At 43.0% G+C, this 144179-nt stretch overlaps 1 protein-coding gene across 4 annotated transcripts; it reads left to right on the forward strand.

Moving 5' to 3' along the window:
• Positions 1 to 576: 576 nt before the first annotated feature.
• FAR1 (fatty acyl-CoA reductase 1) lies at positions 577 to 104482 on the forward strand. Of its 4 annotated transcripts, none has more exons than XM_050955085.1 (12): positions 577 to 716; positions 43193 to 43387; positions 51866 to 52041; positions 54969 to 55148; positions 67054 to 67231; positions 74815 to 74859; positions 74950 to 75077; positions 75565 to 75632; positions 77479 to 77650; positions 85666 to 85795; positions 100498 to 100625; positions 103322 to 104482. In XM_050955085.1, exons 2-12 carry the CDS (start codon positions 43199 to 43201, stop codon positions 103482 to 103484), a joined length of 1557 nt encoding a protein of 518 aa, XP_050811042.1. In that variant the 5' UTR covers positions 577 to 716; positions 43193 to 43198; the 3' UTR covers positions 103485 to 104482. The 4 variants fall into 4 exon arrangements, with proteins under 4 accessions (XP_050811042.1, XP_050811043.1, XP_050811044.1 ...); XM_050955086.1 differs by having other exon boundaries at positions 74950 to 75068; XM_050955087.1 differs by lacking the exon at positions 77479 to 77650 and adding an exon at positions 77970 to 78141 and having other exon boundaries at positions 74950 to 75068.
• The last annotated feature ends 39697 nt before the right edge of the window (positions 104483 to 144179 follow it).

Below are 144179 nucleotides of genomic sequence, written 5' to 3' on the forward strand. Positions count from 1 at the left end.
TGTGGAGGGGGCGATGTCTGAGGACACAGTGCAGGCGGGAGGACTGTGTGCAATGGCAGGGTGCCGGCTGGGTATGCGTTGTAGCCAGGGGCATTTGGGGCTGTGGTAACGATGGCAGGGCCATGGCGGCAGCGTGGCCAGTGAGGGGACTGGTCAGTAGCGTGTGGCTGGGCTATGAGGTTTTGCGGCATGTTGTGGCTCTGTGGCGGGACGGGTCGCAATGCGGGGCGGGGGGGCCCGGGGGAGCGGTACCGCCTGGCCCAGCGGCGGGCGCCCGCCCACTAGCCAAGCACCGACGAGCCGGGGGACTTCGCCCCAGCCGCTTACAGCGCCCCGCAAGGGCGCGTCACGCGTCGGCTACCGGCCAACCAACGACTTCCTCCCCCAGCCCGTGGCTCGGCCGCCCTCTATTGGCTTCTCTCCGACCTCAGCACGCGGGCAGGTGTCTCGCTACCGATGGCTCCGAGAATCTGCCAATCAGCGGCGCTTTTCGCTCGGAGAGTGGCGTGCGCGGGAGCCAATAGGAAGGTGGATGGCACGTGCCGCGCAGCGGCCAATGATAGTGGTTGTTCCAGGCCCTGTTGGGTTTCTGGGAAGCGGGGAGCCGGGGCGGCAGGGTGAGAAGCGACGGGCGGGGCTGGAAGTAGCCGGCTGCCGCTGGGAGTATCCCGACGCGGGGGACCTTCAGGCTCAGCGGGACTAGCGGCAGCATAACGGTACGGGGCGCTGCCGTGAGCGAGCCTGGGCGGGCGGGGAGCCCCCTGTGGGGGTGGGAGCGCTGGTGTCTTGGGGGGAGGGGGCGGAAGCGCTGAGCCCCTCCCCCCCCGCTGCCGTGGGAGGGGGCTGTCTCCGGGCAGGGCAGTTGGGTGCGCTGTCAGGGGGTGTTGGGGCTGGGTGCTGGGGTGGGAGGTGCTGGGACTACTCGGGTGGGTGTTCTGGGCAGGTCGGGGAGGCGCTTCTGGCGCTGGGGGAGCACGGTGGGGGGGGGGCAGCATAGCCAAGGAGTAACAGGGGCTGAGGCTGTCTCAGGTATAGGGGCAGTACTGGGGTTTTCTGTCTGACAGCAGGGGAATCAACACAGATTCTTCCTCAAATTGTATGAGCTTTGTAGATGCATTCATCATGATGCTATGGGTGTGTTCGTCCTAAACGTTAACTATCTTGTTTTAGATATAAACTTTTTTGTGCTATGTGGATTGATGGCTCTGTTCCCTGTAATGTGACACTATAATGCTGCTGTATTTGCATTTGCGTATGTAGGACTACATCCCTGCTGTTAAATGAAACTCCTGTCTGCTGTTAAATGATTTCTCTCAGCTTGTGTTTTTCTTGGACTTCAGTCTCTTTTGGAAGGGGGATTTTTTCCCCCATACCTCCTCCCGGTGGTCTTGTATATGAAGAGGGGTATTGCAGAGAGCAACACACCCACTCTACCTTTAGTTCATCATCATATGCTTCCTACTTTTTCTCTTACTAGTGTTTTCTTATTGGTTGGGCCTCCCTGTATGGAGTAAAGCACTGTCCTTCCCTACAAAGCAGCTCTCTGCTCCCTGCCTGGCAACCACTTCTGAGGCATTCTGTCTCTCTCCCTCTCCCCCCCCTCCCTTCAGTGTAGCTTACTGCTCTTAGCATAGCAGCATTAAAACAGCTATGAGGGAAGGGAAGCTGCTATAAGTAGCAGCTACTGGATGGGAAGCAGAGAGTAGTAGTCAAGGAAGGGGACGCAACCTCACTTCCTGCAATCCAAGAGTCTATGAGAGAGTGAGGATTAAAACTGACCACTTCTTCGTCTGAAGATTTTTCTGTCTAGTGCTCCCACATGAGTGGGGAAAGGCATAGGTGGGGTTATAATCACTCTGATGCCCCAGGGCTTTAGGTTGCCTTAGGCCAGGAGCTTATGGAGGTGGAACTCTGAAGTGTTATATTGACAGCTCTTGATGAGTGGAAACAAAGAGAGACTTTCTTGCCTGAGGTCTGGTCATACAGTTTAAGGCTAGATACTAAGGCTGACCACCTAGATATCAAAGCCACCAGCATCCACATGCTAATTCCAACAATTGAAACTAAATCAAGGTATTACAGCCCACAAAGGACTAAACTACTACATGCCACAGGCAGAGAATAGGAGGGACCCAGGTGCATTGGTGCTTAAGGCCCCACAACGATAGAGAAATAATTAAATGAGATATACCTAGATAATACTGGCAAGTGTGCAGAACCCACACACTGCAAAGGAAGGCAAAACCCCACAAAGTCACTGCCAGTTTGACCTGGAAAAAAATTCCTTCCTGACCTTGCATATTGTAATGAGTTAGACCATGAACATGTGAGTAAGACCCAGACAGCCAAGCACCCAAGACAGAGAATGCTTGGTGCTACTTCAGAGCCCTTGCTGTCCTTGTTCAGTTTTCCATCTTGAGGCGTGGCTATCGCTGATGCATCAGAGGAAGAGGATCATACCACCCCTGTAAAATATTTTGAGGGACATGAGCTTCTAGGATCTTACGACATAAATCAGAAGTGACCTTCAGGGCAGCTGAGCATCACCTCCCATAAAGTTTCACTCATTAATTTGTCCAGCTGTCTTTGGACAAATTAAAATTTAGGTCAACATAGCTATTGCAATCAGATGTGAAAATTACAAACCCCTGAGTGCTGTAGTTTTGCCAATTTAGCCCTCTGCATAAACATAGCTAGGTTGACAGAAGAATGTTTGACATAGCTTTTGCAACTCAAGAAGGTGGAGTTTCTACAGTGACAGAAAATCCCTTTCTGATGCTGTAATCTCTGTCTACTCTCCAGAGTACAATAGCTATGCTGCTGTAGTGCCAATAACGTAGATGTGGGCTGAGGCTTGACAAAAGTGCTGACACCTATTATGTACAACATTTTAAAGCTTAGTTGCCTTTGTGCAATAGGTAACTTTTGGAGAGGTTTTTTAATTGCACTTAGTGTGAATCCCTTAATACATTATGAGTTCACCATTAACTTCTAGTCATAGTAAGCTAGCATGAAATTGGTGAAACAAAATCTTTCTGAAACCTGAACAGCATGAAATGCTTTGGTGAAAGGTTCATATATGTATGCGTTCTTAAGCATGTTAATAGTAACTATTAAAATAAGAGATTCTGGCCTAAAATGTAATCTTAATCAGTGCTTTATTTCATTAATCTCTGCCATCCATATTGTGTCTGAACTATGAATGCAGGGGGCTAAAGTAATGTGCAGTGTTACTTTGTGTACTGCAATATCTGGTCATGAGCTTTAAGAGTGAGAAACCTTGTTACAATTCTTTCTTATGTTTGTTTGGTCTTTAATGGGGCTTTGACATATACCACTTTTTTCCCCTTGAAAAGCTTTTGTACACGTAGGAGAAACTGGTTTTCCAGTGATTGATAATTTTATGGATTTGTTTTTTAGATTATAGAGCCAGATTGAAGAATTAGGGAGAAAATGTGTATGTTTTTAGCATTACTTTGAAAAGAACAGATGTCAAACAGTTGATTTTTATTATTCTAATACTTAATTGTCATAAGTGATACTTCAAGGTAAGTATAGGCATAACTTTGTGATATTGGAACACATTGTAGCTGTTTAAATTTAAAATCATTTTCTCTAAAGATGAAAAATCTTCCTGTCCCAGTTCTAGTCATTTAGTAATGGGGAGTGGTGAGGAGACTTGAATGTTGTGGGACAGTAATGGGTTTGGTTTTCTGGACATGTTCATAAATTTTTCAAGCCCTGAGATGGTAACACCTGTTATCTTTGGTAAGCAGAGGCTGATGCATGTCTTGTAAACTTGAGGTACTACCATTTACCTCTATCTCCTGAAATGGCAAAGGAGCTCTCTGTTGCTCTCCCACTACAGAGCTTCATAGCTGTAGAGAGGGCATGTCTATCCAGTCTCTTGGCTGGTGTGAGCGGAGGGTGCTCTTTCATTTGTTGCTTTTCAGCCTCTGTTTTTTTTAGGCTTCTCTGTGAATAATTCTAGTTCTTGATTCTGCTGTAGTTAAATAGCCTTTCTGAGCATCTGAAGTGTGAAACTGACAGTATCAGTTTCACATCTTTTCCCTGGCTCTGGGTAGAAGCTGTGCCATTTACAAGTATTGTTTGAGTCTGAAGCTGCTTGGGAAAGCTGCCTGAGTAGCAGCAGCAGAACAGGACTTGTCTGTGAGCAAAGAAAAGCAGTACTATATCACTTAGCCTTCCAAATGTGAATGCAGTGTATCTTCATAATCACGAAGGCTATAAACTTTATTTTTAATACAGTCCAAATTATGCACAAAGATGCTTTAGGGGGCCCATACCTACTAATGAATGTTTCCTACTTTCTAGTGGTTAGTAGACTTTAGCGGTTAGTGTCCTGTTTATGCTACCAAGACATGCAGATACTGTTTAAGGAGAATAGGTTGTCAGTTTTTGCTCTAGTGTCATCTCTAATACTTTGGAAGCAAGTTTTGAGGAAGTATTATCTCAGGCAAACAATACCTGAAGATAAGGTTTCAAAACATCCAGTGCCAAAGTAAAAGTTGTAGCTGTTCAATTCAGGTGTGATACCACTCTTATTAATGTAATATTTATTTGCATATTAGTTCTTTTTTGAGAGGGGGCATCATTTTCTAAGTAATGGAGCTAATTGTTAGAGGTGGGTCTTTGGATTGGAGACCCCAGCAACATGCTTGCACTGGTTCTGCGTGACTCTGTCAAAGGGGAAAGCAATCTAATATTTTTGGGTGGATGGTGAGTCAGAGAAGGGGTTCATACATTTTATATAACTTGTTCACTTGCAACCTGAATATTTTTATGCTGTACCTTTTTGTGGGACAATTAAATGAACCATCACATTCTTACTGAAAAGGTGAATATATGCTTTAAAAGTGTGGTGTGGTCTTACCAGCTTCAAAACTAGGAAAATAGTAAGTAAATTCAATGGAAACTGCAGAGATGGTTTAAAAGAATCTTTGCTTAAACATAAATGTAATTGCATGAATCTGACCTTGGCATAGCTCCCCTTTAGGGGTTATATAGGGAGTGTATAACTGTCTTCCTCCCTCTTACCCCCAGAGGATCTGTGTTCTCCTTTCTTCAGGGCTAGAGGCTGTGTTGGCTGACAGATTTCTCTCTCGGAGCTGGTGAGCTCAACAGCCTGTTTCCTGCCCAGGGTTTCCCCCTTCTGTGTGGAGGTCCCTCCTTTTAACTCCTCCAGTCCTTGCATCCCAATCATCCAAAGCCCAAGATTTGGTGGTGATGGGGGACTTCAACTATCCAGATATATGTTGGGAAAATAACACCTCGGGGCACAGACTATCCAATAAATTCCTGGACTGCATTGCAGATAACTTTTTATTTTAGAAAGTTGAAAAAGCTACTAGGGGGGAAGCTGTTCTAGACTTGATTTTAACAAATAGGGAGGAACTTGTTGAGAATTTGAAAGTAGAAGGAAGCTTGGGTGAAAGTGATCATGAGATCATAGAGTTTGCAAGTCTAAGGAAGGGTAGGAGGGAGTACAGCAAAATAGAGACAATGGATTTCAGGAAGGCGGATTTTGGTAAGCTCAGAGAGCTGATAGGTAAGGTCCCATGGGAATCAAGACTGAGGGGAAAAACAACTGAGGAGGGTTGGCAGTTTTTCAAAGGGACACTATTAAGGGCCCAAAAGCAAGCTATTCCGATGGTTAGGAAAGATAGAAAATGTGGCAAAAGATTACCTTGGCTTAACCACGGGATCTTGTGTGACCTACAAAATAAAAAGGCGTCATATAAAAAATGGAAACTAGGTCAGATTACAAAGGACGAATATAGGCAAATAACACAGGAACGCAGAGGCAAAATTAGAAAAGGCAAAGGCACAAAATGAGCTCAAACTAGCTATGGGAATAAAGGGAAACAAGAAGACTTTTTTTATCAATACATTAGAAGCAAGAGGAAGACCAAGGACAGGGTAGGCCCACTGCTCAGTGAGGAGGGGGAAACAGTAACGGGAGACTTGGAAATGGCAGAGATGCTTAATGACTTCTTTGTTTCGGTCTTTACTGAGAATTCTGAAGGAATGTCTAATATAGTGAATGCTTATGGGAAGAGGGTACGTTTAGAAGATAAAATAAAAAAAGAGCAAGTAAAAAATCACTTAGAAAAGTTGGATGCCTGCAAGTCACCAGAGCCTGATGAAATGCATCCTAGAATACTCAAGGAGTTAATAGAGGAGGTGTCTGAGCCTCTAGCTATTATCTTTTGAGAAATCATGGGAGATGGGGGAGATTCCAGAAGACTGGAAGGGGGCAAATATAGTGCCCATCTATAAAAAGGGAAATAAAAGGAACCCAGGAAACTACAGACCAGTTAGTTTAACTTCTGTGCCAGGGAAGATAATGGAGCAAGTAATTAAAGAAATCATCTGCAAACACTTGGAAGGTGGTAAGGTGATAGGGAATAGCCAGCATGGATTTGTAAAGAACAAATCGTGTCAAACTAATCTGATAGCATTCTTTGATAGGGTAACGAGCCTTGTGGATAAAGGAGAAGCGGTGGATGTGATATACCTAGACTTTAGTAAGGCACTTGATACGGTCTCGCATGATATTCTTATAGATAAACTAAGAGAGTACAATTTAGATGGGGCTACTATAAGGTGGGTGCATAACTGGCTGGATAACCGTACTCAGAGTAATTGTGAATGGCTCCCAATCCTGCTGGAAAGGTATAACAAGTGGGGTTCCGCAGGGGTCTGTTTTGGGACCGGCTGTGTTCAATATCTTCATCAATGATTTAGATGTTGGCATAGAAAGTACGCTTATTAAGTTTGCGGACGATACCAAACTGGGAGGGATTGCACTGCTTTGAAGGACAGGGTCAAAATTCAAAATGATCTGGACAAATTGGAGAAATGGTCTGAGGTAAAGAGGATGAAGTTCAATAAAGACAAATGCAAAGTGCTCCACTTAGGAAGGAACAATCAGTTTCACACATACAGAATGGGAAGAGACTGTCTAGGAAGGAGTATGGCAGAAAGAGATCTAGGGGTCATAGTGGACCACAAGCTTAATATGAGTCAAGAATGTGATACTGTTGCAAAAAAAGCAAACGTGATTCTGGGATGCATTAACAGGTGTATTGTGAACAAGACACGAGAAGTCATTCTTCCGCTTTACTCTGCGCTGGTTAGGTCTCAACTGGAGTATTGTGTCCAGTTCTGGGCACCACATTTCAAGGAAGATGTGGAGAAATTGGAGAGGGTCCAGAGAAGAGCAACAAGAATGATTAAAGGTCTTGAGAACATGACCTATGAAGGAAGGTTGAAAGAATTGGGTTTATTTAGTTTGGAAAAGAGAAGACTGAGAGCGGACATGATAGCAGTTTTCAGGTATCTAAAAGGGTGTCATCAGGAGGAGGGAGAAAACTTGTTCACCTTAGCCTCCAATGATAGAACAAGAAGCAATGGGCTTAAACTGCAGCAAGGGAGATTTAGGTTGGACATTAGAAAAAAGTTCCTAACTGTCAGGGTAGTTAAACACTGGAATAGATTGCCTTGGGAAGTTGTGGCATCTCCGTCTCTGGAGATATTTAAGAGTAGGTTAGATAAATGTCTATTAGGGATGGTCTAGACAGTATTTGGTCCTGCCATGAGGGCAGGGGACTGGACTCGATGACCTCTCGAGGTCCCTTCCAGTCCTAAAGTCTATGAAACTATGATGTGCAGATGTGGTGGGTTGGGGCGGGGCATCTGTAGCCCAAAGCAGATTCTTACTCCACCCTGGTGTGGGGTTTGTATACCCCCTCACATGGATTTCAAATACAAATTAATAGACTAATAGTGGCTGTTTAGAATGAATAATGAAATTATCTGAGTGTAATGGCAGAACTTCTTGAACTGTCTGGATTTAGGGGGGAAGACATGTTCTCTAGCTTGTTTGGAAAAACGACTGTACCTAATAGCACCCTGCTAAACATGGCTTGCTGCTTAATTGGGCTGATTGCATGGTCAACATCAACATATCAGAGGGGTAGCCGTGTTAGTCTGGATCTGTAAAAGCAGCAAAGAATCCTGTGGCACCTTATGGACTAACACATTTTGGAGCATGAGCTTTCGTGGGTGAATACCCCCTTCGTCAGATGCATGTAGTGGAAATTTCCAGGGGCAGGTATATATATGCAAGCAAGCTAGAGATAACGAGGTTAGTTCAATCAAGGAGGATGAGGCCCTGTTCTAGCAGTTGAGGTGTGAAAACCAAGGGAGGAAAAACTGGTTTTGTAGCTGGCAAGCCATTCACAGTCTTTGTTTAAACCTGAGCTGATGGTGTCAAATTTGCAGATAAACTGAAGCTCAGCAGTTTCTCTTTGAAGTCTTGTCCTGAAGTTTTTTTGCTGCAGGATGGCCACCTTAAGATCTGCTATAGTGTGGCCAGGGAGGTTGAAGTAGTCTCCTACAGGTTTTTGTATATTGCCATTCCTAATATCTGATTTGTGTCCATTTATCCTTTTCAGTAGAGATTGTCCAGTTTGGCCAACGTACATAGCAGAGGGGCATTGCTGGCATATGATGGCGTATATTATATTGGTGAACCAGTGATGGTGTGGCTGATCTGGTTAGGTCCTGTGATGGTGTCGCTGGTGTAGATATATGGGCAGAGTTGGCATTGAGGTTTGTTGCATGGATTGGTTCCTGAGCTAGAGTTACTGTGGTGCGGTGTGCAGTTACTGGTGACAATGTGCTTCAGGTTGGCAGATTTGTATGTGGGCGGGGACTGGCCTGCCACCCAAGGCCTGTGAAAGTGTGGGATCATTGTCCAGGATGGGTTGTAGATCCCTGATGATGCGTTGGAGGGGTTTTAGCTGGGGACTGTATGTGATGGCCAGTGGAGTCCTGTTGGTTTCTTTCTTGGGTTTGTCTTGCAGTAGGAGGCTTCTGGGTACACATCTGGCTCTGTTGATCTGTTTCTTTATTTCCTTGTGCAGATATTGTAGTTTTGAGAATGCTTGGTGGAGATTTTGTAGGTGTTGGTCTCTGTCTGAGGGGTTAGAGCAGATGCAGCTATACCTCAGTACTTGGCTGTAGATAATGGATCGTGTGGTGTGCCCAGGATGGAAGCTGGAGGCATGAAGGTAGGCATAGTGGTCGGTAGGTTTTCGGTATAGGGTGGTGTTAATGTGACCATCACTTATTTGCACCGTGGTGTCTAGGAAGTGGACCTCCTGTGTAGATTGGTCCAGGCTGAGGTTGATGGTGGGGTGGAAACTGTTGAAATCGTGGTGGAATTTTTCCAGAGTTTCCTTCCCATGGGTCCAGATGACAAAGATGTCATCAGTGTAGCATAGGTAGAGAAAGGGCATGAGTGGACGAGAGCTGAGGAAGCGTTGTTCCAGGTCAGCCATAAAAATATTGGCATATTGTGGGGCCATGCGGGTGCCCATAGCGGTGCCACTGATCTGGAGATATATATTGTCATCAAATTTGAAATAGTTGTGTGTGAGGATAAAGGCACAGAGCTCAGCAACCAGTTGTGCTGTAGCATCATCAGGGGTACTGTTCCTGACAGCTAGTATTCCATCTGTGTGTGGAATGTTTGTGTAGAGAGCCTCTACATCCGTGGTGGCTAGGATGGTGTTTTCTGGAAGGTCACCAATGCATTGTAGTTTCCTCAGGAAATCAGTGGTGTCACGGAGATAGCTGGGAGTACTGGTGGCATGGGGTCTGATTAGAGACTCCACATATCCAGACAGTCCTTCAGTGAGAGTGCCAATGCCCGAAATGATGGGGCTTCCAGGATTTCCGGGTTTGTGGATCTTGGGTAGTAGATAGAGCCCCGACCAGGGTTATTCTAAGGGTATGTTGATTTGTTCCGGTGTTAGTGTAGGGTGTGTCCTGAGTAGATGGTGCAGTTCCTTAGTGTATTCCTCAGTGGGATCTGAGGGAAGTGGCCTGTAGAATTTGGTATTGGAGAGTTGTCTGTTGGCCTCCTTTTGGTAGTCGGACCTGTTCATGATGACAGCAGCACCTCCTTTGTCAGCCTCTTGATTATAATGTCAGGGTGGTTTCTGAGGCTGTGGATGGCATTGCGTTCTGTGCGATTTAGGTTATGAGGCAAGCGATGTGCCGACGTGCACAGGCAGAAATTGTGGAAATACAACATCAGCTCAGGATTAAACAAAGACTGAATGGCTTGCCAACTACAAAATCAGTTTCTCCTTTCTTGGTTTTCACCTTACAGGTTTTTTTTTTGGAATTCTTCACCACCAGTTCATCCCCAACACTTCCCCCACTCCATTTCCTTTTATTGGTGGATGAAGACCTGCACTTGAAAGAAGTTAGTTCTCCTCTCTAGCAACTGCTGCTCAAATAGGGTACGTCTACACTATGGGATTATTCCGATTTTACATAAACCGGCTTTATAAAACAGATTGTATAAAGTCGAGCGCACGCGGCCACACTAAGCACACTAATTCAACGGTGTGCGTCCATGGTCCGAGGCTAGCGTCGCTTTCTGGAGCGTTGCACTGTGGGGTAGCTATTCCATAGTTCCCGCAGTCTCCCCCGCCCCTTGGAATTCTGGGTTGAGAGCCCAGTGCCTGATGGGGCAAAAATCATTGTCGCCGGTGGTTCTGGGTACAGCCTCACCCCTCCCTTCCTGAAAGCAGCAGACAGCCATTTTGCGCCTTTTTTACTGGATGAACTGAGCAAACGCCATAGCACAGCAAGCATGGACCCTGCTCAGCTCAGTAGCGTGATCGTGGACGTTGTAAACTCCTCACCATTCTCGTGCTGTCTATGGTGAACCATGAACTGCAAACGCAGGAGAAGAGGAGGCAGCTACGGCAGCGCGGCGACGAGAGTGATGAGGACGTGAACATCGATTTCTCCCTAACCGCGGGCCCCCGCGCTTTGGAGATCCTGCTGGTAATGGGGCAGGTTCTACCCATTGAACGCCGATTTTGGGCCCGGGAAACAAGCACAGACTGGTGGGACCATTTAGTTTTGCAGGTGTGGGACGATTCGCAGTGGCTGCGGAACTTTCGCATGCATAAGAGCACTTTCTCTAAACTTTGTGACTTGCTTTCCCCTGCCCTGAAACGCCATAATACCAGGATGAGAGCAGCCCTCACAATGGAGAAGCGAGTGGCAATAGCCCTCTGGAAGCTTGCAACGCCAGACAGCTACCGGTCAGTCGGGAATCAATTTGGAGTGGGAAAATCTACTGTGGGGACTGCTGTGTTGCAAGTAGCCAAAGCAATCATTAAGCTGCTGCTATGAAAGGTTGTGACTCTGGGAAACGTGCAGGTCATAGTGGATGGCTTTGCTGCAATGGGATTCCCTAACTGTGGTGGGGCGATAGATGGAACCCATATCCCTATCTTGGCACTGGAGCACCAGGGCATCCAGTACATAAACTGCAAGGGGTACTTTTCAATGGTGCTGCAAGCACTGGTGGATCACAAGGGATGTTTCACCAACATCCACGTGGGATGGCCAGGAAGGGTTCATGACACTCGTGTAACCCTTCTGCCCCTCTGAGTTGGCAGCAACAAGGGACGGGTTCAGTATCCAGGGGTTCCGTTTCAGTAACACAATGCTTAACCTGCTCGAGCCCCCACCCAGTGACCTGGGGCACTTACATACCACACCCCCCTGGGTGCCCCTAGGAGGCAATACTTCCCCTCTCGCAAGCATGGAGTCTGAGTGTAGCAAAATCTTTTTAATAAAGGAAGGAATCAATGCGGCATCCCATTGGAGAAACACCACAAACAGGGTTATAACACAAACCATAAACAAAAACCCACCTCCAAGTACGTTTGGCAATGTCCTTTTTCCCCTTAGGGTTTTAAGTCCAGTCACCCGAAAGTCCAACAACCCAAAAGTCTCTGGTCAGTGCCACCCCAGAGTTCGAGAGTTTATCTGTAGAGGTCCATCCCCCCAGCCTGTGTAGAAAGGGGCACCTTACGTGGTCCGGGGCCAACTGCCCTCCCTCTCTGTGAGTTCTGCTTCCGCCTTCTCCATGAAATGCTCCGCTTTACAGCCACTCCACTCTGCTCCTCCAGCCGTCCTCACAAACTGCTCTGCTCCACCAGCTGCTCTGCTCCATGAGCTGCTCCAGTTCTCGCTGCAAACTGCTCGGCTCCACTCGCTCTATGGGCCGCTCCACCCATCCCACAGCTACTCCGCTCTGCCAGCCGCTCCGCTCCACCAGCTGTCCTGTGATCCGCTCCAGCCATCCACACAAACTGCTCCACTCCACCAGCTGCTCTGTTCCACAGTATAGCTTCAAGCTCCCCCACTAGTTAGCACAGTACTCAGTGCTCTCAGCTCAGTAATTTCAGCTCTTTAGTGATTTCAACTCTTAGTGATCTCAGCTCTTAGTAGGGGAGCCCCAGTGCTAGTGCACCATTAGCCCAAAGTGCGTTCAGCTCAGTAACCTGTATCTAGATTCTTGGGGGAATAAAAAAATCAACTCTGACATTCCACAATGGAGAGAGGAGGGGGTGGAACTGGTGCTTCTGGCTCCACAAGGAGACTGCACCACCAGGCACAGATATCTGTCCCCAACCTCTCGCAATTCACTGGGTTTTGGAACCCATGTCCCTTGTCTAGCAAATACCACCCAACTGAGGTTGAATCATTTCTGTCACAAAGCAGTCCCACAGCTCGGCAGCCTGGGATGGGGTAGGCGTGCCTATGCAAATACACTCTCTGACATTCTTTCCACCAGATGTCAGGGTAGAGCTCATCCTGAGTCTGCTTACACTCGCGTCTTCAGAACCACTTATCTGTTTCAATGGCTCCAGCAAGAGAATTACTTCCCAGACCAGAAAATAACAGTTGGGGATGTTGAAATGCCTGTAGTTATCTTGGGGGAACCAGCCTACCCCTTGATGCCATGGCTTATGAAACCATACACAGGCAGCCTGGACAGTGGTCAGGAGCTGTTCAACTACAGGCTGAGCAAGTGCAGGATGGTGGTGGAACGTGCTTTTGGCCATTTAAAGGCGCGCTGGCGCACATTCCTGACTCGCTCAGACCTCAGCCAAACCAGTGTCCCCTTTGTTATTGCTGCTTGCTGTGTGCTCCACAATCTCTGTGAGAGTAAGGGGGAGACCTTTATGGCGGGGTGGGAGGCTGAGGCAAATCACCTGGCCGCTGATTATGCGCAGCCAGACACCAGGGCGATTAGAAGAGCACACCAGGAAGCAGTGCACATCAGAGAAGCTTTGAAAACAAGTTTTATCACGGGCCAGGGTACAATGTGACTGCTGTGTTTGTTTCCCCTTCATGAACGCCACCCCTTTATTGACTCCTTCCCTGTAAGCAACCCACCCTCCCCCTTTGATTACAGCTTGCCTAAGGAAATAAAGTCTCTATCGTTTAAAAATCATGTATTCATTATTAAAAAGTAATTATAAAAAGAGGCAGAGAACTGACAAGGTATCCCGGGTGTGGTTTGGGAGGAGGATAGGAGGGAAGGAAAAGGCCACTAAATACACTTCAATGTAATGACAGCCTTTTGGTCGGACTGTCCACTGGGGTGGAGTGGGCGGGTGCACGAAGCCTTCCCCCACGCGTTCTTACACGTCTGGGTGAGGAAGATACGGAACATGGTGAGTGGTGAGGGTGGTTACACAGGGGCTGCAGCGACACTCTGTGACCCCGCTGCTCTTCCTGAAGATCCACCAGACATCGGAGGATATCAGTTTGATCACGCAGCAGCTCCAGCGTTGCATCTCACCACTGCTGATCCTCCTGCCTACAGCTCTGATCTTCCTGCCGCCACCTCTCATCTCGAGCGTCCCTCCTATCCTCACGTTTGGTCCCTCCTGTCCTCACGTTCACTGGCATCTTTCCTGTACTTTGCTACCACGTCCTTCCACTCATTCAGATGAGCTCTTTCATTGCGGGTTACTTCCATGATTTCTGAGAACATTTCATGTCGCATCTTCTTTTTCCTCCGACTTATCTGAGAGAGCCTTCGGGATGGAGTAGGGAGGCTTGGAAAAATGTGCAGCTGCATGAGGGAGGGAAAAAAGGGAGAGAAGTATTTTAAAGGTTACATTTTACAGAACAATGGTTAAACTCTTTCACAGTGATCAACACTATTCACCTTACATAGCACATGTGATTTCACTACAAGGTTGCATTTTGCATCTTAATATTGAGTGCCTGCGGCTCTGGTGTTACAGATCTCACAGATGCAGGTCCGGGCATCAGAATTCAGCTTGCATGAGACCATGGTAAGGCATTGTCTTTCGACTTCTCCAGTCTTCATATACACAGTGCCCTCTGATGCTTCTTTCCTGTTAACATGCAGCAGCAGAAGCCAACCCCCCCCATCCAGTTCTCTAGGATGATTGCTTTACCCTTCCCCCCACCTCATGGCTGGTATCATGGAAGATCACTGCTAATCACCCCTCTTTCCGCCCCCCACGGCGTTGTTGGTAGCTGGGACGATTTCTGCTAGCCAAATGCAAAAAAGCTTAGCGCTATCCTTCCTCCCCTCCCCCCGCTTGGCTATGTGCAAGGAAGGATTTCTTTTAAGCAACAGCCCAGTAGGAAAATGGCCATCTCTGTCCCCTTAATTAAATTCCTGAATTTCAACCAGGTTACCATGAACGATATCACTCTGCTGAGGATAACAGAGCTAGATAAAGAACGGATGTTTCTTGAATGCCAGCCATCACCGGGACCATACGCAGCTATGCTTTGTCATGCAATGATACCCGATTACTTGCTACACGCATGGCGTGGTAAACTGTCCTACCATGGTGGATGGAACAAGGCTGCCTTGCCCAGAAACCTTCTGCAAAGGCTTTTGGAGTACCTCCAGGAGCGCTTCTTGGAGATGTCCCTGGAGGATTTCCACTCCATCCCCAGACACGTTAACAAACTTTTCCAGTAACTTTACTGGCCGTGAATGCATCCCAAGCCCTCATGGCAAATCAATCATTAAAAAACGCTTGCTTTTAAACCATGTTTTATATTTACAAAGGTACACTCACCAGAGGTCGCTTCCATGGCTTCACTGTCTGGGCTAGTAGCTTGGGAGGGCTGGGAGGGTAATTCTGTCTGAATCACAAAAAGCTCCTGGCTGTTGGGGCTAATGGAGTGCTGTGTGCTCGCTGCAAGGTCGTCCTCTTCTTCCTCCTCCTCCTCATCTTCCCCCTCTGCAGAATCCTCATGCATGGTTGAGATTAGAATCCCCGCCTCGGAATCCACGGACAGGGGTGGGGTAGTGGTGGCACAGCCCTCTTAAAATTGCATGCAGCTCAATGTAGAAGCGGCCTGTTTTCGGCCCTGACTCGGACCTTCTGTTTGCTGCTTTGGTTTTCTGGTAGTCTTGTCTGAGCTCCTTAACTTTCACTCTGCACTGCAGTGAGTCCCTGGTGTGGCCTTTGTCCATCATAGCCTTGGAAATTTTTTCAAATATTTTTTCATTTCATCTTTTGGAACGAAGTTCTGTTAGCACTGAACCCTCTCCCCATATAGCGATCAGATCCAGTACCTCCTGTGCGGTCCATGCTGGAGCTCTTTTTCGATTCTCAGGAGAATGCTGATTAGAGCTCCACGCTGGCCAAACAGGAAATGAAATTCAAAAGTTTGTGGGGCTTTTCCTGTATACCTGGCCAGTGCATTTGAGTTCAGACCGCTGTCCAGAGCGGTCACAGTGGTGCACTGTGGGATACCGCCCGGAGGCCAATACCGTCGATTTGCGGCCACACTAACCCTAATCCGATATGGTAATATCGATTTTAGCGCTACTCCTCTCCTTGGGGAGGAGTACAGAAACCGATGTAAAGAGCCCTTTATATTGATATAAAGGGCCTCGTAATGTGAACGGATGCTGCGTTAAATCGGTTTAACACTGCTAAAATCGGTTTAAACGCCTAGTGTAGACCAGGCATAGACTTCATCTCCTTCCTGGGACTGCTGTTCTTGTCCCTGCAGCACTAAGAGGAGGTAGGAGCTCTTGTGTGTCAGCTGCTGACTTAGGAGGTGGACGTAGGTGCTAAACCTCCTATCACCAGTTCCCCTTCATGATAAAGTGGTGGCCTTTGTAGGCCAATCTGTCTCCACCGACCTTATGCCACTGGGGATACTGAGGTATCATGTTCCTACTCCAGATCTTCATTAAATTTACTTGTAATAGATCTCTGCCTTGATCATCTAGGACTTAGTTGTTTGGCCTGCAGTTTGTCTCTTCCTGCTTGAGTGATGTATGGTGGAAGTCTGAGAATTGTATGATTCCGGAGACTGCACAATGAATTCAAGTATGATTTGACTGTGAAATATAACACTCTAAAAGTGGCCTTATGAGGTTCTATTTTTGTCTACTTACTGTATCTCAAGTATCCTCAGTTTACAAGTAGAAAGATCAAAGGCTGATAGACTTTTTTCTTTTAAATCTAAGAATCAGACTGTTTTTGTTCTCATGCAGCAACAGTAATACATTCTATAGGCTTACATAGGGATTCACTTGCATCTAATCCATCTATTCACATGTAGAAATCAAATTTTACTGTTAACGAAGGTGTAATAAAATAAAATTAAAAGCTTACATTAATTGTCTAGGTAAGCATGTTTGACTCTGGACACAGGATCAGATCTGTTGAGTAAAAAGGTACCATCTTCAGTCACTTTTTAAATTAAAATTGCTCTCTTAGTCCCTGGCTATGTGGTCCTTGTTAAATCCATAACTCGCTTATTTTTTGTTAGGTTTACAATAAGCATATCCGTAGTATGTTTTAACATGTGAGGGACACCAGTCATCAATTGCTTTCTTCATGTGTCCACTGTTCTGACATATCTTGAGGAAGCCATCCCAAAAATTACCAGGGGAAAATGCCAGCACACCAGTGACAGACTAAAAGTTGAAAGCATGGTGCTTTTTGTTTTAAATGCCAATATCCAGTCTAAGTATTTAGCATAATCAAACTATTTCATGTTGATATGGAGATTGCATAGAGTCTTCTGTCTTATTATCTCATCTCTGGATTGAACAATGGTCAGATGATTATGTTGGGTTTATTAGACTTTTTCAGCAGTCTGATATTGACTGTGTAGCCCAGGGGTGGGCAAACTATGGCCCACGGGCCACATCCAGCCTGTGGGACCGGCCTGCCCCGCCCCCGAGCTCCTGGCCTGGAAGGCTTCCACCCCCCTGCTGCTCCGCAGCCTCAGCTCACTCACTCCGCTGCCGGCACACTGCTCTGGGCGGCAAGCTCCTGGAGCAGTGCAGCTGCAGAGCCTGGCCTAATCTGGTGCTCTGTGCTGCGTGGCAGCGTGGCCCGGCACCGCCAGCCACTGGTGCTCCAGGAAGTGTGGAAAGGAGGCACAGAGCAAGGGGGGTCAGGGGGTGGGGGTGTGGATGGTGGTCGGGAGGAGGTAACCAGGGGGTGGAATGAGGGCAGAGATCCCGGGGGCAGTCAGGAAGGAGAGAGAGTTGGATGGGGTGGCAGGGAGCAGTCGGGGCAAGGGTTCTGGGGGCAGTCAGGGAAGAGGGAAAAGGGGTGATTGGATGGGGCAGGGGTCCCATCAGGAATGAGAGGATGGATTGGATGGGGTAGCGGGGGTCTAGGGGCAGTAAGGGGACAGGGAGCAGAGTGTGTGGATGGGGCATGGATCCCAGAGGAGCCGTCAGGGAACAGGGGGTGTTGGATGGGGCAGGAGTTCTGGGAGCAGGGGAAGATAGGAGGTGGGGGCCACGACCCCTTACCATAACTAGCCCTCCATACAATTTACAAAACCCGATGCGGCACTCAGGCCAAAAAGTTTGCCCACCCTGTTGTAGCCTGTAGGTATGGATATTTGCTAGGTGAGGCATAGGTGTAAAGTAAGGCAATAATGCAGTGAGCTTACTAGCTTCAAGGCCTGGAAGATAGTAGCTTAGTTAAATTAATCAAGGCATAAAGTCCCAAAAGCATAAGCTAACCAAGTGCATGGCTATGCTTGCAGATGTAGAGCGCTGTGAGTTAAAGCAGCCCTCGGAGAGCGCAGAAGGGAAAGCACTGCAGTGTATTCACATTGTCAGATTCAAGTGCACTGGTGTGGCCACATTAGCAGCTCTTGCAATGCCACAGAGAGCAGTGCATTGTGGTAGCTATCCCAGCGTTCAAGTGGCTGCAATGTGCTTTTCAAATGGGTGAGGTGAGGGGGAGTGTGACAGGGAGTGTTGTGTGTATTTGGGGGGGCGGAGTTTTTGGAGTGCTGAGAGTGTCAGCATGCTGTCTTATAAGTTCAAACAGCAGCAGACCCCCACTCCCCGTCGCCTCTCGTGACATGCTCACAGCAAGCAGCATTTCACAGAAATGGTTGTTTTGTCCCAGAGCAGATAAGCATGCTGGAGTCAGAAATGGAGCTATGAAAGGGGATATCAGCATTCCTACAGCCAAGTTCAAAACAATGAGAAGAGTGACCACGTGACTTAGGGGGATTATGGGACATTTCAGAGGCCGGTCACAGTGCAGTAATGCAACACCTCGTTCACACTGATGCCCGGGCGCTTCAGCCAAGGCATAGCAAGCGTTATGCTTCTTGTGGAGGTGGATTACCAGGAGCGCTCCAGCTGCAGAGTCCAAGCACTCTAGGTGTCTTGCCAGTGTGGCTGGGTTTGGAGTTAGGGCACCTGGGGCTGTAACTTGCTCTAACTTGCAAGTATAGCCAAGCCCCAAGAGTAACTCTAGATTTTAAGATATTACAAGATAGAATTCTGTAATGACTTAACTGCTGACAGGTAACTACAGGATGTTACTTTATACCATCTTGGAATATTTTAAGTTTGGGACATTAGCAGATGTCTGAATACAAGAATGCCGTAGTAACTAATGGGTATCCATGTTAATAAGCTTGAGGTAAAAGGATTAATAACTGATGGGAGACAGGTGAGGAACTATAAATAAGGTAAAGGGGCTGAAATCCCTACTGAATATGCATTAGGCATAGTGGCAACAGTATAACACACCATAAAAGCTGTATCCTGGCCAGTGTATCCTGGGAGATGTCAGAATGATGACTGATGATGATGGTGAGGGGGAAGATGAAGATATCTAAAACTTCTGGTTGCTCTGTAAGTATATGGATGCTCAGATCATTCTGTACTATCTTTACCTACCTTACTGGGTTGGACTGTTTGTAACTTTGCTAACTGTGTTAATAAAACTATTAGTTACAGAAGGTTTTACCTAGATGTGAGTGTTGTCATTGGTGTGCACACTGGGGCTCCCAACAGTAATTCTGATAATGCTAGGCCTGATCTTGGGACAAGAACCTACCAGATTTCAGAGTGCTAATTAGGGAAACGAAATTAGTCATATAATCAATATACAATATATATCTTTATCGGACAATAGTGGGTGGGTGTTGCTATGTATGACATGGGTCGAAGAGATTACTGTATTTTGGTTCTGTTATTTCCTCGGACAGCTTCTGAAAGAGCAGTGATTGGCTATTGCTCATACTTCCCATGACTCTCTTGGGGAGAAACTGCCAGGTTTCATCTTTTTAAGCCTGTTTGTATTAGTATAACTGAGACTGCTGGGGTAGACCACAATATTTTGGGTTGGAATATAATTAGTATGATATTCTGAGCTACACTTTATCCTCAGCAAAGCCAGAATTTTTATCCTTCTTGCTCACCCAATGGCTGGTTTCATGTTCTTGAGTGCATTCCAGACTAGTGATAGGTTGTCACCACCTGCCCTGTAAGCCTGGGTACCTTAGATGCTCTGCTGCTGTGGCTCACAGCCTAGACAGTCAGCAGACGAGCTTGCTGCAGTTTCCTGAATGTCTGTGTGCTTTGCAGCCCTGATTCAGCACTGTGACCCCAGCAGCTTGCCTGTGACACATTAGCCTTGCCCTGATCTCCACCAGCCTTGGTTACTATTTGTAGGGTGACCCCAAGACACCCCCAGTCCTGAATTTCCCCCAAATCATTTGCCCTGCAGTGTCCATCCTTCTCCTGGGATGCTTAGGGAAGACTAAAGTTCTTTGCTTCTTTTAAAGAGACAAAAGAACAGCAGCTTGTTGCTTTAACTGGAGTTAACAATCATTTCAGTTCCAGCACATCACTGGGTTGGTTGGCTTAGATTGAAAGTAAAACAAGTGTATTAATAAAGAGGTTTTAAATGACATTAAGTACAAGGGATAAGGAAAATAGTTACAAGCAAATAAAAGTAAAATATGCTTTCTAGTGGCTAAGGCCTGGTCTAAGCTAGAAATTGAGATTAGTTTACTATGTTGGTCAGGGGATGAAAAATTCGCATCCTTGAGTGGCGTAGTTAAGGTAACCTAAATCCCAGTGTAGCTAGCTCTAAGTTGATGGAAGAATTTTTCTGTCAACTTAGTTGCTGCCTCTTGGAGAGGTGGATTACCTATGATGATGGGTGAATCACTCAGGTTGGCCTAGGTAGTGTCTATACTGAAGCTCTACAGTGGTGCAAATGTGCTGCTGTAGCGTTTTATGTATTGACAAGCCCTTAGGCTTAACTCAACATGCGACACTTGATTCAAGGTAGATGTCTTACCAATCTCTTTCTTTCCTGCCGTGGCTGAGTTTCTCTGTCATGTACTGGTTTCCATTGACTTTGTTGATGAAAGAGCTTTGTGGGTTTCTCACCTATATACATTCCCCAGACACTTCAGCACTGTTGGTTGAAGGGCCTATCTTTCTCAGCTTGCAAGAGCTCTGGCTCCATGTGTCCATGCAGTGATAGATGCCATGATGTTTTTGACTCTCTCCTTATATCTTTGGATGACCTCATGCTTCTGTTCTCTTTCTGAGGACTTCCCTTTCCACGCTACTTCATATGTAGATGAGGCTTTCATTGTTTGGATTCCATCATGCTTAATTTACAGAGGAGACAGGTAGATAGCAGTCTCCCTCCTGTCTAGGGGAGAACGTGTATCTCTCCCTTTGTTTGGTCATAGACTTTAAAGTATAAAATTGGTGAGTATCCATAATTCCTTATATAATGTTAATACATTATGAGGGAAAATATGGATTGGCAAGAAAAGAAGGTATGAAAACTGACCTCGGCTGCTTCTCACACTGACCCTGTTGCCAAGTTACAAACCTGTGGCTGGTACTGCACTTATACAGACATCCACAGGCAGAGACACACCCAACTGAATAATATGAATGCTTCTCCCAGCCACTCATGAACCAACAGTAGTGAGGCTCCAGTCGGTTCTCTCCATCTCCCCAGTCTTGCATCCCAGAACTGTACCATCTTGTACTGGTCAGAAACCTGACCAGTGTAAGTTCATTACCTAGTCTGTTCCCCCTGGATGTGGAGGGGACACGCTAGCCTTTGTAAACTGAGCTGAGATTTCCTTAGCTCTTCAACCAGAATGCACTGTTTAGGTAAATTTTAAAACAGATTTATTAACTACAGAAAGATATATAGATTTTAAGTGATTGTAAGTAGCAAGTGCAGAGGTGAAAGTAAGCCAGTCCAGTCCGTTACGGTGTACTGGCAAGAGCCAGTACGCCGTGCTGGACCACACTGGCTTCCGTGGCGGGAATTTAAAGGGCTCTGGGCTCCCTGCCACAGCGGGCAGCCCAGAGCCCCTTAAATCCCACCCGTGGCTCCGGCGGCCGGCCTGGGGCTGGATTTAAAGGGCTCTGGGTTGCAGTGGCTGCGGTCAGCCCAGAGCCCTTTAAACCCCCTGCCCGCGGCTCCGGTGGCCAGGCTGGGGTCGGATTTAAAGGGCTGTGGGCTGCCGTGGCTGGACTCTGGGCTGCCTTGGCTGCTGTCAACCCAGAGCCTTTCAAATCCCGTCCACAGCTCCGGTGGCTGGGCTGGGGCCGGATTTAAAGGGCTCAGAGCTCCCCCCTGCTGTGGGAAGCCCAGAGCCCTTTGAATCCCGCCTGCGGCTCTGGCAACCAGAGCTGTGGTGGGGATTTAAAGGGTCCAGAGCTGGGAGCCCCGGGTTGATTTAAAGGCCCTGGGGCTCCCAACCACAGCCGATGCCCCAGGGCCTTTAAATCTTGAGAGGCCACGCTTCTTCCGGGAGAGGCCACGCCCCCCTCAGGACTCCGGCAGTACCAGTAAATCCTGTAAGTTCCTTTCACCCCTGGGCAAGTATGGAGATCATAATTCGTTACCTAAGAGACTGAATTTATTTTATTTAAGCTCTATAAACTAAACAAGATTTGAATCAAGCAGTGTCTCACCCTGACAGATGGGCCACAGGTTGCCCACCAATGAACTATACCATCAGGGTAATCTGATTGTGGGCCGCAAGACATTTTGCTGATGTTGACTGTCCGCAGGCACGGTCCCCCGCAACTCCCAGTGGCCACTGTTGGCTGCTCCTGGTGAGTTTGATTCACCAGCCCTCATTTGCTTTTCAGTTGCCTATGATGTAAAACTGAGCATATGGCTGCATACATTTGTTGACTAATAACTAGAAATAAAGCGTCAAACCTAGCTACATTATTATTAGACAGACGAGGTTTGGGGATTTCCTTTAATGTTCTTCACTCCCATTTTCCATCCATTATATTATATTTTAAATAAATTGCCAAAATAATTGAAACCAGTGTGATTATATTGTGGTGTTTTGACAAATACAATATGCAGAATTTTAAAATATTGTGCGCAGAATTTTTAATTTTTTGGAGCAGACTTCTTAAATTTTTGGTGTGGAATTCCCCCAGGAGTAGATATATAGCAGGGTTAATAGCAGTGCTGCTTCAGAATTGTAAACCTAGTGCTCACAGCATCATTCAGATAGGTGTTTTACTCAAACTAAAAAGGATAATGCTGTATCTAGAAAATTCATGACTGTCATGTCATGTACAAACCATGACAAAAATTGTCACTATGTAATAAGCTCTTAAAGGCAAGTCAAGGTGGGGAGAAAGAGCAAAGATTTAGGAGGAATTGAAAATGGTTTGAGGAAGTAACTTTGCTTATTGCCTGTTATGCCTCTTGATCATCAGAGTACAGTTCATCTAGCCATGTCAGCCTCTAGCTGAGCAAATGTTTTTTTTAATTTGACTTAAACTGATTTACAGTTCTGGACTAATATAAAAAATAAACAGGGTTTCTTTCCTTTAGTAGTTGTATATTAGGTTAGTTGATCATATCAGATTGTGGGAATACACAATTAGCCTGTTGTAACTGAAAGAAACCTGGGAATGTACTTGCCCCGCCTTGCCTACATCTTCACGTAGTCTGTTGGAAGGTATTCACCTTGCTGGTGTAGCCATGTAGATGTATCCCATTCAAACTGACTTAATGGGATTGTTTCTGATTCTTCAGGATTAGATTAATTTAGGAATTCTGGTGATGTACAGAACAACCCTTTATTGCTTTTGACAGTGCTGACTGAATTGTTTTGGGATGTCATGGTCTCTTTGACAACTGTGGGAATTCTCTGGTGGCTTCTGACTTCTTTTTAGGTGGGCAAACACTGAAGTTTGGGGTATGACTGGGTGGGAGTGTAGTGATAACATTGTCATGGTCTTGGCAAATGCTTACGTCAGCCTTACTTCAAGACCTTCCTAGATCCTGTTTTGATAGTTATCCAGAACCAAACAGATCCATTTGAATTTCAAGGCTGGAGATATAAATACTGTCCAGCTACTGGATCAGTGCATTGTTGGTTTGGGCTAGGGGTTCTCAAACTGGGAGTTGTGACCCATCAGGGGGTCACAAGGTTATTATGTGGGGAGTTGCGAACTGTCAGCTTCCACCTCTAAATCACGCTTTGCCTCCAGCATTTATAATAGCGTTTAAACCTAAAAAAAGTTTTTAATTTATAAGGGGGGGAGGGGATTGCACTCAGAGGTTTGCTGTGTGAAAGGTATTGCGAGAACCACTGGTTTAGGCCATCCCTCCTGCAGATTACTGTGGTTTACACTTTGCCTATGAGTTGACCTTGTGGGGAAGAAGGCTAGAATGCAATGGAAGAAGATGCATTCTAAATCTAAAAAACTACAGATACTTTTTACATGCTATTCTGTAGTTGTAGGAAGCCTAAGATTATGTTCCTTTGGCTAAATGCAGTTAGTAGAATCAGTGATGTGCTACTCAAGTGATCCAGATGGCCTTAGCTTGGTGGCAGAGTATTGTTGTGAAGAGTTTCTGTTCTCCTCTCCTACCATGAAGATTTATTTCATAGTTGAGGTTATATCCATTGACTAACATTGGAACAGAAAGACAACATGCCACCCCTCTTTGGAGGAGTTTTGCTGAAGGAAGTTTAGGATATACTGGTGGGTTTTGTCCAAATAAAATAGATCCTGGACCCTCAGGATTAGTGAAAGCATGTGGACCAATTATTGAGATTCATTAACTTCCCTTATAGACTAACAGATTTATCTGGGCATAAGCTTTCATGGGCTAAAACCCACTTCATCAGATGCCTGGAGTGGAAAATACAGTAGGAAGCTATATATAGCAGTACATGAAATGATGGGAGTTGCCTTACAAATGGGGGGTCGAGACAAATCAATTAAAGTAGGCTATTATCAACAGAATGAAATAATCAGGGTGACTCATTTAAAACAGTTAACAAGAAGGTGTGAGTAACAGTAGGGGCAAATTAGCATGGGGAAATTAGGTGAGTTTTTTTTTTTTTCTATTCTTGTAGGGACCCATCCACTCCCAGTTTTTATTCAGGCCTAATTTGATGGTGTCCAGTTTGCAAATTAATTCCAGTTCTGCAGTTTCTCATTGGAGTCATTTTTTTTAAGGTGTGTGTTTTTTGTTTGTTTTGCTTGTTTTTAAGAATTGCCACATTTAAGTCTGAGTCTTTTCATGTACTGCTGTATATATCTTCCTACTGTATTTTCCACTCCATGCGTCTAATGAAGTGGGTTTAAGCCCACAAAAGCTTATGCCCAAATACATTTGTTAGTCTGTAAGGTGCCACAAGTTCTCCTCGTTGTTTTTGCTGATACAACGCTATTGCTCTGAAACCTAACTTCTCTTTGTGAGAACAAAATATCAACCACAGCAAAACATGTTGTGACCCAACCCATGCTCAAACTCATCTGACAATAACCTTGTCTGGCCACATTGGAAAGTTAATGAAAAAGCATTGGCTGGCCAACTTATCTGAATCCCTTTAGTTTCTTCATTACTCGTTAGTCTAGCACCACACCTCAATCTGCCATAGATTGCGTGTTTTAGTATTCTTGCAAGGTAACATGGTTTAAGGCTGGTGGGTGGTAATTTTTTGGTTTTTTTGTTCTGTTGTTTTTCTTCTCTATAACCATTTGTCCTTACCCAATCGGGGGATATGTACACCCTCCACCCCCATGTGCATCCTTATAATATGATTGTGTGGTATCCAATGCAAAGTTTGTCATGTCGGGTGTCTTCGGAAGGCTTATGATGCACTGAGCATTGTTATAGTAATGTTATAGGTTGTAATTTCATATATATAGTTATGAGGCTGAAAATGTGTCCTCATGGCTTAAAACAAGCCCAGGCAAAACTCTTCAAGAGCAGAGGGGCAGTTCGCACCTCTTCAGGGCATGTATGGGACAAACCCAGTCCGGCCTCACTAGAACAAAGGACACTGACCTAGGCAGCAACAAAGGATCTGTTGGACTCTTGAGTGAGTCACCCCCCCTTCCCTTGGTCAGTTTGGGACTGCAATGAGGTAATGCTCACCTGACTCTGAAAGAAGGGTGTAGGGGGCAAAGCCAAGAGGGAAGAAAGACATGATAAAAGGGAGAGATGTTTGCCATGCTCTCTCTTCAACCTCCATCTACAGACACCACCACACCAAGCGACTGAAATGCTTATCAAAGGGGAAAGCCTGGCTGAAGGGCAACCAGCCAGCCTGTGGTGAGAAGCATCTAAGTTTGTAAGGGCACGGAAAGTGTTAAGATCAGCTTATAATGTGTTTTGCTTTTATTTCATTTGACCATATCTGACTTCTTGTGCTTTGACTTAGATTTTAAGTGATTTTATTTTTTGTAGTTAATAAATTCGTTTGTTTTATTCTACCTGAAGCAGTGCATTTGATTTGAAGCATGTCAGACTCCTCTTGATCTGGTACATATCAATTTCTTTGTTAAATTGACAAACTTGTAAGCTTGCAGCATCCAGTGGGCATAACTGGACACTGCAAGACGAAGGTTCCTAGGATTGTGTCTGGGACTGGAGATATTGGCTCGTGTCATTCGGTTGCACAGTCCAAGCAGTGGCTGGCCAAAAGTGCTCACTCACGTAGCTGGGAGCAGCTTACATGCCAGAGACTGTGCGTGAACAACCCAGGAGTGGGGGTTCTCACAGCAGAGCAAGCTAAGGCTGGCTCCCAGAGTTGAGGATTGGGGTGACCTGGCAGATCACCAGCCCAGATAATGGGAACGTCACACCTGCTACTTGTGCTTGCCAAAGCTCAGATTTTAGGTATGCTTCTAGTCTTAAATGGTCCACTTGTTAGCATTATGTACCTTTATTTCCCATCTCATCTTTCTTATACCCACTCTTGTCTCTTTTTATTGGACTTAAACTAAAACTTGAACATCTGTTGGAGCTAAACTCTTAATACAGAATTTCAAGAAAGTGTCAGACAATAGAGGGATGATCCTCCCTTTGGAACTTTGTTACTAAGGCAGCCAAATCCTTTGTGTCCAGACAAATCTAGAAAATATCCTTCTGATTCAGCAAAACACTATAAAATAGCAATGTAGATTTCAGAAGTATCTCTTATCTAGAGATTCATAGATCTTAATGTATTACAAAGCAATAAATTAAATATTTGCTGCACTGACTGAAGAAAAACAGAGCAGCCATTATATGCCCTACAATACTACTTGCTCAGTCTTAGACACTAGAATGTTTTACTGAAAGAGGAAATATTGGCCAGGAAGCTAGCCTTATTGTTCCCCATTGACCTGTTTGTTAAGTGCCTGGTGAGTTTTAATGTCCATCGGAGGTGGGCTGAAGGAACCTTTTATTGAACATTTTATTCAAAGCATCTCTGAATTTTCAGCATGGAATTCAGGCCCTGAATTCTGGGCTAAACTACACTGGCATAAATTCTCTCCAAAAGTGTTCAGCAGAAGCTTCCCATGGAGGATACAGAACTACATGGTTAAGAAAAAATTGCCTTGGTCTTTTATGTGAACAAACAGTACAGAAATAAGCTAGTCACCCAACTGTTTAAATTATTTCTGCTTTAAATCAAGAACCTTTAAAAAACCCTTTGTATTAAATCCTCTAAACTGTCATAATCTCTCTTCCCACTCTTGCTTGTTACTAGTTCTGTGAATAATGGCAACTGTCGGTCTGCCAGATTCCAAGTGACCCACTTCCCAGAAACCCAAGAGATACTACTTTGTAAGAATTTTGGTGTTGCATGTGCTAGATTTGACATCACTGAAGTGATCAGGAACATCTGGATGTTTGTAAAAGAAATAGCTGTTTTATATAAATCATATGGTTAACCCAGGGAACAAAAGCACTTCTCTTTCTAGCTTAATGGTGATTTTTAGCACTTTGTATCTCATCCAAATCTGAAAGGAATTTTTCAAACAAAGATGACCTGCTGCAAACAATGATGGTGGGAGCTTCTAAAAAGAAAAGGTAACAAGAATCCCTTAAGTGTTAGGCCAAAGGTTCTCAAACTGTGGTCCATGGACCACCTGTGATCCACAAGCTCTATTCAGGTGGTCCGCAGATAGTTCCCTCTAAGGTGCGTGCCTGGGCTGCTGCACACAAGAGAATGAAGGGCCACCTGCCTAATTAGTGGAACCACGCAGGTGTGACTCCACTAATTAGGTGCCTAAACCCTGGAGAAGATGCACATGTAAAGTGAGGTGGTGGCCTTGTGAGGGGAATAGAGGGCAGTGGAGTGAGAAGAGGAAGTGAGGGGAATTTGGGACATGAAGGGCTGCAGCATCCAGATAGAGGCGACTTTCCCCAGCTCCAGGGCTGAGGCTGGTGGGGAGAGATGGCCCTCCTTTCCAGCCTCAGCTCTGTGGCTGCCGCGGTGGGGGAGATACCCCCTGCTTCTCAGCCCCAGTTCTGGGGCTGCCATGATGGGGGAAAGGGGAAGAGACTCCCCCCATCCTTCTTGGCCCCAGCTCGGGGGGCTGCCACAGCAGAGGTGAGAGGACACATCCATCACATTAGAAAGGTCAGACTACTGATATTAAAATACAAGTTGTGTGTTTTTATTTGTAGAACAGAACCCCCTCCCTTTTTTTTTCTAATATAGTGCTTTTATCCCAAGTGCTTTACAATATCTATCTAATGGTGCAAACAACATTTGGAAAGATCATTAAAGGTCCGCCGAGACCCTCAGCAATTTACAAGTGGTCCACAAAGAAAAAAGTTTGAGAACCACGGTGTTAGGTAATCTTAGTTTCTTCCTTAAAATTTTTATTAATGTCAATAATGTCATATGGCTAGCCAGTGGAATTCACATCTTTAATACAAGTACCGTCCAACTTCAGATAACCTCAGATTATTCATGAGCTGGCTTTCAGTCCCTGCATGTGCTTACGGGTATGATTTTTGCAAGCACTGTTGCAACCATAAGTATTTCTGTAACACAGTCAGTGCAAAAGTTGCTATGTACAGTGCATTTGTATTGACTCACCCTTAGCCTTGCTCGGAGCAAGTGCAATCCCTAAGCACCATGTCATCTATTAGCGTTGCTTGCTCTGCTTTGATTCAGTGTCTGCGTAGACAGCAAGCACTGGTTTAATGTTTTCAAGGAGTACTCTCTGTGAATATGGTATACCGTGTGCAGCAAAAACAGAGACTATTTGAATTTGCTCCCTATTACGGCTTTTACTGGCTTAGTGGCACTGTACAAGTTTTAGCATTGCAGTTGAGTTGTTTTAGACTTGATAAATCACTATAGGTAACACCTCATAAAACAAAATAGAGGCTTGGATGACCACAGTCTAAAATAGTCATGCCTGGGAACTTCTTGACCTTTGCTGTCCTTTTTCTTTTCACTTTCTTTTCTAGTATCAGACTCTGTCATAAGCTATATCTCTTGTTTACTAAAATACGTATCATTACAAAATGCTTCTTTGGAGAGATTAAAATATGTTAATCCTGTTTGTACTGGGTTCTGTACAAACAGGTGAAATCCTGTTTGAGACCTCGGGACACTACATTAGAAATAAATAGCAACAAAGGTAATTCTTACTCCCTATATAATTTAGAATCTAAAACACAAGTGTACAAAGGTTTGGGGATGAGGATAAAGCATTAAAGCATCTGAAGATGTTGGTGAATTAGTACAGTTTTCAGTTTTATGTTGTGATGGAGGTAGGGTAAGGAAATGGCAGAGAGAGAACTTAGAGTAAGAGAATAGGGAAGGAAGAAAAAGATAAATGGTTACAATTCTTCACCTTCCTAGCAATCATTAGTAGGCAGGATTTTATAGGCTCAGCTGCAAAAGGGAGTGTTAAGGAGAGATTCTTGAAAAAATAATTGCTGTATTTTTTTTAAGTGTTTTGCCCGCTGTCATGCATAAGGGGAATATCAGAGAAATCATGCTTGAGGATATGTCCACACTGCAATAAAAGAACTGAGGCTGGTCTGGGTGAGCTAACTTGGGCTCACGGTGCAGGGCTATAAAATAGTTATGTAATTGGGGCCCTCCCTCCTTGCAGCCCCAGAGCTCAGGCTATAGCTGAATCCAAACATCTACACTTTCGTAGCCCTGCAGACTGAGCCCCATGAGCCCAGGTCAGCTGACCTGGACCTGCCATCGGTCTTTTATTTGCAGTGTAGACTTACCCCATAGGAGAAGATGGGGAAGGTAGGAGTGAAAGCAGGAATGTTGGACATAATGAGTCACTTGATAAGAAACTTTTGCTTTCATGCAAAGCTGAAAGGGGAAATGACTAAAGGTCAATGGGCTAGTCATTTTTCTTTAAGTTCATAGTAATTAAGGATGAGGGTGTAGCCTCAAGTTACTATTAGACAATATTGCCCTCTGCCTTTTCAAGTGAACTTATTCAAAAGCTTACTTGCTCCAAGTTCTTCCCAGTATGAACTCTATCAGATGATAACTTGGTCAAAATAATTGTCCAATTGGAGATTTAAGTGTTGTTCTGTTCAGGGACTGTCACAGGTGTATGGGTGTGGCTTTAGGTGCTTCATATAGTCCTTTAATGTGTACAGTGCAAGAATTCATATTCTCATTCTCTGCTCTTGGATAAGAATCTTTAGCAAATAATTACCAAGCCGTATGCCTTGCTGCCTGAAACTTCTAGAATTGAAACCTAGCCTACTCAGGTAGCTGGACTGCTTGCTAGAAATGACTTGGCTCATAATTCAATACAAGAGGAGGCTCTGAGGAAAAGCACTGTAGAATATTGTTGGACAGTGACTTCAGTATCAAGGATGCTGGTGGTGTGGCTACACGGCCTGATGTTGATATAAGAATATTATTTAGTCACCTACCTCATGGGTATTGTGAGGATTGTAAAGAATCTTGAAGATGGAAAGCAGGCATAATTATCACTATAGTGCTAGATCAGGGGTTGGCAATCTATGGCACGCATGCCAAAGATGGCACCTGAGCTGATTTTTAATGGCACGCTATGGCTTGCCGGGACTCCAGTGTGCCATTAAAAATCCTGCCAACTCGGCAAGCCGCAGGGTGCACGCTCCAGGGCCGAAGTGTCTGGCCGAGTGCACAAGCCGCTGGCCCCTCCCCCACCTTCCCTCCTTCCCTTGGAGCTCTGCCGCCGCGCACACAGCGCTCAGGGGGCCAGGGCAGCGCACTCCCGCAGGGCAGTGTTTGGCTCTGCAGGGAGGGAAAAACACTCCCCGCTTATCCGGAGCCCTGCTGCCGTGTGCACAGCATTCTGAGGAGCGGGGCTGCGCACTCCCGCGGGGCAGCGTATCTGGCTCTGCTTGGAGCCTCGTGGTAAGGGGGTCGGGTGGGGGGGTTGGATAAGCGGTGGGGGCAGTCAGGGGACAGGGAGCAGGGTGTGTTGGATGGGGGTGGGATCCCAAGGGGAGGTGGCTGGGGTGGGGGTCTCTGGAGGGGGCAGTCAGGAAGCAGGAGGGTGGATGGGGCATGGGAGTCCCGGGGTCTGTTAGGGGGTGGGGGGTGGATAGGGGTCAGGGCAGTCAGGGGACAAGGAGAAAGGAGGCTCCTGGGGAGGGCAGTTTGGGTTGGGGGGGTCTCTGGAGGGGGTGGTCAGGGGACAAGGAGCCGTGGGGGTTGGATGAGTCGGGAGTTCTGGGGGGGAGCTGTCAGGAGGCTGGGGTGTGGAGAGGGGTTGGGGCAGGCAGGGAGCAGGGGGGGTTGTATGGGTCCGGAGTTCTGGGGGTCCTCTCAGGGGGCAGGGAGTGGTTGGATGGGCATGGGAGTCCAGGGGGTCTGTCTGGGGACGGGGGTGTGGATAAGGTTAGGGGCAGTCAGGGGACAAGGAACAGGGAGGCTTAGATAGGGGATAGGGTCCTGGGGGGCAGTCAGGGAACAAGGAGCGTGGGGGTTGGAGGTTCTGGGGGGGGGCAGTCACCCAGCCCCCTGCCCTGAGCCCTGCCCCCAACACACACACCCCAGGCCCCTGCCCTGAGCCCTGTACCTTCTTCATATGTACCCAGCCCTCTGTTGACTCCTTCACCCCCCGCACGACCCCAGTCTGACTCTGGCACAGCCTGCTGCCGGTCTGGGGTTCTGGCTGCCGGACCCTTCCCAGCTGGGGTCCCAGATGCTGGCCCCACTCAGCCCACTGCCAGCCTAGGTGAACAGAACCCCAGACCAGCAGCAGGCTGAGCGGGCTGACAGTATAAGATCAACATTTTAAATTAATTTTAAATGAAGCTTCTTAAACATTTTGAAAACCTTGTTATATAGACTTGTAGAGAGAGACCTTCTAAAAAACATTAAAATGTATCACCAGCACGCAAAACCTTAAATTAGAGTGAATAAATGAAGACTCGGCACACCACTTCTGAAAGGTTGCCGACCCCTGCGCTAGATCTTCTCCCGTGTGGAAAATTATGCTGCAGTTCCTCACTATTGGAGTAGGCAGTGTCATGATTAGTTAGGAAAGTCTACCTTGTGGCATTCTCAGTTCCTCTTCTTCCACCTACTCGAAAACCTTCCTCTTTTCATTAGCTGTTCTAGTAAGGTAATCATTAGGTGGGTAAGAAGTGTGAGTCAGCTACAAGAATAACATTCTTTGAATATACTGTTTGTGTAGATCTGCGCTAACACTCCTCTTCCCCCCACCAATGACTTTCTGGTTGTAATGGCTTGATACACAGTTTTGTAGTGTAGATCTTCATAGATAATTGTGTATACAAAATGCAGTTACTAATAAGTAACCTTCCTGTTAAGGTAGATATTTCTGTATTCATGGATTGTTTCATTGTAACAAAATATAAAGCCACATTGTTGCAGGCACAGAGGGTGCCGGAGGCAAGCAACAGTGGTTCGTTGCCCCGAGCGCGTAGCGCCAATAAACACACCAGGATGGAGAAGCAAGCAAAGTTTATTTGAGATCTCAAAGCGGTGCTGGGAGACTTAGCACGCCTCAGATCCAGCACCCCTACACAAGCGGCTTCCTCCTTTTATATCCCAGTTGCTTTCTGAGAACTTTTTCTTGCTGACTAGCTGATCTCTCACTCCCCCCTCCTTTCCCATCCAGCTGCAGTATCTTTTCTCACTCAATCTTTTGTCTTCCCCTTTCCTCCCCCCTCTCCGCTGCTGAGACATGTATACTGTATCTAAAAGCGACCTTGAAACTTGCTTCAATTTAGCTCCAGCGTGTTACAGCAGGGAACTGGCTGCTACAATTAGAAAACTAACTGCTGACACTACATTTTACAGCTCTTAACATATTAGGTTACACTAGGTTACACAAAGTGTTTAACATGGAGGAACATTGGTTCATTGAGGCCTACAGCAGGAGGGCTTCATTGACACTTGTGGTCTACCACCCTCCTGAGTTACCTAGGGTTATGCCTAGTGACACCAACAACATGTTATAGTATTTATTTTAAAGATATACTCCTTAAATAGTAGGAGTAATTATGTTCCAGGAGCAGTGGACTGTCTGGTATATTAAACTTCACCAAATATTTTTGAAAGAGCAGAAACACGAAGGTTGACTTTCCCAAGATCACAGTCAGAGTTAGTGAGAAATCTGAAATTAAACTCAAGATATATTTCTTGCTCCTAGCCCAGTTCTTCAGTCACTAGAACTTACTCTCTGCATCTATAACTAATTGTAAGGCGATGCTTTAAAATTTGACCTAATGTGTCAGGGTCAGTGGAATGAATGTTGCGGATTGCCTCTTAAGATTCTGACATGACTTTTCAGTTGCCATCTTTCTCCTTATGACTTCCTCCTTTGTGATCTTGGATAAATGCGAGTTAAGAAAGTCAAATAGTCCTTTGAAGTCTTTACTTCAGCCACACCTTGAGCATGCTGAAACTCAAAACAAGGGTGTGTGAGTATTATGTGACGCTTATGCTAAAGTGCTTTCTTGTAAAATCTGTAGTCTGTGTGACTTCTAAAACGTATGCTGCTAAACAGTTTATAGCAGGAAACCAAAGATTCTTCCCCAATGCTACCATAGTAGTCAGGACAGAACCAGATTTAGGATTTATGAGTTCACTCCTTCCAGATGAAAGTTAGAGGCATCCTTGTTGCAAATGAAGTTTAACTGAGACAGAAATGGACACAGGGATAATAGGATGAGGCAAAAGAATAAGCCATCCACATTATGTGCATTCTAACCTCTGATCATAATACATTCCAAAGCACAAATCTCACCATGATGTGACAAGTATGCTGCACCTAGTAGATGTATGTACTATTCTTTATCCAAGGACTGTGTGTTATGGGGCACTTGCTGGATACTATATGAGGTGCAATACCAAAAGGCTAGCAAACCCAAGAGACCTAGAGTATCTTTGGTTTTATCTGTAAAAGGGGGATACTACTTAATTTCGTCCAAGTATAGTGGTGAGGATAGATGTCCGTACTGGATGTTGAAAAAATAATGTACTACTTAAATACTAAGTACCATAATCTAAATATGGGCCCAACCTTGTGAGTTTGGATTTTTATGTGAATTTTCCAAGTTCAGATGTGTATGCATCCAGATATCTCTTTTAATTGTAATTTTAATTCCTCCTCTCACTAACTTTGTTCCTTTTGTTCACTTTCACTTCCTTGTCTTGGTTTAGTTTCTGTAAACCCAAAGCAGAAAAAAGTCTTGGTTCTTGTTAGTTTTAATATACTTTTAAAAGTTACGTGCATTTTCCTGCAAAAATTGCAATATTTTCCGACTTTGCTTGTAAAGAAATGGCTGAAAAACTAACAGGTAATTAATTAGACATTTTCTAAATTTTGGTTTGGTAACTAGTTTAATAACAGGAGCACAGAGAATTAGACTAGACTGAATAAATTCTGTTGTGCTCTGTTTGAATCCAAGCAACTATATTTGATTGTAAGAATCTTCACTTTATTTAAAAAACAAAAACAAAAACAAAAAACTTATGAGGAAAGTACTACATTATTAAGTATCTCTAGATAATCGGAACCTGGCTGTAACAAAAGGTGAATGTTGGCCATAAAACAGCTGATGCTGTCAACATATTGATACAGCTTGCTTGTTTCTGTTTGCTATTAAGAACTTGAAGAATAATTTTTCCTCTGGGAACTAGGATTGGCTTTGTTTGGCTTTAAATTATTGCAAGTAATAAAAAGCCATACCAAAACTAATACTGTTAACTAGCACTTGCAAATAGAACTGTATGAATAACTGACTTTTTTTAAATTTAATTTAATTTTTTTTATTTTATTTTGCTGGCCCTTCTGAAAAATCAAAATTTAGTTTTGAGTCAAATGAACTTGTTTAAATTTGAGCTTTTTAAAACAATTTTCTGTTTTTAATAAACCTGAAGTAAATATTGAATAAAAAAATTAGAAAATTTTCAGTAGAGTTTGTCAAAACCAAACTTATTTATTTTTATGCTTAGCTTTTGCAGATGAAACAACTTGGCAAAATTAGATACACGTTCACAATGTTTCTGTCAGTCAATCTGCTTTTTGGCCAAAACAGTTTTTTGGCCAAAATTCACCCAACACTATTTTCAAGTCCTCAATTTTTGTGTGTGAGGGGTTGGGGTGGGGAGGTGTTTCAGTTATGTGAAGCTGTAATTCTGTTGTCTTCCTGAAATATATTAAAGGATTCAACCAAATGTTTGCCAAATGAGTGGGACACCTATTGACTCCCAACAAGTTCAAGATTGGACTACAACTGTTGTAAACAAAGTCTGAGAAATATTGTGATAGTGGGTATGTAGGTAGGAACAAGAATTTTAGTTGATCGTTGAAAAGGTTCATGTATCTCTGAAAACCGAAGCAAAGCACTTCCGTGCTATCCTGTGAGTACTATGCAGTTTGGAGTAACACTTTACCTTTCACAGCAGGTCCCAGGTTTTGTTTTTTTCTTGGGGAATTCTTTAGTGCAATTTTTCTGAATTTTCCAAATCTTTGGCTTGTATGCATGTTCCAATACACAAGTGATATTATTGTAAGAAATTACTACATTATCTTTGAGGTGTAAGTACTAATTCTTGTTTTTTCAGGTACTTATTTAAGGCCATATCTACACTGCACTTTCGTTGTTAAAACTTTTGTCACTCAGAGTTTTGAAAAAAACACACCCCGAACGACAAAAGTTTTGACTACAGAAAGCACTGATTTGGCTGCTGCAGGTGCGGCCTGAGCCCGCCGCCCCAGGGACATCGGCTGGCCCCACTGCAGGCAGCGCCAGCGCCTTACGGGGGAGCTGGGGTGACCGCGGCCCTGCCAGTACAGCCTCCGCCTAAGAACCCCCCCCCAGGAAATTGGCGGGGGCCTGGCCCCTTTGTGTATCTCGGGCTGTTTGTGGCACCCATCACCCTGAGCGCCTCTGACAGACAGTGGCAAGGAGTAGGCAATCCATGGCACCTGTGCTGAAGGCGGCAGTGGCCCTTGCACTGCCCGGCTCCTGGCCACCAGCCTGGGGGGCTCTGCATTTTAATTCTGAGTGAAGCTTCTTAAACGTTTTACAAACCTTATTTACTTTACATACAACAATAGTTTAGTGACCGGTATATATTATAGACCAGGGGTTGGCAACCTCTGGCACGCAGCTCGCCAGGGTAGGCACTCTGGTGGGCCGGGTGATTTGTTTGCCTGCCGCATCGGCAGGTTCGGTGGATTGCGGCTCCCACTGGCCGTGGTTTGCTGCTCCAGGCCACTGGGGGCAGCGGGAAGTGGTGCAGGCCAAGGGATGTGTTGGCTGTGGCTTCCTGCTGCCCCCTTTGGCCTGGAGCGGTGAACCACGGCCAGTGGGAGCCGCAATCCCCTGAACCTGCTGATGCGGCAGATAAACAAACCAGCCCGGCCCGGCAGGGTGTTTACCCTGGCGGGCCACGTGCCAGAGGTTGCCAACCCATTATAGACTTATAGAAAGAGACCTTCTAAAAAGATTAAAATGTATTACTGGCACGCGAAACCTTAAATTAGAGTGAATAAATGACGACTCGGCACAGGGAGGGTTTGAGCATTGGCCTACTAAACCCATGGTTGTGAGTTCAATCCTTGAGGGGGCCATTTGGGGATTGGTCCTGCTTTGAGCAGGGGGTTGGCCTAGATGATCTCCTGAGGTCTCTTCCAACTCTAATAATCTATGACTGTGCTTTGTTGGTGGAACCACTCTCCCACTGACGAAGCTACTGCCCCTTGTTCAGGGTGGCTACATTTTGTCTCCAGGAGAGTTCTCTCCGGGGACAGACGCTACACTGTGCACCATATAAGGGCACAGCTGTAGCAGCACAGCTGCACCATTGTAAGGTGCTCAGTGTAGACATAGCCTAACATTCCCTGCCCTCTTTGTGCTTTTTGGTATAAGGGACTTTGCTGCAACAGGGAGGTATACTGTCATAGTCATTGAAGGTCAGAAGGGACCACGAAATCATCTAGTGTGACCACCTTTATCACAGGCCACCAGCATGCACACACTAATGCCAACAGCTGAAATTAGACCACAGTCTTACTGCCCACTGAACACTATACTATTATATACCAAGACAGAGAATAAAAGAGACCAAAGTGCACCAGTGTCTGAGGCTACCCTATCCACTGTCTGATTTCCTGGCCTCTGATGCTTCAGAGGGAAGAAGACCAGGGTGACCTCCCCCTAAAACTTATTCTTGCGTGCATTGAGGGGATCCTTTCCTGACTACTGCAGGTAACTGTCTGAAGCCCTGAAGCATGAGCTTTAGGAAAATAAGTTATAAACCAGGAGGGACCTCTAGGGCTGTTGAGCCTGTCCTTACCATCACAAGCAACCCCATCATACAGTTAAATTCATCAGTTTGTCCAGCTCTTAAAAAGTGAGGAGTTGTGTAGGCAAACAACTAGGGGAGGGGGCTTGTTCCAGAACCTCACTCTTGTTTGATGGTTAGAACCTTCTTCTAATTTCCAGCCTGAATTTCTTCATGGCCAATTTATATCCATTTCTTCTTGTGCCTGCATGGTCCTTTAGCTTTAATAGCTATTCACCCTTCTTGTTGTTCACACTTCGCCCACATGTATTGATGGAAAGTAATCATATCCCCTTTCAGCTGCTTTTTTTGCTAAGCTAAACAAGCTGAGCTCTTCCTCTCTCCTCATAAGATAAGCTATCCATCCCCATAATCATCCTAGTAGCGCTTCTCTTCAGCTATTCTAATTTGAGTTAACCTTTCCTGAACATGGGTGGCCCAGAATTGTACACAATATTCAAGGTCTTACCCAGTTCCTTGTACAATGGCATTAATATTTGTCTATCTCTACTGGAAATACCTCACCTGATGCATCCCAGGATCACTTTTGCCTTTTTTTGCAGCCGCATCACGTCAGTGGTCTGAATTCAGCCAGTGACTGAGCAGTGTACCCAGGTCTCTTTCTTCCTCTGTTTTTCTTCCAACTGATGAGCCTTTAATTTGTAGCAGAAATTCTTAGTATGAATCTTTTAGAGCCAGCAGTTGGCATACCTGGGTCCTGTTTTCACTGAACATTTTTCAAGTATCTACATGTGATCGTGTATTAATGATCTGAACACAAGAACAGCCGTACTGGGTCAGACCAAAGACCCATCTAGCCCAATATCCTGTCTTCCGACAGTGGTCAATTCCAGGTGCCTCAGAGGGAATTAACAAACAGGTAATCATCAAGTGATACATCCCCTGTCGCCTATTCGCAGCTTCTGGCAAACAGAATCTAGGGACACCATCCCTCCCATCCTGGCTAATAACCATTAATGGACCTATCCTCCCTGAATTTATCTAGTTCTTTTTGGAAGTGTGTTATAGTCTTGGCCTTCACAACATCCTCTGGCAAAGAGTTCCAAAGGTTGACACTGTGTTGTGTGAAGAAATATTACTTTTTGTTTGTTTTAAACCTGCTGCCTATTAATTTCATTGAGTGACCCCTAGTTCTTGTGTTATGAGAAGGAGTAAATAACACCAATCATGATTTTATAGACCTCTATCAGATACCCCCTTAGTCTCAGTTCCAAGCTGAAAAGTCCCAGTCTTATTAACCTCTCCTGATATGGAAGCCATTCTATACCCCCAGTCATTTTTATTGCCCTTTTCTGAACCTTTTCCAATTCCAATATATCTTTTCTGGGGATGGGACAACCACAGCTGCATGCAGTATTCAAGATGTGGGCATACCATGGATTTATATAGAAGCAATATATTTTCTGTCTTATTATCTAGCCCTTTTTTAATGATTCCCAACATTGTTTGTTTTTTTGACCGCTGCTGCACATTGAGTGAATGTTTTCAGAGAACTGTCCACAATGATTCCCAAGATCTTTCTTGAGTGGTAACAGCTAATTTAGACTTCATCATTTGATGTTTATAGTTGGGATTGTGTTTTCCAATGTGCATTACTTTGCATTTATCAGCATTGACTTTAATCTGCTATTTCATTGCCCAGTCATCCAGTTTTGCAAGATCCTGTTGTAGTCAGCTTTTGACTTAATTATCTTGTAGTTTTGTTTCACCTGCAAATTTTGCCACCTCACTATTTACCCCTTTTTCCAGATCGTTTCTGAATATGTTGAATAGGCCAGGTCCCAGTAAAAACCTTTGGGAGACATCACTATTTATCTCCGTGCATTCTGAAAACTGATCATTTATTTCTACCCTTTGTTCCCTATCTTTTAACCAGTGACAAAGAGTCCTGTGGCACCTTATAGACTAACAAAAGTATTGGAGCATAAGCTTTTGTGGGTGAATACCCACTTCGTCAGATGCATGGGTTGATGGATTTCCACTCCACATGGCTAAATGCAGTGCCTTGCATGGTGCGTCTGACAACGTGGGTTTTCATCCATGAAAGCTTGTGCTCCAATACTTCTGTTAGTCTATAAGGTACCACAGGACTCTCAGTCTGGATCTGTAAAAAGTGACAAACATGGCTGCCCCTCTGATCTTTGAACCAGTTACCAATCCATGAGAGGACCTTCCCTCTTATCCCATGACCACTTACTTTGCTTGAGAGCCTTTGATGAGGAACCTTGTCAAAGGCTTTCTGAAAGTCCAAGTACAGTATACTTACTGGATCCCCCTTGTCCACATGCTTGTTGACTCCCTCAAAGAATTCTAGTAGATTGGTGAGGCATGATTTCCCAACAAATTATGTTCATCTGTGTTTGACGATTTTGTTCTTTACTAATAGTTTCAACTAGTTTGCCTGGTACTAAAGTCAGGCTTACCAACCTGTAATTGCTGGGATGAGCTCTGGATCCCTTTTTAAAAAATGGCATCACCTTAGCTATCTTCCAGTCATTTGGTACAGAAACTGATGTAAATGATAGGTTACAAACAACAGTTAGTAGTTCTGCAATTTCACATTTGAGTTCCTTCAGAACTCTTGGGTGAATACCATCTGGTCCTGGTGTCTTCTGATTGTTTAGATTTGTTCCATAACCACCTCTAATCTCACCTCAGTCTTGGACAGTTCCTCAGATTTGTCGTGTGAAAAGAATGGCTCAGGTTTGGGAATCCCCCTGAGATGTGAAGACAGATACAAAGAATTAATTTAGTTTCTCTGCAATGGCCTTATCGTACTTGAGTGCTCCTTAGCGTCTTGATCGTCCAGTGGCCCCACTGGTTGTTTAGCAGGCTTCTTGCTTTGGATGTGCTTAGCAATTTTTTTTTATTACTACTTTCTTCGTCTTTGGCTAGTTATTCCTTAAATTCTTTTTAGCCTTCCTAATTCTATTTTTACACTTCATTTGCCAGAGTTTATGCTCCTTTCTATTTTTCTCGTTAGGATTTTAACTTCCACTTTTTAAAGGACGCCTTTTTGTGTCTCACTGCTGCTTTTACTTTGTTGTTTAGCCATGGTGTCACTTTTTTGGTTCTGACTATGTTTTTTAATTTGAGGTATACATTTAAGTTGAGCCCCAATTATGGTGTCTTTAAAAAGTTGCCATGCAGCTTGCAGAGATTTCACTTTTGACACTGTACCTTTTAATTTTGGTTTAACTAACTTCCTCATTTTTGTGTAGTCCCTCTTTCTGAAATTAAATACTCCAGAAGCCTAGCACTGTAGCATTTTCTCTGCCACAGGGATGTTAAAGTAAATTATGTTATGGTCACTCTTACCCAATGTTCTAGCTATAGTCACTTCTTGGACCAGATCTTGCTCTCCACTTAGGACTAAATCAAGAATTGCCTTTCCTCTTGTGGGTTCTAGGGCTAGCTGCTCCAAGAAGCAGTCATTTAAGGTGTCAAACTTCATCTTTGCATCCTGTCCTGAGGTACCCAGTCAATATGGGGATAGTTGAAACAGTCACTGTCCTCATCCTGGTGAGGTGATCTGTAATATATCTTATCTGCTGTAATCTTATTATTAGAGCATGGAATTATTATACATAGAGAGTCTATGGTACCGTTTTGGTTCATTTAAGATTTTTACTTAATTTGTTTTTATACTTTTTTTTTCCACACATAGTGCCACTCTCCCACCAGCACAACTGGTTCTGTCCTTCCGATATATTTTGTACTCTGGTATTACTGTGTCCCATTGATTATTCTCTTTCCACCAAATTTCTGTGATGCCAATTATATCAATATCCTCATTTAATACAAGGCACTCTAGTTCACCCATCTTATTATTATCTTCTAGCATTTGTATATAAGCACTTTAAAAACTTGTCGCTTTTTAGCTGTCTGCTGTTACATGATGTAATTGAATGGGCCTTCCCCCCCACCCCCCATTCAACTGTTTCTCATCAGATCCTACCTGTATTTTATAATCTTCCATCCTCTCCTCCTTATTGGGACACAGAGAATCTCCATTAATAGATCTTCCCCTAAGGAATGTCTCTGTCTGAACAACATGCTCCTCTGCACCTGTTGGCTTTCCCCCAGCCCTTAGTTTAAAAACTGTTCTATGACCTTTTTAATTTTAAGTGCCAGCAGTCTGGTTCCATTTAGGCTTAGGTAGCGCCCATCCCTCCTGTATAGGTTCCCCCTTTCCCAGAAGTTTCCCCAGTTCCTAATACATCTAAGCTCCTCCCTACACTATTGTCTCATCTACACCTTTAGACCCTGCAGTTGTCTGTCTAACTGGCCCTGCGTTTGGAACTGGAAACATTTCAGAGAATGCTACCTTGGAGGTCCTGGACTTCAATCTCTTACCTAGCAGCCTAAATTTGGCCTCCAGGTCCTCTCTCCTATCCTTCTGTATGTCATTGGTACCTACGTGTACCACAACCACCAGTTTCTTACCAGCACTACACACAAATCTATCTAGATGTCTCAAGATCTGCAGTCCTTGCACCAGACAGGCAAGGAACCGTATAGTTCTCCTGATCATCACAAACCCCGCTATCTATGTTTCTAATGATCAAATCCCCCATAACTATTACCTGTATCTTCATAATAACTGGAGTTCCCTTCCCTGGAAAGTTATCCTCAATGCGAGAGGATACCACGACATCATCTGGAAGGAGGGTCCGAACTATGGAATTATTTTTCTGCTCCAGTTGGATGTTCTCCTTCCCCTCCTCAACAGCACAATGGCTGTCAGACTGGAGGTAGGACCATTCTACGGTGTCCTGGAAAGTCTCATATATATACTTCTCTGTCTATTTTAGCTCCTCCAGTTCAGCCACTCTGATCTCCAGAGCCCGTACACAGTCTCTTAGGGCCAGGAGCTCCATGCACCAAATGCACACATACACTACCTGCCCATATCATACATGCTTTATTCAGTGCAATAAACTGAATAGCCCCCACTCTGTTGCTGGACTTCTACCTGCATTCTCTTTTTACTCCTGTAGCTCATTGCTTTGATGTTTAGTTTTTGTCAGGGGGTGGTTTTGGCTTTAAGTTTAAAGAATGTTAAGTATATCTAGCTGCCCCCCCCCCCCCCCAGACAAACTTACTTGAAGGGTCATGTAAGTGCTCCTCCTTCAGCTTGAGAACTCCCTTGCAGAACTCCCCTGTTAGCCGCTCCTGTTCACTAGCTCCTCTGGCCGCTTAGGAGCGGGCTTCTTGAGTAGCCCCGCCCCCTGGTTAAGGATTGATGGATGGTAAAGGACTTGGGTATCAAAACCTCATTAAGAAGCTCTCAGCCTTGCCTGGCAGGCTGCTAGGTTCAGCACACAGTTCCCCAAACAGAGCACGTGACCAGTCCAGCAGCAAGGATACCACAAACACGCACACTACAGACAACAAACTTACCTTAAACTTTCTGTAGCAGCCACCCAGTTTTTATTGGTCCTATAAGTGGTTACTTAAAGTGGGTATATACACTTTTTGTTTATATTGTACAGTCTCTTTAAAACTCCATCTATCTAGCTCTGCAAAGCAGGTGGCTTATTTCACTCAATGAAAAAAGAAAATATTGTTGGCTAAATACTTAGAGCCAGTTCTGAATAACCAAAAACTAAGGGAGAAATTGGGATGGGGCAGAGGGAGAAATCTTGAATTGTGCAAGTAGCATGGATCCAGATCGTGTAAAAGATGTAAAAGGTATTCTGTGAATTGCTTCGAAAACCTATGGCATTTGCCTAAACTTAATACCTACTTGTGTAAGAAGGAAGGGGATACCGATAGATAAAGAATGTGGTCCGTGAGCTTCTACTTTCAACCACAGGACTGAACGTTCATATCTTTGCATTATAATGAAGGAGGTGCAGATCTATAGGCCTGCATAAAGTGAGATTTTTCTAATATATTCTTATTAAACTTTAAGGTCATAATGGTATCCATCCCTGAATACTATGAAGGAAAGAATGTCCTCCTCACAGGAGCTACTGGCTTCATGGGAAAGGTGCTTCTGGAAAAGCTACTAAGGTCCTGCCCTAAAGTGAAAGCAGTTTATATATTGGTGAGACATAAAGCAGGACAGATGCCTCAAGAACGAATGGAAGAAATGATCAGCTGTAAGGTATGTCTCTGGAAGCTTTGTGTTAACTGACTAAAGAAGTGATACAAACCGTTTTTCCCCATTATAAAGAAACTTCTGAAATAGTGAGCAACCGTCAACATGTTGGAACAGGTTTTTTGCTGTACAAACTTCCAGATAACTGACTGCTGTGGTATTGATAACTAAATATCAGGATTGCATTGACTTGTAACAAATTTAAAGGAAAATAGACATCTCCCTCCTGGAGACAGAGGGACACATACAGCAGATGAGCATAATGAAGCTTGTTTTCTGCCATTTAAACTTGCGGACAGATACACATTCTTTGAATGTCATATACCATATTATATGCTTTGGTTTTTTAAAGTTCTGCTGATGACTTTTTTTGTGCTTTGCATTCAAATGAAAAGCCCAGTGATAAGTTTTACAGTGAGGATAAGAGGATGTACATTTCAAGTGGAGTGTCTTGCCCACTTTCAGCTTTGTTAAAAGGTCTTGTTTTTAATGCAGCTATCTTGTATGTTAGAGTACAAAGCAGTGTTGAAATGTCAAATGGTTATCATGTAAATGACTTGTGTTTTACAGTCTGCTAATAAAATGTGTAGTCACCTGTAGGGAGATAGTGTTTTCCCTTATGGATAGAGCATTGACCACTGACTCAGGAGACGTGTGTTCTAGTCCCAATTCAGCATCTGGCCTGCTGTATGCCCTGGAACAAGTTACTTCAGCTCTGTGTGCCTTAGTTTCCCTATCTTTAAAATAGGGAGAAAAATCCCTTCTTTTTAGAGTGCTTTGAGTCTACTGATAGAAAGCACTCTAAGAGCTAGGTAGTATTTATTATTATTATTATTATTAGAGCTTCCCCAAGGTGAATTAGCTGGAAGACGGTGTGAAAATATTGGAGAAGATGTAAAATTAAATGTGTGGTTTACAGTGAAATTAAATTACCCTTGTCTACAGTTTCTGTACCACTTAACTATTGTAGTTTAGAAATATGGTCAAATTGGTGCAACCCCTTAGTGTGCATGAAGTTATACTGTATAGAGGAGGTGCTTATCAACATAGCTTATTTCTTTAAACTTACCAAAATAAGCTATGCCCATATTTCAAAATATTCTCAGTAGATTTTTTTATAATAGAGTTGTGGAGGTCTAGCACCCCCCATTTCCCATGAATTTTGGTTGGTTAGTAATCTACATTACAGTGTGAGCCTACTATGAAACCTCTTTTTTCAATTTTGGAATTTCAGTGATTTCTCTTTGACAAAGTAACTGTTAATATTTTGCTACCCTAGGTACCTGGTGCTTTGGGCTAATGAAAGTAAATAATGCTGGAGATGCTGTTTAAAAGTGCAAAGTTTCAAAAAGTTCAGTGAATAGATTGTTGGATCTGGAATAGATCTGGGCAAGGAGAAGTCTGGAGATATATGTGAGAAGGGAGGGACAGGCGGTAGAAACAAAAATGAAACCATTTGAGCAACATATTTCAGAAGTCTTGATCTTTCTGGGTGTAGCCTTCATTGATTTGAGTTCTACCATACTATTCTCTCACTAGAAAGGAAAACCTATAATGGCAGCAGGCTGTAAGCAGACCCAGTTTGAGTCTTTTATCTCATCGATCTCCAAGTTGTGAAGAACATGTATTAAGGTTATAACAACCAACAGGAATGCACTTTTATGTAGAAATCCATGATTAAATAGTCTCCCTGACTAGTGATTTAAATCAAATCAACCCTGGTTGGCTGGCAGAGTTCTCACTTGCACCTCAGGAGGCTTGGACGTAGCAATAACTGGCAATATAGTAGTATCTGACCTCATCGTAATATCACCTGGCATCTCCTCTGTGTCCAGCACAACTCCACATTTGTACTTCTGTTCAAACACTCCCATGAAGCCTTCCTGTCTTCTGTTACACCACTGTTCTAGGGACTGCTAACAGTAAATGGTATACATCATCCGGGACAATGAGTCACATTTTGAGAGCTAAGGTAAATTGCTCTGAGGAACTCCTCAGAGCAAGGATCAGTGGATTTTAAGAACTTAAATTTCCCCAGCGTTGCTCCTCCTCCTCCCTGCTGATGTCCATATCTTGGGAATACATGTAGTACTCTAATTAGTTGGGCAAATTTATTTTGTCTGAATCTCTTCTCTCCCTCCCCCCTTCAAAATAAATAAATAAATAAAAGATTTCGGGTTAAATAAAACATTTCATTAACTTATGTCTAGTTTACATTGTTGTGGTCAAAACAAAACTTGAGAGATGCTGAAACACAGCACAACTAAATATTAATAGAAGCAGAAATAAGAATTTGGGCGTGTCCTCTCCTACCTCCCAGGTGACTGCATAAAGTCTCAATGAATGTATATCTATGTATTTATACAAAGTAAAATAGCTTCAACAGGAGAGACTGGGACACCCACCCCAGAATACCATATAACCTGGTGGTTAGGATGTTCAGGTAGGATCAGGGAGTCCTGTGTTCAAATCCTTGCTCCAGAGTGGAGATTTGAACCTGGGTTCCCCACATCCCAGGTGAGTGCCCTAACTGCTGTGATAAAGGTTATATCAAGACACAACCAATAACAACAAGCTTGAAATGAAATGTTTTTTAACTTTTTTCAATTCACTGAACCTTAAGTTCAGTTCAGATTGAATTGAACAACTTTCAATCTTCCAGAACTGCCAGCAAACTGACAAATCAGTTATTCACACAGTTCTAACTGTAATCTTCCTGAGGGACTCCCTAGGGAAGCAATTGGAAGGACCTGAGTTAAGACTCTGTGGGGCTGTCGTGTATCAGGCATTATCTTAACAGGTGTTTTGAGTTTGCTGGATCCCAGAGGTTTGTGTTTTGGCTGTCAACTTCTGCATTCTGGAAGGCTGCAAGGTACTTGCAGCTAAACAGCATTGGCTCCCTTGTTTATGAACTATTTTTTGTTAAAGAATTTCCTGTCTAGAGAGAGTAGTGGCAGCTGGGAGGAATGACTGAAGGACCCTTCTTAAGAGGGCTTCCGGGACACACTTTGCTGTTTTAGTTGGGATTGGTCCTGCTTTGAGCAGGTGATTGGACTAGATGACCTCCTGAGGTCCCTTCCAACCCTGATAGTCTGTATTTCTATGATTCTATGACTAGTGGCTTCCAGCCTCTCCCTGCCCCAATACAGTTGGAGGGGTTATGGGAAGAATCATGGGACTGGAAGGCACCTCAAGAGGTCATCTTAATCCAGTCCCCTACACTCATAGCAGGACTAACTACACCTCTACCCCATTATAACGCCACCCAATATAACACTAATTTGGATATAACGCAGTAAAGCAGCGCTTGGGTGGGAGAGCGAGGGGGGGCTGTGCACTCCGGTGGATCAAATCAAGTTCAATATAATGCGGTTTCACCTATAATGCGGTAAGATTTTTTTTGGCTCCCCAGGACAGAGTTATGTTGAAGTTGAGGTGTATTATCTAGATTGTAGACCATTCTTGATGGGTGTTTTGTCTAATCTGCTCTTAAAAATCTCCAATGATGCATATTCCACAAGCTCCCTAGGCAATTTGTTCCAGTGCTTAACCACCCTGACAGGAAGTTTTTCGTAATGTCCAACCTAAACTGCCCTTGCTTCTTGTCCTATCCTCAGGTTATGGAGAAAATTTTTTCCCTTCTTCCTTGTAACAGCCTTTTACGTACTTGAAAACTCTTATCATATCTGCGGTCAATCTTCTCTTCTCCAGACTAAACAGACCCAGTTTTTTCAATCTTCCCTCATAAGTTGTGTTTTCTAGACCTTTAATCATTTTTGTTGCTCTTCTCTGGACTTTCTCCAATTTGTCCACATCTTTCCTGGGATATGGTGCCTAGAACTGGATAAAATACTTCAGTTGAGGCCTAATCAGCACCGAGTATAGAGGAAGAATTACTTATCGTGTCTTGCTTACAACACGCCTTCTAATACATCCCAGAATGTTTGCTTTATTTGCAAGTGTTACACTGTTGTCTCATATTTAGATTGCGATCCACTATGACCCCAGATCCCTTTTCTGCAGTACTCCTTTGCAGGCAGTCATTTCCCATTTTGTATGTGTGCAATTGATTTTTCTTTTAAGTGGAATATTTTGAATTTGTCCTTATTGAATTTCATCCTGTATACTTAGACTACTTCTCCAATTTGTCCAGATCATTTTGAATTTTAATTCTGTCCTCCAAAGCACTTGCAACCCCTTCCAGCTTGGTATCATCTGCAAACTTTATAAATGTACTCTCTATGCCATTATCTAAATCATTGATGAAGATTTTGAACAGAACCGGACCCAGAACTGATCCCTGCAGGACCCCACTGGATATACCACTGATAACTACTCTCTGGGAACAGTTTTCCAAACAGTTATGCAGCCAACTTACAGTAGTTCCATCTAGGTTGTGTTTCCTAGTTTGTTTATGAGAAGGTCATGCAAGACAGCATCAAAAGCCTTACTAAAGTCAAGATATGCCACATCTACTCCTTCCCCTCTATCCACAAGGCTTGTTACCCTGTCAAAGAAAGTTGTTAGGTTGGTTTGAGACAATTTGTTCTTGACCATGCATGCTGACTATTGCTTATCACCTCATTATCTTCTAAATATTTGCAAATTGATTGCTTAATTATTTGCTCCTGGTACTGAAGTTAAGCTGACTGGACAACCTGGGGAATTACAGACCTTATGTCTTTAGACTGGCGCTATATTTGCCTTTTTTGAAGTCCTCTGGATTCTCTCCATCTTCCAGAGATAATCACTAATGGCTCAGGTATCTCCTCAGTCAGCTCCTTGAATATTCTAGGATGTATTTTATCAGGCCCTTGTGACATGAAGACATCTAACTTGTCCAAGTAATTTTTAACCTGTTTCCCTATTTTAGTCTTTGATCCTACCTCATTTTCACTGACATTCACTATGTTAGATGTCCAATCACTGCTAACCTTTTTGGTGAAAACTGAAACAGAAATCATTTAGTACTTCTGCCATTTCCACATTTTCTGTTGTTGTTTGTCCCTCACCCCTTTCCCCCGCCCCAATTGAGTAATGGGCCTACCTTGTCCTTTGTCATCTTCTTGCTTCTAATGTATTTGTAGAATGTTTTCTCGTTAGCCTTTATGTCTCTAGCTAGTTTAATCTCATTTTGTGCCTTGGTCTTTCTAATCTTGTCCTACATACTTGTGGTGTTTTAACATTCATCCTTTGTAATTTGATCTATTTTCCACTTTTTGTGGGACTCTTTTGAGTTTCAGAAAATTGAAGATCTGGGTAAGCCGAACTTTCTATCTTTCCTACTCAGTGGGGTAGTTTGCTCTTGTGCCCTTAAAGTCTCTTTGAAAAACTGCCCACTCTCTTAAACTGTTTTCCCCCTTAGACTTGCTTCCCATGGGATCTTACCTACCAACTTCCTGAGTTTGCTAACTTCTGCCTTTTTGAAATCCATTGGTTTTTATTGTGCTGTTTTCTCTCCTACCATTCCTTAGAATCATGAGCTCTACCATTTCATGAAAACTTTCACCTAAGCTGCCTTCCACTTTCAAATTCTCAGCCAGTTCCTCCCCATTTTAACTGATTAAAGAAAACTGATTTACTATCAGTTCATGCCTTCTGTGTAACTATATTGGCATTCAGCCAACTTCTCTCCTACTCCAATTGAAGTAACTTTGAGGAACAAAGAACCTCTGTTAAATCCAGAAGCATGGCTGTTGTTCTCAATTCCTTCTGGGGATACAGGAATCAAGAGTTCAGGAACATTTAAATCCTAGTCAGATGCTTAGCCACTTCATTGGATTTCATTTACTGCTTCAGTTGCCATTTGGTTATAGAAACTAAGGAGTCTTTCCTTTTTTATTCTTTTCAGCTTTACTCTACCACCATGCACTGACCTGTATAGTGGTATAGACCAGAATAGCAGTTGTGTTTTAAGCTCGAAGAAGTCTCAGGTTGACCAAATAACTTCTGATGTGTCTGTATAAATGTGAAGAGAACTCAGCACAAAGCTATGTCTAGAGCAGTCGTGAGCAACCTGCAGACAATCAGGGTAATCTGGTTGCAGGCTGCGAGACATTTTGCTGGCGTTGACCATCTGCATTGGTCCCTGTGGCTTGCTGCTTCCCACAGCTTCCATTGGCCGGGAACGGCGAACTGCAACCACTGGGATCAGGGGCGGGCCATGCCTGTGGACAGTCAACATTTGCAAAATACCTCACGGCCTGCAATCAGATTACCCCCAATGGGCCGCATGGTTCTCGCCACTAGTCTAGAGAGATTCTTCACATGATCTGACATCTTTAACTCTGATTTCCAGTAGCACTTTATATGTTCAAAAAGTAGTATTTGAAAAGCATAGACTTCACCATTACTTGTTTGGCAAAATTAGGTGTCTTAGCAAAGTTATACCCCCTTTTCATGGAAAGCACAACCTTGAAAGCTCAGTCTTTAAACAACACTTTCAGTAGTAGTAGCTGCTACCTAACTGGAGGCTTCTTTCATTTTTGTTAATGTGATGTTGGATTAAAACATTTTGATATGGTGTTCTGTTCAAACTGATGTTAATCTAAACTGAACTTCCTGTCTGACTGGGATATTGACATAAACGCTAAGGTTCTGTTATACCGATACATTAAAACCATAGCATGTGGAACTTCCATTGCTGTTAGTTTGTTACCCCTGTAAATTTTCTGGGCATCTAATGGAGGGGAAAAAGACAAGGATTTTGTATTTGTATGTAATACACCAAATATATGGTGATAATCCATGCAATTAAAATACAGATGTGATTAACACATTTATTGTACCTCTCTAACAGCCTCATGTCATGGTATATTTCCCCAATCTGAACCTTAGAGTCCAAAAGTTGGGGTACCAGCATGAATTCCTCTAAGCTTAATTACCAGCTTAGATCTGATAAGCTGCCACCAATCAGGAATTCCAGTGCCTGATACACTCTGGTCCCCCCAAAACCTTCCCTGGGGACCCCCAAGACCCAGACCGCCTGGATCTTAACACAAGGAAAGTAAACCCCTTTCCTCACCGTTGCCTTTCCTAGGATTTCCCTCCCTGGGTTACCCTGGAAGATTACCATGATTCAAACTCCTTGAATCTTAAAACAGGGAGGAATGTCCCTCCCCCCCCCTTTCTCCCTCACCCAGAGGCAAAACAGATTCAAGCTCCGTGAATCTAAAACAAAGGGATTCCCCCTTCCCTCCCTCCCTCCCTGTTAAGTACAGACTCAATTCCCTTGAGCCTCAACAAGGGGGAAAAATCAGACAGGTCTTAAAAGTAAAACTTTTTATTAAAAGAAAGAAAAAAGTAAAAGGTGTCTCTGTACTTTAGATGGTAAAAGTTACAGGGTCTGTCAGCTTAGAGAAACTGCAGAAAAAGCCGCCTCCAACAGAAATACAATTTAAAATACTTCCAGCAAACTACACATTTGCAAATACAGAAACAATCAAAAGACTATAACCACCTTTCTTACTAAAATACTCACTATAAAAGACTGTAGCAGGGAGATTGGCAAGAAAACTGGTTGCCCATCTAGTCCCTTCCAGGACCCAGAGAGAACGAAGCCAAACCCAAAAACACAAACAAAGGCTTCCCTCCACCGAGATTTGAAAGTATCTTGTCTCCTGATTGGTCCCCTGGTCAGGTGTTTGGTTCCCTGTTTGTTAACCCTTTACAGGTAAAAGAGACATTAACCCTTAACTATCAGTTTATGACACCTCATTTTTCATCTGCCTACTAAATTGTTGTTCCTGGGATTTACTCTGACATTCCAACCCATTGAGCAATCTTAAATCCTCCCGTCTCTTTTGCAACTACCTGCAAGAGAAGTGGGGTTTTTATTCATTCTTTGTCAATTGTGAAATTTTCCCCAGAATGACACCTGGCTTAAGCCCATGGGGTGTGTTCATTCTTGGATCATCAACACATCTTCTAGACCTAAATGTCATGGGATTAAAGACTGATATCTGGAGTCCTCTTGCTTCTAGACTGCAGTATTATATAGGGGAAGATGTTTTGCTTTTTAGCTCTGAATGGGCCAGAGATGATAGACTGTAAGTTGACTATAGCTACTTTAGTTAATTTTTGAATGCTTTCTATGGCTCTGTTGGAGCCCTGAGCATTTGGACTTGTGGGAGCTTAAGGAGTTTAGCTTTAAGGACAGGAGAAGTAGTTCCAATAAATAAAGTTTAAAAAAAATAAAAGCGTCATGCATGTTCAGCTTTATCATTAACTTGGAATGACCTGCAAAATTCACTGGCTGCTTTGCCAGTTGAATAACTTGCCCATCCCAACTTGTACTGATATGTGATATGAAATTTTACAATCATATTTTTAGTATCCATTATGTTTGAGGGAAGTAAAACTCCATGTTATAGGCAGAAAATATTTTTAGTTAATTGCCCCTTTTCCTGCTACATAAAAAAAAAAGCTCATTTCTGAAATCTTTGTGTGAATTTTTATTTTTAGTCCTGATTTTTTTTTTGACAGCTCTTTGACAGGTTAAGAGATGAACAGCCTGAATTTAAAGAGAAAATAATAGCAGTTCCTAGTGAACTTACGCAGTCTGAACTGGACCTTAGTGAGCAGGACAAAGAAAAGCTCACAGACTGCATTAATATTGTATTCCATTGTGCTGCTACAGTCAGATTCAATGAAACACTGAGGTGAGTATAAAGCTTGATATATATATAAAAAAAAACTAATGTAATTTAATTATATTAGTGTATTCCTCAAGGGGACACCAGCTTGAAAATAACATTTATCTGCAAAATCTTATAAACAAACAAACAACCCTTGGTTCTTCCTGAATTTCACTGCATATAGAGTCAATTTAATTTTTTTCCTCTGTATAAAGAAAGTCCCCAAGAAGATTTTAACCCTTAGGATTTAAAGGATAAGTATAAAGGTCCATCATTGAGGAAAGACCAATATGAAGATTGTGCCAGGCCCCAGGCTTGGTACAGGCACAAGGTGTACAGAAAGTTAAGTTATGTTGCTGCTTGTACTGGTCTTGGCACCTTCATGTGTCTTGTGAGCTCCTGCTGTGATGGCTCCTGATATATGTCTAGCTGGTGGATAATAAATGGATGTGGATGGGCTAGAGCAAGATTCATCTGGCTCAGCAGTTGAGCTGAACAACTACCCATTTCATGAACCAGCTCATGGAAAGAGTGCACAGGTATATGTAATTTCATGGTCAGCCTTTTTGGAAGGTAAGGGTGTACTGAGAACAAAAATGTTCTCGTTCTGAGGGTATGGGGATAAAATTCTAGCTCTTGCTGCTTCATCTGACAGTGGGGTCAGAGAATCAAATATATGCTAAGGGTGGGGGCAGGGGAAGAGACGATATGTGGTGAGGTGGAAGGAGAAAGTAATGGCAGAGGGATAGCAATACACATTAGAGGAAGTGTGGGGAGAAATAAGAAAAATAAAAAGGAGAAGAGTGAGGTGAAAACTACTAGGAAGATTTCTAAAGAGATTGAGGGGAAAACTACTGAAAACTTAAAGAAAAGACTCTTGTAGAAGAAAAGGACTAACAAAAGCAAAAGAGATAAAGTAAGCTTTGGTATATCCATTTTTAGTAGAAATTTTTTTAGTATTGAAATGTTACGATACATTTTTGACATTTATTGCTATATGAGAAATCTCTCTTCAGGAAGGAGGAGGGAAAGAAACTTGGCCATATTAGAGTGAAAGGCAGGGTTAGGAACCCCTCGTTTCTGAGTCCCTGCAAATACTGATCATGGCCCTCTGGGACTGCTACATGATGAAAATTAGCAAACCCCCTTTTTATACTTCCTTCTCACAAATTCTTTTAATTAGGCAGTTCCCTTGTGTCACTAGCATAAGAATTAAGCTAAAGAGCTAGGTTTACAGAGGCCTTTAGTGGTGAAAAATCCTTCTGGATTGGGGACATGGTGCCTCAAGCCTCCTGTAATTTCCACTCTGCTGGCAGATCTGGAATCTCCTGAAGCAGAGCACAAGTGGACGGAGCTGGCTGGGAAGGGCTACTGGAAGTGTGCTGAACTGATATTTCTCTTGGGCAGTCTTCGCTGACAAGTCCCCCTAGGAAGCCCTTGGTCAGAACTTAATTCCCTGCTGTTGAGTCTCTGCCTCATCTCTCTCCTGCACCCAGAGAGTTGACTCAAACTCAAAATATTCATCTTCTGAACTAAAAAGCAAGCACAGAACATGTTTGGACTTTGTTTCAGAACTTTTTCCATTTCCTAAGTTAGAAATGCAGGGAATTTTTCATGGGTCAATTCTTTTGGTCTTTTGAAAGTGCTGAAGATTGAAGCCAAAATAGGTTATGAAAAAATCTAACACTTGTTTAGATAACACTTAACTTGGTCCTGCTAGTGAAGGCAGGGGACTGGACTCGATGACCTATTAAGGTCCCTTCCAGTTCTAGGAGATAGGTATATCTCCTATTATTATTTATTATTATTTTGTAAAATGATTGTGCTTTTGCTGCAATGGAGTGGGGATTGTTTGAAAAATTGATATGAGATTACTGAAAAACTGTGATCTCTATGTAACTCTACTTATGTTAAAGCAAAAAAAACCAAAAAACCCTCAAACTTATATTCAATATTAATATAACACTTTATCCCAACAAAATTTTGACAACCTTATAAATAGTCCACCAGTATTACTGAAATGCCAGTCAGGGGAGGAAGGCAACAGCCCATAGTAATATAATAGAAATGGAAAGAATACCTTACTTATGTGAAATTTTATAGGTGAAATTTGTGTGTCCAGAAAGTCACAGCCCAGATACTAGCTAAATTAAATTTTGCATTCATCCCTAGCCTTTCGGAAAGTGCCATGGAAATTTTAATTAGAAGCAATCAATACTGTGGTATCTTTGGTTGCCTTCCTCTATACAAGACCCCATGACTAACATAATGCCCATCCTTCCCCCAACCCTCCCCCACATATCTGGTTATTACCTGAGCACTGACTCAGAAGGGAGAGTTTCACCTATTGACTTGCCAACATGAAGTCTTTGGAGACCTCCCACTGAAGTATTGACCAGGGCAGATCTTGCCTAGCTTGAGGTGTTAACTGCCTGATGTGGATGGCTCTGCAGGTTTATATATGAATATTTATTGATACCTGGTTAGACACCTTGTGTGAGGGTCAGAGGTGAAGAAAGCAAGAGAGCTTAGCATTATAGATTGCATGTAAACATTTTTCACTCCCTTGTTTTTAGTTGAGAATTTTATTTTAGGAAAATAAAGAAGTTTCATAACTTGACTAGAGTGTATGCCATGTAAGCAGAGGAATTTTTTTTAGATGGTACACAAAGATGGAACTAAAAACAGTGGCATGAAATTAGTGAAAACTAGTCTGAGTACTTAGAAACTTCCATATTATGGGTTCTGAGACTGGAACAGTCTTACAAGGAAAGTGGTGCAAGCCATTTCTAGGGACACCTAAAAATCAACTGGACAAGATGTGGGAAAATGTTATGTCTGCGTTGGTAGGGGGATGTGAATAGATGACCACATGAGACTTTTCACCTCAATTTATGATTCTCTGACATGATTACTCTTACTCATCTTCATTTGTCTATTTTCTTTAACAGAGATGCTGTTCAGTTAAATGTGATTGCCACACAACAGCTCATCATCTTGGCCCAGCAAATGAAGAATTTGGAGGTGTTCATGCATGTTTCAACAGCATATGCTTATTGCAATCGAAAGCACATTGAAGAAATCATATATCCACCCCCTGTTGACCCCAAGAAACTGATAGGTTCTTTGGAGTATGTTTTGAATCTTTATGGTTTTTTCCTGACTAATCCACACCCACTTGCTGTTCTCTTCTCCAGTACTATTACACATTGATAAAAGGCTTTGAAAAGCATAATATAAAAAAACTATAACATGGGTGAGGCAATTATCTCCATTTTACAGATGAGGAAACTAAGGTATAGGAAGGTCGTGACTTATTTTAGATCACTTACTCAAGAATTGAGATAAATGTCTGTTTTTCCATACAGAATACTACCTCCTCAAAGCCAAATGATAAATATTGAATATATCAAACTAAACATACAATTAGATGCCAAAAGTTAAAACCACCTAAAGCACTAGCAACCCTATAAAACCCCCTCAAGCAATCCTAATAAAAAGATAGTGTCTATTATTTAGCAATTCAGTATAAAGTTAAATGTCTATGCTGTAGCATGTAAACATAAAATATAGCAAAACTTAAAGTTCAAACCAAACAAATCTTTGTTTTCCTAAAGTATTTTAAAGTTGCATGGTTTTAAACTTCAGTTTCCAATTCACTAAGGCATCATCTCGTTGAAAGAAATTGAAGATCATTGGGGGAGGGGGTTGTATTTGAAATAAGAGTAGTTTTAAAAAAAATCAAATTTGGACTCAAGAATTGAACCTGGATTCAGAACACTGCATTACAATAAAAATAGTCTGTAGAGGCAAACTTTTTTTGCAGTCTGCCTGACCGTGAATGGTTGTAGTGATGGGCAAGTGTGACTGCAACAGGGACTGAGATGGAGACTGCAAAGGAAGGGTAACCTCTTGCTCTTTGTATTAGAACCTCTTGATGTCAAAAATAGCCAAAACTAAACTTGTTCTTCATTAATCCCTTGCTGTTTTTCTGACTACTCTGAGGGGATATCTCGAGAGCAGACAGAGCCCCCTTCCAATTTGTGAAAATACAGCATACTTTCTGCCCAACAAACTTCAATGAATAAAACAAAACTATATGAAGGGTAAACTCCCTCTGGCTCAGATGTGTGGTATAGTTGTGGCAAATACAGTAAAGTTTGAGTCCTAGCATCAAGTGGAAAAAGCAGTAAACAAGCCGAAACTAGCTGCCCATCTGTAAGGTGCACAAAAGATTTCATTTAGCCAACTGTAACTAGACCTAGGTTCTAGTGGGTTAATTTTCTGAAGCTGCTGCAGAGGATAGACAAAAAACTTGAGTGAGTTGGAATAAAATGTAAGGTTTAGTAGCCTGGATTTCAGTAAGGAAGAAAAGAGAATCTGATTCTAGTAAAGAGAATAAAGAATACCCATGGATAGTAGTTAAGGGGACATCAGTGTAATAAATTTCACAAAGGTGTAATTTTTGCAGTATGTAACCTCAGATTACTGTAACAAATATTGAAGATGAGTTTGTTTTTCTTGAACATTTTCACTGTTTACTTCAACAATAAATGTAGGTCCAAAAAGATTTCAAGTTGTTATCTTTCCTCAAAGTAATTTCAAGTATTGTAACTGCCCTTGACTCCTCTATCAATTTTTGTGGTAATTTTTCTCTTTAAGGTAACTGTCCAAATTTATTTTTTTTATTAGAGTCTAATTAATTGGATCTCAACTTGATCTCTTAAACGTAAAGTGGCGGATGATGGTGGGTAGAATATGAGCCTTTCAAAAAGGCTGTCTGTTATGGCAGAAGTAATAGAAATAATAAATGTAGTATAGGAAAACTTTTTTTTCATAAGAATGCATTTGCCATTTTTCTTATTTTGGAGCATCAAGAAACACTTGTAGAAATTCTCAAATTTTTATTTTATGAATCTGAAGGCATGGATTAACTGTACTGTGAATACTTCATAGACAAAGTTAGGGGTTGGATAGTCTGTTTAGCACTTGATTGAAAGGCCATTGGATCAGAGTTCAGACAAGCTTGCACTTAAATGCAGAAATAAGACACTGCTTTCCACTGCAGCTTTGCTGGATTTTGTCCAAGTAACTGGAAGCCTGGGTAATGAAAGATTGTGAATCCTTTTTGAAGTAAGTTGATTGCATGCATTATTGGGCTAATCTGAAGCTACAGATAAAAGTACTATGTATTAACCCAATAACATAAGGATAGACAGGATATGGATAATTGAGTTATGAAGTTAGAAATTTAGCTTTACCAACTAGAAAAAACCAAATATATCTAAATGATCACTATACTCTCTTTGCACTAACTTCCTCTGTAAAATCAGAGTCTTGAAATGAGCTTAATCCTCACATCAGTTTATAGAAGTTGACTATTTGGGAGCTTCTACATGGAAGTGTAGAATTACTTTTTTAAGTTTTATAACTGCCTATTCAGGGAAGAAGGTGTTGGGCTGGTAGGAATCTAGCATGTAACTAATTTAATGTGTGAAAAACTTGGCAAAACTAAAAACTGGTTGAGTAGGGAAATACTTTTTTTAAATAACTGATAAGGGTCTTGTGTAAAGCAACATATGTTGTGGCATCAGAAGTGGCTGCATAATTAGTATTAACAACAGTTGTCAAGACGTTGTATAAATCTTTCTTAAGACCCAAACACAGGTCTTCAGTGCCTAGGTAGAATAGGTAAGACCTCAGTGTTAAGTAACCATGAAAAAGTCCTCTATAGAACACATTTTAATGATACTCCATTATCTATCTTAAAGAATTAAGACCTGAACTGAATTTCCCAGAATTTGAACCTGTTTCCAGAAGTCTAGATATTTCAAAGCTAGTGCTTAGGTTTCATGAATAAATATATGCATCTAAAGTGAAAACAAGGCAGCATCAGAATATGAGAGGGATATTGAGAGAGATTAAATATTTCTGGTTCTGCTGCTGCTTTGTGTGACCATGACGATGTATGTAAGCCTTTCAATGCCTCAGTTTCCCCAGCTGTAAACTAGTCATGATATTACATCGGTGAGGTAGGTATTATGATGCTTGGCCTTTTGTAGAATGCTTTGAAATGCTCAGATGAGAGATGCTGTACAAGCATGGTGGAAAAAATGGTATTAAAAATAAACATTTAATTTTTAATTTGAAATTATTGCTGCCAATTTGTTGTAATATTTTTAAAAGCACAAATCAAAAAGGAAAAATTAAGCAGTACAATGTTTGCTACTGACCTTGTAAAGAAAGTCATACTGCTGAACTGGTGATAGTCGACACCTGAAATTACAGTTAGTTGACATCTTAGATGCCTATATACAAATGCAAGAAGTATGGGTAATAAGCAGGAAGAACTGGAAGTGCTAATAACATTATTGTTCCTGAGGCTGATACTCAGAAGCTTAGAGATAAGTACCTCTCCTTGTGATAGCTATTGAAATGTGGAAGTAACTCAGCAACCTCTTGATGTGTTAGATGTTGGGACTATGTAAATATGAACACGTTTTGTGTGAAATACAGTAGAAATTGCTTATTCAAAGCATAAGAAGTCTAAGCATTGCGTGGCTTGAAAGGAAGGAGAATCCGTTATTTTTCAAGATAAATTTAGGAACATACCACCACAAAAAAAAAATAGTTCCATGCTTCACTGCCGTGTATGTTAAATTCCACCAGCTGCCACAACCCCTAGTTTGGTTGGAACCTAACAGCTTGATGATACTAAGCCAGCACAAGTGTCACACAATCTCTGGCCTTTTTTGATGTGTGACTCTTCTGGAAAATATCTGGAATACTCACATCAAATGGATTAGATTATCATTTTGGCTTTATAGCACATGCATCAACTGGAACTATAGATGGGTACGTTAGAGAATAATATATCCCTTTCTTTGTTTGGCACCCAGAACAAGATACTTAGTTAACAGCACACTTATAGACTCATAGGTCAGAAGGGACCAATATGATCATCTAGTCTGACCTCCTGCACAAGGCAGGCCACAGAACCCCACCCATCCAATTTTATAACAACCCCTAACCCAGGACTGAGTTATTGAAATCCTCAAAATTGGTTTGAAGACCTCAAGCTGCAGAGAATCCACCAGCAAGCGACCCGTGCCCCACGCTACAGGAGAAGGCGAAAAACCTCCAGGGCCCCTGCCAATCCGCCTTGGAGGAAAATTCCTTCCCGACCCCAAATATGGCGATCAGCTAAACCCTGAGCATGTGGGCAAGACTCACCAGCCAACACCCAAGAAGGAATTCTCTGCAGTAACTCTGTTCCCATCCCATCCAACATCTCCCCGCAGACCATAGAGCAGACCTATCTGGTGGTAATCCAAGATCAATTGCCCAAATTAACGATCCTATCATAACATCCCCTCCATATACTTATCAAGCTTTGTCTTAAAGCCAGAAAAGTCTTTTGCCCCTACTACTTCCCTCGGAAGGCTGTTCCAGAACTTCACTCCCCTAATGGTTAGAAACCTTCGTCTAATTTCAAGTCTAAACTTCCTAATATCCAGTTTATACCCATTCGTCCTCGTGCCTACATTAGTACTAAACTTAAATAATTCCTCTCCCTCCCTAACGTTAACCCCCCTGATATATTTATATAGAGCAAGCATATCCCCCCGCAGCTTTCTTTTGGCCAGGCTAAACAAGCCAAGCTCTTTGAGTCTCCTTTCATAAGGCAGTTTTTCCATTCCTCGGATCATCCTAGTAGCCCGTCTCTGAACCTGTTCCAGTTTGAATTCATCCTTCTTGAACATGGGACACCAGAACTGCACACAGTATTCCAGATGGGGTCTCACCAACGCCTTATATAACGGTACTAACACCTCCTTATCCTTGCTGGAAATACCCCGCCTGATGCATCCCAAAATCGCATTTGCTTTTTTAACAACCGTATCACATTGGCGACTCATAGTCATCCTGCTATCAACCAATACCCCAAGGTCCTTCTCCTCCTCTGTCGCTTCCAACTGATGCGCCCCCAACGTATACCTAAAATTCTTATTATTAATTCCTAAGTGCATGACCTTGCACTTTTCACTATTGTATTTCATCCTATTTCTATTACTCCAGTTTACAAGGTGGTTCAGATCTTCCTGAATAGTATCCCTGTCCTTCTCCGTGTTAGCAATACCCCCAGCTTTGTGTCATCCGCAAACTTTATTAGCACATTCCCGCTCTTTGTGCCAAGGTCAGTAATAAAAAGGTTAAATAAGATTGGTTCCAAAACCGATCCTTGAGGGACTCCACTAGTGACCTCCTTCCAGCCTGAGAGTTCACTTTCAATACGACCCGCTGGAGTCTCCCCTTTAACCAGTTCCTTATTCACCTTACAACTTTCATATTCATCCCCATCTTTTCCAATTTAACTAACAGTTCCCCATGCGGAACCTTGTCGAACGCCTTACTGAAATCTAGGTAAATTATATCTACCGCATTTCCTTTATCTAAGTAATCCGTCACCTTCTCAAAGAAGGAGATCAGATTGGTTTGACACGATCTACCTTTAGTAAATCCGTGTTGCAATTCGTCCCAATTACCATTGACCTCTATGTCCTTAACTACTTTCTCCCTTAAAATTTTTTCCAAGACCTTACATACTACAGACGTCAAGCTAACAGGCCTATAATTACCCAGATCACTTTTATTCCCTTTCTTAAAAATAGGAACTACATTAGCAATCCTCCAGTCATACGGCACAACCCCCGAGTTTATCGATTGCTTAAAAATTCTCGCTAACGGGCTCGCAATTTCACGCACCAGTTCCTTTAATATCCTCGGATGGAGATTGTCCGGGCCCTCCGACTTCGTCCCAATGAGCTGTTCAAGTACGGCCTCTACCTCAGTTGTGGTAATATCCACTTCCATATCCACATTCCCGTTTATCATCCCTCCATCATCGCTAGACTCCTCACTAGTCTTATTAAAAACTGAGGCAAAGTACTTGTTTAGATGTTGGGCCATGCCTAGGTTATCCTTAACCTCCATTCCATCCTCAGTGTATAGCGGCCCCACTTCTTCTTTCTTTGTTTTCTTCTTATTTATGTGGCTGTAGAACCTTTTACTATTGGTTTTGATTCCCTTTGCAAGGTCCAATTCAATGCGGCTTTTAGCCTTCCTCACTTTATCCCTACATGTTCTGACCTCACCAAGGTAGCTTCCCTTACTGATCCTGCCTTTCTTCCACTCCCTGTAAGCTTTCTGCTTTTGTCTAATCCCCTCTCTGAGTTGCTTGCTCATCCAGTTTGGCCTAAAACTCCTGCCCATGTTTTTTTTCCCCTTTCTTGGGATGCAAGCTTCCGACAGTCTCCGCAGCTGCGACTTAAAGTAATTCCAGGCCTCCTCTGCATTTAAATCCACTAGTTCCTCCATCCAATCCACTTCCCTAACTAATTTCCTTAACTCTTTAAAATTAGCCCTCGAGAAGTCGAAAATCCTAATCCCAGATCTACATTTGTTTATCCTTCCATCTAGTTTGAACTGAATCAGCTCATGATCACTCGAACCAAGGTTGTCCCCTACCACCATTTCTTCTATGAGGTCCTCACTGCTCACCAACACCAAATCTAAAATGGCATCCCCTCTCGTAGGTACTTCAACTACTTGATGAAGAAATCCATCCGCTATCGCATCCAGAAAAATCTGACACCTATTATTCTTGCAAGCACTCGTCCTCCAGTCTATATCCGGGAAGTTGAAGTCCCCCATAATCACACATTTCCCCTTTGTGTTTACTTCATTAAAGACATTAAAGAGGTCTCTATCCATATCCAAATCAGATCCCGGCGGTCTATAGCACACCCCAGGCACTATCTCAGGGGAAGCTCTAGTTGCTTTTTTACCCAGTGTGATTTTTGCCCAGACAGACTCTGTCTTATCCATTCCATCGCTTCTTATTTCTCTACAGTTAATTTCATCATTGATATACAAGGCTACTCCACCACCTTTGCCTTTCTTCCTGTCTTTTCTAAACAGCACATAGCCTTCAATACCCCCGTGCTCCAGTCATGAGTACTATTCCACCAGATTTCGGTTATCCCTATAATATCCGGTTTCACTTCCTGTACCAGTAGCTCCAGTTCCTCCATCTTGTTACCTAGGCTCCTCGCATTAGTGTACAGACATTTTAATTTTTGGCGTTTGGCGTCAGTGACATTCTTTCCCCCGTCGTGCACAGACCTTCTACCACCAGCATCACCCGTTACTCTGGTTTCTACTCCACTATTCCTCCTTGGATCAATTCTTTGGACCGCAAGGGTATCCCCTCTCACTTTGTTTACTTACCTCTCCAGGTTATATTCCGGCATGGAGATCTCCTGAACATCTCCCCCAACTTCCTAGTTTAAAGCTCTCTTGATGAGGTCAGCGAGCCTCCATCCTAGAATTCTATTTCCCTCCTTGCTTAGTTGAAGTCCATCCTGAGCGAACAGTCGTCTATCCGTAAACGCTTCCCAGTGACCGTACATCCCAAAGCCCTCCTTATAACACCACTGCCTGAGCCATCTGTTGATCGCCATAATCTTGTCACTCCTTCGTCGCCCCGCTCTAGGAACCGGCAGAATCCCACTGAAGATCACCTGAGCCTCGATTTCTTTGAGCGTCTTCCCCAGTCTGGCATAGTCCTCCTTGATACAGTCCAGTGAGTAACTAGCCGTATCATTCGTTCCCACATGAAGGATAATCAACGGATTCTTTCCCGCTCCCACTAAGATCGTATTCAGCCTCAGGTCCACATCCTGTATCTTAGCCCCTGGCAGACAGCACACCCTTCTGTTCTCCCGATCAGGTCTAGTTACAGGCCTGTCTACTCTTCTCAGTAAAGAGTCTCCAATCACGTAGACTTGCCTTTTCCTGGCGACAGTGCGATTCTGCGGTCTATCCCCCACAGCAGCTGGCCGCAATTCCTCTCGATTTGTATTCGCCCTTACAATCCTCCTTGGGCTCGTACTTGGTGTCGTCTCCATTGACTCCTCCCCTCCTTCTGCAGGACTAGCTGCTCGCCTCTTCTTCCTCGCCCTTTCTCCTTCAGCAGCCTGCTGTGCTCCATCTTCATTTTCCAACTCAGCAAACCTGTTCCTGAGTTCTATTTCTCCATCGCTGGCCCGTCTTTTCCTCTGCCTGGTTCTCCTAGTCACATGCTTCCACCGTCCACTTTCCTCACCCAGCAGCCCCTCCTCAGAATCCTTTGGTCCTGCTCCTATCCGCTCGTCTGAGCTTGTCCCCTGTGCCTCATCATGTCTGTGTTCCATCATCTGCTCAAATCCCCTTCTAAACTCAGCCAGAGTTTCCACTTGCATCTCCAGTCCCCTTACCTTTTCCTCGAGCAGCTCTATCAGGCGGCACTTCATGCAGATGAAACTCCTTTCAGGTGCCCCCTCTAGGACCATGTACATGCCGCAGCTACCGCATCCGGTCATCCTCAGTGTGTCTGCACCTGCTACCTCCACCTCCATCATATCGTTCCAACTCTGTGCCTGGCAATCCACGCCTCACACCGCACCTCAGGCCACCAACAAGCGCTGGGAGTTATATATTGGTTGAAAATCGTGTTTTTCAGAAATGCAGAGGTAGAAACCAATTCCTTTACTGTTACTTGAGTATTGTGGTAGAGGAGGACACAGTGTAATTTCTGCTGGTCTGCTACTGCATATAAACACTCTGAAAACCTGGACAGTTGCCTGCAGAATTCAGCTGAAGGACAAACTTGGGGATGTGGAGAAAAGCACTAGGGGTGTTGAAAAAGGGAAAAGAATATGGGGTTGTTTGACTGGCAGTGCAACATGCTCTCCTATGCGTGCATACTGCAAATGTGCTCTAGTGGATGTGGGTCAAGGAGTGAGTAGCTTTTTGAAGGCTGCTTGAATGTACAGCAGGCACTAATGTGGGTACAGGAGTAGTTCATGTAAATTGGGCTGAAAGTGAAGGCAGCAACCAGGAACCTGCAGCACTCAGTGACTCTACAAGAACATAACAACCTCACTGAGACAGTCCTGGTTCAAACTGTGTGGCCTACTAGTGAGTGGGAAACAGAAGCGGGGCCACAAAACGCAGGAAAAGGTATGAAAGTTGGTTCTATTTAAAAAACAAAAAAACAAAAAAAAGCCCTAAATAGGTGCTAAACAAATAAAATGGACTGAAAATGGACCAAAAAACATTGGCAGCCATTGTTCTGTGACATGGTGCAGAGAAACATGCATCCAAAAGATCTGTAAGCAGGGGATGGGCTGTGAGCTGCTTGTTACTAAGCCTGTGCTACCATAATTTCCCTTAGAAATGTTACTTGTGGTTTTCTCTCCAGATCACTCCCCTGAAGGAAGGGTGGTATCCCATTTGTGCAGTATGCTGTTACAGGGCAAGAATCTTCAAGACTAGATTAAGTTTAAAAAACAGGGGAAGCATTCAGATGAAGTAAAGGGTTGGAAAATAAGGATGAGATTCCCCCAATGCATGTGCAGCTCTCATTAAATATATTAGGGGTTTGCATGTGTACATGACAAGGCAGAATTTGGGCCCAAGTGTGGCGGGATTGCTACCTTTCCAGCTCTTGTCTTTGCAGAGATCACTGAAGAGCGCTGAATATAAAAGCATGGGAAGAGATCTTTATGGGCTAAACTAAGTTGTAGTTTACTGTAACTTTCTGCCCCGCACCTTGAAAAACATTTAAAATGCACCAAATTAGGTTCCCTTTAGATTCCTTTATTTTTTAACCCTCTGTAGATGCAGGCCTACCTACCAAAGTGTGAATTACATACACCCTTGCACATCATATCTGGATTTGATTCACTAAATGTAAGGGAACATAAATTGTAACTAATACTAAGGAGCCAGAAGAGAATAGTAAAGCAAGAGGAGCGTGTACAGAAAAGGCCTTAAACATCTTTTTTCCTAGTCTAAAAATAGTGTTCAGTGTTTTAAGTGCTGTTTAAATTGTTCTGTGGCCCTTTTTTATACAGTGGTCCCTTCTCTGGCTCAAAATTTATGAAAAACCTAGTATAAACAGCTTTTAATACCTTTTAAAAACATGATAACTGGTTATGGTCTCCCCTGCTTTTGCCAATACTAGCTGATTTTTAAAGGTGTTTAAAACTCGTTTTTAATAAATACCAATATATTCAGCAAGTCTGGACAAAGTGTAAGAAGTAAGTCTATTTCAGTTTTTACCTTCTAGATGTATAGTATGTAACTTACACCATTTTAGGCTCCCTTGTAAGGTAATCTAAGTAGGTGTAAGGAAGCTTTCAGGTGTGGTCTACACGCACACGGTTGCACCGGTTTAACTAAAGGCGTGACTTTTTAAATTTTTTTAAAATTGATTTAATTTAAACTGGTAATGCTTCTATGCTCAGACAAACCTTCATTACACACCAACTAACATGACTTCTCTCAGTTTGAGCCTATGCCTATAGGAGGGTTTTTCACCTTGCTCACTGTGTTATTTGGAAAAACTGTTTAACATCTTGGAAGAGCCAAGAAAAATAACTTAACATATATAGCTGGCATGTAGTAGAAAATGTAAACATTAAATCAGAAGGGGGTAGGCAGAAAAGTGGCAATATAAAATCTTGAAGATGGCAGTCTCATCATTAGCCATAACTAATGGACCAAGTCCACTAATTGTGTATCAAATATGCACTCTGTCCCCTCACTTTTTTTAAAAATATGGTATGAATTAATTCACTACAGAAAAATGGGGGAGAATGAATTGTGAATTGATATGTATTAAAAAGTATGTTTTGCCTTTATTTTAAACCAAGTTTGCAAGCAGTTCTGGGATTTTACTGGATATTATTTTATTTTGTCCTATCAATTTTTGTGTTGCAATTGAACTTCTGGAAATGTGGTGGTGCACAGTGCATTCAGTTGTGGGTTTTCTTGTGCAGTGATCTGTTGCTTTTGAGAAATCTTGTATTGATCAGAGATCAGTTTATATCCATTTTCTTCTTTTTATATTGCCATTTAATAATTCCTGTAAATTCTTCTTCCTTCAAAAATAACCCTTCAGATTTTTAACTCAATTCATAAAATAAACTTTAATTTCTAGAGCACATTGCAATATTTCTAAACATAATGGGGTTGGTCTATGTAAGAAAACTTTAACCTGAATAATTAAATAAGCTACGCCAGTGCAAGCCCTTATTTTTAGATACACTTACAGGTTTAAATTATGCTTGTACCCATGTTGCTTTGGGATAAGTGATTTGTTTTTTTAAATCTGTTTTTAAGTATAGTGGGTTTTAAATCAATTTAGCCTTATTGGTGCAAGAGTTCTAATATAGACCAGCCCTTAGTCTCCTGAAATTGACATCAAATTCTTCTTTCAGTACAGTTCTTCCACACTTTACTCACCTCCAGTCTGAGAGAGCTGTTTATTAAACAGAGTGAGCATTAAGGGCTAAATGCTGTCAGTGTTCAACTGTTATTTTTTGCTTCTAATGAGATCAGGCTTTGGCTTCTAAATAAAGGAAACTGTTTCTCATAAGTGAAATCTGAGGGAGTTGTACAGATTGCAAAACTGAGCTTGGTGTAAATTATCTGCAGAACGTCACTGTTGTACAACCTACATATATGTGCTTGCAAAAGTGCTGATTTATCTGAGGACTGATTTTTCAGAGGTGCTATGCTTGTTAGCTTTTGTGCAAAATGGTGCTCGCATCTCTGAAAATGAGGCTATTGGGTTTTTAAATTCATTGATGATCTGATATTGGACACTAGGGCTGTTACAGAGCTTTGAAGTAGCAGTATTAAATTACTTCCAAAGCTTTTCCTAAAGCAACTTGTAAAACTTACCAATAAAACACTACAGCAAAATTCCTTGCTTTACTGTGTTTATGCCATTCTTTGTCTACCTTGCTTCTGTGGAACTTTACAGCTTCAATTTCTCATGATTGTTGCTTTGAAATAAATGAGGCAGTCATAAGCATTTTTTCTTGATAAGTTTGTTTTTAATTTCTCTGCTTTCTTTCAGACTTATGTACTCCTTTTAAGTGAGTTGTACAGTAAATTAAATTGTTGTCTTTTTTGATTCTTTAGGTGGATGGATGATGGTCTAGTGAATGACATTACTCCAAAACTGATAGGAGACAGACCTAATACTTACACTTATACAAAAGCCTTAGCAGAATATGTTGTGCAGCAGGAAGGTGCAAAATTAAACATAGCCATTATACGGCCATCAATTGTTGGTGCCAGCTGGAAGGAGCCTTTCCCTGTAAGTCTTTTTGAGCCTCCCTCTGAATGTTCTACAATCCATGTTTCTTGACCTGTAACCTATGCATGCATCCTTGATAGCCTGTATTGCTAGGGATCTAGTTCAGAAGTTTATAGAAATCCAAGTTGAAACTTAGTCACTTGTGGATAGCAAACTGAGTTACAAATCTGCCTCATTTGGTTGACAGCTTTCTGTGTGTAGGTTTTTGTGTAAGAAACCCATAGATTTAAAGGATAAATTACTCTGACCTCTGGATTGTATGGGCCTATCAAGTGAATTAAGAAATATTTGTTAAAACGCAGGAAGGGTATATTTAGTTCAAACTACTGGAGTGAATATGATGCTTTCCTAAAGTGATATTTTTCACTATATACACACACATTTTACACACTTAACTGTTCATCCAAAACTTTTTCTGATAAGGAGACTAAATAGTGTAGCCTTTTGGAAAGTAGTTTTGACTTCAGTGAGTTTCTGCGTATCTATAAAGAACGGAAGTTTCTCTCATCAGTTAGTTCCCATGACTTCTAAGTGACTAAAACACATGCAAAACTAAAGCCTTGATCTTTTATTTTTCTTTGCCACATTTGTGCTTCCTGATCCTGGAGATGCCTTTACGGACCCTTCTCCCCTTCAACTTGCAACAGAAACTAGGGATTAACAGAGCACAGAAATGCCCTGGAGCACCCCCTGTTTGTAACCACCCTACATGACAGCCATAGGAAAGGGAGTGTTTTAGATGTTGCTTTAGCAGCTGAATGCTATCTGACTTTTCTCCCAATCTGGGCTAGTCCTCTTGTTACTAGTTTTGGGGCTGTTTTCCTAACTCGGGAGAAAATCTTTCTCAGGCTCTTACAGATCACCAAAATCAGAACTGTCCTTCCTTTTGATACTGAATGTAGACATTAAAAATTGAGACTCCTTGTCATAAACAGATAGCTAAGGGTTAATGTCTCTTTCACCTGAAGCACCTGACCAGAGGACCAATCAGGAAACCGGATTTTTTCAACTTTGGGTGGAGGGAATTTTGTGTCTGAGGTCTTTGTCTGCCTGCCTGCTTTCTCTGAGCTTTGGAGAAGTAGTTTCTGCTTTCTAATCTTCTGTTTCTAAGTGTAAGGACAAAGAGATCAGTTAGTAAGTTATATGGTTTCTTTTCTTTGGTATTTGCATGAATATAAGTGCTGGAGTGCTTTGATTTGTATTCTTTTTGAATAAGGCTGTATATTCATATTTCTTTTAAGCAATTAACCCTGTATTTGTCACCTTAATACAGAGAGACCATTTGTATGTATTTTTCTTTCTTTTTTATATAAAGCTTTCTTTTTAAAACCTGTTAAAGTTTTCTTTACTGGGAAATTTCAGGGAAATTGAGTCTGTACTCACCAGGGAATTGGTCGGAGGAAGAAATCAGGGGGAGATCTGTGTGTGTTGGATTTGCTAGCCTGATTTTGCATTCCCTCTGGGTGAAGAGGAAAGTGCTTTTGTTTCCAGGACTGGGAACGGAGAGGGGGAGTCACTCTGTTTGGATTCACAAAGCTTGTGCCTGTGTATCTCTCCAGGAGCACCTGGAGGGGGGAAGGGAAAAAGGATTATTTCCCTTTCTTGTGAGACTCAAGGGATTTGGGTCTTGGGGTCCCCAGGGAAGGTTTTTCAGGGGGACCAGAGTGCCCCAAAACACTCTAATTTTTTGGGTGGTGGCAGCAAGTACCAGGTCCAAGCTGGTAACTAAGCTTGGAGGTTTTCATGCTAACCCCCATATTTTGGACGCTAAGGTCCAAATCTGGGACTAGAGTTATGATATGAGTGGCAGTGGTTACGGGATAGACAAAATCCAGAAGCCAGTAGGAATATTATTTTTTTCTCTTCTCTGCTAAGGGCTTTTTAGCAGAGAGAAACAGTTTGGGTTTAAAAGAGAATTTTTTTTTCTGCTCTCTCTGTCAGTTTGTGGCTTGCATGTTAAGCAAGAAGCCATTACCAGACTGTTAAGGGTCTTTTGTCACACAATAGCCCTCCCATTAGGAGGCAAGTACCAGCACTATATACATGCAAATAAAGTGGTTTTTCTAGTTTACGCTAGAGGAAGAAAGGGAAATAAGCACTGTTGCTAGGCAGTCTTCAGGAGGCAACAGAGAGCCTGCAGTTCAGACAATAAACACCGGAGGGCACCCCAACACAAGAAAACACGATGTCACGAAAACCAGAGGCAGTACAGCTTGAGGCAATGGAAAAACAGATGGAACTGCTCAGAACACAGATGGCCAGAGATGAGGCAACTCACAAACAAGAGATGGAAAGGCTACAAAAACAAGAAGAAGCCAAAAATGCAGCCCACCACAGAAAACTACAAGAAGACGAGGTAGCCCACCGCCGAGACATGGAAAAACAACAAAAAGAGATGGAACTCCAGAGGGAAGCCCACCAACAGGCCATGGAATTAGAAAAGGCTAAGCAAAACACAGCCAACCCTAACAACCCTGCGCCAATTATCGTTCCACAGCACAGGAAATTTCCCACCTACAAGGCAGGTGATGACACCGAGGCCTTCTTGGAAAATTTTGAAAGACCCTGTCTTGGGTACAGCATCCCTGAAGACCAGTACATGGTAGAATTGAGGCCACAGGTCAGTGGACCTTTAGCAGAGGTGGCAGCTGAAATGCCTAAAGAGAACATGAACGACTATAAACTTTTTCAAACCAAGGCCAGATACAGGATGGGGATAACCCCAGATCATGCCCGTCAGCGTTTCAGAACCCAAAAGTGGAAACCAGATGTGTCATTTCCCAAACACGCCTACTACGTTGGGAAAAATTATGAGGCCTGGATATCAGGACACAATGTTAAAACCTTGGAAGAACTGCACCTCCTCATACAAATGGAGCAGTTCTTGGATGGTGTTCCTGAGGACATCACACGGTACATACAAGATGGAAAACCCAAAAATCTCGCTGAGGTGGGGGAGATTGGAGCCAGATGGATGGAAGTAGCAGAAAGCAAGAAAGCTACTGTCAAGGGGAACGAATACCCCAGGGGGCACACCGACCATAAACCTTACAACCGAGGACAGCCAAAGACCCCACATACAACTCAAGTCAAGCCACAGATGCCCTATTCTTCCACCTCACCAGTTTCCAGTAACTCACCTCGGCCCACTGACCCATCAGATGGAAGATGCTTTAAGTGTAATGAACTAGGACATATCAAGGCCAACTGTCCCAAGAACACCATGCGAGTGCAATTTATTACACCACCATCACACCAAAGATCCCCAGGCCCGGATGCCTCTCAAATACCCTTGGAGCGAAGGGAAAATTTGAGAGTGGGCGGAAAGAAGGTTACTGCGTGGAGAGACACGGGGGCACAAGTGTCAGCTATCCACCAATCCTTCGTAGACCCCAAATTCATCAACCCAAAGGCCAAAGTTACAATTTACCCCTTCATGTCACAAGCTGTAGACTTGCCTACAGCTGAACTGCCTGTCCAGTACAAAGGCTGGTCAGGAATGTGGACTTTTGCAGTCTATGACAATTATCCTATCCCCATGCTACTGGGGGAAGACTTGGCCAACCAGGTGAAGCGGGCCAAGAGAGTGGGAATGGTTACACGTAGCCAAACCAGGCAAGCTTCCAGACCCATTCCTGTTCCTGAGCCGTCCACAGAGGCCCCGTCTGTGTTACCAGAGACCCAGACAGAGGTAGTGGACCCGGATTCCATGCCTACCACTGAAACAGCCACAGCACCTCCAGTCCCAGGCCTGGAACTGGAACAGCAACCAGCACCAGCAAGTGCAACCACATCTTCAAACTCAACGCCAGAGGGTGCCAGCGAGCCAGAACTGGCAGAAGCAAAAGACAGCCATACCCAAAAGGCTCAGCCAGAGCCTGAAATACCCTCAGGTGCACCAGCGGAGAGCGGTTCACCAGCAACAGAAACAACCCCCTCATCTACATTGCTTCCAGAGGGACCAAGCCCAAGTCCACAGTCTGAGGAAGAACTGGTGACCCCAGCCTCAAGGGAACAGTTCCAGACTGAGCAGGAAGCAGATGACAGCCTTCAGAAAGCGTAGGCGGCGGCACGGAGCACCCCACCGCCTCTCAGCTCTTCTAATCGATCCCGGTTTGTTATAGACCAAGGACTTTTATACAAGGAGATTCTTTCTGGTGGACACCGGGAAGAATGGCAGCCGCAAAAACAGTTGGTGGTTCCAACTAAGTACCGGGGGAAGCTCTTAAGCTTAGCCCATGATCATCCCAGTGGCCATGCTGGGGTGAACAGAACCAAGGACCGGTTGGGGAAGTCCTTCCACTGGGAGGGGATGGGCAAGGATGTTGCCAAGTATGTCCGGTCTTGTGAGGTATGCCAAAGAGTGGGTAAGCCTCAAGACCAGGTCAAGGCCCCTCTCCAGCCACTCCCCATAATTGAGGTCCCATTTCAGCGAGTAGCTGTGGATATTCTAGGTCCTTTCCCAAAAAAGACACCCAGAGGAAAGCAGTACGTACTGACTTTAGTGGACTTTGCTACCCGATGGCCGGAAGCAGTAGCTCTAGGCAACACCAGGGCTAACACTGTGTGCCTGGCCCTAACAGACATTTTTGCCAGGGTAGGTTGGCCCTCCGACATCCTTACAGATTCAGGGTCTAATTTCCTGGCAGGGACCATGGAAAAACTGTGGGAAACTCATGGGGTGAATCACTTGGTTGCCACCCCGTACCACCATCAAACCAATGGCCTGGTGGAAAGGTTCAATGGAACTTTGGGGGCCATGATACGAAAAGTCATCAACGAATTCTCCAATAATTGGGACCTAGTGTTGCAGCAGTTGCTGTTTGCCTACAGGGCTGTACCACATCCCAGTTTAGGGTTTTCACCATTTGAACTTGTGTATGGTCACGAGGTTAAGGGCCCATTACAGTTGGTGAAGCAGCAATGGGAGGGGTTTACACCTTCTCCAGGAACTAACATTCTGGACTTTGTAAGCAACCTACAAAGCACCCTCCGACACTCTTTAGCCCTTGCTAGAGAGAACCTAAAGGATGCTCAGGAAGAGCAAAAGGCCTGGTATGACAGACATGCCAGAGAACGTTCCTTCAAGGTAGGAGACCAGGTTATGGTCTTGAAGGCGCAACAGGCCCATAAGATGGAAGCATCATGGGAAGGGCCATTCACGGTCCAAGAGCGCCTGGGAACTGTAAACTACCTCATAGCATTTCCCAATTCCTCACTAAAGCCTAGAGTGTACCATGTTAATTCTCTCAAGCCTTTCTATTCCAGAGACTTACAGGTTTGTCAGTTTACAGTCCAGGGAGATGATGCTGAGTGGCCTGACGGTGTCTACTACGACGGAAAAAAAGACAGTGGCGTGGAAGAGGTGAACCTCTCAACCACCCTGGCACGTCTGCAGCGGCGACAAATCAAGGAGCTGTGCACTAGCTTCGCCCCATTGTTCTCAGCCACCCCGGGACGGACTGAACGGGCATACCACTCCATTGACACAGGTAATGCTCACCCAATCAGAACCCCACCCTACCGGGTGTCTCCTCATGCCCAAGCTGCTATAGAACGGGAAATCCAGAACATGCTACAGATGGGTATAATCCGCTCATCTACCAGTGCATGGGCATCTCCAGTGGTTCTGGTACCCAAACCAGATGGGGAAATACGCTTTTGTGTGGACTACCGTAAGCTAAATGCAGTAACTCGTCCGGACAACTATCCAATGCCACGCACCGATGAGCTATTGGAGAAGTTGGGATGTGCCCAGTTCATCTCTACCATAGACTTAATCAAGGGGTACTGGCAAGTACCGCTAGATGAACCTGCCAAGGAGAGGTCAGCATTCGTCACCCATGCGGGGGTGTATGAATTCAATGTCCTTCCTTTCGGCCTTCAAAATGCACCCGCCACCTTCCAGAGGCTGGTAGATGGTCTACTAGTTGGACTGGGAGAATTTGCAGTCACCTACCTCGATGATGTGGCCATTTTTTCAGACTCCTGGCCCGAACACCTACTACACCTGGAAAAGGTCTCTGAGCGCATCAGGCAGGCTGGACTAACTGTTAAGGCAAAAAAGTGTCAAATAGGCCAAAACAGAGTGACTTACCTGGGGCACCAGGTGGGTCGAGGAACCATAAACCCCCTACAGGCCAAGGTGGATGCTATCCAAAAGTGGCCTGTCCCACGATCCAAGAAGCAGGTCCAATCCTTCTTAGGCTTGGCCGGATACTACAGGCGATTTGTACCACACTACAGCCAAATCGCTGCCCCACTGACCGACCTGACCAAAAAGACCCAGCCAAATGCAGTTAAGTGAACTGATCAGTGTCAAAAGGCCTTTACCCAGCTTAAAACGACACTCATGTCTGACCCTGTGCTCAGGGCCCCGGATTTTGACAAGCCATTCCTGGTAACCACGGATGCATCTGAGCGTGGTATAGGAGCAGTGCTCATGCAGGAAGCAACAGATCACAACTTCCATCCTGTCGTGTTTCTCAGCAAGAAACTGTCTGAGAGGGAAAGTCACTGGTCAGTCAGTGAAAAGGAATGCTATGCCATTGTGTACGCCCTGGAAAAGCTATGCCCATATGTTTGGGGACGGCGGTTCCAGCTACAAACTGACCATGCTGCACTAAAGTGGCTTCATACTGCCAAGGAGAACAACAAGAAACTTCTTCGTTGGAGTTTAGCTCTCCAAGATTTTGATTTTGAAATTCAACACATCACAGGAGCTTCTAACAAAGTTGCTGATGCACTCTCCCGTGAGAGTTTCCCAGAATTCAGTAGTTAAAAAGTGTTCTTAAAATGTAGAAGTCTGTTAGTTATATACTTAGTAGTATATGTAAAGGTGCATGTGTTGTAGTAATCTGTTTATTTTAAAGTTCTAGAAGGAAATCGCCGCCAGTGAGCTTCCCCACTGTCTGCAATTTGGGGGGCGTGTCATAAACAGATAGCTAAGGGTTAATGTCTCTTTCACCTGAAGCACCTGACCAGAGGACCAATCAGGAAACCGGATTTTTTCAACTTTGGGTGGAGGGAATTTTGTGTCTGAGGTCTTTGTCTGTCTGCCTGCTTTCTCTGAGCTTTGGAGAAGTAGTTTCTGCTTTCTAATCTTCTGTTTCTAAGTGTAAGGACAAAGAGATCAGACTCCTACTCTAGAAAATGGCAAGAAATCTAATAAGGGACAGCAAAATTGTTTATCTACTTCTCTGGGTCACTGGAAGTAGCTCAGGTCAAAGTATGTCTCGACTTCATAGCTGCTGTTAGGAAACTTCCTTCAAACTGTAAACCTGTGTTATAAAATTATTTTAATCCCACCATTTATTTGGTAAGAAGTGAATACACAGCAGCTCATTTTGAGGAGCTAGTTAAATTGCGTGTGGCTCTTCTGCTGGAGGAGTTGTAGCTGTTAATTAAAAGCTGTTACAGGTACACAAACTGAAAGCACCTTTTATATTTGAAACAAAAGTAGGAGTGAGGAAGTAAAATGTTGTCTCCTTTAAATTGTAACAGTGAATGTTTGTCAAATACAAACTCTGTGTTGAACTCAGTAAACTTCTACTGAAATTGCTTTTGGTTTCTTTACACAATAGGGATGGATTGATAACTTTAATGGGCCCAGTGGTCTTTTTATTGCGGTAAGTAAACATTTTAATACAACTGTCTTTGAAAGGAAACACATTACTTGAAATGTTTTATTGGTGTCTCTTCTGTTTTTGTTATTTAAGGCAGGAAAAGGAATTCTTCGAACAATAAGAGCCTCCAACAGTGCAGTTGCAGATCTTGTTCCAGTAGATGTAGTTGTCAACACAACACTGGCTGCAGCTTGGTATTCTGGAGTTAATAGGTATAGCAGGTGACAATGCAGTTATTTTTAATTAGCCCCAAAAGTGATTGTGTGATGTTTTTTATAAACCTAACCATCTATTGACTGCTCGTCTATAGTTTGCTTTTCCCACACTATTATGGAATTTAAGATTCACCATATTAGCCCATTAAGCCAATGGCCAGTATCTGATGATGTGTTTAGTCAGTAGTTCAATACTGTAGATGAGGGGGAAATTCCTTCCTGATCCTTATAGCTGTCAATTTAAATTATAAATATTAGAGTTGAAGCTTAAATATTTGTTTCATGAGAGAGAGAGGAATTATTACAACAGCTGTTGGGAAGAAAAATACTTGAAGTACGGAGATAAAATAAAGGTAATTAGATTGGTCCTCCCCTTTATCCAAACTCCAGAATTCAGGGGACAAGAGTGATTTGGATAAATAATTCTGGTTTGGGCTATTGTGTACCAAATTTTAGTTTATTTTTAATTAATTATATGTGCTGCTTTTTTCAGACCAAGAAACATCATGGTGTACAATTGCACAACAGGTGGCACCAATCCTTTCCACTGGGGTGAAGTTGGTATGCTGTGTTCTTTCTATACATGTTCTCTGTAAACTTCAATAGAAATTTTTTTATTGAATAATAAAAGGCCCAAAATGTGGCCGTTAGATAATGTGTATTTTTATAAAACCCTTGTATCAACTTTAATAACTTCTCTGTAAGAACTTGAGAACACAGATTTTAAAATGTTAACATTTTTATAATCCAAAATTCAGCTGTCATACCTCTCAACTTTGCAATGTGTTCTATCACTTTTTAATTTTATCCTCTGCTCCATGTTTCTTCCCCCTCCATTCACTGTTTATTTTCCTGGTAATAGCTCTTCCCAGTCCCACCTTCATCTGAAATGTGGAAGTCCTACAGTTTTCCTAATAATTCCCACAACCTAATCTGCCTGCAGTTTGTGGGTAGAGTGAGTAAAGCACTGATCACAGGGAGCAGTAGAGACCCCATGATGTTGGCAAAGTATTCACCGCTGGGTTTAGCAGCTGTCTTGCTAAACGTATCTAGAACTTCTTGTTCTGTGTTTGTACAGTGCCTACCACAGTGAGGTCCTGGTCCATGACTCGTAAGTACTACAGTAATACAAGTAACAAATAATAAAACAATAGTCCAAAAGTGAGATGGATTTTGCACAGAGCAGTACACTTGAGAGGTATGATGGCAACTTTTGCTTTTAAGTAGTCAGATTGATGTAGTTATTGTTTTTACCTTTAGGTAGTCACATGAGGTATCAAATACAGAAAAATAATCCTTAAATTTGGCCACCTATTTTCAGCTCTTAACATACTTTGAATTAGTCTAATCTGTTTCTGCAATATTTTAATATTAGACATAGAATGTTTGTTTTCTTATATGAAAATGTAAGATTTCTAACATTTTAATGCATATGTTCTCTTATCTTTATGATCAGAAGTTTTAATAGGTTTGGAATATATTTATTCCAAATATATAAATATTTTATTTCAGAGACTGCCCTGTAGCTAGTTTTAAATTAGTTCTAAAGATTTTCTCTGCACTGAGTTTTTTCTTATTGGTGCAGTTCTCTCTCTCTCTCTCTCTCTCTCTCTCTCTCTCTCTCTCTCTCTCTCTCACACACACACTTCAACCATTTAATCTTTCAAGCAAATTGGTTGGAGAACTACTGGTTTTTAGTTAAATTACAACTTACTTTGGTTTCTTGGAGAAAATGTGTTCTTACTACAATGTGAAAAATATGGGAGGTATTTAGAAAGCTGAAGTAAATATGCATGTACCTACTTAAGGGCCCAATCCTGCATTTCTTTCACAGCTGAAGTTTCTGTTGACCTCAGTGAGTGTTGGATGTGCAAGAAATGCAGAATAAAACCCTAATACAGTTTTTTTCTTTAAATGTTTAAGAAGTGAATCATTTGTTAAAATGTCTTTTGAAATGCAGATCAAATGTTTAGAAATGGCAATGATATCATTAAAAGGAAGGTTAAAATAATTTGTACTATAACGGATTAGGATTATTGCTAAATATATAGTATACAAAGCTATTTTATTTAAATTGTTTACAACCAGAAGATTGAATAGTGTTTTTTCTTAAGTAAGAAAGAGGGACAGAAAGAGAGATGCTACAGTGAAGTACAATATTAAAAACAAACAATAGAATTGTGGGTGTATGAAGTACCTCTTGGGACAAAGAGTGACAGTCCAATAGCAATTCAAGTTGAACAGTTTCATAATTTTGTTTTAGTTGATGGGAGGTGGCAGAAATGTTAGAAAAGTTTTTTGTATTTGAAGTAACATTAAGAGTAAGTACTGTACTGTAATGTACTTTGAAAACCATTACATTTTACATGGTTATTATCAAACCTATTACACAACTTTTCTTCTTCAGAATACCATGTAATTTCCACTTTCAAGAGGAATCCTCTCGAACAGGCCTTCCGACGGCCCAATGTAAATCTAACCTCCAATCACCTTTTATATCATTACTGGATTGCTGTAAGCCATAAGGCCCCAGCATTCCTGTATGATATCTACCTCAGGATTACTGGAAGAAGCCCAAGGTAATGGTGACTAGCGCTGTCTTACCTGTTCCTCTGTTTAAACAAACCCATGTTTACATGAAAATGTATATTAATACTGAATTATTTTCCAGATTTGCTTGCTTATTAAGGTCGAGTCATCTCTAAATAAGAGAAGATCCTTGAATTCCAGACTTTTTCACTCCCTGCCAGTAATGAGAATGCATTGTCTGGGTATTTTATTTTGTTCTAGGATCTGAATAATCATTGTGATGTTGGGATATCTTGAATTCAAGACCTAACTACGGCTCTCTTGGAATAATAAATATTCAAAATATTTTAATCCTTATTTTTCCTACAGCGTATTACCTAAATTTGAATTTCAAGATGAATCCTTTAGAACAAGCACTAAGGCGCCCCAATGTTAATATGCGTTCCAACTTCCTTTTGCATCAGTATTGGACTGCGGTCAGCCATATACTACCTGCAGTATTGCGCGATGTTGTTCTCAGGTTGACAGGTCAGAAACCGTGGTAAGAAGAACAGTGCTAAAAGGTAGTGGAGGCTTGTAGAGATGATAATCGCATGAGCTTTACCTTAGATCTACTAATATAAGCAATAACAATAAACTGGCTGAGTATTCCGAGAGGATTAATAACTGTCTAGGAAGAGTTGACTTTGAACTGTTCCTCAGGCTGGTAATGCTTGTCAGTCACTAAGCCCTAAGAAATGTCCTGCTCTGAGGTCATTATTGCTATTATAAACTGAATGTGGAGAGAGAAATTCCACAAACATGGCACACAATTTTTATATTTTGTTGTAGATGATGCAGTTTCATATCTTATGCAGGACTTTTCCAGATAATTACTTGTATTGTCTCAGCATTCCATTCAGTTTATAATATTTAATTTCTTTATTAGGCTAACTTTTTGAAGTGGGAAAATGGTATAATGTTTAGCTAAATAATAAAAAATAAATTACACAGAGTAAGGTCTAACTACTACTTCCTTTCTATTGTTCCAGACTTCAAAAGCAGTATAATCCTCTAGACTTCTCTGCTGCATTTAAATGGCAAGCCTGGTTTTGGAAATATTTATTTTCCAACTACATTGCAATCATAGTAGAGAGTTGAAATAGTGTATATGATCAATGAGTCATTCACTATCCCAGAATCTAGATCTTGTTATTGGGAAAAACAAAGATTTGTCATCAGTCCATTTTTAAAAAATGACTCTCACTGGGCCAGTAAGAATATTTTAAGATTTATTTAACATGCGCCAGACCTGCTTGACTGTGGAATTGTCTCAATAAAAGATATTGGCAAAAAATGAAGAAAACACTCCTGTTTGCAGATATAACATGCAATAACATTTCTTAGACTGTAATATGTTCAGGGCAAGAACCATCTCTTTATTTTTTTGTTTGTACAACGCATAACACTGGGGGGCTCTAGCCTCTACATGCTACCACAAGACAAATAATAATTTCTTATAATAATTAATGATGTATACATTTAATAACTTTCCACTCCATCTGGCTAGCCTTTAGCTTTCATTACTAGAAGGTACAAGTTAGAGCAGCCCAGAGTCTTCCAAACGTGGTGAAATCTGTACAGTCAAACTGACATCAATATTGTTCTCCCTGTAACTACTTCACAATAGTGTTTTGTTTGTTATTGTCCTTTGTGTGCTATTTCTATGCTGTGTCTTGGAGTATTAACACACTTAAAATGATTTTCTGAAGTGTGTGTTCAATTGCTGTATCTAATATGCAAATAATGACATACTATAAATGAGAAATCCACTGTAATTTTTATTCCGCAATGCTTTGTCATGTAATTGATGTATGATACTGCCAAAGGAGAAGGAAAATCTTAACAGAAGTAGAAAAACTTTCTTGAGGTTACTTCTACAGTTCAGACAAGTTGTATGACATTCCCTACAAACTGTTCATCAAAGTAACAGCAGGAGCTTTGTGTTCACAGAATTTTCTTTCCAAATTCTTAGTCTCGCTTTACATGATCAAATCATGTTTTCTGACATGCTTCATTTAATCACGTCAGCACTTTAAACATTTTTATTCTTGAGGTGTCTGTTTTTGTTTATCAGAATTTCTGCATCTGGAGGAAATGTTAGAAAAATTAAAAGCAATTTAAAACTCTTAGGTTAACCTAGGTTACAGTGTCATACAAAAACTTGAGGAAGGAGTAGGGATGGTGGAGCGGTTTAACACTTGCCCCAAATTTTGTGCAAACAGTATTACTGTAGGCCTTGTATCTATAGGTCTATAAAATCATGACTGGTGTTAGAAAGTAAATAAGGAAGTGTTATTTACTCCTCATAACACAAGAACTAGGGGTCACCAAATGAAATTAATAGGCAGCAGGTTTAAAACAGAAGTATTTGTTCCACACAACACACAGTGAATCTGTGGAACTCCTTGCCAGAAGATGTAAAGGCTAAGACTATGACAAGGTTCAAAAAAGAACTAGATAAGTTCATGGAGGATAGGTCCATCAATGGCTATTAGCCAGGATTGGCAAGGATGGTGTCCCTAGCCTCTTTGTCTGAAGCTGGGAATGAGCAATAGGGGATGGATCACTTGATTACCTGTTCTGTTCATTCCCTCTGGGGCACCTGGCACTGGCCACTGTTGGAAAACAGAATACTGGGCTTGATGGACTGACTCAATATGGCTGTTCTTAAATTCTTCTTTTTTTTCTTATAGGAATTGATGTGAGACTGATCTGATTTTTATAATTATACAAATGTTGTTCTTTTTGGTAAATAGTATAATAATCATCCTTGGCAGTGTTACTGGCAGCACATCCTTAGCTCAGAATGTGCTATGTGTGAAGAAATCTGACCACTTCTATTTAAAAACTAAACAAACCCCAAAAACCTAACAATGCTTTGCACTTACCTTATTTGTATGTTTGTACAGGGCACAATAATGTCCTGTCCTCTAGGCATTACAAATAATAATTCAGCATCTTTTATCTGAGGATTTCAAACCACTTACAAACACTAACTCATTAAAGCTTCTCAGTATCCCTTTAGAAAGATGGAAGACACGGCAATCATGAATTTAGAGATCTATCCAAAAGCTGTTTGAAGTAGTTTTAATAAAAAATGAAGTGATAAATTGTGAAGCCAGGGTTAAAAATATCATTTTATGTGATCTTTTTTCAAATCTAGGTTATCTAGAGTAGGGATTATTTTAACTTTGTAAAACGCCCCACACGTTGTTGATGTATTATAAACCATGAGTGAATGAAGGGTACATTTACTCAGAAAATGGAGGTGTATTTTTCTGTTGGGCATGAAAACTTTCCCTTCCAAGCCTGATGCATCTGTGAAGACTGCAGAGTTGTTGGAAAGATATGTAGGATTCCAACTGATGCATAAATGTTATACACTTGTATTGGAATTTTGGTCCAAAAATGGACATAATTTAACAAGGAATTTAAAAGCTTACTGGGCACTTTAAAAAAACAGTTTTAAAGAAACTAATGCTATAATTATTCAGGTCTATCCTCAGTCACCTCCAGGTCTGTTCTCTTGGTGTTTTCTTCCTAACTGAACCTTAAAACAGGCTGTCAAATGGCACAACAGTTATCATTACTGCTAGTGTTACAAGAGTCCTGGTGAAATCATTATTGTTTACCAACTGGTTTATAAGATGGTAGGTTGTAAGATGTATTCCATCTTCACCACTGGAGCTGGCCTGGCCTGGCCTTACTGCTTTGAATTTACAACTCTGTTATCGCATGTCTCTGGTGCTTTTCTCCTTCAGTTTGTATGTGTGTTTTGGTTTTGGTTTTTAAAAGGCATTTGTGGGGCTCAAGCCTTAGTGTGACCAGAATATTGAATCCTCATCCCCATGTTTTTGGCCTGAAGTGATGTCTTAGCTGTCTCCCTTTTGACATCCATCCCATCTGTGCATGCATACACCTTCTGTATCACATAAAAGCCAGTAAGAGGGAATTATTGCTGCTTCTTTCATCCACATCTTATATTGGAGTTCCGTTAAAATATAGCATTTTTAGCTTGTACGCAATCCCAAGTCCTTACATAGCATATTGCGCAGCTGCACCATTCCTTACTACTCACATACTGAGCACCCATGAAGGAAATAAGAGACTGATGCATGGCACATTCCAGCACCACATATATCTGCCTTTCCTTTCTGTGGGTTCCTTTGATACAGCTCTTTGCTGTGTACTTAGGCATGAATATATGCCATTCTATATGACTGTGTTCCACAGCACACTAAAACTTTGCAGGTATGTTCTCCGGTCATGAGCATAACATTGCAGGTGTTTGATGAACTACACTGCGATGTTTGTGGCCAAGGACCTACCAGTAGTCTGCCTAATGGAACATATAGAAACAGTGAATTAAGTATCTAGCAGAAAAGCAGCTAGATAAGGGCTTTAAGAAATTGTTTGAGATCTTCTGTCCTTATTTTGTTTAGGGGATATAAATGTTTGTTTTTATTACAAATTCTCTCCTGCACTTTCATTCCATGCCTCATGAAGAAACTGCAAAAATTATGCCCTATTTTAAGGTGGCAGATTTCTCTCAGTAACTTTTTCTGTATGTAGAATACATATGCAAACACTCGCAAAGAGTTAATAGTAATAGCAATAAAAGATTATCCAAAGGCTTATACATCAGCAGAGCTATGTTTTAATGAAGGCACTAGCTCTTATTTTTCAGTAGAACTATTTGTAACGTGGAGATGTTTTCTAGATTTTTTTTCTGCAAAACTTTTTAATAAAGCAAGGGAACTTTGAATGAAACTTGTACTTTTGATGATATTTTACATATTTGAATTGCTTAGTTAACTGTTTTTGTTTTTAAATCCTTGTTCATATTTAATATATTCTATTTTTTCTTTTACTTAATTTTGAGCTCATGAAAGTATGGGATGAGTAGCACCGGCTAACCTCTACAAATTATTGGCACATTCTCTGTGTGCCTCATTAACAATGGCTGGCATTTAGTTCTTTGAGATAAATAAATATATTGAAAAACTCTGACCATTTTATGATTGCTAGGAGAAAGTGTGATACAGTATTATCTGATCATATTGTTCTATTGCCTCGTTATTTGTGTATGTTATGTTTATTTACATATGTCTAACAATTGTCTTTGCAACAATCTAAAATATGTATTTTAAAAAACACTTCCGGTTGTTAATGTCGTCACAGTAGAACTCGATGTTCTTTGTGTCCTCTGAATTCCCACTTGTGGGTGGGGGATGGTGCCCCCTGAAGTTGAATTACAGAATCTCTACCAAAGTCGTGTCCGCTGGAGCTGCACTGGTGTCTCCTAGTGATGTCAACTACTGACATCTTATTGTACATAAGGAAGGGTATTCCCTATCTTTCTCAGTTCCTTCTCTTCTGCAACAAGGAGCATTAGGAACTTAGCTACTTCTGCTTAGTATAATCTCCCTGTTTAGTTTAGCTTAATCTAATTTTTGTTTCTTTGTCTGAAGAAAGAGCAGCCCTTTCCCATTTGCAGTCTCTGAATGCTCAGAGCAGCCTAAGGCATTAAGCCAAGTTCTACTTGCTCATTCATTTACTGAGAATCAGACATCTGCACTATTTGATTGGTTTGGGCAAGGCCACTCCCTTTGAGAGTGAGCCAGAAGAGGAACTTTCAGGATCTCCACACCACACCTCCTCATCTGAATAACTCTGGGTTCCTCCAGCTGGTGGGGTTCCCTACGGGGTACCTTAGGGAACCCTAAGAGTTCAGTTTGATATGTTTTGTCAGACTGGCTCACCGCACAAACATGGCATCAGCATGGTCTCTGTACCTGGTCCCAGTGACTTTGCTTCTGCCACAACAACTTTTCACTTCTGCTGGCAGTGGCAACTATGCAACCAGAAGCCTCACCTTGAACTCCAGCCTTGCCGATAAATCCATCAGTTCCAGTACCTGCTTCATTATCCTTACTGGAATTGCCACTTCAGCTTCAGACAGGATGATGACAATGACCTCCCTATTAATGGGACATCAGCAGATGAAAACACTTACCCTTCAATGGTTTCCCCACCATTTGCATGAGCCACTGAACAGGATGGCACACACACTGCAGCAGGATTGCCTGTTTGATATCTTTCAACCAAAACTGAAGGGTGGACTTTTTCTCCCTATCTGAAAGTGCCTACTCAATTCAGATAGATAGCTTGCTCACACCCTTCTCATTGCCAGCAGTCTCCTGCAGGGACAACAGATGTATCCAGTTCCAATAGAGGATTTTTCCTTTTTCTCCTAGCACCTCATTTCTGAGGGCATGAAAAGAAATCAGAGCACAAGATCTCAAGCACTCAGCTCCTGTGAACAAGGAAGTTCATGATTCTCCCACAAGTGGGAATGCACAGAGGTCCTTGAGGAAAGTTACTAGTAACTGTTTGAATCTCTTTTGTGCATTTATGCTTTCTGCCCACATTCCCTTCTATCTCAGAATTCTCTTCACATTTTGGGGCTTCATGGTCCAGGAGAAAAAGCTGAGGGCAGGGAGAAGGAGGGGGTAATAGCTGAACTCCCTTATACATTGATGTTGGCCATTGACCTCACTAAGGGGTGCATTCATATAGTTCAATGGACTCTGTCTTGGTTGAGGTTCCCTGACTCAACATCAAGGAGCACCATATCCCACCTATAAGTGTGACTGCTCAGAGGCAACTCTCAAAGAACAGTTACCTGTAAGTGACCTTTGTTGCTCACTGTGAACGGTCATTCAACTATCTGAAGCAATGGTCCAAAAGCAGTTTCATATTGGTGGTGGGTTTTGTTTCTTGTGCCTCTCCTTCCCCTTGTTTACACTGATCAGTATATTCAGTTATAAGGATCGGACTGGAAATGATTTATTTGGAGTCTGCAAAAGCAGGAAAAAAATGGATCCTTTTTTGAACCAGTAAGGTAAAGGATGATGGTTTGTATAAGTGCCATTTGGAGCCAGATATAACTTGACTGACTAGCCTTGGCATTACAGTACGAAGCACAATTTGCTGTCCTGGCAAGACGGAGAACTTGCTTGTTATGTACACCTCCATTTTGGGCAAAACTCATTGTTTCATGAATCCATGTTCAGCTGTTCTGGTCAGCAAGGAATTTGCCCAGATCGATTCTTATAATTGAATCCCACAGTACTCCAAATGTTATGTTTTACAAAGTGGCTTAAGTTGAGCAATAAAGGATGATAGAATATTTCTGCATGTTTGGGGTTAGATCCTCCGGAGTGGCTGCTTTGCACTGCTCTGTAGGCATTGCCGGTTAGGAATGGATTGCGCCTCTCAAGGGAGACTCTCCTTGAACCACTCTCCACTCTGTGGCCAGCAAAGTAGAGACAAGGACTGGCAGCGGGGCCAGGCCATGCATTTGCTATGTCAATCCTCTGCTACTTGAGGCTGTTTCTAGCTATAATAGGGCTGCTCTCGTTTGGGCCAGTTCCCCTGAACTTGAGCTGCCACTAAGCTTAGGGGAGTGCAAATACAAACTTCTTTGCATACACGTTCCTCCTTTTCCTCCTCTCTCCCTGCCCCCTATCAGCCGCACTATAGTATTTGGCTGTAAATACTTTTCATCAAGTTAAATTATTATGCATAAGAATAGATATTTTTATTATGAATAATAAGTCTTTTCAACCTGTTAATGTTTTAGAATTGCAAGAAAAACTAGTAGGAAGATGCTCTTCTAATATCTGTCTTCTTTTGTTATATTTCTTTTCTAAATACTTTGAAAGGTAGAACCATTAGAACACCATTTTAGGTTGCTGAATCAATTTCAGATTGCAGCAGCTGGCGACAGTTGGATCTCCAGTACATTTAAAAATAAAAATATAAAATATGCAGGAATATTCTATTTATCTGTTAAAAGTGGTCATGCTTGGTTTGCTGGGTGATTTGGGAGTTCCTGTATTGGTATTAATGCACTGTGTTATGGGGAAATTGAGAGGTGGTTTGGACAGTATGGGTATGTTGGTTTTGGATATGTTTTTTTTGCTATTGTAATCTGTAAATCCCTTTCCTTGGGCAATAGGATGATGAAAACAATAACCCGTCTTCACAAGGCCATGATGTTAATAGAATACTTTACAAGCAATTCTTGGATTTGGAACACTGAGAATGTCAATATGCTAATGAACCAACTAAGCCCTGAAGACAAAAAGGCAAGTAAACTTTGTGTAATACACCTCTTATCAGTCATTTTAAAGATTTAAAAGAAGTGAATCTATTTTCTTAAGACTGGATAATGGAAGTTTAATTAAAATAAATTAATTTAAAAAAAAACCAAAACAACTGATTAACTATAACTGTCTGTGATTTTTGTGTACACCATGAATAAGGTAGATGAAATGGGCTTTGAAAACACACACACGTAGCATAAATTTTTTGCCCCAGTGTGGTAAGGTGTAATATGGACAAAGCAGTTTTTTCAATATTAGGCAGCAGCGTAACTTGATGTTTTTTTAATTAACTATGTGCTCTTTTCATATGAGGGGAAAGGAGCTGCGCTTGCTGAAACAATTTATGAAAGTAGCTTCCGCCCCCATTTTGATAGTAAAAAATGGCTCCATACTGTGATCTGTAAGAAATAGGACCTTATGTGGTTATTGTGATGCTGGCAGACCAGATACCAGCTCTTGCCAGGGCTTGAGGCCTCAGCTGAACATTGACAAATTCCTGATGCTAAAACAATCTAGTTCCCCTATGTGTTAGCATGGTTAAGATGGGTACTGGATTTATAACAATGTGTTTTGTGTTTATGAAATTCTTGTAGGATGCTGCATGTATTGATCTCACTTATCTCTGTAGCCCGTGGTATAAACTTATATTGAGTGTTTGCATTGTAAACATCTGTAATTGTGTAGCTCACCAAACCATAAAAGAAGCATTGATTAAGGTAAAGTGCTTGTCCTATAGACAGGATGGACCTTTGAAGGCAAATTATATATTGTATAGCATTAAAGAACAGAGACTTTGACTGCATTTCTAACTCCCTCCAGGAAGGAGAGGTCTGCGCATGAACTCGTCCCATAAGCTTAGCTTCACGAGTGAGGGTACATAAAAATTCCTGATAAGGAGCAGCTGGATTTTTATGTGGTCTGGACTCTCGGGGGGCGGGAGGGTAAAGATTCCTAAACATAAGTAAGAGATCCCCATGCTGCTTGGCATCGGTTAGCCCTAAAAGACATTCAGTGCTGACAGATTGCTATAACTCTCAGCTTTTGGAACCATAGACTGTAACTCATTTCTGTATATGTTTGTCCGCTTTAACCTGTAAATAACATGCTCATTTCTTTTTCCTAGTTAACAAATCAATAGTTAGTTTACTATAGGATTGGCTGTAAGCATTGTCTTTGTCTTTGGTTTGAAGTCTGAGATACAAATTGACTTGGAGTAAATGACTGATCTGTTGGGACTGGAAGACACCTGAATCTTTTGTGATCTGTGATGTATTGCAACCAACTGTCACTAAGTCCAGCATGTCTGGGTGGCAAGATAAACTGGAATGCTCAAGAGAACTGTCTGTAACGCCAGATAAGACTATTATAGTGCTTTAGGAGGTCACATTTGTTACTGGGTTGGTGAATTCTAATTATAGAACATACCACCAATTTGAGGTGTCTGCCCTGCTTTTTAACTATGCAGTTGGCATGCATAGTCATGGGTCACTCCAGACGGTGTGAAAATTGGTGTAGCGTTTGCAGGATTCACATGCCACAGGTCAATTGGGCTTCTAGATCATAACGCCAGTGCTGTTAAAAGTTTAAATTTAAACTTTTTTGAGAGTTTTTAAGGGTTAAAGATTAGTCGCAATGAGTGAATCAGCCATATCATGGTCTTGACACAAAAGACCTTGGAAAGTTATGTAAAAATAGGGGGATAGCCCATTAAAAGCCTCAGATTAGGAACTGAGAGCTTGGCTCATAAGCTTCCCCAGATGCTTCCCCAGATGCTGCAGGGGAACAGGCCCAGTTGCAGTACCTGGCAGCCCAGGAAGTATGCGAGCAAGAGAGAATGATGGCAGAGCTATGGATCAGGGATACTAGATAAGCTGAGGAGAGAGCACACTGAAGACATATGGAACATATGGCAGCAGCCAACAAACAGATTGAAGAGAGAGCCTACCAGAGACTCATGGAACAATAAGAGGCTGAGGAGAGAGCTCTCACATTGCAACTGAAAATACTGGGGCATTTTCAACCAATGAATCCCTCCCCCCACACTGCCCCCAGCACCAGGGAGTAGGAGAAAATCTGCCTGACTTACAAAGAGACTGACTGACTGTGGAAGAGTTCCTGTCCACATTTTGAGACTGTATGGTATCCACAAGATCGCAGAGGATAAGTGAATGCCTATCCTCTTGACCAGATTAATCAGGAAAGCTAGAGAAGTTTTTAATTATATGGAGGAAGGTGATGCTTAGATGTAAAAGAAAATCTATTGAAAAGGTTTAAAATTACATCTGAGTCCTATCAGTTGAAATATAGAAAGCTTAAGATGTTTGACAGTACCACTTGTTGAATATGTGCGTAAAATGTGTAATTTTATAAGAAAATGGATAAGGGGGGCAGGGACTGAAGGCGGATATGAAAAACTGTTTGATCTGGTGGCCCAGAAGCAATTGATTATCGATGAGATGAATATCGAAGCTGAGATGGTGGCTACTGCCTTTTAAACCATTTTTAGCAGAGCATGTTTTCACAGGGAAATCTTGTCAGAGCAGGGTGCAAATTTCATGTCTTTAGTTTTCAAAAAGTTATGGGAATTGTATGGAGTGAGGCATACAAATCCAGAAACTAATGATGAGGTGGAGAGATTTAATGGGGCTTTGAAAGGTATGTTGAAGATGTATGTTACCAGCTGAGAGAGTGACTGGGATGCATTACTCCCTTATTTGTTGTTTGTATATAGAAGCATTCCCCAAGAATCTGTTGTCTTTGCCCCCTTTAATCTACTTTATGGGAGATGTGGGGCTACCCCTAGATTTTATTCAAAGCTCTTGGGAGGGCAGTACAGAGGAGATAGGCCAGCCTGTAGGGAGGTAGTCACTCATTTTAAAGAGAATTTAAAGGCTAAGATGGATTTTGTGCAGCAGAACGTAGAAAGGAGTCAGCCTTTTGAGACCTCTTGGTATGACAGGCGTGCTGAAGAAAGATCTTTTGACTTAGGAGATTTGGTGTTAGAGTTGATTCCAATGAGGAAAAACAAAATGCAGGATTTTGGGGAAGGACCTTTTCAGATGATTGAGTGAATGAGGTCATTTATGAAATAAGGAAGTGCCATGGCAGGGGAGCTGTTTAAACTATACATGTCAATAGATTGAAACCTTACCATGAAAGGGAGATGCTAGTGAATATGATTTGTTGTACTGATGAGGGAACATTTACTGCCCCTTCAATTGATTTGGTCAGGGAGGGAAAGGAAGAGATTCTTTTGGAGAGCACTGAGATGTGTGCGGGTTTGATCCCAATCCAGAAGCAGGAGATTTTAGCCAGAGCCGGACTAAGACCTTTAGAGGTGCTAAACACTAAAAGATTATGGTGCCCTCTCATATGTAATTCACAATAAATACTATACCATAAAATAAAATTTTATTTTTCAAAATGACACAACTTACATGTAATCAAAATTCTGGATAAGTTAATCAAAGCTGACTCGACGAAGCATGTCTGCTTCCATACACAATAGGGAAAGTGAATCAAGTCTGTCCTGATACGTTGTTCTCTGAGGGTTTTTTATTCTTTTCAGCTGAGGAAGTGTTTTGCGGAGCAGTTAGTAATCATCAGTGTTAGAAAAATACATAGTGCGATCTCTACATTTGGAAATACACATTATATTCCATCTTTCAATATTGTGTCATGAAGATCAATGTGACTGAATTTCATTTTTCCTGTTTCATTAAACTTTGTGCACATATAACAGTGGAACTGTCATACTTCTCAACAGAGATTCATGTTCAAGTCAACAGGGTATGAGTCAACTAGCTTTTGAGAACCTTGTGAATATTGTTCATCAAATAAGTCCATATCGTTTAGAAAAGAAAATCTACTTCATACTACTTTGTACACTTCACCTCTCCTTTTCATATGAGCTTCAAGTGTATCAATTATAGCGTAGTAAGTAGATATGCAAAATTTGTCTCTAGGATTCAATGTTGTTTCTGTTGCACTTCTATCGTTTGCTTGTTCTTTCCTGATTCGCGTGCATGATGGCTTCTTTGTAGTTAGGCAAGATATCTTTTGATATGTCTTCAAATCTTTTGAAATCATTCCTCAGTGTGTAAGTCATCTGCTAATGATTGACAGAGGTCTGCACATGTTTTCAAATCCAGTTCTTTTTCTTGGAGAGCTTGACTTTTGTGTGGTAAACGTGTTGTAAAATTTTATTCCACATGGTCAACATGAATACAAACTATAGTTCCTGCATCTTGTTTGCAATGTTTTCTGCCTCTTGTATAGTTTCTCCCTTTTGTGATTGGTCTTCAGCTATACTTTCTAATGCATTTACAATCTGAGTAGGACTCCAGAATTGCACTTGTTGCACTGCATGTGCCTCCCAGCGAGTATTAGAAAGACTTCAATACACGATCATTGCCCAAATATGTTTTAAGAACTGCTCATCGGTGTGTTGAGGCAGAGAAAAATGTATAAAGTAACTGGACTGTTGAGAAGAACCTTACTGCCACAGACCACAATCAACAGCACTGCGGCCAACAAGATTGAGAGAGTGTGCAGCACATGGTATGAGTATGGCATATTTGTTCTGTTCTAAAAGCTGCTTCTGCATTCCTTGATAACACCCTGACATATTGGCAGCGTTGTCATAAGATTGACCTCTGCACTTTGAGAAATCCTATTTTGCAGACTTGGCACAGATAATGCAGTTCTTGATTTGCCATTTCTTCACAGTGTGGCTTTTCAAATTGAGGAATGTTATAAATCGTTCAACTGGTTTTCCATCTGTGGGAGACACATCTTAGTACAATACTCAATTGATCAATATGTGAAAGATCAGGTGTAGAGTCGACAGATAAACTGAAGTACCCAGCAGTACTTATTTCATCCACAACAGCTGAACGAACTTTGTCACTCATTAGACCAATGAGTTGATCACATATTGGCCTGGTCCACACTATGCATTTAAACCAAATTTAGCAGCGTTAAACTGATTTAACTCTACACCCGTCCACACAGCGAGGCCCTTAATATCGATATAAAGGGCTCTTTAAACCGATTTCTGTACTCCTCCCCGACGAGAGGAGTAGTGCTGAAATTGATATTACCATGTCAAATTAGGGTTAATTGGCCGCAAATTGACGGTATTGGCCTCCGGGCGGTATCCCACAGTGCACCATTGTGACCGCTCTGGAAACTCAGGTGCACTGGCCAGGTAGACAGGAAAAGACCCACGAACTTTTGAATTTCATTTCCTGTTTGCCCAGCGTGGAGCTCTGATCAACATGGGTGACAATGCAGTCACAAATTGAAAAAGAGCTCCAGCATGGACCGAGCAGGAGATACTGGATCTGATCGCTGTGTGAAGAGACGAATCTGTTCTATCAGAGCTCCGTTACAGAAGATGAAATGACAAAGCATTTGAAAAAATCTCCAGGCTATGATAGAAAGAGGCCACAGCGGGGACTCCGCACAGTGCTGCATGACAAGCGTAACGAGAAGTCAAAGAATCAAATGGGCGCTCATGGAGGGAGGGAGAGGGGACTGAGGACTCCAGCTCTCCCACAGTTCCTGCAGTCTCCGAAAAGCATTTGCATTCTTGGCTGAGCTCCCAATGCCTGAAGGATCAAAACTATTGTCCTGGGTGGTTCAGGGTATATCTCGTCAATTTACTCCACCTCCCCCCCCATGAAAGAAAAGGGACAAAATCGTTTCTTGCCATTTTTCAATGTCACCGTATGTCTACTGCATGCTGCTGGTAGACACGGTGCTGCGGCGCTGAACAGCAGCATCCCCTCCCCCTCTTTTCCTAATGGCAGACGGTGCAAAATGGTGGAAAACCGTCGTCATCCCATGAGTGCTCCTGGCTGGCCTCGGTGAGGTCGGCCGAGGGCACCTGGGTAAAAATGGGAATGACTCCTGGTCATTCCCGGCAGATGGTACAGAATGGCTGGTAGCCATCCTCCTCATAGCAACTGGAGGCTGAGCTCTATCAGCCCCCCCCCCCCCGCCCCTTTCATGTCTAAAGACAAGATTCTGTACTGCCTGGACAATCATAGCAGTTGGAGGCTTCCTCCCCCTCATTTTATTTCACTAAAAAGTCAGTTTCTTATTCCTGCATTCTTTATTACTTCATCACACAAATGGGGGGACACTGCCACGGTAGCCCAGGAGGGTTGGGGAAGGAGGGAATCAACAGGTGAGGTTGTTACAGGGGCACCGCCTACAATGGCATGCAGCTCATCATTTCTGCAGGATCTCTGGGGCTCTGACCCGGAGCGGCTGTGCTCTCTGGCTCTCTAGTAGACTTGCCCCATATTCTAGGCAGGACTGACTCTATTTTTAGACAAAATATAAAGAAGGGAATGACCCAGGGAGTCATTCCCATTTTTGTCCATGCGCCCCCGGCCGACCTCAGCGAGGCCAGCCAGGAGCACCCATGACAGCAACAGATGGTACAAAATGATTGATAACCATCAGCTCATCACCAGTTTACCATGGCAGACAGTGCAATAGGAATGGTAACCGTCTCTGCTACCCTGCAAAGGCAAATGAATGCTGCTGTGTAGCACTGCAGTACCGCCTCTGTCAGGAGCATCCAGTACACATACGGTGATAGTGACAAAAGGCAAAACAGGCTCCATTGTTGCCATGCTATGGCATCTGCCAGGGCAACTGAGGGAAAAAGGATGCAAAATAGTTGTCTTCCATTGCTTTCCCAGAGGAAGGATTGAGTGACGACACTTACCCAGAATCACCCGCGACACTGTTTTTGCACCATCATGCATTGGGATCTCAACCTAGAATTCCAATGGGCGGGGGAGACTGCAGGAACTATAGGATAACTTCAGGATAGCTACTCACAGTGCAATGCTCCAGAAATTGACGCTAGCCTCAGTACATGGATGCACACCACCGAATTAATGTGCTTAGTATGGCCACGTGCTCTCGACTTTATACAATCTGTTTTACAAAACCGGTTTCTGTAAAATCGGAATAATCCCGTAGTGTAGACATACCCATTGTCTTGGATGAGTATGATGGGTTACCTTTGCCAGCATTCCCATATTTTGCGATATGGCCTGCTAAAAAATGGGTCAAACTGAGCCACAAGCTCCAACAATCCCAAGAATTTCCGTTCTGCAATGATCCAGATGTGTCATTTGATCCCCGGAAAGGCAGACCATATTCAGCTAATGTTTGAATAACAGCTATAACACGCTGCAAGACAGGTTGCCAGTATTCATGCTCCCCTTTAATTTGTTGTTCCAATTTTTGTGTCAATTCAAATCCCTGTCTTCGATTTAAATGTCAACATTGAATCTCTGAACAACATGAAAATAGCACTACTCACAATTAAAACAGTATTCTGCCAGTCACTAAATTCATCTGCAGCAAACCAGGATGTTGAAGGTTTATATACAAAAAGTTTGCAACAAAACAATACACAGACCCTGTTGATGGTGAATACAGTAGCCATTCTTGAGTGTGTTTCTCACCATTCGCTTTCATGCCGAAAAATTATTTTTCTGAACAATATCTTGTTTGTTTGCCACTTGTAAAAGTCTGATGTGATTTCTCAAATGGCCCAGTGTGATGTTGACAGTCATTTGGTCCACGATCTATCCAGTAAGCTGCTACATCTATACTGAAATCAACTCGCATACCGAGATCTTTTCTCCTATTGTTTACAGCATGAGCTGGTTCAGTCTTTGGCATATCCACACCTTCTAGAACAATGTCTGTTTTACCACCAGGAGTAGGATGATCAATTACAGTCACTGACACATCCAAATGTTCTGGAATGGTGTTTGTTTCACCAATAGAAGGGTCAGTCTCTGAAATACCTACAGGTTTTGGAACAATGTCTGTGCTACTGAGAGAAGATGTTGCTTCTGATGGATTTGCTTTGAAAAATGTCAGCTTTGGAAGATTTTGGAAAATGTCACTAATTTCTTTTCTTTTTTTCTTTTTCTTCTGCCAGTTTGCATTTCTGTGCTCCACTCGGTTGGTTGTTTCATCCTGCCCCTTATCTCAGTTACCTGAACTTAAAAATAAATAAATAAAATTACACATCATACACTATTTGTGTGTGTGTGTGTGTGTGTGTGTGTGTGTGTGTGTGTGTGTGTATATATATATATATATATATATATATATATATATATATATATATATATATATATATGTATGTATATGTATGTATATGTATGTATGTATGTGTATATGTGTGTGTGTGTGCCGGAGAAAAACTTAATTCTCACTTATTTTTTTGGGTACAGCAAAGTCAGATACTTTATTCTGTTTAGCAGCTACAGCAGGGAGAGAGTGCACTAGGACGTAGAGTCTCCCCTTCCTAGACAGGTCTCTCAAAAGGTAAACAATTACAGCAAGCATTTATACTTTTTTTACAGACAATAATAAGCAACAGCTGCATTTTGTTTATACATGGGTCATCTTCATGTCTTGTTTTTCTCACTTAAGAGATTCCAGTCTACATTTCATACTGTCTACACATTATCTACACAAGGTCGCAACAACTTCTCAGACATTTCTTTTCCACTCGCCTCACACAATCCTCGCTTCTACAAATCTTGCGTTATTAGGGTTACAGTTAGCCTAACTGTTGCTAACAGAGACTGTCATGCATTAAGTTCCTCTACAAATCCCTGTTGGTTCTTTCTCTACTTCCACTATATATATATAGAGAGAGAGAGAGAGAGAGAGAGAGAGAGAGATAATAAAACAAATTTATGGCAATACATAACGGGATCTGGTTTCCTCGCATTATTTCAGTCTACGTTAGTAGGACACCCCCCTGGTTTAGGTGGGGATAAGTAAGTAGTGGAGTGTAAGGAAGTCTAACAAAGTTCTGATTTTTTTCCCCATGATGACTACTTCGATGCTTTTTTTTTTTGCAATATGAAATACCAAATTTTTTCCCAAAAACCCCTCATTTTTTTTGTGCCCCCTGCTTTGCTGGTGCCCTAAGCACGTGCTTAGTTTGCCTATTGTGTAATCCAACCCTGATTAACCCCTTTGAAGCACTGCAGACAGGTATTTTCCAACCAGCCAGGTTTAACTGACAAGATTGTCCATTTCATTGAAACTCAGGGCTATGACCTTCTCGTAGGAAAGCATATCATGCTGACAGACACACGTAGAAGGAAATTCAGGAGGAAGTGGAAAGCATGCTGGATATGGGGGTGATTACTAAATCAAAAAGTTCCTTGGCGTCATCTCCTATTGTCATGGTACCTAAAAAGAATAAAAACCATGAGGTTGTGTGTGGACTTCAGGAAGTTAAATGCTATTACCCAACCTGACCCATATCCTACAACCTGACTAGAGGACCTGCTGGATCTATTGGGGAGTGCAAAATTCATAAGCACTCTGGACTTCTCTCAATTGGCAAATTCTCTTGTATGCTGATGCCCAAGAAAAATTTGCTTTTATAGTGGAATTTGGCCTATAGGAGTGTAGAGTTATGCCTTTTGGATTAATTTAATGCAGGGGCCACCTTCTAGAGGCTTGTCAATGAAGTGTCGCAGGGATTGCAGACCTTTGCCAGGGCCTGTATAAATGACTTGGCTCAATACTTTCCTGTTCAGTCTAGTCCAAACTAATTTTAAAAAAACTAAATTTGAGTCTAAGAACTATTTTCTAACATGGATTAAAATAAGTGATGTGGGTGAATGCCTTAATTGAGCTTTAATATAGTTTTCAGACAAAAATAAATCCACATCCATATTATTTAGGGAAAACCATCCTGAAATCTACTAGCAACAGTAATAGTTAAAGCACAGTCTTGCTTCTAGGGACAAGGCCTGGAAAAAGATCAGGAGTCACTCTTCTATTACAATCCCAGTCTTTTTTTCCAAAACAAGAAAACGTTTGAAAAGCATCTCAGAGCAATCTTTGAGACCACAGATATATGTCTGTTTACTCATTTCGTACAAAGTACATAAATCCAGAACAAAGAAAACAAGCTCCAGGTTTTTTATCAGCCCTGGGTTGATCTCTTTCAAGGACTGCTTTATATAGCAATAATAAGGCTCTTGGACCAAAATTCAGAAAGTGCAGTTAAAACTAAATAACTGTAATTGCCCTGTCTCTCTTCTGGCACAGGTGTCTTTGTTTAGTATGGGTCTGAGCCTTTTTGTTCTCACTAATGTGATTACGTACACTTAGACTGCGGCAGAAGATGCCAAACATGACAACTGGTTCTTTCTCTATGAGTAAAGTTTTGGCATAACCTAACCCAGTCTTCTGCACTGCTGGAAAAAATTATGCAAAGTTTCTTGTCTTCTTCCTGAGTTACCAAGTGGTCTTCAGATAGTGTGAAAGATGTTGCTAAAGCAGGAACATATGGTTCTTTTACCTGTAGAATGTCTTCTACAGCAAGAATAGATTTGTGGAGTACATGTATCGTACGTAATCTAGCACTTTGTAAACTGGTAAGATTCACTGTCTGGATATATGGACTCTCTACTCAGACCCTATGCCACCAGCACTCCCAGCTATCTCCGCGACACCACTGATTTCCTGAGGAAACTACAAGGCATTGGTGACCTCCCAGAAAACACCATCCTAGCCACCATGGATGTAGAGGCTCTCTACACAAACATCCCACACACAGATGGAATACAAGCTGTCAGGAACACTATCCCTGATGATGCCACAGCACAACTGGCTGCTGAGCTCTGTGCCTTTATACTTACACACAACTATTTCAAATTTGATGACAATATATATCTCCAGATCAGTGGCACTGCTATGGGCACCCGCATGGCCCCACAATATGCCAATATCTTCATGGCCGACCTGGAACAACGCTTCCTCAGCTCTCGTCCACTCACACCCCTTCTCTATCTACGCTACATTGATGACATCTTCATCATCTGGACCCATGGGAAGGAGACTCTGGAAAAATTCCACCATGATTTCAACAGCTTCCACCCCACCATCAACCTCAGCCTGGATCAATCTACACGGGAGGTCCACTTTCTTGACACCACGGTGCAAATAAGTGATGGTCACATTAACACCACCCTATATCGAAAACCCGCCGACCGCTATGCCTACCTTCATGCCTCCAGCTTCCATCCCGGGCACATCACACGATCCATTGTCTACAGCCAAGCACTGAGGTACAACCGCATCTGCTCTGACCCCTCAGACAGAGACCAACACCTACAAAATCTCCACCAAGCATTCTCAAAACTACAATACCCACACGAGGAAATAAGGAAACAGATCAACAGAGCCAGATGTGTACCCAGAAGCCTCCTACTGCAAGACAAACCCAAGAGAGAAACCAACAGGACTCCACTGGCCATCACATACAGCCCCCAGCTAAAACCCCTCCAACGCATCATCAAGGATCTACAACCCATCCTGGACAATGATCCCACACTTTCTCAGGCCTTGGGTGGCAGGCCAATCCTTGCCCACAGACAACCTGCCAACCTGAAACATATTCTCACCAGTAACTGCACACCACACCATAATAACTCTAGCTCAGGAACCAATCCATGCAACAAACCTCGATGCCAACTCTGCCCACATATCTACACCAGCGACACCATCACAGGACCTAACCAGATCAGCCACACCATCACTGGTTCATTCACCTGCACATCCACCAATGTAATATACGCCATCATATGCCAGCAATGCCCCTCTGCTATGTACATCGGCCAAACTGGACAGTCTCTACGGAAAAGGATAAATGGACACAAATCAGACATTAGGAATGGCAATATACAAAAACCTGTAGGAGAGCACTTCAACCTCCCTGGCCACACTATAGCAGACCTTAAGGTTGCCATCCTGCAGCAAAAAAACTTCAGGACCAGACTTCAAAGAGAAACTGCTGAGCTTCAGTTCATCTGCAAATTTGACACCATCAGCTCAGGATTGAACAAAGACTGTGAATGGCTTGCCAATTACAGAACCAGTTTCTCCTCTCTTGGTTTTCACACCTCAACTGCTAGAACAGGGCCTCATCCTCCCTGATTGAACTGACCTCGTTATCTCTAGCTTGCTTGCTAGCACACATATATATACCTGCCCCTGGATATTTCCATTACATGCATCTGAGGAAGTGGGTATTCACCCACGAAAGCTCATGCTCCAAAACATCTGTTAGTCTATAAGGTGCCACAGGATTCTTTGCTGCTCTTACTCTGAAAAAGTACATCTAAGACGAAGAGGGGAAAAATGTAACTATAATAAACTCACTATAAAGAGTGCAAATTATCTGAGGAACTCCAAACACTTTTTTTTTTTATTAAATGGTAACTAAGCCTCATTTACCATGAAGAGAAGTAGCATTATTTTATACTAGTTGATGCTGAACACCTACAACTCATCTTGGGCTGGTCTTTACTAGATGATTTCATCATGTTTAAATGGTATTATGAAGAGTTGAGTTTGTCCTGGTCAGTTGTGGCCAGCATTGTGGATGCTAATATAGTTCTTCACTAGAAGACCATCCCATTTGAAAAAGCCCATTGAAAGTCCTCAGAAGATACTGTTCCTCAGAATCTTATAGGTTCATATCCATAGTACCTAGGCATCAGCACAACTAAAACATACATACACATGCACCTAGATGGAAGCACTTTCATTTGTCAAAAATGTTTTATTTTGGTTTGAAGGCTTTGAACTGATGATTTCCTTCCCCGTTTCTTTTTTCAATTAAAAATCGCGCTCTGTTGTTTTCCTTCCTCCTCCTTTGATGGGAATGTGTGTGCATGCATGCTCATTCTGGATGAAGGTGGACTAGAGCATGTGTATGCGATCATAAATGAATGGTGAGGTGCAAAATGTGAAAGTTAATTAAAACAATTAGTAAGAAGCAAGATAAACATGCATTGGGTAAAGCAATGTAAAATAAAAACAGTATTACATTGATTAACATTGATGTTATATAAAATATCCTTGGAATATTATTGAGTGACACTAAATGAAAGTAACCTAGAAAAAGCCAGTGATAAAGAATAGGTTTTGGAAACATGATTAGAAGTTAATCATCCCAAAACTCAGGGTAAAATGGCAGAAATAACTATAAAAACATAGTGCAGCTACTTCTCTTCCATTGAACTAGAGATGTGATAGTGTTTTGATTTTAAGTTTGAAGGGTGTGCAGGTTTTAATGGGAGAGTGGACACACTGCACTTTATACTGTTTGATCAAACAGAACAGCCAGTTGGTATCTGTTTTTTCAAACTTAATCCCAGATCATCTTCCTTAACTAAGCAATTCTGGACTGCTAGTCTCTTGTTCTGACCTTCAAGGAGAATAGGAATATACTTTGGATTGTTGCAAAGCCACCAAATAGCCTTTGCCTACAGAGAAGTTTCCTAAAATTGAAGAATGTGCCCAAAGTAATTTTTGAACAATTTGAAAGTTAAATAATGGACTTTCTTGATGTGAAATGAAAATATAGAATATCTTAAACATTATGATTTAAAACTTTCTTAATTTTGAGAACTTTCAAGCATAATTCATATTGGCACTAAAAAGTTTTATTTCTAGATTGTTTGACAGTACATTTGCATTTTATGTGCATGTTTTGAAATGTATGTTAATCTTAATGTTTTGAATATTGAAATAAGATAACTTGTTAGAAGGAGAGAGGAAACTGTGAAGCTGCTTATTTTGTGAATTGGCAACATGGATGCTAAGGAGTTAGCATATGTAATATCAACTTTATGAATCTGGATAAATTACCAAGGACATTTTTCCGGCTTACAGAACTGTTTACTTAACTTTTGCCCTTGTCATGATCTATCTAGTTCTGTTTTCGGAAATCGGTAGCATTTGTAAGGTTAAAACCTCTAGAAAATTGTAGTGTTTTATGAGACTTGTCATGACTGCCCTCACAGACTGTTTTTATATTAGGGAATCCAGAAATCCACACTGCAAAATTAAGTTCCTAAAGCTACCAGAGTGATGAAGAAACTCCTAGGTGGTAACCACATAGAATACATACAGAATGTAAAGTCCTACAAGTCAAGTGTTTTAAAAGAACTGCATAGGTGACAAAGAAAATGGTTGAAGGACTAAAATAACAAAATCTTAGACCATTCAATCTATTGTGGCGTTAAATAGTACTAAAGAATAACGTACATGCCATCAGTTTGAACACCTCACAATGGAAAACAGTAGTATAAATGCCTAGGCCTTTTTAGACAGTTTGTCTACACTTGGCTCACAGTGGTGTAGATGTCAGGGTCCTAGAGCCCAGGCTGCAGCCTGAACACCTGAATCACAGTTAAACAGCCTTTTAGCTTGAGCTCTGTGAGCCCAAGTCAGCTGGCATGGGCCAGCCATGGGTTTTTAATTACAATATAGACATACCCACAAACTCTGTAAGACCAAGCAACACACTTCTAAGAAATTTTCCAGATGGGGAAAATGTGTCACTGAGTCATTAGCTATCTTGCTGAAGGTCACACATTAAGCCTGTGGTAGAGCCAGAAAATAAAATCTAGATCTTTGGACTTGAGGGTTTTTTTTATAAAAGCACGGGACACAATTATTTCCTTGCAATCATTTTGTGATGGAGATATCTGACCATGACATGTCAAATTTTTGTTGTTGCGTTATGAGACTGAAGTGTAAAGTTAATGTAATGATTTTTTTCTTAAAAGTTTTAACCGTTAGGTTCTCTTTTTATGTAGGTGTTTAATTTTGATGTTCGACAGTTACACTGGGCAGAGTACATGGAGAACTACTGTATGGGAACTAAGAAATATGTACTGAATGAAGAAATGTCTGGTCTTCCTGCAGCTAGGAAACACTTGAAGAAGTAGGTTTGCATTTCAGTGATTTCTTCATATATTACCCTGTGTGCATATTGTTTTTCCTTTCCTTGTCTACCTCTGTCCCTTCTTGTCCTATGGCTTAATCATGCTTTTTTAATATAATTCTAATGGAGTAATCTATTCCCCCTCTGACTAACAAAGTGAACAATCCATTCTTATCAGAGTTTGTTGTAATGCTTTGGAAGACTGGTTCTGTGTGGAAATGAAAGGGTCTGTCTTGTATTCCCTCACTTTGCAATAGAGGAGCCACTCTCTCAGCTGGTTCTGTTGTCTGCTGAGTCATTCTGTTGTAGCTCCTCTGTTCTCCCTCCTAAACCCCCTGACATTGCCTCCCACCCTCCCATCCCCATACATTGGGCAATGCATTGTTGCCATGAGAACTGTTCTGTCCAGTTCAGTATTAAGCATGCTTCAGTCAGTGGTAGCTTTTTCTATATTAAACTTTTCTTTCTGAGCTGAAAGAGGTTTGGGCTCTGGAATGTCCTTTTTCTCGGGTCTGGTGTTCAGTCCAGACTGGGAGCCTGTTTAGCCATATACAGCCGCCAGCTGCCTAGAGTTTGAAGGAATCTGCTTCTAGAATCTAGAACAGATATAGGGGCTTAGCAGAGGATTGGCCTTTCAGATAAACTACTATTGTGTAGAACTGTTTTCTTGGGTGAAGGATGGATAGGCTTTGGCAGTGTGAGAATAAGAGAATGGCCTGGATTTAGTTTCGTAGAGAGACAGACATCTGGCCATGACATGAAACATTAACTGCACTGCAGTAGGTGGGCAAATACCAGCTTTGGAAAAAAATGGCATGCAAAGCAATTTCGTCTGTTTCCTGGGTGCCTGAGCTTTGGCTGGGATCCTTCCATCTGCTTTCACAGTGCCAACTGGGGTACTGTCGAAATTTGGTAGCCAGTGAATTCTATCCCTTTCAGTATGAGAGTTTTTTAGGACTTAGTGAATTAGAGAGGTTGGCCTACTTTCTTTCTGAGTAGTCTAACCAATCTGCATGCAGAACATACCAGTTCTACACAGGTTGTAATCAGTAAAACCATTTTTACTCTTTCTGGCCATTCTGGCAGAGAATGGGAAGAGCAGTGTGCTACTATGTCTTGTCTCTAGTAATATTTAAAAAAAGACCAAGCTGCACAGCAGAAAAGCCAGTTAAAGATCACCAGAGCTTTGTCTATTGAGCAGTTCTGCCGCCAGTTACTAAGGAAGAGTGAGAAGAGAAATTGGTGTCATCTAGTGTCTGGAAGCGCAGTAATCCAGTAGCTACAGTTATGACGCTTAGATGAATTGGACACTACGTGAAAATAAACAAAAAGCCACTAAATCACTTGCATTAAGGCAGCTTTGACTGTCTTCAGCATCTCTCACATTGATACTGAGCAACACTTGTTTATCACAAACTGTGAATGGCTTCCTTTGTCAGTAACTTTTCTCCTGTGTTACTATAGAGGTCCCATGGTATCTCCATATATAAAGTTGTATTGTTATCTCCACTACTTTCATATGTAAATCCTGCACTACTGATTGAGAACATTTTAAATATTTTTGTCCAGATGCTACAGTGATATGTGCTCTGGAAATTCATAAACTTAGTCGTCTTCATATGTAGATTTCAGTGCAACTTTTACAGTGCTTAGTCACAATGTCTTTTTTTGTTTGGTGTGAACTCTGTTTGGCCAACAGAGTAGTTTTAAAATTCACTAAGCAGTTTATCTATCTTTGTAAAGAGAAGAATCAGTTTAATTACATATGTCTACCTTAAGAACAGCTCTCTCTCCAGTCAGGGAGCAAGAGAACACTTTTTATATGATACAAATAGTGTTATAACTATTTTTTTTTTTTAAAGAGGCTGCAAACAGGCAAATGATTCAGCCAGTCTAGAGAGTGAAGTAGTTCTATCGTGTCTGCTAGTTGACTTCATTTTTTTTGAGCTATGTCTGCAGTACTCATAATAATTGTGCTTATTTTAAATTAAAAAGACCCAAAACTGAATGACCGCAGATTAGAGAAGCTACAAAGTTCTGTTACTTGGTTTAGAGCCACCATCTTGGATTCACACCTGTGAAGACTACCTACCTTCAGAGATGCATTACAAAGAAAATTAAATATTTTTAAGCTTTTTAAATGGTCTGAGGTTCTGTCTTCAAAAGGAATAAGTCTAAAGTTGTAGGTGCGTTCTAGGGTTCCCATAGCTGAAAAACCTAAAATTTTTTTTTTTTGTCAGCCATAGTTAGTCAGTACTGTATATGCTAAACCTGTTAAAGAAATGAATGGTGCACGTTCTGGAAACTAAGGATTAGTGTCCTTTCTAAAAATACATGGGAAAACCATGTTTTGGCCTTGAATTTGCTTGATAAATATCCTTTACTGTTGGCATGTTATATATCTGTTTATTCTGTGGTACAGTTACCAACCCAGTTTTGTGGCTTTCCTCTCCATTCCTGTCAAGCCCCTTTCTCAATGATTAAGTCTGGTCCCAGCCCTCTGAGATAACTGCTGATGAGCTGCTGTCACTTCGTTCAGTTAATTTGGCCCACAGTGCTACTTGGGGTGTGAAAAGCATGGAATGCCTTATATTCCATAATAAATTAGAGGTTGTACTCTATGGCATCTTGCACCTGCACAGCTCAGTGTTTTTTTCAACACTTACAATTTTTACATTTCTTTAATTCTTTCCCAGGTTAAGGAACATACGTTATGGCTTCAATACAGTCCTTGTGATCCTGATCTGGCGTATCTTTATTGCAAGATCACAAATGGCAAGAAACATCTGGTACTTCGTGGTTAGTCTGTGTTACAAGTTCCTCTCCTACTTTAGAGCATCCAGTACTATGAGATACTGAAGAGAAGAATTTTAGCATTAGGACATCTATGCATATGGTGGTCTAACTGCACAAAGCCTGTAAAATGTACTTTGTCATCTCATCTTTTGTAAAAACATGAAATCATCTTGGACCTGGAGTGTGAAATATACAGTACGGTATATGTAATGTTTAATTGTGTATTCCATGAAAACTTAGAAAATAAAACAGTTGAATACTGGATCAAATTGGCATTAGACAAATGTATTAGTATTACAAACAAAAATTTATCCACAGCAAGTTTAACTCTTTGGCCTGGGCAGAAACATTTGGATTATTGATCAATATAACTGTGCAATTCTGGAATGCATTTGATTGAAATCTGCCTTAAAAATTAACGTCTGGTTTTAATTTTTACTGTAAATAGGCACATTCAGTAAGAACAAAATATTGACTCAATTTGTAGATCTATTTATTGGAGACTCTCCTAGATTAGTGACTTTTGTGCCCTTACAAACTCATATGAGTGACTGTGGATCTTCGTAAATTACTGATAGCTCCTTAATGTTGTTCTGTTCTTGACTTCTATCACCTTTCCCTCACTTCCTTCCTCAAAGATGGCAAGGATATGATGAAGACTCCTTCATTAAAAGAAATGCATCTCTCTTAATTGAAAGGCTAGTTGTCTGATCTAGTCTTCAAAATGCACACACCGATTATTTCTGCCCTTATACACTGTCATGAAATTCCCATTAAAGTTAATCGAACCATTTGCGTGTCTGCAGCAAAATCAATCCTTGTATTGAAAAAAGAAATAAAAGAAAAGGAACAATAACCGTGAAAAGAACAGAGATGCAAGCTGTTGAATTTCTTCGCCCTAGGTGATGGCTAGATCAGGAACACAGAGACAATAATTACACGCCTAGTTCAAGAATAACCTCTCCCAGAGGAATTTCCATAGTCTTTGCTACTATTTATATTAGTCATAGAATATATTTTAAGTTCTGGTTGGCTAAAACAAATTCTATATTCTCTGTCAGCATACCTTGCTAAACCATTTTTATCTATCTCCCATAATCATAATCCCAGCAAAATTATGTTACTACGTGAAGGATTGAAGTTAACATACTTGCAAGAAACACATTAAATAATGATCCAACACAAACCTGCATTTCACTGGGGCAGTAGGGGGAAGAGGAATCCTGCATATCTTAAATAAATTAAGAATTATTTTAAGTTTACAATATTTAGTAGCAAACTCTTGGCTAAAATTGGAGATCTATTTTTCTGCACGTCTATTTTGTTTTAGCAGGAGAAATACGTATTGACTAACTGCAAGAAACAGCTGAATTCTATTTTAATGTAACACATAATGAATTTCCCTTTATATCTCAATTGCCTACAATTCTATTTTAAAACATTTTTAACATTGCTTTTATTTGACACACTGATCTGCACACCTACATGATATGTTCTCATTAAAATGATCAGTTTATGCTGTACTTAAATTCAGTATGTGTTTTTGAATATGCCTGGAAAGGGAAATTTTGAATTAATCATACAAAAATTACATAAAACATATATACATTTGTTTGTTTTCTTTTCCCATTTGAAGTAAGTGTGCAATGAGCTTATTTTGCTGTTCTTGTGAAAAGCTAACTTGAAAGGAAAACACTTTATTTCACATGGGTGTATATCTAATTTTGGAAAGAGAACAGCTTCCTTTGTTGTAGCTAAATACTCTGTAGTAAGTACTTAAAACCTTACCTCCTTTTAAAGATTCTTGTGTGTATATTCTTTACAGTGATACAAAACTATAATGATTTAGGACCACACCATGAAGTGTGAGATACCTCCGACGATGGTTGAAACTACAATAAATTGTGGCTTTTGTGATTCAAAGTGTTACACTTAACTGTAATAATCCTAATGTATTTGTCATAGCTGCCTCCCTATGCATCTTCTGTTATTGGACTTGAAAATATACTGTTAATGAAATGTAGATTTTCTGCAGAAAGTGCCTGGAATCTAATGACCCACCTTTTCTGGTCTTGGTATGTGGGTGAACTTTGAAGGAGGCCCAAATATATCAAGATTGTGAAATTAATAGTTAAACAACTTTTTCTCTCTGTAACAACTTGTTTTTTACAGTTCCTTTAAACTGAGCAACTGAGAACTATGAAGCCACTGAATTGATTTTTCTTGTCCATAGCACTCTTTAAAGGAAACTCTGCTATTGAATGAATAAATGACTGAAGTAATTGCATCATTTTGAGCATAAGAATCTCTAATCTTTCCCATGTAAACTTAACCATTTAAAACCCCCAGGCTTTTCTTTATAATTGAGACTATGGTTAGCTGTGGATTACTATTTTTGTTGCGTACACAAACTCATCAGTCACCCTGTTTAATTCATGATAGTGATTTATCACATTAAGTACATTTATTCTGTCATTCCACATGAATCAGCCATTAAAATTTTGTCTGAAGGCACTTTTTTCCCATACAGGACACTATATTTTTGCTTTTTTTCCCCTCGTATTAATGTTTTCAGTTTTCTGTTTCCAGAACTATAAATATTAATGAGAACATAGTGGATCTATATTTTGATACCGTAAGGTTAACGTGTCCTGTAACTCATTAAATAACAGTGAAATTTGACATGTTAAGTAGGAGGAAGAGCAGTCTGAAAACAGATGGTCATTAAACGGGTATACCGGTATTTAAAATATGGGACCAAGGGAAAAGTGCTTTTTTTCTATAATGGGATTTTCTGCCATAGGAACAGATACTCTAAAAGAAATGTTAAATCTGTAAGCTTTTATAAGACATCAATAGAAACATCGGGTGCCTTTGTTTGTAAACCAAAAATAAACAAATCCCTTAAATATGCCGTTTATAATATTTATTGCATCTTTACATATCCTGAATTTCTCAAGTTTTGAGTTAAATTGTGTGGAATACATAATTGAAAATAGGATTTACAGAATTCAAGGTTATACTGTCTTGATAAGCTCTTTGTAGTTACATACTCATTTTTGTGTTTTCTTACCCTTACCAACTAGACTTTCTGTATCTCTCATGCTGTTCTTTTTATTTAAGAGGACAGAGCACAGACTAAGATTTTTATGAGGTATTGCTCAAGTGCATAGCTAGGAATATTTGGTTATATTGAAGTTTTTTACTAACTATCACCATCTCTTTGTTGGTAATGTCAATTTCTGTATATCACAGTGCATGAATACTTCCTTTTGCAGGTAAAAGGGTTGAAGGTTAGGAGGAAAATGAACCTAAATATGAAAGCTAAGGAAATACTAGTTAACACCGCAAGTTTATCCTCACCAAATGTGCAGTACACCGTGGCTTTGCAGTGAGCTGTAGTCTAAGTTTGCGTGAGTGAATTGCAATCACTGTACCACAGAGTCGGAAAACCTGGAACTTCTGAGGAGAATGCAGGAGGAAGTGTAGCTCTGTACAAAAACAGTGTTCATAACTGACCAAGACTAAGGCATGACATTCATGCCTGTTTTCCCTTGCCCTTTGAAAGATTACACTGGTAAGCATGATAGTTTGGATTTGTTAATTCTGCACACACACAGACGCACACACACTCTTGTCTAATGTCTAAGACTCAGATATTTTTACTGCAGGAAACTATAAAAAATATACCAAATTTGATAACCTTCCTTCATAAATTCCTGATCTAGTATTAACAATAATGTACAGGGATGGTTATGTCAGACTGAAGTAAATGTCAGATCTAAGGAACGTGTCCTTTTATATAGGAGAGATGAGAGGTGTAGATAAAATATTAACTAGCACTAAATTTGCATACTTCATATGATACTGGGGGACAAACTAATAATTTAATACAGAAACGAAGCTAGGACACTGCTGTAGACAAATGTCGGCAAACACTTAAAATATATTCTATTCATGCTGTCCTTTTAAAAAATTGCTTGCTTAACATGGAAAAGATTAAAATAAGTGTTCACAGTACTTGTGACTTGCTAGAAGCTATGCAACAGCTCAGTGAACAGCGTAAGTGTGAATTACCCACTTCTGCTTCAAATCTGCAGTTTAGTGATCTGTATAAGGGAGAGGGCAAACTGGGTTCAGAGGGCGTCATTTTTTCCTTTTTAACTTCAAGCTTTTCTTAAATTTATTATAGTGCCTCTTGCAATGCATCTACTTTGGCTTTGTCTGTTTGAAGAAGCTTACTGTTTCTTTTGTCTGCTTCAGATGACTGGATGAATAACAGGTTAGTTAACTTGACCACCAGTCCTATTTCTCTGTCCCCTCAAGGTAAATTTTAACTGTGCTTCCACTTTCAGGATTTATTTATAAGCTCAAACCCATTTTTCCTCCAACACTATCTTGTTACTTTCTGTGGTATGAGATTGGCAGTCTCTTTGGCTTTCTCTACCCTTCAACAGATCTGTGACTCATATTGATAGATAATTAGTAATTATACTACCATCTTGTCTTTTCACAATATGGAGGGGCTGAAACAATGACAGCTTTGAGCAATTTTAACTGTGTGCATTACTGTGGAAAATGAAAATAATGACTAATTGGTGAGGTTCAAAGTTCTGATTAGTTTAGAAATGTACTGAGATAAAATTTAAAGCATTAAGAATGGTGGTTTGAATGCAATGTGTGGGATTTTTCTCTTAATTCTAATTGCATCCTATCAACTTCTAGAATGGTGGCTGCTAACAGTGGCCTTTAATTTCACTTACTTATTGAATGGTTGTTCCTCTCAGGGCAGTAATTGCAAGGACACACTGATTTTCCCCAAAGTGAATACACTTTTATTTTTATTGTTGGGTTTCATTGTGGTAGGCACTGTCGAGATACAGATAGTAAAAACTTAAGTTTTTTAAAAAGTGCAGTATGTGGCATTTCTCTGACCATCATAGCCAGCATTCTGTAGCAGTCTAGTGAGCAAAAACTAAAACCCCAACATTGTTGAGGGTAATCTAGTCTTTCTCCTTTTAAAAAAGTGAAACAGAAGTTCAGACAAAATCTAAAATTGTAATGTTCTAGAATTGCTAGGTGAGTGCTTGGTCTCCCTGGAAAGGGATGAGAGACATAGCAACAATCTACTCTGCTTCTTCCCATCCACATGCATTGTTGACTTGTTTGGACTTGACCTGTATAAATCTTCCTAATAGTACTTCAGTGGCACTGTACACTGGACTTCACATGCAAAATAAGTGAAATAGCTAAAAGGTTGCAGTAATGTACAAAACTTGTTGATGTTATGATGCAAGTAAGGCATTAAATAAAAAACCCTGAAGTATCATTGTTTAATCTCTAAGGGACCCTTGATCCTAGTTTGGCGCATTAGTGAAAGGAGACAGAAAGCAAGTAAGTAGTAATGATTCCTTTTGATAAAATACACGCTAATACATCTGGTCAAAACTTCCCATACACCCTGGCCTGGTCTACACTACGCGTTTAAACTGAATTTAGCAGCATTAAATCAATTTAACCCTGCACCCATCCACACATCGAGGCCCTTTATATCGATATAAAGGGCTCTTCAAAACGGTTTCTGTACTCCTCCCCGACGAGAGGAGTAGCCCTGAAATTGGTATTGCCATGTCGGATTAGGGTTAGTGTGGCCGCAAATTGACGATATTGGCCTCCAGGCGGTATTCCACAGTGCACCATTGTGACCGCTCTGGAAGGCAATCTGAACTCGGATGCACTGGCCAGGTAGTCAGGAAAAGCCCCGCGAACTTTTGAATTGCGTTTCCTGTTTGCCCAGCGTGGAGCTCTGATCAGCACAGGTGGCAATGCAGTCACAAATTGAAAAAGAGCTCCAGCATGGACCGAGCAGGAGATACTGGATCTGATCGCTGTATGGGGAGACAAATCTGCTCTATCCGAGCTCCGTTACAGAAGATGAAATGACAGAGCATTTGAAAAAATCTCCAGGCTATGACAGAAAGAGGTCACAGCAGGGACTCAGCACAGTGTTGCGTGACAAGCGTAACGGAAAGCCAAAGAATCAAATGGACGCTCATGGAGGGAGGGATGGGGGGACTGAGGACTCCAGCTCTCCCACAGTTCCCGCAGTCTCCGAAAAGTATTTGCATTCTTGGCTGAGCTCCCAATGCCTGAAGGGTCAAAAACATTGTCTGGGGTGGTTCAGGGTATATCTCATCAATTTACACCCCATTCCCCCCATGAAAGAAAGGGGGACAAAATCGTTTCTTGCCATTTTTCAATGTCACCGTATGTCTACTGCATGCTGCTGGTAGACACGGTGCTGCGGCGCTGAACAGCAGCATCCCTTCCCCTTCTTTTGCTGATGGCAGATGGTACGAAATGGTGGAAAACCGTCATCAGCCCATGAGTGCTCCTGGCTGGCCTCGGTGAGGTCGGCCGGGGGCGCCTAGTTAAAAATGGGAATGACTCCCGGTCATTCCCGGCAGATGGTACAGAATGGCTGGTAACCATCCTCCTCATAGCAACTGGAGGCTGAGCTCTATCAGCCCCCGCCCCCCCTTTCATGTGTAAAGAAAAGATTCTGTACTGCCTGGACTATCATAGCAGCTGGAGGCTTCCTCCTCCTCATTTTATCTCACTAGAAAGTCAGTTTCTTATTCCTGCATTCTTTATTACTTCATCACACAAATGGGGGGACACTGCCACAGTAGCCCAGGAGGGTTGGGGGAGGAGGGAATCAACAGGTGGGGTTATTGCAGGGGCACTGCCTACAATGTCATGCAGCTCATCATTTCTGCAGGTTCTTCTTCGAGTGATTGCTCATATCCATTCCAGTTAGGTGTGTGCGCCGCGCGTGCACATTCGTCGGAAAACTTTTACCCTAGCAACTCGGTGGGCCGGCAGGTCGCCCCCTAGAGTGGCGCCATCATGGCGCTTGATATATATCCCTGCCGGCCCACCCGCTCCTCAGTTCCTTCTTACCGCCCGTGTCGGTCGTTGGAACAGTGGAGCGCGGCTTAGCTGACCTCCACTTCCCTAGCTACTCGTAGTTCTCGTATATAGTTATACAGTTATAATTCTTTTATATATATATTTGTATAGTTATACGTTTTTTCTCTGCTAACATAGTTAGATTGATAATTGTTAGCGGGGTTCAGGAAGTAGCCCCTTCCATGAACCCGGTGCCGGAGCCCATGCACGGCTCACCGGGTTTTAAAATGGGCTCGGCCTGCCAGAAGCCGATGCCGAAGGGAGATCCACACGACTCCTGTTTGAAGTGCCTCAGGGAATCACTTGACAGCTAAGTACCCCATTTGCAAGGCTTTTAAGCCGAGAACAAAAAGGAGCGGGACTTTCACTTACCCCTCCACCTTGGGCGCCGAGCGATGATCAAGCGGCTGGCAGAAGCGCCTCCTCGGCACCGGACTCCGCCGGTACTGCCAAGGCCTTTCGGCACCGGCCGTCGCCGGCACCGAAGTCGACTCGGCACCGCTCCCTTCCTCCGAGGTTGAGAGAGCCTACAATTCCTGCTGGTGCCTGACGGCTCCCTGGCACGCGCCGTGGTAGAGCCCCCTGCTCCTGCTGCTTCCGTGCCACCTGCATCGCAGCCAGAGAGCTCGCCTAAGTCGGATGGCCCAGCACCGACACCTGCAGAGGCACCGATGACATCGGCACCGTCGATTCCAGTCCCCCAGGGCCATTGAATCCGGTGCCTAACAGCTCCCCGGCACGCGCCGTGGTAGAGCTTACTGCTCCTGCTGCTTCCGTGCCGACTGCACCGCAGCCAGAGAGCTCGTCTAGTCGGATCACCTGGCACCAGCACCTGCTGCGGCACCGACGACGTCGGCACCGTCGATCCCGGTCCCACAAGGGCCGTAGAATCCGGTGCCTGACGGCTCCCCGGCACGCGCCGTGGTTGAGCTTCTGCTCCTGCTGCTTCCGTGCCAACGGCACCGCAGCCAGAGAGCTCGTCTAGTCGGATCGCCTGGCACCAGCACCTGCTGCGGCACCGACGACGTCGGCACCGTCGATCCCGGTCCCACAAGGGCCGTAGAATCCGGTGCCTGACGGCTCCCCGGCACGCGCCGTGGTTGAGCTACTGCTCCTGCTGCTTCCGTGCCAACGGCACCGCAGCCAGAGAGCTCGTCTCAGTCGGATCGCCCCGCACCGACACTTGCTGTGACACCGACGACGTCGGCACCGTCGATCCCGGTCCCATAAAGGCCGTAGAATCCGGTGCCTGACGGCTCCCCGGCACGCGCCGTGGTTTAGCTACTGCTCCTGCTGCTTCCGTGCCAACGGCGCCGCAGCCAGCTCGTCTAAGTCGGATTGCCCGGCACCGACACCTCTGAGGCACCGACAACGTCGGCACCGTCGATTCCAGTCCCACAAGGGCCGTGGAATCCGGTGCCTGACGGCTCCCCGGCGCGCGCCGTGGTTGAGCTTATTGCTCCTGCTGCTTCCGTGCCGACGGCACCGCAGCCACACAGCTCATCTAACTCGGATCGCCCGGCACCGACGCCCACCGAAGCTCTGACGACCTCGGTACCGTCGATCCCGGTCCCATGAGGGCCGTCGAATCCGGTGCCTGACAGCTCCCCAGTATGCACTGTGGTTGAGCCTGCTGTTCCCTCCATGCTGGAGGCATTACCAACGGCGAGGGATCTCATTGCCATGACAGAGTCGATGCTGCCTGACCCCGGCACCGCCGGTGCGGGTAATACAGTCTCTTCATGTGACCATCCTCTGTCAGCACAGCAGAGCGGCACCGTTCATGATCACGGTCCCGCAGACACTCCAGATCCTGTCGGCACGCCCGACACCACTTGCAGTCCCGGTGCTGTTTTCCTCATCGGTACTAGTCGCACTCGCTGCACCGGTCGGTATCCCATTCGCCGACCCGCTATCGGCACCGTTCCGACTCCCGGCACCGCGACAGGTACCTTGACTCCTGTAGCCTCTCCCCGAGCCTCGAGATCTCGGTCGACCTCCAGGCACCATTCTGGTTGCGGGTCTGGATCTCGTTCCAGGTACCGGTACGCATCCCGGTGCCGGTTCCCGGTGCCGAGTTGGGCAAGGTCCGATAGAGTCAGAGACTCTGCCTGTGCCTTCTTTTAGTACCTCCATGGCCATCCGGACACGCATGCGTGTCATCCCACATGCGCAGATCTTATGCTCAGGACCACGATTCTGATATGATGGCCAGCGGGCGCCAGCCCCGAAACCGGCCAAGAGTTCGCTGCCGTCTTGGAGGACGGGGGAAAAGAAAAAGGTACCCAGAGCATCCCTCCAGGCCTCGTTCGATGCAGCAGACTCTGCAGCCAGGACTCTGGCCTTTGGTGTCGCCATGAGGTGCATCTCATGGCTCCAGGTTTTAAACCTCCGGCCGGAGCTGCAGTATGCCATTCAGGATTTACCCTTTGTGGTAAAGGCCTTTCGCGGCAAAGACAGCCCCAGGCTGCCAAGCCTAATGGACAATAGGGTCCTAATGCGCTCTCTCAGCATGCATTTGCCAGCGACCAAACGCAGGCCTTTCTGCCCCCACCCGCCATACTCTGTGCCTAGCCAGAGACAGGACTTTGGCAAACGGCGAGGCCAAGGCGGTCGCAGACGAACGTCAGGACCCCTAAAGAGCCCAGGTCAAGGTCCCTTGTAATTACCACTGGGACCAAAGACGAACCTTCCAAGGTGCGCCTGAGGGCGGTGTACCAGTCACAGACCGGGATCCCAATCCCGCTTTCTCCTGGCGTGGCCCTAGTTAATTTCAGATCGCTGGATCCTGCGCACGGTGGAGCATAGATACCACCTCTAATTTGTTCCAGCCCTGTCCCCGTTCAGGGACCCCTCTCACGAGCAATTCCTCGTACAAGAGGTGCAGACGCCGATGGACGAAAGGGGCAAGGGGTTTTACTCCCGTTATGCCCTAGTTCCCCACTCGAACGCAGGTCTCAGACCTTCCTAGTCCTGCACGGACTCAACCGGTTTAGGATAAGGTTGAAGTTCTGCATGGTATCCCTGGGAACCATTATTCCATCCTTGCCTCCTGGGGGCTACTATGCCGCCCTGGATATGAAGGACGCGTACTTTCGCTACGCCATCTTCCCTCCGCACAGGAGATACCTCCGCTTTCTAGCTGACTGTCAGTACTTCTGGTTTACGGCCATAGTCGCCGCCTACCTTCGCTGATGTTGGATATGCGTTTTTCCGTATCTGGACGATTCGCTTATCCGAGGAGACTCTGAGACACAAACCACTCAGCGCGTGGGCATCGTCACGGTCTTATTCACAGGTCGAGGCCTGATGATTACTATAGAGCAATCCACTCTGGTTCCCATGCAGAGGTTGGACTTCCTAGGAGCTATCTTGGTCTCCTACCTAGCCGGAGCCTGCTTATCACAACTGCGGTTTTAGGCGATGGCAACAATCATCTGAGGTCTGCAGGCTTTCCCAACGACCTCGGCTCGTACTTGTCTCAGTCTCCTGGGTCCATGGTTGCCCGCAAGTTGGTAACCAAACATGCCAAGCTCCGCCTCCGTCCTTTCCAAGTCCGACTCACCTCGGCGTACCACCCGGACAGGGAGCCAATGGTCATGGTAGTCACCGTTCCCTCGAGCACCTTAGGCTCCCTAGAGTGGTGGCTAACTCCCTCCCTGGTGTGGGCAGGGAGGCGGTTTCCTCCGCCCCAGCCCTCACTGCCCCTGACGACGGACGCGTCATCTCTCTGCTCAAGTGCTCACGGTCACCTCCGAGCTTAAGGCCTTTGGTCTTCTCGGGAGCTGGCATTCCACATCAATGCCCCAAAAATGAGAGTAGTCCGCCTGGCGTACCAGGGGTTCCAGCGGCAGCTGCGAGGCCGTTGTATCTCGGTGTTTACAGCCAACACAGCGGCCATGTGCTTCATAAGTATCCAGGGAGGGACATGGTCCTCCCCCCCCCTTTTTTGTCAGGAGGCCATCCATTTCCGGGACTTTTGCATGGCCTACTCGATGGAGCTGGTGACGTCCTTTCTCCCAGGCGTTCGGAACGTCTTGGCGCTTGGACTCAGCAGGTCTTTCCTGTCTTACGAGTGATCACTCTGCCCCATGTGAGGCGTTCTGCTGTCCAGAAGCGGAGATGTTTCCTCACATAGACCTGTTCGCTCACCGAGAGAGCAGAAAATGCCAGATGTTCTGCTCCTTCCAAGGTCTCTCCTCAGGATCGGTCTTGGGCGCATTCCTGATGCCGTGGAAAGGCCAACTCCATTATGCCTTCCCACTGTTCCCACTGGTTCATTAGGTCGTGCTCAAACTCCGCAGGGGCAGAGCGCGCATCATCATGATCACTCCAGAGTGGTCCAGGCAGCACTGATATACCACGTTGCTCGGCCTGTCAATAACAGACCCAATTACCCTGCCACCCCACCCAGACCTCATCACTCAGGGCAACAACAGGCTTCGTCACTCGGACCTGCAGCCTCTTCGCCTCACGGTGTGGCCGCTGCGTAACTGAGCCGGGGTGACAGGAAGCCTTCCACCTGGTCAACGTACCGGGCCAGGTGGAAGCGTTTCTTCTACAGCTGCAATACGCTCGATCTTGCTCCTGCTGAGGTCTCGACCCCCTCTATTTGGCCTACCTCTGGCCTTCAGCGGCAGGTCCTGGCGGTATCATCGCTGAGGATACACTCAGCAACCATCTCTACCTTCCAGCCAGGCTAAGGTGGACGTTTCGTGTTCTCATGCTCTATGGGTTCGAGATCCCTCAAGGGCTTGGAGAGCTTGCACCCTTGGGTGCGCCGCCAGCCCCAACCTGGGACCTCAACCTAGTTTTAATCAGACTTATGTCTCCCCCAGTCGAGCCGTTCACGACTGGCCCTCTGATATACCCGTCTTGGACGACAAACTTTCCTCGTAGCTGTTACATCGGCCAGACGGGTCTCCGAGCTCAGAGCTCTTACGAGGGTTCCGCCGTACACTAGGTTTCACAAAGACAAGGTGCAGTTATGACCGCACCCGGCTTTCCTCCCTAAGGTGGTTTCGGCCTTTCATGTTACCCACAGCTCAACGCAATGGGCACAACCATTGCACTCCTTGGACATCTGTGGAGTGCTCGCATTTATATTGCGCTGCCAGAACCATTTCGTAAGGTGCCCCAGCTCTGTCACGGTAGCGGGCCAAAGGGAGGGCTTGCTTGTTTTCCTCTCAGAGGATCACATCTCGGGTGATGGCAGACTTCCGAACTTGTTATGATTTGGCTCATATTTTCCCCAAGCCACATCATCGTGCAGTTTACCAGGGCTCAGGCTTCATCTGCCGCCTTGCTGGCTCGTGTTCCTACCCACGAGATCTGTCGCGCAGCTCCATTGGTCCTCGGTCCATACCTTTGCTTCGCAGTATGCCCTGGTTCAACAGTCAAGAGATGCTGTAGCCTCTGACTCAGCAGTTTTCATTCTGCCACATTTCACTCCGACCCCACCGCCTACGTAAGGCTTGGGATTCACCTAACTGGAATGGATATGAGCAATCACTCGAAGAAGAAAAGACGGTTACTTACCTTTGTAACTGTTGTTCTTCGAGATGTGTTGCTCATATCCATTCCACACCCGCCCTCCTTCCCCACTGTCAGAGTAGCCGGCAAGAAGGAACTGAGGAGCGGGTGGGCCGGCAGGGATATATATCAAGCGCCATGATGGCGCCACTCTAGGGGGCGACCTGCCGGCCCACCGAGTTGCTAGGGTAAAAGTTTTCCGACGAATGTGCACGCGCGGCGCGCACACCTAACTGGAATGGATATGAGCAACACATCTCGAAGAACAACAGTTACAAAGGTAAGTAACCGTCTTATCTCTGGGGCTCTGACCCGGAGCGGCTGTGCTCTCTGGCTCTCTAGTAGACTTGCCCCATATACTAGGCAGGACTGACTCTATTTTTAGACAAAATATAAAGAAGGGAATGACCCAGGGAGTCATTCCCATTTTTGTTCATGCGCCCCCGGCCAACCTCAGCGAGGCCAGCCAGGAGCACCCATGACAGCAACAGATGGTACAAAATGATTGATAACCATCATTGCCAATTTCCAATTGCAAACGGTACAAAATGATTAATAACTGTCAGCTCATTGCCAATTTACAATGGCAGATGGTGCAATACGGATGGTAACGGTCTCTGCTACCTTGCAAAGGCAAATGAATGCTACCACCTCTGTCCGCAGCATCCAGTACACATACGGTGACAGTGACAAAAGGCAAAACAGGCTCCATGGTTGCCGTGCTGTGGCGTCTGCTAGGGCAATCCAGGGAAAAAGGGTGCGAAATGATTGTCTGCCGTTGCTTTCATGGAGGAAGGATTGAGTGACGACATTTACCCAGAATCACCTGCGACACTTTTTGCACTATCATGCATTGGGATCTCAACCCAGAATTCCAATGGGCGGGGGAGACTGCAGGAACTATGGGATAGCTATGGGATAACTACCCACAGTGCAACGCTCCAGAAATCAATGCTAGCCTCGGTATATGGACGCACACCACCGAATTAATGTGCTTAGTGTGGCCACGTGCACTTGACTTTATACAATCTGTTTTACAAAACTGGTTTCTGTAAAATCGGAATAATCCCGTAGTGTAGACATACCCCCAGGTAATCAGTTGGAGTGATAAACCTGGAAAGTAGTAATGTCAAGAGATCTTTGCACAGTAATTTATGTGAATTTGTAATTGGCTAAGACAGTCCCTTTCTGTATGCCTCTGGTGAGATTACACCTGGAATATAATGTTTAGTTCTGGGCTTGCAGTTTACTGAATACTCTCTCCTTTATTCATTTTTCCAGTATGCAACGAAAGTGGAGTGTGGAGCAGCTTTATAAGGAAAGATTAAATAACAGCTAAACATACAGCTAAGCAATGATGAGAAGAGGGCAGAGAGTATAACAGTCCTCTACAAGCATATGAAAGATGGAAATATTTAGATTGGTACAGTAACTCCTCACTTAAAGTCGTCCTGGTTAACGTTGTTTCATTGTTACGTTGCTGATCAATTAGGGAACATACTCGTTTAAAGTTGTGCAATGCTCTTTTCTAATGTCGTTTGGCAGCCACCTGCTTTGTCCACTGCTTGTAGGAAGAGCAGCCTGTTGCAGCTAGCTGGTGGGGGCTTGGAACCAGGGTGGACCGGAGCCCCGCTATCAGCTCCCCTAAGCTCCCTGTGCTGCAGCCAGCCCAGCAGGCTAGCAATCGGCAGTTCAGCTGTCCCTCCCCCCACTGCCATGTGCTGCTCCTGCCCTCTGCCTTGGAGCTGCTTCAAGAGACTCCCGCTCCCTGAGAAAGGGGGTGGGGGGAGCTAATGTCAGGGTATCCCCCTCTCCCCTGCTCCTTCACGCCGCTTATCCCTTCATATAGAGCAGGGAGGGGACATGGAGGGAGAGACAGGGAGCTTGGGGCAGCAGCTGCTGTCTCAACTTCCTGATCCACTTAAAAAGACAATGCACTTAAGAGTGGGTCAGCTTACTTAAAAGAGCAGTGTTCACTGCGCGCGCGCTCTCCCACACACAAGGTGTATGTCTGTCTCTGTCTGCTATGTTGTCTCCCCTCCCTCGTGTTCGTGCTTCCTTGTGTGAGAGGCTACATTAACAACAATGTGTGAACCCTTGAGGGCTCAGCTGAGTGCTAGTTCATCATTTAGCAGTAAGGCATTCCCCGGGGAAAAATCCCTTCTTCTTCCACCCTCTAACGTCACCACCTCAACTAAGCTTCACAATCATCATAGCTGTGAACAGGATTAAATTGTTTGTTTAAAACATATACTGTGTGTATATCTATATCTATATAGTTTTTTGTCTGCTGAAAAAAATTTCCCTGGAACCTAACCCCCACCCTATTGACATTTAATTCTTATGGGGAAATTGGATTCACTTAACATCGTTTTGCTTAAACTTGCATTTTTCAGTAACATAACTACAGCGTTAAGCGAGGAATTACTGTACAAGGGCAGTAATGGGTGATATTATAAAATGGGACAATTCAGGCTAAATATTAGGAACATCTTACTGGTAGGCAGAATATTGTATTTAAAGCCTCTTGTGGAAAGTGGTGGAAGCTTTATTGCTTGGGAACTAGTCAATAACTATGAAGCAAAAGAGAATGCATAGAAGGAACCATCCTGTATTGAGGTGGACCAGATGACTTGAAATCCAGGACCTCCATGGTAGCATTCTCTGAAATGCTAAATTAAATTAAATCAAAATAGAACCAGATTGACCTTTTTAATTTTAAGTGCCAGTGTAGGGCAGTTTTTAAACTTAGGGCTGGGGGAAAGCCGACAGGTGCGGAGGAGCATGTAGTTCGGTCAGAGGCATCCTTTAGGGGAAGATCTATTAGTGGAGATTCTTTTATTTCCTAGTAAAGAGGAGAGGATGGAAGATGATAAAAATTTGGATAGGATCTGATGAGAAACAGTCCAATGAAAGAGTCCCATTCAATTACATCATGTAATAACAGACAGCTAAAAAGTGACAACTTTTTAAAATGCTTATATGCCAATGCCAGAAGTTTAAATATTAAGATGGGTGAACTAGAGTGCCTCGTATTAAATGAGGCTATTGATGTAATAGGCATCACAGAAACTTGGTGGAATGAGGATAATCAATGGGGCATAGCAATACCAGGGTACAAAATATATAAGAAGGACAGAACAGATCATGCTGGTGGGGGATGATATTATATGTGAAAGAATCAAATGAAGTAAAAATCTTAAATGAACCAAGCTGTACCATAGAATCTCTATGGATAATAATTCCATGCTCTAATAAGACTATAACAGATGAGATATATTACTGACCACCTGACCAGGATGGTGATAGTGACTGTGACATGCTCAGGGAGATGAGAGGCTATAAAAGAAAAATAATGGGGGATTTCAACTATCACCATATTGACTGGGTACCTCAGGATGGGATGCAGATATGAAGTTTCTTGACCCCTTAAATGGCTGCTTATTGGAGTAACTAGTCCTGGAACCCACAAGAGGAAAGGCAAGTCTTGATTTTTGTCCTAAGTGGAGTGCAGGATCTGGTCCAAGAGGTGACTATCGCTGGACCATTTGGTAATAGTGACCACAAAATATTTAAATTTAATATCTCTGTGGCGCAGAAAACACCACAGCAGCTTAACACTAGCATTTAATTTCAGAAAGAGGGATTACACAAAAATGAGGAAGTTAGTTAAACCAAAATTAAAAGGTATAGTGCCAAAAGTGAAATCCCTGCAAGCTGCATGGAAACTTTTTAAAGACACCATAACTGAGGCTCAACTTAAATGTATACTTCAAATTAAAAAACATAATCAGAACCAAAAAACTCCACCGTGACTAAACAATAAAGTAAAAAAAAGAAGTGAGACAAAAAGGGCATCCTTTAAAAAGTGGAAGTTAAATTCTAATGAGGAAAATAGAAAGGAGCATAAACTCTCTGGCAAACGAAGTGTAAAAATATAATTAGGAAGGCCAAAAAGAATTTGAAGAACAGCTAGCCAAAGACTCAAAAAATAATAGCAAAAAATCTAAGCACATCCGAAGCAAGAAGCCTGCTAAACAACCAGCGGGGCCACTGGATGATCAAGATGCTAAAGGAGCACTCAAGGACGATAAGGCCATTGCGGAGAAATTAAATGGATTATTTGCATCAGTCTTCACTCACATCTTCAGCCGTGAGTTTCCCAAACCTGAGTCATTCTGTTTAGATGACAAATCTGAGGAACTGTCCAAGATTGAGGTGTTACTAGAGGAGGTTTTGGAACAAATTGATAAACTAAACAGTTTATAAGACACCAGAACCAGATGGTATTCACCCAAGAGTTCTGAAGCAACTCAAATGTGAAATTGTAGAACTACTAACTGTAGTTTGTAACCTATCATTTAAATCAGCTTCTGTACCAAATGACTGGAGGATAGCTAATGGAGGTGATGCCAATTTTTAAAAAGGGCTCCAGAGGTGATCCTGGCAATTACAGGCCAGTAAGGCATACTTCAGGCAAACTGATTGAAAATATACCAGGCAAACTGATTGAAAATATAGTAAAGAATAAAATTCTTAGACAAATAGATAAACATAATTTGTTGTGGAAGAGTCAACATGGTTTTTGTAAAGGGAAATCATGCCTCACCAATCTACTAGAATTCTTTGAAGGAGTCAACAAACACGTAGTTGCCAGAAGCTGGGAATGAGCGACGGGATGGATCACTTGATGATTACCTGTTCTGTTCATTCCCTCTGGCGCACCTGGCACTGGCCACTGTCAGACAGGATACTGGGCTAGATGGACCTTTTTGACCTGATCTAGTATGGCCATTTTAATGTTTTTTTATTCTTTTTCATTTCGAAGTTCATGTCTAGCCAGTAGAAGGGGAATTGAACATCATTCATCTTGACTGGCTACAACTAGACAACTCTGTTTCAAACAGGAGTATAGAGGAATTGCTTTCCAGGTTCTTAAGTAAATTTTAGCTCCTGTAAAATGTACCAGAACTAGAGAACTATTTTTGCACAGAACAGATACATCATTGACAACTGCACAAACGTCCCTACACCGCCTTGCCAATTTGTCTGTGACCAAGAAACAAGAGGCTTCAATATTTGTCTTCATGCTCACTTGTACCTTAGCTTCTCTGCTTATCCTGTCAGTGATGGCTTGTGTTTACTTTTGTGCATAGGGCTTGCACTGAGAGTACAGTTAATTTCACATGAGCAAGTAACAGCAGCAAGCAGCAATTTACATATCTTCAGCCATGATCCAGATTCAAACCAGTGAAAGATTCTAAATCCCACTCTGAGTTGAAAGTTAAAGAAAAAAATGAAAACCCAAAGACAGGAATGTGTGGTGATCCCATTCTAGGTGGTACAAATGGCGAGTTAGATCATGAGCATGTGAGGTGGATAACTTGATACGTTATGAGGGGAAGCTTATCCATCTTGACAGTAAAAAGCGACAGAGTCCTGTGGCACCTTATAGACTAACAGACATTTGGAGCATAAGCTTTTGTGGTACATGTGTCTGATGAAGTGGGTATTCACCCACAAAAGCTTATGCTCCAACACATCTGTTAGTCTGTAAGGTGTCACAGGACTCTTTGTTGCTTTACAGATCCAGACTAACACGGCTACCCCTCTGATACATCTCAACAGTGTTCCTTTTAGTATTACATGTATTATATAGAAGCACCTAAAAGCTTCATTGTGCTCAGAGCTGTACAAACACACAGGAAGATGATGTTCCTGCCCTATATAGTTTACAATCTAAATAGAAAAATGTGGTAAGTATGTTTCTTGTATATTTTTAATTTTCCCAAAACTGTTCCCTCACCTACCCAGTCCAGGTGCATCAGCAAATGTGCTCCAACATTGCTAACCCAATGGGCCCTTCTTCCACTTTGTCCATCCTACAGAAATACTTTCAGCTTCAGGACTTGGGGGAGGAGGAGAAGCAGTGAAACAGATGGTGCCTTGCCTGTATTAAAGTGTTAATGATAGGGCACTGCAGTCATTGCTGGCAACCCCAGCTGCTGTTCCCCTACCCCTCTGGGAGATTCTCTTTGAAACTTGACAGTTGGAGGGCTTCCTGAAGGGAGACTGCTTGGCTGGCTGGCTGTGGTATTTGAGAATGATACAAGAAACGGGTGGGTGGGGGGAATATACACTGCAGAGCCAACTCTTGTATAGGAGAAACTAGGTCAGATAGATGATTTAAAGCAATCAAAAATAATTTCTTTTCTTGTATGTGTACAGTAAGGGACTATTTCCTGATTCTCATAAAGTTTTTAGATGTATTATTACACGTGATTAGATGGAGGCATGACACTTCCTGACCCATCTGTTATGCCTTCACCTTTTTCAAGTCTCTTCACAAATCCAGTTATTTAAGGAGGTGCTTAAACTATTGTTTTAAATATATTAAAAACAACAATGCCGTGTAACTTTCCTGAGATGGTGTGGTTGGGTGTGAACCTTCCAAATAACCCCATCATTTTGTATGGCTTTGTCTTTCAAACCTCTCTTGCCCCAAGACCCCATATTTTGTCTCCTGTTTATTTAACATAGGCATTTAGCAGTATAGCTAGAGGGAGTTGCTTTTTTTGTGTTTTGTAAAGCACCAATATACACCTGTAGTGCTAAATTTCTGGCTAATAAATAAGGTACAGTGATGCATATTCTGCTATTGGTTAAAACTATGCAACCCGACTGAAGTCCATGAGTTTCACCAGTGTAATTGATAAAAAGTGGGCACACTGTGTCAAAAATTCCCCATTGCGCAGGGTCTCAAGCTTTAAATGTAATCTCTTCTCAACTGGAAACTTGAATATCGGTCCCCCTAAATGATCCAGTAGTAGAGGATTCATGGAGAGATTTCAAACTGTAATCTTCTGTCTTTATACCAAGGGAGTCTCTGTTCTTCACTCAACTTTAAGCCTTTATATAATCTGTGACCAAGCTATCTGAGAGAGCACCATTCTCCCTCACATTTTTTTGCAGGATGCTTCTACACTGTTTCTGGTTTAATCATTTCTCAGCAATAGGACTTTCTCAGTGGAAGGTCCACATTTCTGACGCTACTTTCTCTTGTTCCACCACAATCTGTATTTGGCATTCTTTTGGAGCACTTTGTTTCAGCCAGCTTTTGAAATCTTGTTGTCTCAGTTAACATTAAGGATTGGGGCTTTTGTGCTGGGTTGGGGAGCCAAGCATTCGGCATTTTGTCCTGAAAAGGTAGTACATTTTTGGTTGTAAATATTTTAGTGACTGAAGTACCTTAGTAACTAAATAAAACATGGTTTAGGTTTTCTTGTTCAGCAGGAATATGACTAATATTGTTCTTGGAAACAAGTAAGATTCCTCCTTCCAACATGGCTACAACAAATATCTTTCTAAACTATGTACTTACCTAAAGTGCACAGGTTTAGTAGCAAGCAGAATTAATCTAACTTGTTTTTAATATGCAGTTGCAGTTTTTAAACTACAAAATGAATCTTTGACACTGACTTCTGTGATTTTCCTCTGTTAAATATTTCATTTGGAAAAAGAAGCCTGTAAGGTAATTTTTACTGTTTCTGACCCTCATTTAAAACCAAGCCCATTCATTTTTAATAGGAATGTGCTGCACTTAGCCTAATAAGTCAGTTTCCAGATGCGTTAGTTACTCTTTCATGCTGGCTTCTACATTCCAGAGCAAATACTGGATGCTAAGCAACCTGTGCCTGGGAGTACAATGGGCTAAGTAGCAGAGAATGTGACTTGGAATTATAAAGAGAATCGGGTTACTGTGAGTATTTAGTGACGGAATGTATGTCGTGCAATCGAGTACTATAAAAGCTTCTCTAGTAATTATCTGAATTTGGGTTAGATATATACTGAAAAGGAATTATTCTTTTTTTGAAAAAAAGCATAGTTAAGCTATCATTTTTAGAAACTAATGTCCAGTGTTAGTTTGGAGCTCATGTGAAAGGAATATTGTGATTGATTTAAATGAAATTCTATGAGTTTGTAAACTAAAAATACTTTTTAAGTGGGCAAATGCCAGACTTCATAGAGCAGAAATACTGAATCACAGAGCTGTAGCATATAAAGGCACTTTCCACTATTTATTTATTTATTTTTCTGTTTGTTTATTTTTAGGTGGTGGAAACTCTTGTCAAATAACCCTGTTTCTAATTATATCCTTACTTTAACCTTTACCATAAAAGTATTGGGACTACAGGGCATTATTAAAACCAGTCACTGTCAGAGCAATAAGGCAGTACTGACAAACATCCATTAATTTTTGTTTAAAATGGCAAGATTGCACTTGATTTCTCTAACTTATTTTGGAAGTAGGAAAAATCCTATTTCTTGCTTGTTGGACTTTTGTTGAAATGCAAGAAATTAGTCCCCACAGTGCCAGCAATGATCTGTACAGTTGGCATATAACTCAGATGAGGGGAATCTGAACACAGATGCTCCCGTCACTCAAAGTAGCTTCACAGGTGCTTGGCATCCAGGTTTAATGAGTAATCTTTTCATGTCAGGCATCCCTGAGGATGAGCTAGACATGCAGTGTCAAGACAGAATAGGTTGTCTAAAATGGGCCTGTCCACAGAGAGTAAAAGTAGTGTCCTCTGAGCTGATTGTGAGAGGCAACTGAACACTCAGATAATTTAAAAAAAAAAAAAAAAAAAAAGCAACCTCATTTCTGAAATTCTCACTGTGACGTTCCCCTGTGGTGTTATCTGGACCAGTGATCTGCTAGGCCACTCCAATCCTTGACTCTGGGAGCCAGCCTTACCCTGCTCTGCTGTGAGAATCCCCACTCCTGGGTTGTTCATGCACAGCCTCGGGCATGTAAGCTGCTCCCAGCTACTTTCAAGCGAATGACACTAGCCAATATCTCTGGTCCCAGAAACAACCCTAGGAACCTCCATCTTGCAGTGTCCAGTTATGCCCATTGGATGCTGCAAGCTTCTCTAAGTTTATCACATTCTTTGTTACATTTCTATAAGTTTGTCAATTTATCAGGCTTGTTATCCCAAGGGGAGCCTCTGACACAGTTTATTAGCTATAAAAATAGATTTAAAGTGATTATAAGTCAAAGCATAACAAGTCAGATTTGGTCAAATGAAATAAAAGCAAAACACATTATAAGCTGATCTGAACACTTTCAGTGTCCTTACAAACTTAGATGCTTCTCACCTCAGGCTGGCTGATTATTTTTCAGTCAGGCTCTTCCCTTTGATTAACATTTCAGTCGCTTGGTGATGGTGGTGTCTGTAGATGGAGGTGGAAGAGAGAGAGCATGGCAAATGTCTCTCCCTTTTATCTTGCCTTTTATCTTGTCCTTTCTTTCCTCTTGGCTTTGCGTCCCCCCCCCCCCCGCTTCAGAGTCAGGTGAGCATTACCTCATCACAGTTAAGAAGAGGGTGACTCCCTCGACGGTCTAACACAGGGGTCTCAAACTCAAATGACCATGAGGGCCATATGAGGGCTAGTTCACTGGCCCGAGGGCTGCATCACTGACACCTCCCTCGCTGTCCCCAGCCCTGCCACCACTCCACCCCTTCCATGAGGCCCCACCTCTTCCCACCCCTTCTCTGTCCCCATTCTAACCCCTTTCCTGAAGTCCCCACTCCAACTCCACCCCCTCCCTGCCCCCCACAGGGTCAATGAGGGGTGTGGTGGGGGCTCAGTGCAGGGAGTTGAGGTGCAGCAGGGGGTTGGGGTGCAGGCAGGGGGCTCAGGGTGCAGAAGATGTGGGATGCAGCAGGAGGCTCAGGGCAGGGGGTTGGGGTGCAGAAGGGGTTGGGGTGCAGGCAGGGGGCTCAGGGCAGGGAGTTGGGGTGCAGAAGGGGTGTGGGATGCAGCAAGGCGCTCAGGGCAGGGGGTTGAGGTGCAGTCGGGAGCTCAGGGCAGGGAGTTGGGGGGTGGGGTGCAGAAGTAGCTGGAACAATGTCCCTGCGGCCCCTGGGGGAGGGGAGGATGCAGGGTTCCACACACTGCTTGCCTCACCTCCAGGTACCTCGCCCGAAGCTCCCATTGGCCGTGGTTCCCTGTTCCTGGCCAATGGGAGCTGTGGGTGGGGGACGGTGCCTGGAAGCCAGGGCAACACAGGGATGGAGCCCTCTGCTTCCTCACCCCCCCCCCCACCCGGCCGCAGGAATGTGATGCCAGCCACTTCAGGGAGCGGTGTGGGGCTCGAGTGGGGGGCAATCCTGCAGCTGTAGTTTGCCCACTCCTGGCCTGGAGGTAGGCTGGGGTGGCAGGTGTGGTCTGCTGAAAATAGCCGTGTGGGCTGCGTGTTTGAGACCCCTGGTCTAACATTCTTTTGTTCCCGCCAAGCCAGTGTCCATTGTTCCTGTGAAGCTGGGCTGGGTTTGTCCCATCCATGCCCTAACAAGATGTGAACCGCTTCTCTGTTCTTTGAGAGTTTTTTGCATGGGCTTGCTTTAAGCCATGAGGATACATTTTCAGCCTCATAACCATATAATGAAATTACAGCCTATAACATTACAATAACATTACTATAACAGTTACTATAACATCACTAAAACCATGCTCAGTGCATCATGAGCCTTCCAAAGACACCCAACATGACAAACTTTGCATTGGAGACCACACAATCATTTTATAAAGATGAACATGGGGATGTAGGGTGTTCCCACAAGGTACAGAGTGTCACACTCACCATAACCACTTCAAAATTACTTTTCTTGAATTCATGTCTGCAAGTCTCTACTTTCAAACCTGCCCAGAAGTGATAAATGAAAACTTGCCATTGAAGAGTGTGACAAAGGAGTGAAAGGTATGACACTGGTGTTTTGTCTGATAATATGAGAGTTTTGACATAGCAAGCCATGTACGTAACTCTTGTAGGTGTGCATTTAGGCCCTGATCAGGTAATCTGCTCTGCTTGGGTGGACATCTGCACCTATGTAGAGCCCCAGTGAAGTCAGTCGAGCTCTGTGCAGGGATCTGTCCACACTGAACAGCTTGCAAGGTTTCAGCTGAAAGGGGTGAAAATGTGCAGACAGTTCTAACTGAAACTGATTTTCATCCTTGACTACTGCATGTGCTGTAGTATTAGATTAGAAACAATTTGGGTCTGGGACCATCTTTTATTTTCTGTTTGTACAGCACCTACCACAATGGGTTCCTGTTCCAGGACTGGGACCCCAAGACACTACAACAATACAAATAATAATGTTAAGATACTAGGTAGCCGTGCTTATATTTAATGTAAACCTATAAGGGGCTGCCATAACAATAGGGGCTATAGAAATTAGTAAGATTACTAGTGAAAAAATGTGCAATGTTTTGAAGGAATGATGCATAATTACTCATCTGGTTTAGCCAATCAAACTGTAAGGCTTGCCTGTCCTGTCTTTACTATATGAATGAATAAAAGAAAATAATGTCTGTAAAGATTAGAACTGTTTATTGGAAACAATATTAAACACAAAGCCCAGATCTGTGCTAGTTGGCAATTAGCATGTTCTATGGCAGGGGTCGGTAACTTTGCAGAATTGGTGTGCCGAGTCTTCATTTATTCACTCTAATTTAAGGTTTCACATGCCAGTAATACATTTTAATGTTTTTAAAAGGTCTTTCTATAAGTCTATAATATATAACTAAACTATTGTTGTATGTAAAGTAAATAAGGTTTTTAAAATGTTTAAGAAGCTTCATTTAAAATTAAATTAAAATGCAGAGCCCCCCGGACCTGTGGCCAGGACCCCTGGGCAGTGAGAGTGCCACTGAAAATCAGCTCGTGTGTCTCCTTCGGCACGCATGCCATAAGTCGCCTACTCCTGTTCTCTAGTAACAGAGGCTTGCAGTCCTATGGCCTCAGGAGACACATACCACTTATATATAATCCACTACTGTGGAGTTCGAAGGCAAACAAATAAAACAAACAAAAAAAATAGCTGCTGTATGTAACCACCCATTTCTTTCACATTAATTACCACACAATTGATAGCACTTCCTGTAATGCGGTGTAGCCAAGTAGCTCTTTGAGGACAAAGTATGGCTAATTTAAAGCTGTATTTCTTCGTCAACAATAAATACTACATTATGGCTATCGACGATACATTTTTGGAAAAAACAAGCATTGCAATGTAAAAATTAGCATCTCTAATTGCAATTAATCTTCAGGATTTACTATAGTTTGCCTGCAGACCTTCAAAATACGTATGTAGTTTTTCAGTGTCACTACTTTTTCTCCATGTGACGTTCTAACTGTTAACAGCCAAAAGTGACCAAATGAAAAATATGCAACAGGAAGTATGTTTCCTATACCTTGTTGAGAACTAAAGGACTGTTGTGCCAACCTTAGCATTATAGATATACTGGAAATACACTACATAGATATACTACAAGACTATACACTGACTTATGTCTCCAAGATAGCGATTCACTTTTAGTTAAGGATTAAGTTAATTACTGCACCTGCAGAAAAATTCTCTGGTGCTGACAAATTAGAGTATTTTTGCAGAGAATTTGGGTCTTCTCCAAACCCCTACTGAGCTTTCTTGAAAAAGAAATATGTCTGGAGGGTCTAATCCTTCAGCTGGTTACTCAGACAAATAGTACTGTGAGCAGCCCAATTGACTTGATATGATTGCTCATGTGCATAAGGGTTTGAAGTCTCTGCTCCTCAGCAGCAAGTGGGAGTTGGAAGATCGGGACCCTTATTTGTATCACCAGGGTTTTGAATGGCTGACAGATGGTACATGGACTTTCAGCCGAAAAGCTTTAACAGAGACAAAACTTATATACATTCAGGAGCGCCACCAGCTTTTTTGGCGCCCTAGGCGATGGAAGATCCCACCCCCGAAATACCGACGACGACCAGGGTGGCCGAAGATCCAGCCGCCGTGGTTGCCACCCCCCAAATGTTAGGTGACCTAGGCAACTACCTAGGTTGCCTAATGGATTGCACCGGCCCTGTATACATGTAGTGAAGGGTGACCGTGAATGAGATGAACAAGAAGAGATCAAGGATGAGGGAGGTAGTGTAGTGGTGAGGAAAACAATACGTTCACTTACATCCCATATATGGGACTTCGATCTCATTACTCAGCTGAACACAGACATGGGAGCTGACAAATTGTGCATGTTGGTGGAAAAGCTATTTTATTTGTCTCCCCAACTGAGATTTGTTTGTATTGAGCTTTGTTCTGGAGTTAATTTTTGCAGGAGAGTTGAAAGCACAGCAAAGCAATGTTTCAGCGTGGAAGTGCTGACACAGCTTTAATTACAGCATCACAGATGCTACTGCTGCTGCTTAATTGAACTTGTGGACTGACGAATTCATGTTCTGAACAGAAAGGGTAGGAGGGACCAGAGGAAAAGGTTAAAAAACAGGAATTGCGCAAATGACTTTTGCTCTTAGAACTTTGCTGCTTTTATCTAACATTTTGGATGGTGAGGCTTGATATTTATTGTACACTTTACTTTTTGAAAAGCAAATACTGTTACTATGTTCTAGCAAATTACAACTCCAGACACTGATCCATCACTGCTGGGCAGTTCTTTCAGGACTGTTAATTTCATTTGTGATAGCTTCTGTGTGTAATTGTTTGTTCTGCTCGCCTACTTATCTCCTTTACATACTGCAAAGTAATACTGTGCACACCCAACTCTTGGCACTGGTCCTGTTTTCCTCCTACCCTAGGCAGAGAAATTCTAATGCTTAGTACTAAGTAACTTGCATACCTGCAACATCACTTGCAACCCTGGTGGTTGAGATACCGTCAGTATTTCCATGGCAAACTCTGGCATCTGTAGCTAAAATTCCTTTTAGGATGGAACTTAGCAAATAGACTCCGGGCCTGTCTCTGCTCGTATTGAGGCTAATGATACAGAATCCAGGCCTAGATTGGGAAGTGTGTTTTGGTGGGGTACTAAACTTGTATTATGCCAGTGATGCTTTGTATTGCTGTAGATTCATAGATTCTAGGGTCAGAAGGGACCAATGTGATCATCTAGTCCAACCCCATGCACAAAGCAGGCCACAGACCCCTACCCATCCACTTCTATAACAAACCCATAACCTATGCCTGAGTTATTGAAGTCTTCAAATTGTAGTTTGAAGACCTCAAGCTGCAGAGAATTCACCAGCAATTGACCCATGCCCCACGCTGCAAGGGAAGGCGAAAAACCTCCAGGGCCTCTGCCAATCTGCCCTGGAGGAAAATTCCATCCCGACCCCAAATATGGCGATCAGCTAAACCCTGAGCATGCGGGCAAGACTCACCAGCCAGCACTCAGAAAAGAATTCTCTGCAGTAACTCAGATCCTATCCCATCCAACATCCCATCACCCACCACTGGGCATACTTACCTGGCAATAATCAAAGATCAATTGCCAAAATTAGGCTCTCCCATCATACCCTCCCTTCCATAAACTTATCAAGCTTAATCTTCAAAACAGATATGTCTTTTGCCCCCACTACTCCCCTTGGAAGGCTGTTCCAGAACTTCACTCCTCTAATGGTTAGAAACCTTTGTCTAATTTCAAGTCTAAACTTCCCAGTGTCCAGTTTATACCCATTCGTTCTTGTATCTACATTGGTACTAAGCTTAAATAATTCCTCTCCCTCCCTAATATTAATCCCTCTGATATATTTATAAAGAGCAAGCATATCCCCCCTCAGCCTTCTTTTGGCTAGACTAAACAAACCAAGCTCTTTGAGTCTCCTTTCATATGACAGGTTTTCCATTCCTTGGATCATCCTAGTAGCCAGTCTCTGAACCTGTTCCAGTTTGAATTCATCCTTCTTAAACATGGGAGACCAGAACTGCACATAGTATTCCAAGTGGGGTCTCACCAGCGCCTTATATAACGGTACTAACACTTCCTTATCTTTGCTGGAAATACCTCGCCTGATGCATCCTAAAACCGCATTAGCTTTTTTCACGGCCATATCACATTGGCGGCTCATAGTCATCCTGTGATCTACCAATACCCCAAGGTCCTTCTCCTCCTCTATTGCTTCCAACTGATGCATCCCCAATCTATATCTAAAGTTCTTATTATTAATCCCTAAGTGCATGACCTTGCACTTTTCACTATTAAATTTCATCCTATTACTATTACTCCAGTTTACAAAGTCATCCAGATTTTCCTGTATGATATCCCGGTCCTTCTCCGTGTTAGCAATACCCCCCAGCTTCGTGTCATCCGTGAACTTTATTAGCACATTCTCGCTTTTTGTGCCAAGGTCAGTAATAAAAAGGTTAAATAAGATTGGTCCCAGAACTGATCCTTGAGGAACTCTGCTAGTAACCTCTTTCCAGCCTGACAGTTCCCCCTTCAGTACGACCCGTTGTAGTCTCCCCTTTAACCAGTTCCTTATCCACCTTTCAATTTTCATATTGATTCCCATCTTTTCCAGTTTGACTAATAATTCCACATGTGGAACCATGTCAAATGCCTTACTGAAATCGAGGTAAATTAGGTCTACCAATTTCCTTTGTCTAAATAGTCTGTCACCTTCTCAAAGAAGATCAGGTTGGTTTGGCACGATCTACCTTTAGTAAAACCATGTTGTACTTTGTCCCAATTACCATTGACCTCAATGTCCTTAACTACTTTCTCCTTCAAAATTTTTTCCAAGACCTTACATACTACAGATGTTAAACTAACAGGCCTATAGTTACTCGGGTCACTCTTTCTCCCTTTCTTAAAGGTAGGAACTACATTAGCAATTCTCCAGGTGTACGGTACAACCCCCGAGTTTACCAATTCATTAAAAATTCTCGCTAACGGGCTTGCAATTTCATGCACCAGTTCCTTTAATATTCTTGGATGAAGATTGTCCGGGCCCTCCGATTTTGTCCCATTAAGCTGTTCAAGTATGGCTTCTACCTCAGATGTGGTAATATCCACCTCCATATCCTCATTCCCGTTTGTCATCCTTCCATTACCCCTAAGCTCCCCATTAGCCTTATTAAAGACTGAGGCAAAGTACTTATTTAGATATTGGGCCATGCCTAGGTTATCCTTAATCTCCTTTCCACCCTCAGTGTTTAGCGGTCCCACTTCTTCTTTCTTTGTTTTCTTCTTATTTATATGGCTATAGAACCTTTTACTATTGGTTTTAATTCCCTTTGCAAGGTTCAACTTTACTTGGCTTTTAGCCTTTCTCACTTTATCCCTACCTGTTCTGACCTCACTAAGATAGCTTTCCTTGCTAATCCCACCCTTCTTCCACTCCTTGTAGCTCATTTCTTCCAAGGATCTCAAAATGCTTTACAAATGTTAATTAACTAAAGCTTCACAACCCCCCTTCGAGGTGGGGAAATATAATTACAACCATTTTATAGATTGGAAAACAACCAGACAGGTGAAGGAATCAGTCCAAATGCCCATTGGAGTCAAGTATCTCGATTGTCATCAGCAGGCATTGGATTAGGCCTTGGAGCCCCAGTACAGTAAAAGATTTAAGAATGTGGCTACGTTACAGATGGAAACCCTTAAAAATGAAGGCCTTTTCTGCTCATGGACATAGAAAATCTGACTCTTTTTTTTGAATAGTAGCATAGGGGTTTGCCTGGGATTAAGAGCACAGGTGCCACAGGACTACTTACTACTTCACTCTACTTGGAAACTGCCATTGCTATCAGTGAGACAAGGTGGGAGATAGTATCTTCTATTGGACCAACTTCTGTTGGTGAGAGACACAAGCGTGCACGCTCTCTCTGTCTCTCTAACAGTTGGTCCAATAAAAGATATTACCTCACCCACCTTGTCTCTCTCAAACCCTGGGACCAATACGGCTACAACTACATTGCATTGCTATCAATGGGAAGTTTGCACAAAGATCAAGGGTAAATTAGGCTTTTTTGTACCCTGCACTCACATGTGACTGGAGTTTTGTCCTTGAAAATCATCTCAGATCAGTAACTGAACAGTCCTGAACACACACTGCTTTGAGAATATCAGTAAACCACGAAGGATGTGAAATAGTCTTTGATCACATAGTTTGCTAATGTTGTCTGTTACTATTTGTCTTGACTACATGGACAGTGACCCACCCTGTCTCCCTCCGTTTGTACTGCATTTGGACAATGGGGCTTTGACCTTCTGTGTGTGTGAGCGTGCACATAAAATAGGGGCTCCGTAAGAGAGCCACTGGGAGATGGGTGGAATCAGCATACACTACTTGGTTGTCCTGGCCTTATCCTCTCACTAGCCATACACCTGTTGATAGTGGAACCACCCCATAACCTGCACAGATTAAATTAGAGGGGTGCAAAGGCCTTAAGATGCCACAACTTCCTTATGGCCAGACTACCTGCCTGTAAGGGCCCTTCACATAACACAGGAAGAAAAGTTACATTCCCTAAAAGGACTTGACTTTGTAAGCAAAACTGGCAACTTGGTTTTGCATCATGTTGGTCAAAAAGAGTTTCCCAGTAAAGAATGGAGGAGAGGCATGTCTCAGTCTGGAGATGAGGAAAAAGGAGCTGTAGGCCATTGGCAGACATTATTGTTTCCTCCCCTTCAAGCACTTAAGTGTGTATTGCTGATGGAGTCCTATTTTCCAACTACTTTTTTTCTTAGGCATTTTATGTGAAGTGGCAGCTCATGAAAGTGAGGGGCTAATGTTTCTGGCTTCAGCAAGGCCTCCTCTGGGCAGTGCTCAGCAAATCCCCATATATGGTTCTGCTAGCTTTCACCCTTGACCATGTTCCATGTCCTTGTCCCAGGTGTGGGTCTCTCAAACATCGCCTGCCAGATGTGTGCAGTTAGAAGGATTATTTGATGTGGGTAACTGGAGGTGAGGCTGAGCCTCTTGAGTCTGTCACTCAGGGGTAGGGATAGCTCAGTGGTTTGAACATTGGCCCACTAAACCCATACTTGTGAGTTCAATCCTTGAGGGGGCCACTTAAAGATCTGGGGCAGAAAATCAGTACTTGGTCCTGTTAATGAAGGCAGGGGGCTGGACTCAATGATCTTTCAGGGTCCCTTCCAGTTCTATGAGATAGGTATACTTCCATAAATTAAAAGTCCAAATTCAGCTCTCCTGAAATGAAGAGTGAATGCTTTGGCCTATGGATCAAAATGCCCCTAGAGTGGACCAAGACTTTCCCAGAAACTCCCCAAACCCACTTGCATACCTGATTCTTATTTTGCTTAAAATGGAAACAGAAATTGCCTCTGTTTTAAATTGTTCATCACAAATGCCAAAGGCATGGTGGAGGAAGGGGGTGGAGGCACATTCATCCCCTCAGCAACACTGAATTCAGCACAAGGACTGAGCAGGGGAAGGCAAAAATAGTTTCATTTCCCTTTATGCCTGTCTTCTGCTGGGGCTAGTTCAGCCCCCAACCACATTAGAGTAGCCTAATTTCCTCCTGGTTTCCTGTGTTAGCTATGCGCTGTTCCTAAAAGTGTGAAGACTCAGTTTAGGAACTCCTGACCATAACTCCTCTCACCCAGGAAGGCCCGTACCCCAGGGAGTTCTTGTGGGAGTGGCACTGGCAGAGGATGGCCATTAGCAGCTTCATCCCTGAGAGCTCTAGCTATACCAGCCTAACCCCCAGTGCAGATCATTTTAGGTCACTGGAAGAATTCTTCCATTGACCTTATTACTGCCTCCCAGGGAGGTGGATTACCTACATTGATGGGAGAAACCTTCCTATTGTCATAGGTAGTGTCTACACTGAAGTGCTACAGCGGTGCAGCCCCTCCCCACACCCTTTCGATATGCTTCAGAGCCTGATCTCCGGCCCCTGAGCCATGGCTTCAAAGCACTGTCTACACATTTTTATATCACTAGTTTACACCCCGCTAAGCCAAGTTTGCCCTAGCCTGGGAAGTACACTTCCATGGGCTGTGTAGACATACCTTGAGGAGCTAAAGCAAGGGTATCAGAGCCTTCCCAAAAGAGGGGGGCTGAGGGCCCCCACAGCCTCCCCCCCAGGCCCCTTCCCTTCCCTTCCCTCCCAAGGGTCTGCCCCTAGCGAAGCCAGAGCGAGGAAGGGGAAACTGCCCCCCTGAGAGGGTGGGGCCAAAAGCAGTCCCCTACCAATATCCCTGCTCCCAGTCCAGGGCAGGTGGAGGGACCCACGCTTCCCATAGCTGCCTGTGCAGCTCTCCCTGACCTGACTCTGGCTTAGGGGCAGGACCTCGGTGCCACAGCCCAGCCATGATAAGAGCAGTGAGGGCAGCGCAGGGGGAGAAGACGTGAACCATGCACCTGCCTGTGGTGTGCCCACTGAAAGCAATCCCTGTCCTGTTTCCCCACCTCCCAGTCTCTCTGCCCAGCGCAGGTGGCGGGTCTGTGACTCCCCACAGCTGCCCGCGTGACTCTTACAATGGCCATGCTGTGGCTCCAAGGCCCACTCCTCCCCCAAGCTGGGTCGAGGAGCTGTCACAGATCCTCCATTTGCCATGGGGCAGGTGAGGGGTGGGGATATGGGCTGCTCTCAGTCTGTGTGCCCCCCCCACCCATGCGCACACACTGTGGGCAGGTGGAGGGTCCACATGGCTCCCACAACTTCCTAGGCTCCATACTGACCTGGTCAGGGAGTGGGGCCTTCGGGGGAAGTGGAGGGGAAGAGGGTAGGGTCCACCTCAGTGAAAATTGGCATGCCTGGCCCATCCACTTTCAAAAAGTCGGAGGGCTATGGCCCTACTCACCCACATTCCCATCCCCACCCCTGGTTTAGGTGCCACTGGGCTAAAGAACTCGTGAAACAGGGAGAAAGACATAGCTGTTGCTGGGGCTGAACATTGCCAGTAAAGAAGTGTGCTATTGTCAAGACTTTAGCCTGTTAAGTCAGTCATAGGTTTCCAGGTTTTTCCCTTGCTCCTCCCACTACCCTTCACCCAACTTCTTGATCCAAGAGCATATATGCTGTTTCCACAGAATATGCCTAAACCCCTTTTCTCCTCTCCCAGCCTGTACTGAGCATGGTGGATTCATTCTGTCACTCCAGATGCACAGAGCCTGTGGCTTTTCTCCCTCTGTGATACTTCAGAGGACCCCCTGCTGCAGGGAGCAAAGAAGTTGGAGTAGCCATGCCCACAGAGGGGTTGTGGGAAAGATTGGAGACCTAGCAATCATTTTGACAATTTATCAGAGGTGAGAGCAGCATTTTAACCTAGATTCTTGGGGGTGGGGATCCCTGCCTCCTCCTATAGATTATCTGCTTGTGCCTTTCCCTCTTGATGAATATTGGTGGGACTACTGGGATTTGTTGATTTCTAGACTTTTATGAAATATTACAGAAAAGAAAAGCAACAAAACCAAGAGTCTTCTATAGAAGTTGAATCAGGCTCCATAAAAACTGTTCTAAAAACAGAATTTAACAGCAAATGAGTGAAATCCTTTCTATGTTTATTGTGCTATCCTATAGAATTTATTGCAGGGATATGATTTTTCTCTGAAATTCTGTGGTATAGTGGGCTGGACAGTTAATGATGTAGGGTTCATTATGACAGGTTTAAAAAGCTCAGACCTGTAGAAAGATTATCAAACCCCAAAGGTCTAATGCAGGAGGGGTTGCTTGATTCAGTCCCCCAGCCCTGCTGACTACATGGAGCCTTGGTGCTGCTTTTCCTAGCTATTGAGAGTCTCACAGTCTTTAATGTCGTTATCTTCACAAGACCCTTGTGAGGTCAGGAGGTTCTATTATCCTCATTGGACACATGGGGAAGTGAGGCAGAAAGAGACTGTCAATAGGATGTCTGTGGCAAGACAGCAAATGCAAACCAGACCTATTAAGTCCTGGGTTTGTGCCCTCATCACTGGACCATCCTTCCCCTCATCTCTTTTCTTTTGTGCTACCCATAGCATCAGAAACTGGCTGTTTACTCTTAGCAGCCCCTTGCAGCTGCCAGTTCACTCCCTCTCCCCTAACGTTCCTGTGAATTCCAAGGTGCTCCCTTTCTGGTGGCCCCCAGATGGCAGAGTGTCAGGCTTATTCTTTAAGGGAGAGTTCAGCCAGGGACTCAAAAAGTGTTAAAACATTGTACCCAAACAGTGGGCAATCTAAATGAGAGGGGGAAATTTGAGGGTAATAGCCCTTTAATACAGGGGTGGCCAACCTGTGGCTCTGGAGCCACATGCGGCTCTTCAGAAGTTAATATGTGGCTCCTTCTATAGGCACCAACTCCTGGGCTGGAGCTACAGGCGCCAACTTTCTATGTGCTGGGGGGTCCTCACTGCTCAACCCCTGGCTCTGTCACAGGCCCTGCCCCCACTCCACCCCTCCCCACCCCTTTCCCTGAGCATGCTGTGGCCTCGCTCCTCCCCCATCCCTGCCAGAGCCTCTTGCATGCCACAAAACTGCTAATCAGGAGGTGCAGGGAGGGAGCAGGAGGTGCTGATTGGCGGGGCTGCTGGTTCTTGGGAGGTGCTGGGGTGGGCCTGGAGCTGATGGGAGCCTGCTAACTTATTACTATGGCTCTTTGGCAATGTACATTGGTAAATTCTGGCTCCTTCTCAGGCTCGGGTTGGCTACACCTGCCTTTAATAGTACATGAGATTGTGAAAAATGGAGTAATTTGAAGAATCTAATTTACTACTTACTATTTATTCTGTTCTTTTTTACATTTCATCCCATTTGAATAATGAAAATAGATTAGTCAGTTTAATCATCTGTAACTTAAAAACACAAGCAACAAATCTGTTGAGGAAGATCATGCAGTTTTTTGCATGGTTGCTTTCCTGGTCATAATCACTGTGTTTAAAATACTAGAGCAGGGGTAGGCAACCTATGGCATGTGTGCTGAAGGCGGCATGCAAGCTGATTTTCAGTGGCACTCACACTGCCCGGGTCCTTGCCACTGGTCCAGGGGGCTCTGCATTTTAATTTAATTTTAAATGAAGCTTCTTAAACATTTTAAAAACCTTATTTACTTGACATACAACAATAGTTTAGTTATATATTATAGATTTATAAAAAGAGACCTTCTAAAAATTTTAAAATATATTACCGGCACACAAAACCTTAAATTAGAGTGAACAAATGAAGACTCAGCACACCGCTTCTGAAAGGTTGCTGACCCCTGTACTAGAGATTATTTGAACTATTTCCTACTGTGGAGGAGGGACAGGATTTGGACTTTTAGATTAGGACACCACACCACAGATGTTTCTGCTGCCTGGGAGCAGGGCAGGATCCCAAAGGCCAGGGTAGGGCTCTGGACCATGGGGCATGCAAGCAGCTTTTTGGGGTCAGGGGAGTAGGGAATGCAGAGGGCACACAAGCTACCGAGGAGAAAGGAACAGCTTTGCTTCTAAGATGTGCTCTGCTTCCACTGAAGTCAACAACTTCAGTGGTGCAGGATCAAGCTCCTACTCCACAGCCCTGGGGAGATGGCTCCTGTCCCTTCTGTCCCCCACAGCACATGGATTTCCTCGGTGTCCAGGAATTACTTGGGCTGGGTACTGGGGAGCGGTATTGGGCTAATATGAGCCTCACTGAAAGTTACTATTCAGGGGATGCAAAGGAACTCTCCTGTCCGTCTAGCCTATTGCATCACTGTAATATTTCAACACTTCCCAAGTATTTAAAAAAAACAAATCTATAGCTGTCTTTTTCCTCCTTGTCATCCCTCTAGGAGAAGTAGTTTGAGCAGTGTAAAAGTTTGCTTGATTATTTATATTGGTGTAATCAGTTGTGACAATATTACTGAGGGAAAACTAAGTGCTTTGCCTTTGATGGCTTCTCTCTAGAACAGAGGGGAGGAAAAAGCAAGCAAGCTGTGCAATCCTTTCAATTAGAGATGCACCCAATGCATATTCCATTAGGGCAAGGAACAGTGCAGCTAGTGATATTCTGGAACTATGATCTGGTACGGAGTGGCACACAACTCTAGGATACTCTGCAGTAATTGTGAGCTGCAGTGTTCTGGAGGATTGTTATGGCACTTTCCTAGAGGAAAAGGGGTGCATTGTGTGCCCTCAATGTAAGAAATACTGTTGTTTGGCGGTTTTAGCCAGTTTCTTTGCAGGAAGTTGATATCTGTTGGTTATTTTCTTGTAGAACTGGCAGCAGATGTGCTATCAACATAATGCTGCGCTTAGTAAAAATGTGTCTGTTTCACATGCCAATAAAGTCCCACAGGATGCAAAGTCCCATAGGATAATTTGTGAATATTAATCTGTGTCTGTCTTACTGCAAGATCTTTCACCTATACAGATTTCTTTTAGATGTCTTTGCATTTTGTTTCAAACCTGGATCCATACAAACATGAATAAGATGTGCTAAGCAGGCACAGGCCTATTCAGAACTTGAATGGGGGACCTCCCACTAAAATCCAGTTGTTACAAGAGGTGGTGCTGGCAATTCATTAGATGCTGATCATTCCTCTGATTCAGTACTAAACCAATGCTGACCACAGTGCCGGGGAGCCATTAGGCTGCTGGAGGAGCCATAAAACCACAGTCCTGGCCATTTAGTCATGAAAGATCCTATGGGAAGGTCTACTTGCAAGTTAATGTGGGAATCCTGTCTGAGTTCCAGTCTGGATAACTACTAGAGCTGGTTGGGAATTTTTTAAAATGGGAAATGCCAATTTGTCAAAAATGAAACTGTCATAAACAGATAGCTAAGGGTTAATGTCTCTTTCACCTGAAGCACCTGACCAGAGGACCAATCAGGAAACCGGATTTTTTCAACTTTGGGTGGAGGGAATTGAGGGTATGAGTCTTTTGTCTGTCTGCCTGCTTTCTCTGAGCTTTGGAGAAGTACTTTCTACTTTCTAGTCTTCTGTTTCTAAGTGTAAGGACAAAGAGATCAGATAGTACGTTCTATGGTTTTCTTTTCTTTGGTATTTGCATGAATATAAGTGCTGGAGGGCTTTGATTTGTATTCTTTTTGAATAAGGCTGTTTATTCAATATTCTTTTAAGCAATTCTCTCTGTATTAAGATGATACAACACAGGGTCAACATTTGTATGTATTTTTCTTTCTTTTTATATAAAGCTTTCTTTTAAGACCTGTTGGAGTTTTTCTTTACTTCAGGGAAATTGAGTCTGTACTCACCAGGGAATTGGTGGGAGGAAGAAATCGGGGAGATCTGTGTGTTGGATTTGCTAGCCTGATTTTGCATTCCCTCTGGGGGAATAGGAAAGTACTATTTGTTTCCAGGATTGGAAACAGAGAGGGGGAGTCCCTCTGTGTAGTTTCACAGAGCTTGTGTCTGTGTATCTCTTCAGGAGCACCTGGAGGGGGGAAGGGAAAAAGGATTATTTCCCTTTGTTGTGAGACTCAAGGGATTTAGGTCTTGGGGTCCCCAGGGAAGGTTTTTCAGGGGAACCAGAGTGCCCCAAAACACTCTAATTTTTTGGGTGGTGGCAGCAAGTACCAGGTCCAAGCTGGTAACTAAGCTTGGAGGTTTTCATGCTAACCCCCATATTTTGGACGCTAAGGTCCAAATCTGGGACTAAGGTTATGATAGAAACTTTTTGCAAAAATGTATAAGTTTGACTTAATCTTTTATTGGACCCAGAAACGCTAGCATAGCCAATTGCCTGGTGTTTGGGTCTGCCAAGTCTCTGCTCTGCCTAACTGAGAGCAGGTACTTCAACCTGGGTCTCCCAATTCCTGGACAAATGTGCTAACCATTGGGCTATTGGCTGTTGTGGAGTGTGTCTATGACTGTCTGTCTTCATGTGTTTTGTCAAAAAGAAATAGTAATTCAAAAGTCATTAGAACAAAAGAAAAAGAAAAGTGAAAAATAAATTGTGAAACCTCAAAAGTTTTTGCAAAACAGAATTTTTGTTTTCTGGCCAGCCCCAGTAATTATATTCCACCTGTTCTTAAATATCTCTCAATTTCAATTGGAAAGCTGTTCTTCCCTTTCTGTCTTTAAACCTGTCATGTAGCATATACTGAGGCATAAGGCCTGCCATGTTCCTCACCAGCAGGGGCTGCATTTCACTGATGGGGGAAACTGTACAGAGCTTGATTCATTGCCTGCCTGCAGAACTCAAGCAATGTGTTCTTGGAGTGCATTGCATTTGTGCATGCAGACTACAAACCCTTTTTCTCCAGGAGATTGAGAGCTGTCTGGCAAAGCTAGGCAGTGGGCAGAATACATCTCCATGGTAGCCTCCATGGGTCTATGGAACACTGCAGAATGTCAAGCTGCAGGAAAACCCAGGTCAGTTCTTTCCTCCAGCTGTGTGAGTGAAGGGGTTTGTAAATTGCACTCCCTTGTGCCCAGGGATCTGAATCAATCAGTCTATAAATTCACATGGGTTCATACAGTAAGAAATGTAAAATAAACTGTTGCTACTGTTATTCATTATGAAATGTTAACCTGCTTTATGGTTACATTATATCATCACAAATCGCTTGGTCTCTCTGAAGTTATGAAAACAGTTTAACATTTCTCCTAAAAATCTGTTTAAAACATTGTACCCACCCAGTGGGCAATTTAAATGAGGGGAAAATTTGAAGGTAATAGCCCTTTAATAGGACATGAGATTGTGAAAAATGGAGTAATTTGAAGAATCTTTTAAAAGGATTATGAACTAGATTTTCATACTCTGCCTGCAATGATTTCAGATATCTCGTCTGGTTTGAATGGTGTCTCCCAGCTAGCTTAATCAAAGGCAGTAGAGTAAGGAAATTCAGGGGCTATTTTAAAGAACTTATTAACTATGGAGGGGGGGAGAGGAGTGTTGTGCTGCAAACAGTTGTTTTAACTAGTTCACCTCTCCGTCTTTGGCAGTCTGAAGATGTCAGATATAGATCACATCAATCACCATGGTATTGCACTGCCATCTCATGGCAGAACTTAAAACAGAGCAAACATGTAGAAGGATGAAGACACTTTAGTGACCTCTTAATTCCGATGTAATGAAAATGACTAAGCCCACGTCCAGACTAACCCGCGGCATCGGCGGGTTAAAATCGATTGCTCGGGGATCGATATATCGCATCTAGTCTGGACGCGATGTATCGATCCCCGAGCGCGCTTACATCGATTCCGGAACTCCATCAACCCGAACGGAGTTCCGGAATCGACAGGGAGAGCCGCGGACATCGATGCCACGCCGTCCAGACGGGTGAGTACCTCGATTTTAGAAATTCGACTTCAGCTACGTTATTCACGTAGCTGAAGTTGCGTATCTAAAATCGATTTTAAAACCGTAGTCTGGACGTGGCCTAAGGGTACATCTGCACTATGGGATTATTTCGATTTTACATAAACTGGTTTTGTAAAACAGATTGTATAAAGTCGAGTGCACGCGGCCACACTAAGCACATTAATTCGGTGGTGTGCGTCCATGGTCCGAGGCTAGCATCGATTTCTGGAGTGTTGCACTGTGGGTAGCTATTCTGTAGCTATCCCATAGTTCCCACAGTCTCCCCTGCCCCTTGGAATTCTGGGTTGAGATCCCAGTGCCTGATGGGGCAAAAATCATTGTCGCGGGTGGTTCTGGGTAAGTGTTATCACTCATTCCTTCCTCCGGGAAAGCAACGGCAGACAATCATTTCACCCCCTTTTTCCCTGGATTGGTCTAGCAGACGTCATAGCACAGCAACCATGGAGCCTGTTCAGGTTTTTTTTACTGTCACCGTATGTGTACTGGATGCCGCTGACAGAGGCGATACTGCAGCGCTACACAGCAGCATTCATTTGCTTTTGCATGATAGCAGAGATGGTTATCAGTCGTTCTGTACTGTCTGCTGCCATTGTAAATTAGCAATGAGATGACGGTTATCTGTCGTTCTGTACCGGCTGCTGCTATCATGGGTGCCCCTGGCTGAGGTTGACCGGGGGCGCAAAGGCAAAAATGGGAATGACTCCCTGAGTCAATCCCTCCTTTATGGTATCTAAAAATAGAGTCAGTCCTGCCTAGAATATGGGGCAAGTGTACTAGAGAACCAGTGTACCAGAGAACCAGAGAGCACAGCCGCTCTGTGTCAGATCCCGCAGAAATGATGAGCTACATGCCATTCATGGGGAATGCCCCTGTAACAACCCCACCCGTTGCTTCCCTCCTCCTCAACCTTCCTGGGCTACCGTGGCAGTGTCCCCCCCATTTGTGTCATGAAGTTATAAAGAATGCAGGAATAAGAAACAGTGACTTGTTAGTGAGATAAAATGAGGGGGAGGCAGCCTCCAGTTGCTATGATAGTCCAGGCAGTACAGAATCTTTTCTTTACACATGAAAGGGAGGGGGCTGATTGAAGCTCAGCCCCCAGTTGCTATGATGAGGACAGTTACCAGCTGTTCTGTACCATCTACTGGGAATGACCGGGGGTCATTCTTATTTTTACCCAGGCACCCTCCCCCAGCTGGCCTCACCTGAGTCCAGCCAGGAGCACTCACGGGCAAATGATGGTACTGCAGGAATCAAGCATATTGTACCGTCTGCCACCGGGGAGGGAAGAGGAGCAGATACTGCTTTTTAGTGCCGCAGCATCGCGTCTGCCAGCAGCATTCAGTACACATAGGGTGACATTAAAAAAAGTCAAGAAATGATTTTTTTCCCTTTTCTTTCACGTGCGGGCGGGGAGGGAGTAAATTGATGAGCTATACCCTGACATACCACATAGCCAGACAATGTGTTTGAACCTACAGGCATTGGGAGCTCAGCCAAGAATGCAAATACTTTTCGGAGACTGCTTTGGACTGTGGGATAGCTGGAGTCCTCAGTACCCCCTCCCTCCCTCCATGAGCATTCATTTGATTCTTTGTCTTTCCGTTACGTTTGTCACGCAGCACTGTCTAGCCTGGAGATTTTTTTCAAACGTTTTGACATTTCGTCTTCTGTAATGGAGCTCTGATAGAACAGATTCGTCTCCCCATACAGCGATCAGATCCAGTATCTCCCGTACGGTCCATGCTGGAGCTCTTTTTGGATTTGGGACTGCATCGCCACCTGTGCTGATCAGAGCTCCATGCTGGGCAAACAGGAAATGTAATTCAAAAGTTCGTGGGGCTTTTCCTGTTTACCTGGCCAGTGCATCTGAGTTCTGATTGCTGTCCAGTGTGGTCACAGTGGTGCACTGTGGGATACCGCCCGGAGGCCAATACCGTCGATTTGCCGCCACACTAACCCTAATCCAATATGGTAATACCGATTTTAGCGCTACTCCTCTCTTTGGGGAGGAGTACAGAAACCAGTTTAAAGAGCCCTTTATATCGATATAAAGGGCCTCGTAGTGTGGACGGGTGTGGCGTTAAATCAGTTTAACGCTGCTAAAATTGGTTTAAACGCATAGTGTAGACCATGCCTAAGTCTGATTATATTAATGGAGCAGCTGGATGAATATGTATGTCCAGCTAAATTGTGCTCTCAGGTACACC

This window comes from Gopherus flavomarginatus, chromosome 5 (assembly GCF_025201925.1).
Source record: "Gopherus flavomarginatus isolate rGopFla2 chromosome 5, rGopFla2.mat.asm, whole genome shotgun sequence".
Lineage (NCBI taxonomy): Eukaryota > Metazoa > Chordata > Testudines > Testudinidae > Gopherus > Gopherus flavomarginatus.

Bases quoted from the DNA above. Each gene is read 5' to 3' on its own strand.
- FAR1 (XM_050955085.1), top strand. From the start codon at position 43,199: ATGGTATCCATCCCTGAATACTATGAAGGAAAGAATGTCCTCCTCACA. The intron at 75,078-75,564 runs GTGACAATGCAG...TGCTTTTTTCAG, and splicing joins GGAGTTAATAGGTATAGCAG to ACCAAGAAACATCATGGTGT. The intron at 75,633-77,478 runs GTATGCTGTGTT...TTTCTTCTTCAG, and splicing joins TTTCCACTGGGGTGAAGTTG to AATACCATGTAATTTCCACT.